General features: G+C 33.3%; 8 protein-coding genes, 1 long non-coding RNA gene, 1 other non-coding gene and 1 pseudogene across 15 annotated transcripts; 6 read left to right on the forward strand and 5 right to left on the reverse strand.

Moving 5' to 3' along the window:
* Positions 1-15264: 15264 nt before the first annotated feature.
* Positions 15265-19152, forward strand: LOC146955531 (structural maintenance of chromosomes flexible hinge domain protein). Its single transcript, XM_085721884.1, has 4 exons — positions 15265-15687; positions 15781-15939; positions 16595-17278; positions 17801-19152. The coding sequence occupies exons 1-4, from the start codon at positions 15358-15360 to the stop codon at positions 18887-18889; spliced, it is 2262 nt and encodes a 753-aa protein (XP_085578010.1). The 5' UTR covers positions 15265-15357; the 3' UTR covers positions 18890-19152.
* Positions 19153-27155: 8003 nt separating this feature from the next.
* On the reverse strand, positions 27156-30840 carry LOC146955532 (uncharacterized). Its single transcript, XM_085721891.1, has 4 exons — positions 30581-30840; positions 29528-29629; positions 28938-29098; positions 27156-27464 (listed from the first exon to the last, which is right to left on the reverse strand). The coding sequence occupies exons 1-4, from the start codon at positions 30675-30677 to the stop codon at positions 27357-27359; spliced, it is 468 nt and encodes a 155-aa protein (XP_085578017.1). The 5' UTR covers positions 30678-30840; the 3' UTR covers positions 27156-27356.
* A 1930-nt stretch (positions 30841-32770) lies between these two features.
* LOC146955533 (uncharacterized) lies at positions 32771-38159 on the forward strand. Its single transcript, XM_085748674.1, has 5 exons — positions 32771-33134; positions 35492-35952; positions 36031-36430; positions 37664-37847; positions 38096-38159. The coding sequence occupies exons 1-5, from the start codon at positions 32771-32773 to the stop codon at positions 38157-38159; spliced, it is 1473 nt and encodes a 490-aa protein (XP_085604800.1).
* Positions 38160-47838: 9679 nt separating this feature from the next.
* Positions 47839-47945, reverse strand: LOC146955534 (small nucleolar RNA R71). Its single transcript, XR_015025196.1, has one exon. It is a non-coding gene; the product is annotated as a small nucleolar RNA R71 (small nucleolar RNA).
* A 985-nt stretch (positions 47946-48930) lies between these two features.
* LOC146955535 (uncharacterized) lies at positions 48931-50841 on the forward strand. The gene has a single exon (XM_085748682.1). It carries the CDS (start codon positions 48931-48933, stop codon positions 50839-50841), a length of 1911 nt encoding a protein of 636 aa, XP_085604808.1.
* Positions 50842-52954: 2113 nt separating this feature from the next.
* Positions 52955-55423, reverse strand: LOC146955536 (uncharacterized). The gene is made up of 4 exons (XM_085721893.1): positions 55128-55423; positions 54583-54684; positions 54178-54338; positions 52955-53164 (listed from the first exon to the last, which is right to left on the reverse strand). Exons 1-4 carry the CDS (start codon positions 55222-55224, stop codon positions 53057-53059), a joined length of 468 nt encoding a protein of 155 aa, XP_085578019.1. The 5' UTR covers positions 55225-55423; the 3' UTR covers positions 52955-53056.
* A 33670-nt stretch (positions 55424-89093) lies between these two features.
* On the forward strand, positions 89094-90685 carry LOC146955537 (uncharacterized; annotated as a pseudogene).
* A 5355-nt stretch (positions 90686-96040) lies between these two features.
* On the reverse strand, positions 96041-96433 carry LOC146955538 (uncharacterized). Its single transcript, XM_085748711.1, has one exon. The coding sequence runs from the start codon at positions 96431-96433 to the stop codon at positions 96041-96043; it is 393 nt and encodes a 130-aa protein (XP_085604837.1).
* A 3844-nt stretch (positions 96434-100277) lies between these two features.
* Positions 100278-103534, forward strand: LOC146955539 (uncharacterized). The gene is made up of 2 exons (XM_085711199.1): positions 100278-101373; positions 103112-103534. The coding sequence occupies exons 1-2, from the start codon at positions 100614-100616 to the stop codon at positions 103402-103404; spliced, it is 1053 nt and encodes a 350-aa protein (XP_085567325.1). The 5' UTR covers positions 100278-100613; the 3' UTR covers positions 103405-103534.
* A 9735-nt stretch (positions 103535-113269) lies between these two features.
* Positions 113270-118497, reverse strand: LOC146955540 (uncharacterized). 6 transcript variants are annotated; one of them, XR_015016676.1, is made up of 8 exons: positions 117747-118497; positions 117010-117114; positions 116685-116732; positions 116392-116580; positions 116137-116309; positions 115137-115167; positions 113984-114196; positions 113270-113754 (listed from the first exon to the last, which is right to left on the reverse strand). It is a non-coding gene; the product is annotated as an uncharacterized LOC146955540 (long non-coding RNA). The 6 variants fall into 6 exon arrangements; XR_015016675.1 differs by lacking the exon at positions 113270-113754 and adding an exon at positions 116813-116875 and having other exon boundaries at positions 113803-114196; positions 116428-116580; positions 117747-117884; XR_015016672.1 differs by lacking the exon at positions 117010-117114.
* A 902-nt stretch (positions 118498-119399) lies between these two features.
* LOC146955541 (uncharacterized) lies at positions 119400-121184 on the forward strand. The gene is made up of 2 exons (XM_085711250.1): positions 119400-120180; positions 120762-121184. The coding sequence occupies exons 1-2, from the start codon at positions 119421-119423 to the stop codon at positions 121052-121054; spliced, it is 1053 nt and encodes a 350-aa protein (XP_085567376.1). The 5' UTR covers positions 119400-119420; the 3' UTR covers positions 121055-121184.
* The last annotated feature ends 22995 nt before the right edge of the window (positions 121185-144179 follow it).

Raw genomic sequence — 144179 nt, forward strand, 5'->3', positions numbered from 1 at the left:
GCAATTCTAGCCAAAAGCAACATGTTAGGTTTGGCTTTTCAGAATTGCTTTTATCCTCCAAAAGCAATTCTCCATGAAGCTACAAATCCTAGCTTCTAGCTTTTCTAGAATCAATTATAAACAGTAAATTTTATATTTTATTATTACAACCTATTATTTTCCTTTATTGCCCTTTATCAATTCTCCTTCTTTATCAATTCTCCTTTAGCTATGTCTATTTTAGTAATTATACATTCAAAAGCAATTCTACATAATTGTATCCAAACATAAATCAGTTTGTTTAATCAATTCTACATAATTGTATCCAAACATAAATCAATTCTCTCAGAATCAATTCTATCAGAATCAATTCTGTCAGAATCAATTATATTCAAAGCTGAACCAAACACACAATTAGAAGAGGAAGAATTTTATAATATCATGTGTTTGTCTCAAGCATACCATATTATTAATTGTGGTTTTTTCTTAACTCATTGATTCCTAAAGAAATGGTAATACAGAGTTTCATCGAGAAATAAGTAAAGTTTGATGAAAAATATATAATAGCCATTTAATTTGAGCTTGAGTTATCCCGATTAATTCGCTTTTAACTGGAGTTTATTAATCACTTGAGTTTAATTACTTAATTTAATTATGTGATTTTAATCTAACATAAATTAGGGCAAATAGTACCCTCATAACTTTGGAAGATAAAGTAATTTTATAGTTGATAACTAACACAATTAGTTTGTTTCAAGAAAGTTGTTTTACAATTGCCATCCATTTTTGTTGACTGTTTTGTTATTTCAAAAATCATGTCCCTAATTTTTGTTTGGGCTATAAAAGAAGAGTGTCAAATATGGTATGATATAACTCCTTTTCAAATTGTTGTTCAAATGCATCTTGATATATTTAGAGGCTCTAGTTCTTTTTGGCTATGAGTAATTGATGGTCACAGACATGAAGCATCCTCTAAAATGTGTTACATGCTTTTAGATCACTCATTAACTATACTATATAGTGTGGTCTGCCACTTTATTAAATGTAATCTTTAACTTCTACATAGCCAATCATGACCCTTATTCCTGGTGGATGTGGAAAGTTTGTGAACCTTATTTGCTCCCCTTTTCCAACTTGGTCAACCCCTGATATATCTCATCAACAAAAAAGGTCCCCTATCACATGTTTGGTTACTTGAGTCCCAATGTCCCTTTTCTTTTGCCAATTACTCAAAGATACATCACAATAACATGTCAACTCATATTCCCTTTAGAGGCACAGTGACAGCAGAGACAAAACACATACATGCCCATTATAGCTTCTTGTCTCGATTTCAAATTTCAAAAATAAATTCGATCGTCTTTTTTACTTTTATTGCATGCACACATTGAAAAGTTCATTTACCATAGTGTGTGAATAAAAAGACTAGTGTAGGTTTGAATTAGGGATAACAATTGGACCCAAGCCCAATGGGCACCCGCAAAAAATACTCATGGCGGGCGGGTAAATACCCGCATTGTTGGGTATGGGCTTGGGCACGGGTAATTACCCGCAAATTTGAACGAGTATGGGTGCGGGTACGGGCACTCTAGTGCCCACCCCGCCCCATGCCCGCACATTATATAGACTATACCAATAATTTTATTTATTTTAAATTTAGTTAATTAATCCTAAGTCTTTGATATTTATTGTAATATGCACTTGTTTTTTATATTTTAGATGCTTTTTATTTGGCAAAATAATATGATGCGTAATATTTCATATGTTGATTTAGCATATTTCATATCATATTTTAATTATGTTGTGATATTTTTTGTTATTTATTATCTTTTTCTTGTGAAAGTGCGGGTAATGGGTGCGGGTACGGGCACTTAGATACCCATAGGGTATGGGGACGGGCACCAAACTTATTGCCCATGAGGGTATGGGCTCGGGTATGGGGATTTTCTTAAAACGCGGGTATGGGGATGGGCACTATGGTACCCTGCCCAATGGGTACCCATTGCCATCCCTAGTTGGAATTCGTGGAAGATGTCTATATTTAGTGTTTGACAGTCCTTCGAATAACATTACTTATGGTGGAGAGAATATATGAAAAATCAAGTTTGCGAGTGTGTTTGGATGAGAGAATTTTATTAGGCAATGTAATTTTAGAAAGTAATTCAACTCAATTTAAAGAATTTTCAAAACGATGAGATTTATGAAGTATTTTGTTGAAGCTATATTTAAGAAGTCATTTATCATGATTTAATTGGTAGGGACAATGCAGGGCCAGATTTGAATTCTAGATTATAATATCCAGTTTTTCATCTTAAATGTAAAATTTCTATCACTAGATTCCTTGAAAAAAAATACTATGTTTAAGAAATTTCAAACATCTCCTAAAAACAAAACAAAACAAAAAAATTGAAAGTTCTTATTTACTCTATAATCTATATAATGTGAATCTCAAATTGGTCCTAATATAATTCTTTAAAATAATGCAAATTTGTTCTTATATTTTTCAAAAATTTAAGCATTGGTCCCTATATTGTCAAGCTTTATAAATTATCCCCTATAATTAATAATTTTAAAGTTGCAAATTGCTCACTATAAATTTTCAAATTTTCTAAATTGATCCTTCAATTTTCATATATTAAAATTGGTCCCTCTTTTTGAATGTCATAAAAATAATCCAATAAAGTATACGAATTAAAAATTTATATTTCATTCAAACCAACAAAAATAATATAAACATTTAAGCTGTTCGGGCTATTTTGAACCGCGGTGGGGGGCCATGGACGTGCGTTTTGCTAATGCCACAAATAGTAGCTTCTTGTTTTTTCACGGTACATGCAGTGTTTTCATTTCTTTAGAATTTTCAATTATCTCATTCAAATAACACTTTAAAGTTGTTGGCTTAGTGTCTGTTTGAAGTGACGTTTTATGAAGCAAAAGCACATCTGCACACTTTACAATGTAATTCTGCTGTGATTTTAAGAAGCTGAAAATTGAAACTTCGGTGATAAAGTGGTTTTTTACTATGATATTAAGCAAAACGTGATTTGCAGCCGTCCATCCAAACATGCACTTAGTGTAACATAACTGATCTTGTATCTAACATGTTAAGGGTTTGAGTCTAGTTCATTCGATCCCTTCGAGTAAATAAAAAGTGTATGTGGTCCTCCATTCCTCTCATCTTGTCACGCTGGTGGAAGTTGAATCAATGAGCAAATGTAACCCATAAGGAGATGAGTAAAGGAATATGTCTTGAAATGGGAAGGCATAATTTCTTACAAATTCTTCAAAAATGCCAGAAAGGATTGAAAAACAAAGTGGGATGGAATGTGTGGACCTCTCAATAAGCCTTGCCATCTTCCAACCCACTAGCAAACTATCATTATGTCTAAGTTCAATATTTGATGGTCAAACAAATCTAACCTCTTAAAAAACTTTCCCATTTATTCTTCTTTTAATTGTTTATGTTGTTAGAGTATGGTTATATAATTCTAGTGAACGATTTGATTACACGTAACAAGATCTATATATTGAAATAAAAGTTTAGGGTGTGAAAAGTTAAAAATAGTATTGTGCTAAAAAAATGTGAAAAACATATGCCAACCCAACCCACCTCATTGGCTGGCCCATCTACGCCACGAGAAATGTGTTTACACTGATTTTATTCCCCATTCCAACCTTGGTGCGCCTATCAATTCAAGTTATGAATATTCTTCTTTAATATGCTTTGATGATGATATATAGATCTTTAGTATGATAACAAGTGTCTTAAGAGTATTTGTTAAGAAGTCTAGAGTAGAAATTTTATTTTGAGAATTGTGTATTCAACATATAACAAAATGTTAACAAGTATCCTTGCTCTAAGGACACTTCTTAAGAAATTTAAAGTGGATATTTTATTTAAAATTGATATTATCTATGCTATTTGATTTGTTAACTATAGAAATAAAGTTTTTCTAAACTATTTTCCATATATTAGTATAATTCATCAGTCACTTTTAAAATGCGAACGAGAATGATTTTGTGGAGATTAATTTGATAATTAAAAAAAAATAGTTTAAAGACAATCACTAAAGTTTTACTTTTTTTACTATAAAAGACAATCATTGAACTTAAAAATTGTTTAAATTGATAGAGTAAAAAAATATAATTCATCTGGAGTGATCAGAAATATTGGCTTGTGTCAATTGTCTAGGTGCAAGTTGAGAGGGGGTATCTGCAATCACCCTGTGACCCTGATGATGACATAGGTATATTGAAAAGATAAAAGTTTGATAACTTGCATTTGTGATGAAGAGTGCTTTTTATAGGCAAAGATGGAGGACCGTTGGACTTTTGATAGGAGGTCGTTGTAGGAAAAGATACCTGTTTACAAATGAGCTTTAGGGCTCTAATAAACATGTTTTATTCCTTGATTAGTTCGTATTAATATTCTTAACAAAAATCATGGAACAATCTTCCCTAGTCCAATCTTCCATGTGATCTTAACAACATTAATTGGTAATAATAGCATGAGGTATTGTTTAATAATTGTTTTTCTCATTTAAAAGAACCATATTAATAGCATCAAAAACCTAATTGAAGATCCATCTAGTATCCGTTATACATTAGTGTTCCATATAACACTAATACGTGTAATTACATTTTATTAATTCATTTCTCAAATTATTATTGATGTCGATGTGTTCGCATAGGTATTGTATCATGTTTCTAGCTATGTCAATGTCTCATTAAGAATCATGAATATCTCACTCAAAACTTGAAAGGATAAAGTCCTCATAAAAGAAATAGGACAGCAAATGAGGCTTTCTTTCTATTTTATTCTATTTAATTTAAAAATTATTGAATGATACGAAAATAATAAATAAACATACAAGATCATTTATATAACCTTTGTAGTCCACCTTGCTAGCCTAAAGCTCCAAATTTATGACAATATTTAATATATGCTGATGCATTCCTATGCATAGAACGGTGACCGTTTCTGGATGATTTTTTAAAATAATCCAATTAAATTTTAGGTTAGGTTGGCAATATTATCTTCTGGTTAGGTTTGAATGTCGAATTTGGTTGGCATGCCTTTGGCGGAATAGGATATTCATTTGGAAATTGACTTGTCTTGTTAGATTAATAATTTAATACTCTTCTTTTTGTTTTCTTGCTGCCCTTCAACTTTGTCCCTTTCTTGCATTAGGTTCTTTGCGTATTTCCTTCATGTTTTTTGGTTCATATTTTTCAGGAGATCCAAATCCCACGTAAAAAAAGTAAATCCATCAAGAGTTTGTAAAGGTGCACCTACCACTAGTGCAAAAAAGGGAATTAAGACGATCCAATTTTAAGAGGGTGCGGTGATACTCGTGTTAAAAGAAAGCAAGGCAATGACGTTTTTGCAAATATTCTAATTCTTATTATAATAAAATCTTTAAAGGTGGTCATGTTTATAGGAAAATGTCACAACTTTTAATAAATAGTTATTTGAAGCATAAGTTTATAAGAAAATGTCAGAACTATATAAGATGATTGTTTATGAACACCGCCATAACTATATTTGAAGCCTTTGATTCCACTACAAGATACATGAAACACAAATTTTTTGTAATTTCAAACCCTTCTGCATAGTTAAAGTTTCGGTTACCTCTAAATCGGATAATAGAAGGGCTTGCTAGCAACTACCCGCAACCATGACACCATCAACAATAGCTCTCACAACTTGTTCAAAAACAATATCTCTCAAACAACATCAATATCCCACTTACTCCCTCTATAGAATATGTTGCATCGCCATCCAACTTATAGTAGCCACAAGATAGGGTGTCGAAACAAACATCAAATATACGATGCAGATTTAGACCTCCAATGTGTCTCCACCAACACCGCATTAATACTCTTGAAATTAACAATAGGCATTCGTTTAAACAATGATAGTCACATCAACATAAACATAAGTCTCTTCAAAACATTATATTCTTTGTTTTTAGCATATTATATTTCACATACTTGAACAAGTTGAGTTGTGACGTATATATATGCGTTTGAAATGTGTATATGGAAACATTTTAAACGTGGAACTATGCTAGTTGCTTCAATAAACAAATTATAACATGTGCGTGCTACGTTTTCAGTGTGAAATTTAAGGAGAATAATCGAGTATCAGTTGCTCTTTTTATCTTTTGGTGGAGTGTTTTTTCTTCATTCTTTATTAAGGTTTATTTTTGATAAAATATTATATGTTTCCTATTATAAAGAAGATTATTATTAACCAACAAAATTACAGTCTTTCAAAAAAAAACCAACAAAATTACAAACCAGATTATATGATTTTATATATAAATGCAGACATATCATCGTTTATAGGCTTAAAAAAAAATCACCATATATATATAGTAATAACTATAGTAATTGATTTTGTCGATTTCTGTAATAAAATAATGTTGAAGATTAGTCCGACTAAAACTATATTCAAATCCTTTTTTTAATAAGGTAAAATGGAATATATTAACCGAAACATTAGGTATTCCCAACACAAAAAGTGCCAACAGAAAACCAGAAGAAAAAAAAGTATAGTTACAGCAAATGTCCAAGGATAAACTGTTGACCTAAAGAAAAGAGAAAAAACAGAAATCTTACAAAATGACTCCCAAATAAGAGTGGATTAAGCCACCACATATGATAGTTAAAATCAAAATTGATATTATTCGCTTTCAGCCACCAAAAACATTGCAACTTTTTACTAAAAAACTCGAGCATTTCTTTCACGCCAAATGACCCATACATGAAAGCCAAATCAAATGAAGAGATATGAGGATATTTTTTTTGGAAAACCGCCTAAAATTTCAAATTGAAGTAAATGGTTTAAAACATGAGCAAGGTGAACCATGATAAAACCAAGCCAGCTAGAAATTCCATACCAAATTTTTTTGAAAAAGTCGCAAGATAGAAAAAGATTATCAATATCCTTCGATTTGCCACAACCACCCACACAAAGATGCACATTAGGCTGAAGAACTTGCATTCTGATTAAGTTGTTCGTCGTAGGAATACGGTTGTGAAGCAGATGCCAAGTGAAAAGGCTGGCCTTAAAGGGAAACTCCTTGTTCCAAACAAAATTTGTGTGAGCATCTGGAGAGTTAAGATCCGTCGGAATCAAGTAATTATAAGCACTTGAAACATTGTATTTTTTCGAAGCATGAAGTTGTCAAAGCCACCTGTCAAAAACAATAGCCACAAGACAATGTTATCTAAAAACTCACAGCACTCCGTCAACTGCTCTTCCTCCCAAGCCAACAATCTCCACCACCACCTCCAAGCCTCACCATCCACCCCACAACCTAATGAGTTCATTTCAACCACCAATGCCATTTTATTATCAACAAGACCAAAAAGGCGACTAAATCTACACTTCAAGATCTCTCCATCAAACCACGGATCCCACTAAAACAAAGTTTCAGCACCATCTCTCACATCATGCGTAAGGTCGTCATCAAACAAGCGAACAACCCCAACTTTAATACTATTTAAATTATTCCACTAAACAGAACCACCTTTGCCCCCCCCCCCCCCCCCCCCCCAAATCAACAATACTCACTCTGACCTCACTATATCCAGCGGGTAAAACTCTATGCCACAAGCTCTTTGGCTCCACCTTTAATCTCCAACGCCATTTACCAAGTAATGCTAAATTGAATTCCCTTATCCTCCTAACCTCAACCCTCCATTCTCCTTTTTAGAACACATGTGTCCCAGTTTTTCCAATATATTTTCCTAATTTCCTCACTTCACCCCAAAAAGAAACAATTAAAAATAGATTCGATAGAAGAAATGATACATGCAGAAGCCTTGAAGTTGGAAATTTCATTTTTTTTTCATAACTGTTTCAAGATAACACCAATCTACTGAATCAAAAGACATCTTGAAATTAACTTTAGGAAAAAAAAAACATAAAAAAATTGTGTACCTTGAATAAAAGCTGACTGAGATTCTAATATAACACTTGCCATAACATTACACAATTTGTTAGCTACCACCTTATACAAGTTATTGACCAAAAAGATGGGTCTAAAATCATTCAGACGTTGAGGACTTTCAATCTTGGGTATTAAAGCTATGAAAGTATTATTAATACATTTTGTCAACTTTCCATTTCGGTGAAATTCTAAGAGAAAATGCTAAAATCATCCTTTAACTTCGCCCAAAAATCGTTAATGAAGTCAAAATTAATTTCATCCGGTCCTATACTCTTGAAACTGTCACAATCTCACACTGTCTTATTCAGATCTCTTAAGCAATGTTTTGTTTAAACTTTGTAAATTAAAGAAATGTAGTTTGAAGAGAAGGACCGCACTAAAGATGGTCGCTGAAATTATCAGACGAAGATTAATCATCAATAGTAAGTTGTTGGATGCATCACACTAATTAAACTAAAGTATAAATTTTTTTACGAAATTAAATTTATTAAATGGTTGATAGTATAATGAAATAATTAGACGAATATACTATGAATAATAGTATCATTATAAAAAAATAGTTTATTGTATTTTGACATTTTAAAATGAAAAAAATTGTAAACAATAAAATTATAATGAGAGAAAATGATGAGTATATAAAACCAAACACTGAATTCAAATCAAAATTGTTTTTCTGGGATTTGAGTTAATTGTCTTAGTTATATGAAAGGTATATGGGTGGGTAGGACGATAACTTAAATGCTGATGACAACTAAACATTTAAAAAGTCACAATAGAAAATATTAGATGTTGTTGTTACTATCGTCACTTGTCACACTCACACCACATGCATTCAAATGAAACTCAGTGGGAAAGAGGAAGTGCCGAACTTGGCCTGAACAAAATGACAAAATAAATTGCAACAAAAACATCATGTTCTTTTTTGATTAAGAAACATCCACACGCTTTCAAATTAAATAAACAAGATTATTTAATTAGTAAAAGAACAGAAGCTATAACTTTTTGGACGGAAAATTCAGAGTTTCAAAACTTAAGACTATAGCTATTGGTCCTCATTGATCATAAGAATAGACATATTAGCAACATACAACCGCTCAATTTTAATAAATAAATAAAAAAACACTTCTATTCTAAATACAAGTTATATCTATGATTAATCAAATTTAATTATTTTTTAAATATACTCTTAATTAATATTTCTAAATGTCTTGAAAATTAGAAGTCAAAGTTGAGAAAGAGGGGAGGATTAAGGGGAAGGAAAAAGGTGCTTCTGAAGTGACATGTACTCGGTCCGTTCCTTTTTAATTGTCACTTTTAAAGAAAAAATTTGTTCCTATTTAACTGTCACTTTCAAAGTTCAATGCAACATTAAATGTTGTTTTATCAATATTATCCTTAGATAATTATTGCAGAGAGAGAAACAAATGAAATAAAATATTAAATTAATAAGGTCATTATAGTAAAAGTAGAAACAATTATATCAAAAGTAGTAACATTTATTGATTGTCTTGGTTCATGTAAAATGTCAAAAAGTGACAATTAAAAAGGAACGGAGGTAGTAACATGTTGTCTGGGAAAACGATAATATATTTGCACACAAGATAATTTCTTTTGAGAAAAACTCCAATTTTTTTCTAAGTTCTTTTTCTCTTCTACTCGTTGAGAAGAAATTGTTTTGAATCGTTTTGTATAGAGAATCACTCATTTGTTCATTTTTTTTCCTTTCTTTCAATTTAAATAAATGGCTTTCACGTATATCAAATTTATCTTGTGTTTTTTGTGATTACGTCGTCTGTGTGTGGCGTTGTGTTGTACATTGTCTTGTGCGGTGTTATTTATTTCACATCTTGTTGATGTGTTTGTTTTGTTTCTATTGAAGGAGTGACTTCAGTCAATTACAGATTCAATCAATGATTAGGGCATCAACGTGGTAGATCTGTAAGCATGGGTATTCGATCACTAATATATTTTATAATATTATTTGTAGGCATTTTACCGTTGTTTATTAACTTTAATTTTGTGAGTTTATTGCATATTCATGTTTTATGTGTTCGCTCTTTTTCTATTTTTTTATCACATCATCAACATATTATATTTATCGTATCATTCATTTTTTCTCTTTATTTCGAAGGGTACGCAAAACATTTTCCTTAAAGTTATGTTCTTCAAGAAAGGATAATTTCAAACATGGGAAAAAGATGGTCATTGTATATATTATGAGTAGTTTATACAACATCAATGATAAAGTTTTATCACATTAAGTTGAGTTTGACTACATGGATCAAACGACATCATTTTATGTTATATCATATACATTAATTCTATCGAACTCATTAATATCTAAATCTTTTTTAATATTTTCTTTTATAGTTTTCTAGATCTTCATTTGTCTCTAATGATTTGAGTACTTATCGTATGATCTACTCTCCTAATGACATAATCATCGGTTTTTTTTTTGCATGCACAAAGAACCTAAGTCTAGTTTCCATCATTTTTCTACTATAAGTGATATCTCATCTCTCTCTCTCTCTCTCTCTCTCTCTCTCTCTCTCTCTCTCTCTCTCTCTCTCTCTCTCTCTCTCATGTTGTCATTTTCAATCATATCTGGTGTAGTCTTACCACACATCCAATACAAGATCATTATCTGCTTAATTTATATCTCTGTTATGCTTAATTTATTCTCTTGTCGGTTCTTGACAACCTAACAGTTTGTCCCGCACAACATCATCGGTCCTACAGTTGTACGATACAATTTTCCCTTCAACTTGAGTGGAAACACAATATACACTGTAAGGTATGTTGCATACAAGTGGTCTATAAATATTGTGTTTCATTAAGAGTGACTTACGTTTTCGGAAACCCTAGCCGCACAAAGATTCTGAGTTTGTTTCTTAAAGTTTGTGATCAATCAGCTAGCATTGTCGAGGGAAACCTCTCATTAAGGATTATGTTTGTGTAAATTGAGTAGAAATGTTATCCTTCGTGCAGCTCTAGTGATTCATACCATTTTAAACAACCAATGGTTCTGTTCTATAAAAGATAATCGGTCAATAATTGATTCATGACCATTCATAATGATCTATCAAGGGATTTTTTTCCGCTTTGATCGTCTATTTTATGGTTCACGATTTTCCTTCACGATCATGATTCTTAACCCCATCATCATCGACAATTTCATGCAAAGAAATATTAACAAATAATTGATTTCCATTAGTTATGTTTTGCGTTTATTTATTTCTGTTCTATTCTCTTACTATGACATTTTAAGAGTAAATGATCACTTTGGTCCTTGATTCTGCACCTCGCTGTCACAAAGGTATCTGACTCAGGATTGAAGACAAAGCAGTCCCTGAATGTGCACTTATGTTATCACTTTAGTCCCTGACGTTAAATATTTCTGTTAACTGATGACGTGACAACGGTTTTATGCTGACAAGGAGTATGGGGTGTCACAGGGACTAAAATGAAAGTAGAAAATGGTCATTTTGGTCCTTGAACCGAAAATCAATATTTTCGAAAATCATTATCCCTTAACCGAAAATTAATATTCTCAAACTCGCCTCAACGAAGTGTTGCTCTTCGACAATAACTGGGTCAGCTTTCTCAATGAAGATATTGTGTGGATGCAGGAGACTTGATGTTAAGTCCCTGATTGTGCATACTTACTTCAGTTAGGTCCCTGACAGTAAACACTTACTCTTTCAAAAAAAAAAAAAGGTAAACACTTACTGTCTCTAAGATCCCTAACAGTATAGAGTACCAAAGTGACTATTTACTTTATATTTTAATATTTTGTTATACATCGCCATATACAAATTTGTAGTGTGTTTAATCTACGAAGTTCACTATAGGCTACCTAAAATTGTATGACCGAAGGCAGTGAAGGATAAAAAAAATTCAATTGATGAAGGCAATATTATATACTATATATATATATTTATATAGAAATAGCATAAACGATCAAATATCACTAGTAAATTTTTTAAAATTAAAGCGTGAAATTTATAGAAGCAAAACATGATTGATATTCCCACAACAAAAATGATATCTCTCTTAATTTGTAACTAAATTTAGTGACAAGAGAATTGGAGAGAAACCAGAGAAACATATTATGGGTAAAATGTTATGTTGATGAAGTTTTTACCGTATTTAACAACGATTAATCTTCGATTAAGAACTTATTGTGTTTGTGATACACAAGATAGACTTTCTTCTCAACTGAATAATCTCCCTAATCACTTGCTTAAATGACCCAATATCCTTACCGTTTAATTATCGATAATGACTTTATTGACTTTATTTACTTAAACCGGGATTTTGGTTAACTAGTTAAAAAGAAGTTTAGATACAAATATAAAACTACAATTAAGTGTGTGAAAGGTGAACTAGAAAAATTATCCATTGCAGAAATTTCATAAAAATTTAAAAATGGTCACGAAAAGTTAAAATTCAATGTCTCGATAAAATTAGAAAGAGAACCGTTTAGACTTTACAATTTAAAGGCTCACAATTCTCAAAACATGTAAGGAAGTTTGTATACATAGGTCTTTCATTTTTATAGTAAATTTCGTATTCATACATCTAAATGTTGTTTAAAAAAATGTACCAAAACAAGAATAGATAAAATAGAAGCCAACCTGTAAAGCTAAGTTGTCCAACGAAGCCAATGTTCTCATTAATGTTATTATCTTTGCTAAAAATAAATTGATCTAACGGGTTGTAAAGTAAATTTATCTTTACTTCATGAAGAAAAAAATACAAAAAAAGGACCCTGACCCAACTTTGAAGCAATGACATCCACATATGCTACCAGTGGACCTGTGTGGTGCACATGAAGTCAAATATGGCATCGTTTCTTAATTGTATCCCTCTCCCAAAGAAAATAATTTATATTCATAAGTAACAAAGTTTAACAATTATCGGTTACATTTATTACTTGTTAATTATTTAATTTCTTAAAATAACTTTTTTTTAGCAAAATAAGATAATTATTTTAATGAGAAAAATGTAGGGTGAATGGATGATATGTCCGGTCAAAGACAGAAGATCCTAGCAAAACTTGAACTTAAAACTTCGTAAATTCAAGATATTTTTTTTTTTACCATTAAATTAAACCCTATAATTAAAAACTTTGGGACCATGCCACTAAGCCAAAGGGACAAGTCATTTCATAAGTCGACTTTGTAAGCATAGTTGTTGATTTATATATGTATAGCATAGCACACACGAAATATAAGCATTGACGATCATGGATTGTGTCATGCACCTGTAAGAAAAAATAATGCATTGTGTCATGCTACCCCTCAAGGTTTTTTTTTTTCCAACAGAATACATCACTCAAAGTTGAAATAAAAGCTAGACATACGTGGATTTTATGGCTATAGTTGATGCTAATTAAAGAGTTCCAGTGGGACAAAAAAATCAATGAATGATGAAATTTAATGGTTTAAGTTTTCTTTCTATTCGCAAATATTAATGATTTATGTTAGGTTTTTTGTTTTAATTCTCTAAAAAATAATTATGATTAACTAACTTAGTGTTCTTTAGTTCATCAACCAAATAGTCTATTTGAGACATTCAATCTAAAAGTGATTGAATAAGATGTTTGAGTATGTTATGAAATTGTGTAGTCATATGTTTGTGTTTTGATGATGTTGATGATGTTTAGTAGGTAGTTTTTATTTGATGATGTTTAGATATTAGTTGTTATTGCCTAGTATCATGTTAAGCACACCTAACAATCATGCCTTGTGTGTCATATGATCCCTTGTTGGATAGTATGTTGATTGTATGAAGAAAACTTCATTGTTTTTTGTCAAAACGATTTTCTAGTTAGTTGAATCGATTCACACTTTTTTTGAATCGTACCACTCAAAGTTTCTACCAATTTTTCATTCATTTTGATTTGACTCATGATTGCTTGAATCGTATCATTGTGAATCGATTCATTACTTCCTTGAATCGTATCATTGGATTCTTCTAGCCTTGGTTTTTGGTTAAGTGAATCGAATCACACTTCTTTGAATCGTATCAACCTTCATCTGAGGGCATATGAATCGATTCAAATATAGTATGATTCATATCAATCTTCTTGGCTCAGTTTGCTTGTCTTTAGCTGTCTGAATCGAATCACACAGTTAGTGAATCGATTCATTATGTTATTTTTGACCAAATATTTGCTCTTGCCACCCTTTTGTATATATACTCATATCCTCATAACACCTAAACTACTGAATCATTTGCATCTATTCTCTCTAGATTCTCCAAACCTCATTTCCTATTTATCCTTCAGATCAAACAATTTTTCTTAAAATCTTTGTGGTCTTTGAGTCATAGATTGCTAGATTGTTATAGGGATTGTAAGTTTTTTGCTTTTCAAGGATATTGATTGGAAATCAAGGATCCAAAGTGAATTGAGTAATATTTGCAAATAAGGGTCATGGTAACTGGTGCCCCGGGCACTAGTTAAGAAGTTAAATATAGTAATATTTGCAATAAATGCTTAAATAAAGATCCAAAAAGGGTAATATTTGCATTCAAAGTTGTGTAATCAATGCATTAAATGCTTTCTTTTTTGGCTTAAAATTTTCTCTTTTGCCATTCTTAACCAGTGCTTCCAGACACAGGTTAGCATTACCCAACCAATAATATTAAGCTCCGATTAATGATATCATTGATTTGGTTTGTTACTCGGATTCTCTTCTATCCATTAATCTCATAAAGGAGAAAACTCAATACTATCATGTTTATGTTGTCCTAGTTCAGAACATTAAGGACCTTCTGACCACCGGTAATCTCTCTCTTCAACACACTTTTAGAGAAGGCAACAAAGTGCGGATTACATGGCCAAATTAGAGGCGGCTTCAGATGTTTACATCATTATTCATCCAAGTACTTAATTGTTCAAGAGCGACGCTTCGGGAGCTTATTTCCCAAGGACTTAGTTGTTCTTTCTTTTCTTTTCTTTGTGTTTTCCTTTGTTTGATTAACATTATAACAAAAAAAAAAAACAAGTATTTACAAATCATCCACCATAAAAATTCTCACATTGACTCAACGAGTTAAACCTACAACTTTACGACAAGTGAACCCATTCATTAGAACTTCTATAAAAAAAACTCATTCATTAGGTTTTTTTTTTTTTATGGACCATTCATTAGGACTTTGTTTGTTACAAATTGATTGACAGCTTAGCAGAGAATAAATAATAAAAATTGAAAATGAATATATCATTAAAAAAACAAAAAAGAGAAACGGTAGCATAGAGTAATTGTAATAAAACGGCGTTACTATAAAAACAAACAAAACACACACGAATCCTTTTGTAAGATCCATAGTTAAGGTTCCTTCTTTCTTCCTTCTCATCATCTTCTTCTTCCTTTGTCTCTTTTCTCAACCACCAACAATACGCGTTACCATGGTTGTTAAGATGATGAAATGGCGTCCATGGCCCCCACCAATTTCCCGTAAATTCGAAGTCAAACTTCTCATCAAAACTCTCTCCGCTGGAATCGATCTCTCGCCGGAGAATACATTCGCCGTTGAAATTCGTTGGAAAGGTCCTAAACTTGCTCTTAGTTCGCTTCGTCGGAACGCGGTTGTGAGAAATTTTACTGGTGAGGCTCATCCTAAGGGAGATGAAAACGATATCGTTTTGTGGGATGAAGAGTTTTGTAGCTTTGTTAATCTTTCTGCTAATAAAGACAATGGTTTTCATCCTTGGGAGATCGCTTTCACCGTTTTCAACGTATTTTTCTTATACCCTTTTTGTTCAATTTCATTGTACAATGTTTAAATCCGTTAAAAATTGAATTTTTAAAATTTGGGATTTTTGATGTAGGGTTTGAATCAGAGGCCAAAGAACAAGATTCCTGTGGTTGGAACAGGTTCATTGAATCTAGCTGAGTATGCATCTGTTGTTGATCAGAAGGATTTTGATTTGAGCATTCCACTTACAATTCCTGGTGGTTCTGCTGTTGACCCTTCTCTTTCACTCACTGTATGTTCAACAATCTCTATCCACAATTTCTTTTTGACTTATTTTAACCTTTTTTTATCTCATCAATTTTTACTAGAATGTTCAATTGAAATTTGTTGTTGGATAAACCATCAATTTAGTCCATAAAGTATACCAATTTTCTCTCGAATTTAATCCATAAAAAGTATATAAAAATAATAAGTATTGTATATGAAACTGGTCAATTTAGTCCCTGAAGTATATGAAAATTCATTATGTTAGTCCCAAACATCTTAATTGAATAGACTTACTTAATTGAATAGTCCCAAAAATAATAAGGATTTTATATACTTTATATGAAAATTCATTATATTTATATACTTTTAAGGACTAAGCATATGTTTGGTTCTGCCTTGACCAAAATTGATTTTGTAAAAGTGATTTATGTTTGCATAGATTCATGTAAAAGTGAGTTGAATAATAAATTTGAGTGTTAGAATCAATTATAGAGAATCAAAAGCTCCAATATCTAAACTTCAAGTAGAATCAGTTCTGGCGTCAAAATTAATTCTACTCAAGAGCTACCAAACATGTCACAATCAATTCTACACTTCTAGAATCAATGGATGGTTTTTTCTTTGTTGCTTGTTTCTGCACTGCTTATCAATTTATCATAACCGCTCTTGATTGTGTGCAGATATCAATCAGCTTAGTGGAGCTAAGAGTGGCTCAAGAGAATAGTGAGCTTGGTCATAAGTCAATAGTACCTGTTGCATCACCCTTGAACCAATCAGGAGAGTCAGAGAAAGACGAGGTTTCCACTATCAAAGCTGGTCTTAGGAAAGTTAAGATTTTGACTGAGTTTGTATCAACAAGGAAATCAAGGAAACCGAGCCGTGAGGAAGAGGGAAGTGAGGGAAATTACTCTGGCAGGAGTGAGGATGGCGAGTACAATTACCCTTTTGACTCTGACTCTCTTGATGATTTTGAGGAAGGGGATTCTCATTCAGAAGAGGTAAAGGAGGATTCCAGTGTGCGGAAATCGTTCAGCTACGGGAAACTGGCCTTTGCAAATGCTGGTGGATCATTCTATTCGAGCATGAGAGTGAAGGGTGATGACGAGGATTGGGTTTACTACAGTAATCACAAATCAGACGTTGGAAGTTTGCCAAAAGAGGATTCTATTGTTTCTTCCTCTGAGCCTTATGTAGCGCAAAGTTCAAGACGCAGCTTATTGCCTTGGAGGAAGAGAAAGTTGAGTTTCAGATCTCCTAAATCTAAAGGAGAGCCCTTGTTGAAGAAGGCATATGGAGAAGAAGGTGGTGATGATATTGATTTTGATCGCCGGCAGCTTAGCTCTGATGAATCTATTTCATTTGGGGTAAGAACTTGTTCCTTTTCATTGTTTTTCGTCATCTACATGTTTATGGCACAAGAAAATAGGGTGTTGGTTATCCTTAAAATTCATCTCAAGGTCAATTTGTTTAATGAAAGAGCTTCTGAAAAAATGAAACACAGAAGTAAATTTCAACTAATAGAGAAGTTATTGTTTAAAAAACTCATAATCCAATTCGTGTTTAGAGTCCAATCCCCAGAAGAGTTCATACATTAAGTTTCATTGTAGAATATGTGCATGAGTACAAAGGCTTAGATTGGGAAATGCACACACTTCTTTTGTTGTCTTTAATGTTCCTTCCCGTTAAGTTCAAGATGTCCCTTTCTACTTCTCTTTCAGCAACTCTCCTCAATGGGAATGATCTAAATATTTCATTCCATTGATACCTCTTGACAAGTTTATCTAAATTGTCTCTTAATAACCTCCTAATCTTTTTTGAAACTTCTTTGGACTTGCACCCTGTTGTTAATTAGCTTATCAGTACTGATGTTTGAAATTGTATGACAGTCACATAAAGCTGAGGACGATTCAGGTGCAAATCGAACATCGGTATCTGAGTTTGGGGACGACAACTTTGCGGTGGGCAGTTGGGAGCAGAAAGAAGTAATGAGCCGTGATGGCCACATGAAACTTCAGACACAAGTCTTCTTTGCCTCAATTGATCAGCGCAGTGAACGTGCAGCAGGGGAGAGTGCTTGCACAGCTCTTGTTGCTGTAATTGCTGATTGGTTCCAAAACAACCGCGACCTAATGCCCATAAAGTCCCAGTTTGATAGCTTAATTCGAGATGGCTCATTAGAGTGGAGAAACTTATGTGAAAACCAGACATATAGGGAGCGATTCCCCGACAAACATTTTGATCTAGAAACAGTTGTTCAGGCCAAAATTCGCCCCCTTTCCGTTGTTCCTGAAAAGTCCTTTATAGGTTTCTTTCATCCAGAAGGAATGGATGAGGGAAGGTTCGATTTTCTGCATGGCGCCATGTCTTTCGAAAACATTTGGGATGAGATTAGTAATGCCGGAAAGGACTCCACAAGTAACGATGAACCTCGGATTTTTATTATCAGTTGGAATGACCATTTCTTCATCCTTAAAGTTGAAGCCGATTCTTACTGCATCATTGACACTCTTGGAGAGAGGCTTTACGAAGGATGCAATCAAGCATATATCTTGAAATTCGATGGCAACACGGTAATTTACAAAATGCCAGATGCCACTCAATCGTCAGACGAAAACACAACCGGTGAACAACAAACCGTTGCAGATGTATTAGAGTACAATGACAGGCAGGTTCAGCAAATCAATGATAAGGAGTTGGAGTCTGGTGCTGAGACAGGAGATCAGTCGAAAAGTGAGCGTGAGGAAGACGAGGTTTTGTGCAGAGGGAAAGAATCATGCAAGGAATACATCAAAAGTTTCTTAGCAGCAATACCTATTAGAGAATTACAAGCAGATGTGAAGAAAGGTTTAATATCATCAACTCCACTTCATCATAGACTACAAATTGAGTTTCACTATACTCAATTGTTGCAGTCTTGTGATGTTGTTCCTGTGGCTGAAGAAGCATCTGTCACAGTAACTGAGGTTAACACATAATCGTACTGATTAAGGAAAGTGCGGTTTTACTCTAACTAGTCTTACTATGGAAGTGTTTTTAGTTTCTGATTTGAAGTTAAATTTAACAAAAGGAGGATGATTTGAACTGTTGATGGTAAATGAGAGAGTGAACTAAGGTTGTGTCTGTCTAGGGAAGTGTGTCATGTAAATTTATCTTAATTTCCTTTTCATCTGAGCTCAAAACTTTTGGTTTCTAACATAAAGTTGTATGAATTGGCTTTTTAACTTTTGCAGTTTTGTTACCTTTTTGTTTGCACTCTGATTCTTTAGATTCTACTGTTTGTTACTATTATACCACCCAGAAAAATACAGCTCATGACAGGTGTAGAGCTACATAGTTTTTCTTTCAACTTATTTTGAGTAAAATTTGAACTTCGTACCTTAAAATTATAATGTCAGACTTCGTCTCTGAAAGTTACAAAGTCAAACTCCTATCAATGAGGTGGCATTTCATGTACAAAATTATTTGACTAATGCAATGGTTTCATATAGCAAGAAATTATATTTTTTAGTTATTATTTGAGTCATGTAATGATTCCAAAGAACAAAGCTTGTGGGAATACTCTGGAGTCAATGGAGTACCAAAAACTTATTAAAGTGGTTTCTTAAAAAATAATCCATAGAAAAGGTTTCAAGTATTCAAATGTAATCCTCTAAAAAAATAATAAAAGTTTTCAAATCTATTTCAAGGCCTCTAAAATAGGTTTGCAAGACATTTAGTTGGTTGGATAAACTAAACTAAATGCATTTCATTTTAGTTCCATTTGTAGTTTTTAATATGAACGTGTTTGTTTGACTATAAATAAATAATATAACTATTTAAAGAAATGACATGCTCACATTGACTTTTTATTAATTATTTTTATTTTTTTTATATGAAAACATTGACTTTTTATTTTTAGTTATATAAAAGGATGGTCATGTTAATTTAAAAATTGCCTTAACAAGAAGTGGGGTAGAAAATTTGAAAATACCCAAAGGATAATGCCAACCTTCTTTCACAGGAAGGCCTTCTCTATGACCAACTTTTTTAGATAATAGATAGTATCCAAGGCATGAAAGGCAACACATTTTAAATGATGAAAAAGGTATTATTATTGTTCTAATTAACCATTTCCATGAGATTTTTATATCTTCAAACCCCAATGAGATCCAAGGGAGAATTTAACATTAGTTGTTAAAAATAGCATTGATCATGATCTTATTTCAAAGTTAGGTGGCTCTTTCACATCAGTTAGTAGAAAAGGAGATTTGATCACTTGAATTAGAGCCCTCAATATTAGAAATATTAGAAACATTTATTTATAACTTTTGGGTTGCAGTTGCAGTTGATTTCCTTTCCTCAGTATGACCAAAACTTGCAATAAATGCAAGGACTATTTTCAAACCATTCTCCCCTTCCACGTGTGCCTCAATATATGCAGCTCATACCCTTGGGGAAAATATTTACCTATGGGTGATGTTAACTTGTGCCCTAAGGCACATGTTAATGAACCTAAAATGAGCAACTTTGCTTTGAAAAACATGATAATTTAATTTTTAAGAAGTTGATTGCACGACTTTTAATACGTATATTTCTATAATAAGTTCTTTAACATGTGCCCTTGAGGGCACAAGTTAACATTTGTCTTTACCTATTCTCAAAAATTCAAGGAATAAAATAACCAATATTTATAATTTTGGGATGAATTTGATCATTTTACTCAATCAGCACAATTTGTCTCTAGTATTCAACGGAGACTAAGCAGAAATTTAGCTTATTGGGACCGAGTTTAAAAGTATAACTTAGTAAAGAAAGAATAAATTTTTATATGCAAAATATATTCAAGAAATTATATGATATATCTAAAGTTAATATATATCCAAAATTATAAAAAAAAAAATTCAAACATATAAGAAAGACGATTTCTTGAGGCTTGCTTTAGTACGACGAGAAAAATATGATTTTTGTAGTGTACAAAGAAAATATGAAACAACAAAATGCAAAGGTAAGATGATGAATTCAAGATAAAATCATGGTCAATGAATTATTGGTATGAGAGTGCGTAAATAACACTGCATGCAATAATTAAAAAGTTTGAGCGAAATTGTAACAAGAAATCATAATTTAATATTTGTTAAGGATTAATATTCTTTTGTAAATTGTAAACAAAAATTTATTTTATTTTTCATTGTTATGCATTCTAAATAATAGTTGGTGTAATTAAGATTAGAAACTTGAGTGTTCAAGGCTAAATAAATTGAGTCAAAAGAAATTCATTATACAATATCATATAAAGTTTATAGAAAATAAATATAGTGGCCAAAAAATATAATAGCATATTAATATAAAAAAAATTATAAAAATTTGGAAGCGACTGTGACCTCTGCTGATCCCCTTCTAACTCGATCTCTAACCCTAAGCCAAAAAGACTACAACTAAATTAGCACACGATTTAGTCAAGTCAATGCTATGGGAAAAAATGATAGTTATGAGGTTGAGGAAATTCCTACCGACCTTTCATTTTTATGAAATCCTATGTACATGATTTGTCCCTTTTGGTGTCTCCTGTCTATTCTAATGTATGATGTATTTTATAGTCAAAAGAATGAATCATTGAAATATATTTGCACAAGTCGGATTATAGTGCCTTGATACTCATTCGCTGCCTATATTTCTGCAACTATACAAGCAACTCTTTTTTTCTTTTCAAATACAATCCAACATGATATTTGAAGATTTGTTCTCTTGTGGTATAAACCTAAATCCAAAGAACTTACGTTTTACGTTGTGTGTCTCGTAGGTTTTTCAACGGAGCTTAGTCATATTTAAACAGAAATATAAACTTCGTACAAGACTTTGTTTACGAGTTAGGAGGGGAAGGGAATGAAAGACTTGAAAACAAAGAAATAGTAAGTGGAAGAAATAAAAGACATTGGAAGGCGGGGGCTTTGTGAGGCTTATTTTTCTTCAAAATATAAAATCCTCATCATTTGGGAGAACTAAAAAATTGTATTGGATGAGGGTTTTAGGGGGTTTGGGATGGTTTATATGAATTCTTCAAATTTAATATATGTTTTATAATATTCTTAAAATTAAAAATATATTAATCATAAGCATTAATTTATCACTTTTTAAAAAAATACTCTTTCAAAAAATGTAAAAGATTTTTCAATTTTCCTCTATATTTCTCTCCCTCCAAAACCTTTATTTCCCCTCCTCTCCAAACTCCCAAACAAAACCTAAAGAGGTAATGTAAATAAGGATTGGGCATTGTGGCCCTTATAGTGCTTTTATACTCATTTTCTCCCTATATTTCTCCAACTACAAGCAATCTTTTTCTCTTTTCAAGAACAATGCAACATGATATTTGAAGATTAGTTTTCTTGTGGTATAAATCTAAATCTAAAAAACCTACCTTAAGTGTTTCATAGGTTTTTTGACGGAGTTTAGTCATCATTAATCGGTAATAGAATCTTTATACCTAAGGTAATGTAAATAAGGATTGGGGCTTGTGAGTGGTTAAGGTGGAATCAATTCTTTGTTGGTTTTCTCTTCAAACGACATTGTCAAATATCTTGAAATATTTTATTTTATACTACTTCTAGTTTAAAATGGTTAAACATTTCATGGAATTTTACTTTCGTTGAACTTTTGTTAAAGTTTGAGCTCAAATCAAAGTAACCAATTTTCTTTGGGTTCTTTTTGGTGTTGAAAAACTATGCGAATGGAATTGTAGTTACAGGATTTGATTCTTTCTTATGATTTATAATAGAAGATATTAGCATATTCTTGAATTACGCTTTTGATTTCTATAACATAAAGAGAACTTCTAAAGATGAATGCATTATTCACATTTGTTATTGAAAGTTACTATTATCATATTATTATTGAATGTTTACCATTCAACGGATCAATAGCATGCCACGAGAAAAATAGTGTGATTGAGATTCTCTTGGAATATTTTGTACCGATTGATGAGATGTTGCATGTTTTATTTTGACCGATGAATTTCATCAACCACTCCAAAAAAAATTGATTTCTTCTCACATGCAATTACTTTTGGGCAAAAGTAGTTTATTTACAAATATTTGTATATTTTTCAGTGGGGCAATGGTAGCTTCATAAATCATAATTCAATTTTCACCCCTCTTCTGCACTTCTACGAATATATTATATTCTCTTTGCCATTCATGCATATGTTATGTTTAGGCTTTTAACGTAATTTTTTTTTAAAAAATTGGACACTATTTTTGGATATATAGAAATTTAGTGTGTTTTGATTGAAGTTTGCAAATTTAATTTGATTAAACTTCACTTTGCTAGAGAGAGATTTTTACCGACCATTGCGGTCTTCACTGGTTTGAAGAATTTTGTCCATTTATTTTTAACTTCACTTGGCCTACCAATTTATTTTAACAATTTTGTCCATTTATGTTTTCACATTTTGTGATTTGACAGTCTCTTCAAGTTTTCTCCCAAAATTACGTTAAAATGACAATTTATTGACCGGCATCCATTTCTTATATCTGGTTCGACTTTTTCTTCAAAATTAAAATTTAAAACACCAAAAAGCTTACAACCCTAATTAATGATTTCATTCTCTCACACACATGTACTAGCAAAATTTTGGCGTTTTTATTATAAATTTGAAAGAAAAGTCATAGTTAAGTGTTAGGTCAATAAATGATATCACTTCAGTTTTAATGTTGGAGGAAATTGGAAAACAAATATAGGGGCCATAATCACTAAAAAAAAAGGTCAAAATATCACAATTGTAATGAGATCAAGTGATTGAACTTAAGTGGTTAATGAGCTCCATCAAATAAGGAATCGTTCGAGGAAACCCAAGTTCAATTCCTGAATTAAACGATTCTTAACCAAAATTTACCTACCTTTCGACCAAACTCTAAATTATTAGAATCTCATTCTTCTTAAAACCGGATGATTACAATGGATTAAATATAAAGTCAACTTTGTTAGAAAACAATTTGACTTTTACCGGGCGAAATTTGTTAAGGCCCTTGAGTAATTTTTTATATCTCACCATTTACTCATCTCACCTGCATATAAAAGATAAAGAACCTTTTTTTTTAAAAGAAAAAGATAAACATAGTTTTAAAATTTAATGGAAAGAAGTTTAAAAAATAATTATGTAAAACTCAATATCGACAAAACACTCAAATATCATAAGTTTTTTTTTTCATTTTTTTTTTTGTAAAATTTAAAGTTGAGTTTTACGAAAATAATTTTGTTTCATAAAACTTAACAAAATTTAACATGAGTAATGTTTTGTTACATATAATAAAATACATTTGTAAAACTCAAACTTAGAGTTTTTCGTAGATTCTCTTCACTTGGTAATCATATTGGAGGTATATCGGACATTAAATATAGGTATTTCTTTTGGCATATGATTCAATAGATTATTTCCAAAGACACAGGTACCAAGTAATTGAAGACAAATGAAGAATGTGCATAATACATGAAGATGAGGGATATAGCAATAACACGGACTTGGTCAGTTTCTATCAGCAAATAGGGCATTTAAGTCCATTTTCTTTACACTCAGGACACCTAATGAACACTTCAATCTTATTCCCATAATCTTGTTGTTCCCACTACTAACACTGCTATTGGTGAATGCAAAAAGTATGCTAGTTACATCCAAAAACTTTTTAAGTCCATCTCATGCAATCTTATAACTTCATCAACTCCTCCAAATTGCTTGATCGCTCCGTCATACCAAAGCGCCTCCACCCTTTGGCATCGACATTTAGAAGCTATGTTCGGTACCCTATCAGAATGTTTACATCCTCAGTTCTATTGTGGTCAACCTTTAATGCAACAAAGTTGTTGTTCATTTGATCTTGGTCATCATAGATTGTGGCTCAGAAAACAAGAGAGAATCCACTCTCTAACTCTCAAGCGAGAAACTCACAATTTTATGTTTCATTGATGATGATACATGAAGAGAACTATCATATCATATTTATACAAATCTTATAGGTCGAATTGTAGTTGAAATAGTAATAGTAATTAATACATTAATGGAAACATAATCTATTAAACAAGTCACCATGTTTGACAATGACAATATCTTTTTTTTTTTTTCCTTCAAAAAGATATTGTCATTGTCAAACATGGTGACTTGTTTAATAGTAGAGTGGTGGAATGGGAAAACTAGCATGGTAGGGTGGTGGCCAGTTAAGAGGTTGAAGACGACCAATTAGTTTGCATGGCCACCAGCCTACCATGTTTTCCATTCCACCACCCTACTATTGACTTTAAGCCAAACAAGCCACCATGTTTGACAATATCTATTTTTACTAGATTGTGTTTCCATTGATGTATTAATTACTATTACTATTTCAACTACAATCTGACCTTTAAGATCGGTTTAAATAGGGTCATTCTCTTCGTGTATCATCATCAAATATATAAAATTGTGAGTTTCTAATTAAAGAGTTAGAGAGTGGATTCTCTCTTGATTTCTGAGCCAGATTGGTGGATTTGAACTTCTCTAGAGGCAGAAGAACTAGGCCTTGTTTGTAATTGCTTATGGTGGATTTGAACTTCCATTTAGCAATCCTGCTTTTGATTTTTACCTTTAACTTTTGAAAATTGGATGGCATGTCATATAAGCTACCAACTTATGGATTGATGAAAAGAAAAGCAGAAAATGATGGTTTAAAGGAATAATGGATAAGAGTTTTCTTCGCAACTTTTAAAGGCTACAAAGTGAATACTGAAGGCTTGCAATGTTGGAATGCTTTATTAACCTCTTACCCTCTTATCTTATTAGAGACACTGACTCATTACCTACCATATAGTACCTCAATTCATAGACTGAACTACAAACTATGGTGAATATTTGTGTAGTAAAAATGATGAATTAGACTAAAACCTCCCAGCATTTACCCACTACTTTTTACCCTCCTTCACTTTAAACAAACTACTCGTATTTTCACAAGTTTGGTTTCACACAACATAGATTATCTTCTGTACTTCAGATAAAATTAATAATTTGTCTGAACCCATGTAGGAGGTGGAAAAAAAAATTCCATTCCAAATTACAAACCTAAGTCCCAATTCTGCACATGGTTCGGTTGATTTGGCACCACTGTTATTTAAAGTTCTTCTGGTTCTAGGACCAAATATGACAACTAGTATGAAGAAGACATATTGTGCCCACGGCATTATTGATACTACCCTTTGTCATTTGCGGTACATGCTAGGTCTTTGTAAAGAACAAAATGAATAGGGAAACAAAGTAGGCCTCTTGTAGTTTCAACTTCCAAAATTTCCCATTTTAATCTGAGTTTGATTTTAACACGCTAGTAGTTTAAAAATTTACACTTATCACAATCATTCATATGTGAGACTTCAAAAATAGTTATCATAAAATTCAAACCATTTTTATGATGTTACCGTTATGATTCATTGACAGTGTCAAAAATCTTATCAATTATTCTTTTAATTTTCTTCACATGTCATTGTCCCAAAGAAACTTGACTTTCACCCCCAACATTTTACCACTTCAAAAACAACTGAACTTCCCTATCACATTAATAGTGGCAAAGACTAACAAACTGCTGCAGACTGCTGAAAATTGCATCCAATTGTGTGTTCATTTTCAAAAGAATATACAATATTTGCCTAATATTATGTACGATCTTTAGATATAGAAACTACACTGACATTCACCAAATAAGGCAACTTGATGTAAATGTATGTATAAACTTTTCAATACTTCCTGCATCACCCCCAAACAGAACAGGATTCTGGCACCACATATTCAACTTCATTATAATGGCAAAATAAAGAACACTAATCTCAGATCTCAGATATCAATGCGGGCAGGACAGTATATATACATGCAAATATTTCTATGCTTACTACTTCAATCTTTATACAGACCGCGAATTTGACATTAGCTTTTTATCTTATGATGATAAAATGACATGTTCATTTCTATCCCCATATAGTAAAGTGGACCAATATTTTAAAAATTGAACCGGACAGTTCAACCATTTAGCCTTAAACCAGTTTTCACTACGATTTATGTGGTTATCTTATTTTTAGCAATTCAATTGCAGTTTTCTCTCCCCGATTCGATGTCCAGTTTGATTTTTAAGACATTGATGTGGACACATTGTTATCCTAAATGTACGTGACATAGAACGATATATCATTCCACTACATCAACACCCTCATAGTATATAGTAAGATAATAGACATATATAGACTGGCTGGCAAGTATAATAAAAAAAATAACAATAAATTTAGAAGCATGTAGCATGTGTTTTGTAATCTCAGCAAGTAGAAAACATACTTTATAGTTCTTAATCAACATACCAGTCGTGCTGGATTATGATGATACTAGGAACACGATATTATAAGGGTAGTTTGTAGTTCGTAAAACTAATATGCATCTGAACATAGATGTCAATGACCAATTAGCAATTAGATATCAGCCACAGAGGAAAAAAACCCAACATCAAAACCAAATGTAATGCAAGTCAACTCATTATTGTTTCCATCATACAGCTTCATCTTCAAGGAGTATGAACCCTGCAATTACAATAGATGGTAAGAACCATGACGTTGAAAATAAATATAACAGACTAGCATTAAACAAAAAAAGGAGACAGTATTGTATAATTAAACACTCTTAAACAACAGTGCAAACAAACACTTATTTAATAAATTCCACTGTTCCATTATGATTGACGCATTTCGTTATTTCACATAAATTAAGGAGAAACTAGAAACTATAAATGAAATAAAAAATAATAACTTTTACCAAATCAACCTTATCAAGTATTGGTGTATTCACCATTATCATAAATGCAAAATGGAAGATATTGAGTTGGGAGTGATGCATATAGCATAAATTAGAGGATACAATTGGAAAAAAGTAATTATGTTGCATTGAAAATTGAAAGTGACACTCATTTTGAAATAAATTTTTTTTTTTGCAAATGTGACACTCATAATGAGACAAGAATTGATAACACAAAGGAAACAAAAAGTGAGAGCCAAAACCTAATTCAACTTTTAAACCGCCTGAAGGGAAAGATGAATCACAATTTAACATTCTCATAGCATTAGCAATGAACACAGAAGAGCGAACTAGGAATTTGTCAATATAGCATTGAGGGGGAAAAAATCATTATCTAAACAGTAGGTGTTGTTACATGTCCCAGTACCAAAAACCTAGACCCTAAAATCTCAAACGGTGGAACTATCATTTCTACATTGGAAAAAGGATCAACTTATGTATCTGTGAATAAAGGGGAGTTTGTTAGAAATGGAGTTAAGAAGTTAATTAGAAGTTAGTATGTTGATAAGTTTGATAAGTACTTGTTAATAGTTGTTATTCTGGTTATTCTTAGAATGCCTTTAAATTATAGCCCTCAAGGATAGAGGGGAAAGATAGTTTAATGCTCTAGTGTGAAAGTCTTTGGGGTAGCCTTGTGTACAAGTTTGTCATATTCATTGATACCCTTTGTATCTTCTCTTTGTATTTTCTCTTTGAATCTCTTCACAACAAGAAGAAATCCTAAATGTATTTTGAATCTTTATTCTAGTTAGAATTGTTCTCTTGTTTATTAGGTCTGCTTAGTTTTGGGAATTCTTTCCATATACCAACACAAAGGTTACTAACAGTATCATTCATGATCTGTCAAAACAAACAGCATCATCCAAGAGATTATGAGAACACCAACTACAAATTTCACCTTAACCATACTGACTTAACACTCCAATGCTCAAATCATTGTAAAAACATTTGAAAACAGATATTGTGTTAATACTATCCAAGAATTTGAACATATATAACATGCCAAGACACATAAGACAACATTAGCGTTATCACAGATGTCATTCCCTTTCCTAGGATATCTAAATGACATAACACAGTATTGGAGAAGCCAATAATGCAAATTTGTACTAGCATATATAGATATACTTCCTATTGCCCAAAAATACAAGCACACACGAATACATTTTATTCAAGGAATAAAACTAACAGCAACGACTTACGGGTGGGGTGTATGCAGGTAAAACTTGTGAATGAGCAATCACAAAATCACCAACCGAAATAGGGCAAGATGATTCTCCACAAAGGTCATGGGTCTCACTATATACATGCCATCCAAAATACGACACATCGACCACTAGTTTCCCTTCTGATAATGCTTGACCTGAGTCATGAAATGATTGGATTAGAGAAAAGAAGGCAAACTCATTATACATCAAAACTTCATCTATTTCTACACAGAATGCAACACCAAATAGCGGCCATAGCAGCACTATAACACAATGGCGTAGCAGAATTTGAACAAATAGCTATTATTCTATGATAAGCCGTTTAGTATAGAATGTGGTAAAATTGCGGTATTATATCAATATTATGTAGCAGAATTTGAGTAAAACTATGACATAATCGCACTGAAATTCTAAACATTACTTACCATGCTCGGAATAAACACTTAAAAAGGTAAAATATAGTACAGGCACACATGTGGATAAAGAGCACCAAATGCATGAAAATAGATATAACAATCTAATTTTAAAAAACAAAAGAAAAGAAAGACAGTAACATAAGAAAAACACGTGAAGATAAGCATTACTTGTAGTTGCAGAAATGGTGAATGTAGCAGGCTGGCCTCTTGCAACGGGCTCAGGAGATATTTGAACTCCTTTAACTTGAACATCATAGCCATCTTTCTTACCTGTGACATGACATACATAAAAGATAATTAGGTAATGGTTTACTTAATTAAAGTAACACTAATACAACAAAACAGTTTAAATTAAATTATTCCTGTTTGGATAAACAGCTTATTTGCAGCTTATAGCACATGTGTGTATCATGAGAATTTTTGTATATGCTATAAACTGTTTTCATAAGCTATTTTAGATAACTTATGAAAATAAGCAGAAAAAAGCTTATGAGAACTGCCATTTGCTGTTTTATTAAGTTCTTACAAAACTTATGTACACCTAATACTATAGCAAGTACCACTGTACTAGTCAAAACAGTCGCTGATTTTTGCACAAATTGTCGAATACGAATCTCAATTTATACTATTAATTGAAGGATTAATACCTAAAATAACCCCTGCAATTTGGGTGAGGTCTGGAAATAGCACATGTAAAATAAAATACATAGTTTCCACACCTGTATTTTGAATTATTCATATTTTAACCCTTTACAAGAGCTATTTTCGGTCTTCTCCAAAAAAAATTAATAGGGTAAAATATGAATAATCCAAAATACAGTCCAAATTACACGGTATATGTGACCCCTCCATGTTGACCTGACATCAACCATACTAAGGATTAATTTGGCTATGAAATTTTGCAGTAATTAATATTTGAATAATTGCAATTACAGACAAATTTGTCCATTAAATTTCATAAGCAAATTAGTTTCCACTGACAGCAAATTATTAATTAATTCAACTATGACAACAAATAAGCATTGAATATTCAGTAACGATAATATAGCTGACGAAACAAATCAAATAAAAAAATAGATAGCAAAGTGAATTGTTTAACGAAACGTTTATGGTACGAAATTTGAAAACATGAAACTGCACATCGAATATTGAACAGAAGATGATAACTAAACAATAATAATTAAAAAAAATAAAAAATGATGAGAAAGAAAGAGAAAAAACCGCAATAGTGAACATCAGTGGCGTCGGTGAAAGCTTGAAGAAGAAAGAGAGTTGAAAAGAAGAAGAAAATTTTGGAAGTTATCGTTTTCTTCTCCATCGTTTCTCTCAAGGGAGGATCCAAGTTTTGTTTTCAAGAGATTTAATGATAATGATGAGTGACAACACAATAATACGATCAAATAAATATGAACAACCAGCAACAACTTTTTCCTTATATCTAGCATTGCTTACTTACTCCGGTTAACTTCCCAATTTCAACAATTTTTTTTTTTTTTTTTATCTTTATTAATTAATAATTATAAGAATTTTTTTGAATGATTTTTATTTTGTTTATTATTATTTTGTAAATAGACGAAATGATAAATAATCATTGAAACTCACGCAAGGTTCGAACTCGGTTACGACATCTGACCTAACAATTACGACATTTTTGTTATCAGCTAGGATTTGTGGACTTTATTGTTTAACTTTTTGGTTGCTAAATAAAATGACTATGTCATTGAAAACTCACACACAAACGGATGAACCGGGATTTAAACCCTGGTCATGGTCAGTGACGGATCCAGAAATTTTAATAAATGAGGTTAATTATTTCATAAAAATTTATATAAAACTATAAAAACGCATAAGCATGCAAAAAAACATTTAATAAGTCCACTAGTTATGTTATTATTGGAAAACATGATGGAAGTACCAAAGGTACCGATCCTTAGATTTGTGCTTATACAAATACCATTTCTCTAAGTTGAATATGTGGCGCTTTTGTTTAAGAGTGATGTAGTAAGTATTGAAAAATTTATATATACATTTATTGGCATAATTTCATTTTGTTATCATCTAAATAATAGTTCGGAAGCAAGCACAATCATCTAATCTATTTAAGTATCAAATTCATTTTGATACATACTTTAAATGATTAGATCTAGGGAAAAAATTCAAGGTTTACAAGTAGCCAAAATCTCAAATGATCGCAATTCAAACTCCTTTTTTTTTATGACTATTGTCGCTGCTTCACTAAAATCATACATTATTGATGTGCATTAAAATTAACATCGTATAATAAAAATCTTTAAGAATGTCAATGTTTGATAAAATATTTCGAAAAAATTGTTAGGTCGAACACCATGATCGAAGTATAATACCCAATTTCTCCGTTTGTGTGTGTGTGAGTTTTCAATGACATAGCCATTTCGTTTAGCTACCAAAAAGTTAAACAATAAAGTCCACAAATCATAACTATCATAGCTTAACTGATAAAAAAATATCATAATTGTTAAGTCAGACAACGCAACAGGGTTTGAACATCGACCCATACATTCATGTGCGTGAGTTTCAATTTATCTTCTCATCAATTTAAAAAAATAACAATAATAAATAAAATAAAACTCTTTCCAAAAAAATTGGTTTTTTGTTAGACCAAACAAAAAGAAGCAGCACCGCCTCGGTCATTAAGAGTAGCATCAACGAGCAACACGTAATATTGTGTTTGTGGGTTAGTGTTTGTTCTATGCCTATATAATGAAGAGAGTTGCTTTTTTGACAAGGAATACTTCCAAGTGACACATGTAAATGACATTAAAGCCCCTGGCGGTAGTTAACTACCGCTGGAAGATACGCCGGCTGTTAACTGCCGCTGGGTGCCAGCGGTTGTTAACAACCGCTGGTGTCTTTCCCCCCAAAACCAGAAACCCCTACCTCACCTATTCATTCATCACCTTTTTTTTTACCAAAACCATACCCAAAAAAAATCCCATTTCAAAATTTTTGTGTTAAAATCATGCCTCCAAATCATTGTTGATCGATTGCTAAGACGTTTCTACACACAAAATGCATCAAAGAATATGCATTACAACGTTAAAATCCATTGCATTTGATTGATTTTTCTGGTTTTTTTTGCACTGACACGCGTTGTAGCGGCAGTTAACTACCGCTGGGGGTGAGCGGCTGTTAACTGCCGCTGGAGACTTAGAAAATTTTGAAATTTTTTCTAAGTGCAGCCACTGTGAAAACAGTGTTTTTTCCAATTTTTTTTCTTTTTTTTTGTTTGTTTATGTTAATATATGATATTAGATAGATGTTTATTAATTAGTTTAGTAATTGTATGTTGTTTATTTATAGATAATGTTGAGAAAAAGCAACTTTCTTATACCTTGTCAAATAAGCAACTTTTTTGTTGTTTGTTTATAGATAATGTCGATTCCATTAAGGTTGAAGCTCTCGCTAAGGTCGAAATCAATTCCGATGTGGACACGGCTCATTTCTTTTCAACCCAAGACACATGGAAAGATAAAAACGAATTGCTCGGTTGGGTCCGTCGACAAGCAAATAGGGCTGGATTTACAGTTATCATTAGGAGATCTTGTGAAGGAAGAAATGCTATGTTGGAGTTGGTTTGTGAACGGAGAGCACAAAGTATCGAAGACAAAAGTGAAGAATGAAATAATTGGATCAAGAAAGTGTGGGTGTTTGTTCAAGGTGCGTGGATATGTCGTTAGGGAAGACAATGCTTGGAAATTGGCCTTCTTAATGGTGTTCACAACCATGAGATGGTTCCGTATGTAGCAGGGCACCTTCATGCCGGAAGATTAACGGAGGACGACAAGAAGCATGTACATGATGATGAGTCATAGATTAGTATATTTTAATGCTTTATTTAGTTTAGTTTTAAATAAGATTTGATTTGATTTTATTGCATTTTATTTTCTTTTAGAATATTTTACTTTAAATTGCTTTTTATTTTATTTTAGGAACGAATATATGGTGGAAGGTGTCTTGGAGCAAAAGAAAGAGGACTGGAGCAAATACAGTGCGAAAATACGAAGATATGGAACAAAAATATGTTCCCACCAAGTCAGAAGCTTGGCACAGCCAGTGCCAACATGTGGCACGGCCGTGCCACCTCCAGAAGTCTCTTTTGCTGCTTTTTCTTCGGGCCCAAGTTACCCTGTTGCAGCTTTACTGTTTTACCCTTTTAGTTGCTTAGTTTCTAAGTCGATTGTAAAGCTATAAATAGAGTAGCTCTCCACCATAAACATTCACCTTTTACTTTGTTTATTTCAAGTATTATTTCAATAAAAAGTATTTATTTCCTTTTGTTTACGTTGGATTTTCGTAAACAACCGCTGGTTTACAAATGGTAACTTGCAAGATCAACCAGTAAATCTTAGGACATATTGTGTTTGTTCTTGTTGTTAGAAATTCTGTGTTTTTGGTGTCAAAAATGTAAGAAATATGACAAAAAACAATCGAATTCAATCCACTTGAACTCAATCGAACTTGATAAAGTAAAGTGCAAGAACACTTAAAGAACAAAGAGTAAATTGCATTGATTAAACAAAAGTTGGTACACAGATTCATACATTGCAACTTGTGACTCGTTTCTCGCTTCCATACGGATACTTTGATACATTGCAACTTGTGACCTGTTTTTCCTATGAAAAACTACTATTTATACTAAGTCTAGAAATAACTACATTTCTTTGAAACTAAAACTACAACTGCCACAAGTCGACAGTTTTCCTTATTTGAAAACAAACTTAAAATAAAAACTGACTTAAAGAATAATTGCTGATAACCACCTTCGAAAACTGCTTTATCGAAGTCTTCTGCCATCTTCGAACCCATATTTGCTTTCAACACAACACTCTGTTCGAATCTTCTTTGAATCTAGGTCAACTATACTTTGACCACATTTATTACAGCTAGTAAAATATATTGGCTAACAAATTGCCCCCCAGAAACGCCATTTTCGATTTCTCTGAAGAAGAAAAAGACGTTTTTGAAAGAAAAAATTAACATTCTCCATCGAAATGAATGATGTCAGTATTTAATTCAAAACTAATTCAAATTCCCTTTAAATACTGACCCCACAATCTTAGTCAGTGGGCCACGTTCTCTAACATTGGAAAAGACAACACTTTAATGGTAAAACTGTCAAAATAAGATCTTGACATGTGTCATGATCAAAGGTCCATATAGAAGCAAACTCACCTTTACTCTTTTCACTTTTCACCATTTCATTTTCACTTTCACTGTTCCTCTTCTCCGCCAAAAGTTCTTCCCGAAGAAAAACTTTGAATTTTCTGCAACTCCTATCTTTAAACACGAACTATTCATCAAATTCTCACCAAAACACTTAAACAATGACGAACGCAGCAGGAACTTCTCATGTGAATCGCGAAGAACCCATTGATTTTACCAAAGAAATCGCCAGTGCTGCTCCTGTATGGAAATCCATAATTCAAGCCAAGAGAACAACTGTGTTCGAGCCTACATATTTCTCAACATCATTTGCATGCTCTGAAGCATTCTTTCGATGGTGGCGAAATTATTACATACGTCAATCCAATCGAGGGAATCCTGATGAATTGCTGCCTCAACTGATCAGTACTTTTCACACTTTGCAGAACAAAGACAAGAAGACTAGAGGTACGCACATTAAAGAAATTCAGCAATTTCAAAGATATTATCAAACAACATATGACCCTTTACATCCAAAGAGGACAGTATACTATGCTGCTCAAACTCTGAGAGATAAAGTTCGAGAGAAAATTTCAGAAACAATTTTTCCCCCTGGAACACCCAATAAATATCTTTATGTTTTAGAAAAGAAAATGAGACTAGCAAGACTTCCATCTTGTAATCTTGCTTTGGCCTTCAGGCCACCATACCCAAAATGGTTACTTTATAATTTCAAATTCCCACAAAATAATTTAGTAACCTATGCTAAATGCAATTTATACCAATATAATGGTGAACTTGGCTATGAATTGTCCCAAGTTCGAATCGAAACTCCCAGTATCATGGGTATGATTTTTTCTTTCGCTAAAACACATTAATACTATTGTTAAAAGAAATAGTACTTATCTGTATGATCACATATTTCAGCTTTGCCTTTAACTCCAGGAGAAGCAAAGCTTGATGATGCCAGCACCCAGAACACTTCGAAAAGCAAGTCTGACAAGAAGAAAAAGAAAGCTCCCCAAACTAAAGAAGTTGAATCGAAGAAATCTGAGGCTGCATCGAAGGAACCTCCTAAATCAAAGGAACCCAAAGTGAAAACAACTTCATCAAAAGGACATTCTAGATCGAAGAGCAAGAAAGAACAAGCAACTGTTGATCTCTCTGATGATGATAGTGAGGTGGAGATAACTAAAGAACAGATCGAAGCTTCCAAAGTAACACTTCCCAAAGTCCATACTGAAGGAAGAAGGAAAAGAAAACAAGAACAAATATCACTTGTCCAAGAAAAAGAAGTCGAAGTGGAAGCTTCTGAAAGTTCTCCCCCCATCTCGCCATCTAAACCACTCAAACGTCGTCGAAAGACTTCTCATTCTAGTGCTCATTCACATGTTGGTGATAATGGTTCGAAGGTATTTTATCGAAACCATATTTTATACAAAATATCTCTAAATGTCCTGTTTTTTAAGCATCTATCTTATTCTTTTTAGGGTATCGAACAAGAACAAACTAATCCATCACAACATGGGCAAGTTCTTCCTTCTTCGAAGACCACTTCACCAATTGCTGAAGATAAAGAGGATGAGCATGATGATGCTAGCAGTCCAGAAGGTCTTAAAGTGGATCCTCCTCAACATCAACAGGCAGAAACACCCACTGATGACTTGGTAAATGATGAATCACTCAACAATGACCAATCTCATTCTGCACCCACCCTTGGAGATAATGTATCGAACTTTGTTACTGAAGATACAAACATAACTACTCGACAAGATGCTCCTGGTGATGCAGAGATGATTGCTCAACAAGATGCCCCTATGATCGATCTGGAAGAAATCGATCAATTGGCCAAAGATGATCCTTTCAATGCCTTTGCTTTAATAGCTAAGAGTAATACTCTTTTCTCAACTAGCACTGGCCAAACTTCTGATTCATCCAAGGGAAATCCCTCTGAGACTTCAAAAAACAACCTGCTAGCAGAATTTCAAAAGAAGATCATCGAAGCCAACTTGCTAGAGTTGATTGAAAAGGATGCTGGAGCTCTCGCTGAAATCAAGAGTTTATTTGAAAAACTTGATGCTCTCCCAACTGGTTGGAAATTTCGAAACCTGTTTAATTATCTTGAACCAATGTTGGAGAGTGCTAATCAAAATTTCCAGAAGAGGAAAACTGGTCAAGCTCAAATGGCAGAGAAGAAAGCGCATCATGATCAAATTGTGATCGAACTGTCATCCTTCCAAGAGAAATTTAAAACTCTTCAGCAAGAAAGAAACAATGCGAAACAGCAAGTGGTTGACATCGATGCCAAAATTAAAGAACTGGAAGCTCAGAAAGCTGAAATTTTGGCTAAGGATGAAGCCAGAAATCGAGAAGCCAATGAAGCTGTTAACAAATTCAAGCTCTCCAAGGAACTAGAGTCTACCATTGCTCAACTTGCAAAGGACAACCATACTCTCGATACCCAACTGGCTGAATACAAAAGCCAAATTGAGAAACTCATCTCATCATTTGAGATTTAGTTCTGTTTCTATTTTATTCTCTAAGACTTTTATTTTGTTTCAGCCTTATCGAATATCTTGGTCTGTAATGTCTTTATAACAATCTGTGGACCATTTTCTATTTCGAACGACAATTTCTTTTCAATCATCGAAATTCCTTTCTTATTTTCTTGTACCGAATTTAAATTTTATTTAAATCCAAATAAGATTGGAACAATTTCCAAGACATTTTAATGATGAGGAAACAAAAAAGTAACTTTTTGTTTAACCCAACAAGTTAAACTTGCCTAGGAAGTTGAAAAGAAATAAAACAAATAAATGACCTTTTAATCATGAATTAATCCTTTTTAAAATAAAACCTTTAAAACTTCCCTCAGATTACAAAGTTAAGTAACCATTGGCCATCAGAATAACTGCTCCCACGTGTCATCATCTTCAAAGCAAGAAGAACCGTTTGATTGAGCCACTTCTTTCAACTTCCCTCCATTATAAATATGATTTTCCCTTTTATAAAAATCATTCTTTTCTTTGTTTCGTCTTCGTCCGAAAAAATCCTTCTTACTCAAAGCTTTTCTTTCTTAAATCATCATGACCACCATTGATAATCTGAGTGATGATCTTTTAGTCAAGATTGCTACAAAGATTGCTGCTCAAAGCAGGAAAGATCTTTTCGCCTTTCGCCATACCAATAGCAGGCATTGGCGCGTCAGTGAGGATTCTGAAGTTTCTAAGGCTTTTGGAGATGATGTCCTCTACTTCCTCTACGACCCCAATGAATGGTACAACAATGCTATGGTGGCTCATTCTAAGTTTGCTTTTAAACTTAGACTCTGGAATCATGGCAACGCCATGTTCTGTATTCTTCGAAGCACTCAACACATGTTGGATGCTAATCCAAACGTTGAAGAAATGAAACGCCTCCTTACTACTGCTATCAATGCCACTGGCTCTCTGAGTGCAAGGTACTACCTTCTTCTCATCAATGCGCTCTCCATGCCTATGCCAGAAAACATCCTCGAAGACTTCAAAGATCTTGCATGGACACATCGATTGGCAGAATTTCGAAGCGACATTTTGGGAGGAACTTCGAGTTATCGATTTCGCTGTCCTTGGTGGAATAGGCCCATGCCTATTTGGCTTACTAGGCGTCGTTTTTGCAACAACTACCACAACTGTGCAGGAGATGGGAGAATTGGAGGCTGGTATTCACTTCTACCTGGGCCAGATCATGACTACTACCTGGTCAATGCTTGCTTCAGGTGTCGTCTCGATACAGAAATTCGCTGGTTTCTCGATCGCTTTGGGATTGTAACTGAATGGTGAAAACCATTTCTAAATGCTTTTTGTCTTTAAGTACTTTGTGTTTTCTTTTGTAATGGTTTTTCCATTTTAAGCATTTCGATGTAACCTGCCCATCAGTTGGCATTTTTAAATTAATGCCAAGTTTTATTTCGAATCAAATTACTCTTGTGTAATTTTAATTTCTTGTAACATCGGTTTATATTTTTTCAAATATTTACCGTTTATGCGTAGAATTCTCTGATCTTCTTGTAGTTCCTCGATCTCATACGCATTATTCGAAAAAACTCTTAGAATTTTCCATGGTCCTTCCCAACTAGGAGACCATTTTCCTAAACATCGATCCTTTTTATCCATAGGCAAAATGACTTTCCAAACTAAGTCTCCTTGCAGGAATAATTTCGATTTAACTCTTTTGTTATAGGCTTTTGCTATTCTTTCTTTTTGCTTTGTAAGCACTTCTAAAGCCATCAATCTTTCTTCATCAATATCTACTAATTCATCCAACATCATATCCAAATATTGATTTGTTGGAATTTCGATTTGTCTTTGAATTCGAGTAGATTGAAGTAAGATTTTTGTTGGCAATACAGCATCATGGCCATATGTTAATCGAAAAGGAGTAGTATTTATAGATTCTTTAGGAGAAGTTCGAACTGCCCATAAAGCTTCATAAAGAAACTCATGCCATTCTTTGGGTTTTTTCTTTTGGCTAGCTTTTCTTTTGATTATAGTAATCAAATTCTTATTTGCTGCTTCTACCTGACCATTTGCCTGAGCATAGTATGGTGTTGAAGTCAACAATTTATATCCCATTTCTTCAGCAAATTTTACCATCTTTCGACCAGTGAATACAGATCCTTGATCTGTAGTAATAGTTTCTGGTATGCCAAATCTATAAACAATAAATTTTTGAATGAAGTTTATAACTTCATCTTGAGTAACATCTTTTAGTGGAACAGCTTCTATCCATTTAGTGAAATAATCTATTCCAACCAAAATATATTTGTAGCCTTTGGATGACTTAGGTTTAATTTCCCCAATTACATCTAAAGCCCATCCTCTGAATGGCCAAGGTTTTACTATTGAATGTAATTCACTAGCTGGTACTTTTTGAATTCCAGCATGTTCTTGACATTCTTTACAACCTTTAGCAAAGTTTATGCAATCTTTTAACATGGTTGGCCAATAAACACCTTGTCGAAACAAAAGCCATTTTATTTTATGGCCTGCTTGATGTGTACCACAAGCACCACTATGAGTATTCGATACAGCCAAATATGCTTCTGCTTCACTAAGGCATTTAAGTAAAACTCCTTCTGGAGTCTTTTTAAATAATTCATTGCCTATTATCACATAACTCAAGGCTCTATATTTGACTTTTCTACAAGTTGTGCCATCTGGATTTTCCAAAAAATTGACTATGGGTTTTCGCCAATCATCATCATCCAAATTGTTAATGACCAAAATTTCAGAAAATTTTGCACTCTGAAGGTATCCTTGAGATGCTTCCATGCCCCCAAGTTTTGGTCTTAACAATTTGTTAGGCACAATGTCTATCGAATTACGCTTTGTTTTAATTTCAATTACCTCTTGCTCTTGTCCCTTCGAAAGTTTGTACCCAGAAGCCAATTGAGCTAAATCATTAGCTTCTTGATTTTCTGTTCTAGGAACATGTTGAACTTCAATTTGAACAAAATGTTTAAGTAATGCATTAACTATAGTGTAATACATTATCAAAGTTTCTTTGAGGCATTTATATTCTTTTGTTATTTGCTTTATTACTAATTCAGAATCACCTCTAATAATTAAACATTTTGCCCCCAGTTCGAGCAAAATCTCTAAACCATTTATTAAGGCTTCATATTCTGCCTCATTATTCGAACAATATTGGCTAATTCGAAATTTATATTTGGTTACTTCATTCGTTGGTGAAACTATAACTATACCTATTCCAGAACCATTTTTATGACTAGACCCATCGAAATACAATGTCCATGGAAATGTTTCGATGCCCCCAGTCACAGGTTCTTCAATGGAATGATCAGCAATAAAATCAGCCACTATTTGGCCTTTCACAGTTTTCAAAGATTGATAAGTTAAAGAATATTCTGTGAGTGCCAAAGCCCATTTACCAACTCTACTATGTAGAATAGGTTTAGATAACATGTGCTTAATAATATCGAAATGGGAATAAACATAAACATCAAAAGGCTTTATATAATGTTTAAGTTTCATACATGAGAAATATAAACAAAGACATAGTTTCTCACTAGGATGATATCTTGTTTCAACATCACTTAAAACTCTACTAAGATAATAAATGGCTCTTTCTATACCATTTTCATCCTCTTGTGCTAACATACTCCCTATAGTTCTTTCAGATGATGCTATATATAACTTCATCTTCTTGTTTTTCAACAAAGGTGAAAGAATAGGAGGATTAGATAAATATGACTTTATGTCTTCAAATGCCTTTTGGTGTTCAGGCTCCCATCTAAAAATTTCCTCTTTCTTTAATCGAAGTAATGACGAGAATGCTTGCGCTCTGCCACTGAGATTAGAGATAAATCTTCTGAGGAAATTTATTTTGCCTAATAAAGACTGCAACTCTTTTTTGGTAGAGGGTGCTTTAGCCTCCATTATAGCTTTAGTCTTATTTTGATTGATTTCGATGCCCTTTTTATGGACAACAAATCCTAAAAAATCACCTGCACAAACACCAAACGCACATTTTAATGGATTCATTTTCAATCCATATTGTCTCATCCTTTCGAATGATAAACGTAAATGTTCTAAGTGTTTGTTTTCAGAAGATGATTTCACAACAATATCATCAATGTAAATTTGCATAAAATCTTCAATAAAATCATGAAACATTGAATTCATTGCTCTTTGATATATAGCACCAGCATTTTTAAGACCAAATGGCATTACTATCCACTCATAACATCCTAATGCTCCTGGGCATCGAAACGCTGTTTTAGAAACATCTTCTTCAGCAATAAATATTTGATTATAACCTGAATAACCATCAAGCATACTCAAATATTCGAAACCTGCTGCAGAATCTACCAACATTTCTGCTACTGGCATAGGATATTCATCTTTGGGAGTAGCGAGATTTAAATCTCTAAAATCAATACAAACTCTTATACTACCATTTTTCTTTTTAACAGGAACTACATTAGCTAACCAATCAACATACCTTGCAGGTCTGATGAAGCCACATTTGAGGAGTCTTTCGATCTCTTCTTTTATTTTTGGTAGAATCTCTGGTGCAAACCTTCTTGGAATTTGCTTCACTGGTTTCTTGTCTGTCCTGATTGGCAATTGCAACTCTACTACCTTTCTACTCAAACCAGGCATTTCATGATAATCCCAAGCAAAGCAATCCTTGTAATTTTTCAAAAGCGCCACAATTCGATCTTTGAAGCTCTTAGGAATCTTTGAACTTATGTATGTTGGTCTTTTTACAGAACCATCTCCTATATCCACTTCTTCAAGAGGATCTTGGGCTTTCATTTTTATTGTAGATCCCATTGGATCTTCTTCAAAACCCAAAGGTTCATCATCATAAATACAGTCTAATTTTTTATCATCAATGAGGTCATCAGAATTATTTCCTACTGAAGCATCGAAGACCTCTTCTTCTTTGGCTGTTTCAGCCAAATCGAAGTTTTTCTCGGCTACATAAGCCGTAATCTTTTCCCATATGCTGGGCTCAACCATTGATCAATTATTGATATCCCACCTGGTTGGTGAGATTCCCTTTGCTGAACATCCTTGGTCATCAGTAACCCTCTTGTACGAAGTACTTCTTGTCTTCAGCAAATCTTTCTCCTTTACAGGTATTTTCTCATGGCAATCTTCGTTGTTCACCACTACGAAGTCATCGTCGAATGCAGTTTTCCAACGAAACAAAGAATTTTTCTTCTTTAGTCATAGAACTTGATGCATCATTTTCCATGAATGGTGCAATAAATTGAAGTTGTTTGTCAAAGTTCTTTTTGTTAATATCTTGATTATCAACTTCAGCTTTGAAATAATAACTCTGATCAGCCTCAATATTTTCTACCAAACCATCTTTCCTCCAAATCACAATCCTTTGATGCATTGTAGAAGGAACTGCACCTACAGCATGGATCCACTCCCTTCCTAATAATGCATTGAAATTGGCTTTAGAAGGAACTACCAAAAACACAGTTGCTCTGGTTATGCTTCCTACTACCAATTCTAGTTCGATGGCACCAAGAGATTGTCCAGTAGATCCCTCATAATTAGTGAGCACTACATTATGTGGTTTCAAATCACATTCAGAAATACCAAGTTTCCTTAGAAAAGATTGTGGTAGGAGATTAACAGTAGCACCACCATCTACTAATACTTTGTTAATTCCAACACCATTTAATTTAGCTTGAATAAACAAAGGCTTTAAATGAAGCTTCATGCTATCATCAGGTTTCTCGAACACTGCATGTTGATCTTCGATACAGCCATTATTCATAACATAATAACATAGAGGCCTATGACGAGCCATTTCCTCAGTGAAATCACATTCATCATCATGATTGGCCTTCGAAGATACATCATGTGCATATTCAATTGGTAGTACAGAAACCACACATATAATGTCAAGACTTGGTTCAGAATCTGAAAAAGTAGAAGTTAGAATATCATCATCCCCTTTAGGGATGTTTAAAGCAGAAGATAATGGAGGGAAAATTCTTTCAGTAGCTGGTTTTTTAACCATTTCGAAAACTATTGGTTGTTTTCCCTTACTTTTGTCACCATTAGTGACGTCTTTCAAAACTCCTTCCTTTTTCTGGCGTTGAAAACGGCGCCATTGAGTTCTAGTCATAGGATTCTTACCTTTATAGTTATTTTTGTAAGCATACTTGTTAGGATTAGAACTCTCTGGTTGGTCTGGAACTTTGACAACTCTTTTTACCCATTTTGTTGGTGGTGCTGGAGGCGCAGAATGACCAGTTTTCTTGCCTCCAGAGAAAACCCAAGTATCAATAGGAGACTTCGATGAAGGAACGAACGTCTTCTTATGGTTCTTCACTTGATACTTCTCTGAAGTTTTCATCTTGTAAGGAACACCTCTTTTGTTAAAGCCAAACTTAGAACGGTTCTCGAACCACCCTCCTTTACGTTTTGTTTGAGGTTGATATCCTTCAACTGATTTCGCAGCTTCTTTATCGAACACTGCACTGCATCGAGGACAAAGCATAGCATGGGTGTTAGATATTTTACATCGATTTAAAAAATCAACCAAATCTTCTTCAGCCTTTGGATATGCTTTCTCCATTTCCTTGGCCAATTGATCTTCAGTAACCACTGGCTCTTCAATTCGATGGTCCTCAGTAACCATTTCTACATCAATATTATCTGAAATTTCCACCATATTGATAGAAATACCAGCAAACATGGATTCTACCACATTGGTAGACACATCAGCAAACATGGACTCTGCCTTTTTCATAGGATCTCCATCCACTTGTTGTTTTGATTTCTCTCCAAATTTCAGCCTCCCTTCATCAAGAGCTTTTTGTACAGAATCCCTGAAACGAGTACATCGAGATAGGTTATGACCTAAAAAACCATGGAATTTACAAAATCCTCTTTTCTTCCTTTGTTCCAAAGGAGGTAACTTCATATTAGGTGGCACTAATATTATGCCATCATTAACTAAAAGATCAAAAATTTCTTCACTTTTAGTAATATCAAAAGTATAAGTTTTAGAAGGATATTTATCATTCTTGGGATCTTCAGGATTCTTTCCATTGGATGGCCTCAACATTTTACAAGCATATGGAGGTCCATCTTTTAATTCTGCCAGGTTTATATCATTGTCTTCAATGATATCTAAACCCCAATCGAATTCGGGTTCACTATCTCCTGTTTCTATATAGGCAATTTTTTCTTTTTTGGGAAATTTGTTATGAGTTCTAGTTTTTTCAGCTTTAAGTCTTTCAACTTGTCGAACTCTGTCTGCCAATTGGGCCATGTCTCTTAAGTACTGGGTATCTAATTTCTTCCGAACAGAATAATCGAGGCCACCAGCAGCCATTTCGACTAATTCATATTCTGGAACAGAAGTAAAACATCTAGCCTTAAGGAGACGAAACCTATTGAGATAATCATCGATTGACTCATGACTTTTACGTCGAACACTGGCCAATTCTTTCAAACTAATCTTAGATTGACCCATGTAAAATTGTTCATGAAAGGCTTTTTCTAATTGGTTCCAACTATAAATTGAATGAGGAGGTAAAGTTGTAAACCAAGTAAAAGCATTTTTTGTCAAAGAACTTGGGAAATATTTCATTCTCAAATTTTCATTTTCTGCAATATTTCCTGCTTCCATGAGAAACCTAGCAATGTGTTCGACAGTAGATTCATTAGTTTCTCCAGCAAATTTGGTAAACTTTGGAATTTTCCAATTTCTAGGCAATTCAGCGTCTAAAACATACTCAGACAAAGGAGACGCAAAATTTGGTCTACGTAAACCCATATTAAAACCATTTTGGGCTAACAAAGCCTCGACAATACCCGCTATATTATTCTGACCATCGAAATTGTTCCGACGGGCTTGTAAAACCACTTGATCGGCATCTTGGTTTCTGTTAACCAAAATGGGTTGTCTTTCAGGTTCTGCCTGAACTTGTGGTTGTACTACTTGTGGTTGGACAAAATTTTCATGATTTCGAACCACTGGTTCATCAGCAATTATTTCAATTGCCCTCACATTTCGATTTTGAGGCAATGGGTTATTTTGGATTGGTGGAGCGCCAAAGAAATTGGCAATTCTTTCCATTTGATCAGACAACCGTTGATAACTAGTGTTGGTATCTCGAATCAAAGGATTTATGACAGTACCAATTTGTTGGGTCATCATATTAACCATATCATGATTAGTTTCTTCCATAGTTTGCCTAATGGCAGCCATAGAAGCGTTGGTTAAATTTTGTTGGGGACTTCTATATGTTGTAGATACCCCAGGACCAAAAAGTTGTGGTAATGAAACATTTAAATTCTCTGAAAACATATTACCACTAGTTTGTAAGCCTTGCATCAATGATGATGGCATACCATACGGCATTGATCTATGATCCCAAACCCCTTGAATAGAAGTATTATTTGGATAATCATGGGAAGTTTGGGTAACCATCGAAGGCATGGCTTGAGAAATTACTGTGGCCATCGAAGGCATGGCCTGAGACGATATTTGAGTGACTGTATTACTAGTTGGAACAGCCTGTGATGTTCTAACATTCCCTGGGGATGAAACATCATCTTCAACCGTCACTTGATCCACATCTTCATTTGAAGATGTTGGATTTGTTTTCTTTTGGTTGTTAGCGCGTGTCATATTAAGAAGCAATTTCTTGTTTCTTAATTGCATACACAACAAAACAAACCAGAATTAAAAGAAACTCTAACAAAACTATAAACAAAAACACAAACGGTCCCACTGGGCGTGCCAATTTTTTTACGTTGGATTTTCGTAAACAACCGCTGGTTTACAAATGGTAACTTGCAAGATCAACCAGTAAATCTTAGGACATATTGTGTTTGTTCTTGTTGTTAGAAATTCTGTGTTTTTGGTGTCAAAAATGTAAGAAATATGACAAAAAACAATCGAATTCAATCCACTTGAACTCAATCGAACTTGATAAAGTAAAGTGCAAGAACACTTAAAGAACAAAGAGTAAATTGCATTGATTAAACAAAAGTTGGTACACAGATTCATACATTGCAACTTGTGACTCGTTTCTCGCTTCCATACGGATACTTTGAGTGTAAGTTTGTATGACGGAATTGTGACCTGTTTTTCCTATGAAAAACTACTATTTATACTAAGTCTAGAAATAACTACATTTCTTTGAAACTAAAACTACAACTGCCACAAGTCGACAGTTTTCCTTATTTGAAAACAAACTTAAAATAAAAACTGACTTAAAGAATAACTGCTGATAACCACCTTCGAAAACTGCTTTATCGAAGTCTTCTGCCATCTTCGAACCCATATTTGCTTTCAACACAACACTCTGTTCGAATCTTCTTTGAATCTAGGTCAACTATACTTTGACCACATTTATTACAGCTAGTAAAATATATTGGCTAACACCTTTTTACTTTCTTTGCAATTTATTTTACTGTTTATCTCTCTTCTTCCCCCATGTCTACGATGAACATGAGTGAGTAGACTTCTTCGTCTTGGGATTGTTGGAGAGTCTAATGACTCAATCCTAAACAAAACAAGCCTAAACCCTAATTTCTATGTAACCCTAATTTCTAATCTAGATTCACCGTCTTAACGTGGATTAACAATTATCAAACTGTGGAAGCGAAAGCGGAGGGTTTGATAATCGTTAATCCATCATCCCAAACATCAATTCATAAAGCGAGAGCGGAGTCTTGATGTTGGAACAAGTGAATCTAGACAATAATTGCAAAACAGTGAAATAGTCTTTGCAATTATTGAGACAAAGAGTAGTTTCAATCCTCTATGCATCTTCTAGTAATCATGTTAGCGAAATAGGCTTGGTTGCTAGAAGTAAACTCTCACCGGACTTTCATCGGAAAGGTGAGGGGCTAAGGGAAACCGGTCTTTAGAAATTAGTGTGTAAACCATGAAATTAGATGTTTAGGTCTTGTCTAGTGAAGGATTTGTCATTATGATGAACCAATGATCCCGAGGCCCTTTATCATTATTGTTATTTACATTCAGCAATTAAACCCCCTTCTTATAAACTTTTCTCTCTTCTAATCATTCTCTAAAAGTTAATTGAATTCACAACTCCCTAGCGGAACGATACTCTTCTTACTACTATTACTTCGATAGGTCGTGCACTTGCGGTTTGGCTCTATCAAGTTTTTGGCGCCGTTGCCGGGGAGTTGTTGTAATTTGATTAACTTTTTAATAGTGATTAGAAAAAAAATTATTTTTCCTTATTTTATTTCTTTTTATATTTCTTAAAAAAAAATCTTTTGTTTTATTATATTTTATTTTATATTTATATTTCTTTCAAAAAAAAAAAAAATCTTTTCCTCTATTTTATGTTGTTTTATTTCTTTCTTTTTCTATTTCTTCTTTTGCCTTTAACTTCTTGGGAAGATAATAACGATATGACTAAGGAATGCACTCTCATAGAGTATGCAATCCCATCTTCAAATGAGTCATACGATGCTATTGTGTACCCAACGGTTGACGACAATTTTGAAATAGAACCTGCACTTATCGAGTTAGTGCAGCAAAATCAATTTTTCGGATCACCCACTGAGGATCCGAATTTTCATATTTCAATTTTTTTAAGACTCAGTGGAACCGTGAATGCAAACTAAGAGGTCGTAAGGCTGCACTACTTTCCTTTTTCCCTGGGGGGTAGAGCTAGTACTTGGTTTAATTCATTGGAAAATGGTTCTATCACTTCATGGCATCAAATGAAGCAAATTTTTCTCGCTCGATTCTTCCCCTATTCTAAAACAATTCAATTAAGGAATCAAATCACACAATTCACTCAAAAAGATGGAGAATCTCTTTACGATGTGTGGGAGCGTTTCAAAGAAATGCTTAGACTTTGTCCCCATCATGGTTTAAAGAACTGACTTATTATTCACACTTTTTATAATGGTCTTTTGTATCCCACAAAAATTCATGTTGATGCAGCTGCAGGTGGAGCTCTGATGAACAAAACATACACAGAAGCATATGCTTTGATCGAGGACATGGCACAAAACCACTTTCAGTGGACCTACGGAAGGGACACCACTAATGTTGCTCCTTCACCCTCTCAGAGAGAGGTAGGTATGTATGAAAATTCTTCCCTTGATCATCTAGCTGCTAAGGGAAATCGGTCTTTAGAAATTAGTGTGTAAACCATGAAATTAGATGTTTAGGTCTTGTCTAGTGAAGGATTTGTCATTATGATGAACCAATGATCCCGAGGCCCTTTATCATTATTGTTATTTACTTTCAGCAATTAAACCCCCTTCTTATAAACTTTTCTCTCTTCTAATCATTCTCTAAAAGTTAATTGAATTCACAACTCCCTAGCGGAACGATACTCTTCTTACTACTATTACTTCGATAGGTCGTGCACTTGCGGTTTGGCTCTATCACATGACTTGACCGATTCTTTGGTGAAACCAAAAAATATTTTGACAAACTTGAGGAATAAAAGGAAACAGTCCATGACAAATATCAAGCAAGTCTACAATGAACGTCATAAATTCAAAAAGGCAAAAGGGGGTGACTTGACGGAGATGCAATATCTAATCACAAAGTTGGAAGAGAATGGATATGTTTATTACGTAAGAGAAAAAAAGGAGAGTCAAACCGTTCAAGACATATTTTGGACTCATCCAACTTCAGTAAAGTTGTTTAACACTTTTCCTACTGTTTTGATAATGGATTCCACGTACAAAACCAACTTGTATAGGATGCCATTGTTTGAAATAGTTGGAGTCACCTCAACCTATTTGACATATTCGGTTGGTTTTGCATTTATGACTAGGGAGAAGGAGGATAACTTTACTTGGGCTTTGTAAATGTTGCTTAAACTTCTTGGACCAAATAGCGATATGCCTAAGGTGGTAGTGACCGACAGGAACATGGGTATGATGAATTCCGTAAACAATGTTCTCCCTGGTAGTAGTGCAATACTTTGTTATTTCCATGTTGGCAAAAATGTTAGATCAAGAATCATCACCGATTGCAAAGTTAAACAAAACATTGTTGTGGTGGATGGCCAAAAGAAGATTGTCGACGAGGAGATGCATAGTAAGTTGGTTGATACCATATTTGATGCATGGGAAAAATTGGTTGAATCTCCTACTCAAGAGTTATATGCGGGTAATCTAGTGGAATTCCAAGATGCTTGTAAGGATCATCCAAACTTTCTTCAATATGTTCAAGAAACCATTTTGAAGCCTTTCAAGGACAAGCTAGTGAGGGCATGGACGGACCTTGTGTTACATCTTGGGTGTAGGACCACGAATAGAGTTGAAGGAGCTCATGGTGTGGTGAAGGAATATTTGTCCACCTCTAAGGGTGATTTGGGTACTTGTTGGCATAAAATAGATGAGATGTTGGCAAACCAATTTGGGGAGATACAATCATCGTTTGGTAGGAGCGTTACGGTCTTGGAACATCGATACAAAGATGTCACTTTGTACTCCGGGTTGCGTGGTCACGTGTCTAGACAAGCCATGAATTTTATTTTTGTGGAAGAAGAGCGTGCTAGGAGAACCTTGTGCATTGAGAAGAAAACTTGTGGTTGTGTTCAAAGGACGTCGTATGGCCTACCTTGTGCATGCTTCATTGCTATGAAAATCCGTCACAACATGCGCATTCGATTGGATGAGATACACCCGCATTGGCAAAAGTTGTACATGGGTGAAGAACAAAGTAATGAAGATTTGTTTTCGGTCACGGAGGAGTGGAATGGTATCCAAGAACGTCTCCAAAGAGTTCCGTTCCAAATAAAACTAGAAATCAAAGAGGCTTTGCGGTTGTTAGCGTTTTCGGAGACCACATTATTGTCACCACCTCTAAGAAAGGTGGCAACCAAAGGAGCTCCCAAAAAAATCAAAACCACACGTGGTAGGATTCCATCTACGTGGGAGACTATTGATTCTCAACACCCAAAAAGTCAATCTTCACCACGGAAAAAATCTTCACAAACTAAAAGGAAAGGTGCTCGCATTGGCATTTCTCCGGTTCCGGTTCCTAAGCCTAGATTCACAAGTTATGATCCATCCAATCCTATGTATTACATGCCAACATTCATGATACCATACATTGAGAGAGTTGTGGATGTTATTGGTGACGGGCATTGTGGGTTTAGGGCTATAGCAAAAGCCTTGGGTTTGACGCAAGAAAGTCATGTTATGGTGCGGAGAGCACTTATTCAAGAGTTGAAAGAGCATAGGAGCAAATACATCGAGATATATGCGAGCGAGGACCGTTACAACTACATCTTGGATGGATTGTATCCTCCCAAAAATCCTAGTAGCTTTGCACCTCCCGACAAATGGTTGACATTGCCGGATATGGGACACATCGTTGCATCATGTTACAATAGGCCGGTGTTAGAGATGACTACATGGAAAGACAACATCTCCGAGACTTTTTCCCCACTTAGAGGACGACCTCCGGTTAACCCGAAAAGCAACATGATTTGCCTTGGTCTAATCCCAAATCATTTTGTCCTTCTTTCATTAAAAGATGGTTGCCCACTACCTCCAACATGCACGGAGTGGAGAAATCACAGGAGAGAAGAGGCGGCAACATGGGAGGATGAATTTTTGGATCAACAGGATCGTTTCCAAACACTCATGGACATTGAGCTCAAAGAGAGAACGGTTCCACCAAAGGAGCCAACAAATGAAGACAATCCAATTATGTTTGATGACACTCCGGTTAAAGCAAACATCGAATTTGAAGATGTTCTGGAACATTTAGATGATTTGCTTTTATTAGATGAAATGTGACACTTTTTGGTCGGTGTTAATCCGTTTTTTGGTTGATACGCGCCGACGTATTTTTTTAGATATATAATGTAATGACCAATTTTTTGGGTGATATAATGCAACTAACCTTTAACTATTTATATGTATATCAATATATTTGAGTTTCGCATTTATTAGTAATTAATGTACATTACGTGTAATGTTTTGCATAATGTGAAAAATTTGATGAATGTCAAACAATTGTTAAACGTTAATGCATTATCGGTTTTGTGTAATGTTACCGAATAATTGATAAACTATGAAATGTTGATGTTTATGATTGCTGGATGTTGTTGTTTCGGTTTGATTTCCTCCGGAATTGCCGTTTGAAATTACAGGTCAAACAGAACACATTTCCTGGGCAAAACCAGCTACAGACTGCACTGGTTCTGTAACTGGTGTGAGCGGTAGTTAACAACCGCTGGGTACCAGCGACAGTTAACAGTCGGCGTGTTTCCCAGCGGCAGTTAACTACCGTCAGGGGCAATATGGTCATTTCCATGTGTCAATTGGAAGTATTCTATGTCAGAAAAGCAACTCTCTATAATGAATATGTTTTGTCCTTTCTATAACTATTTTGGGACAAACTTTGGCATACTCTCATTGCACTCATTCTCTCTATTTATTTTTCTATCTCTATTTCTATTGTTTTTAACCACTCAAAAGAGAAAAAGAATCTTATCATAAAATGATTATACAAATATCATTACTCTCCAACTTAAATATTTTTTTTTTGACCGAAAACTCTCCAAGTAAATAGGCAATTACCCCCTCTGAAATTGTAAGTTTCGTCAATTACCCCTTTGAAATTAACAAAATGTCAATTACCCCCCAGAAATTGTACAACGTTAATCAATTTACCCCCTCCGTCAAATTTTTTTGTTAGTCAACATGATGTTTTGCAAATACCCCCCTGAAGTTTTGCACTTATGAGCAAAATGCCCCCGAACTTGAAAATTTATATTTTTTTCCTTATCCTTAACTCAAAAGATATTAAAGACAAACAGTTAACAGTTAACTTTAATACTTTACATTACTCTTTCATTCTTAAAGGGGTCTGTTATTTTATTTTATTTTGTTTTGTTTTTGTTATGCCATTTGATTGTTCAATTCTCCATAACTTATGACTTATTTAAATAGAGACACGCCAATTCACAACAAAGTAAGCTAGACACACATATTCCTCATGAATAATTAATTCTAGCAGTTTTTTAAGATAAGTTTGAATAAAATTATTCTATCTTAAAAATTGAACTAAACATGCATTTTGCTAAAGTAATATGAAGTTATTAATTATGCATTATCATTATTTTTAGAGGATATATTATTATTGTAACCTTAAATATTAAAGATAATCGTTAATTGTTTGTCTTTAATATCTTTTGAGTCAAGGATAAGAAAAAAACATATAAATTTTTAAGTTTAGGGGGCATTTTGGCATTTTGCACATAAGTGCAAAACTTCAGGGGGGTATTTGCAAAACGTCATGTTGACTAACAGAAAAATTTGACGGAGGGGGTAAATTGATTAACGTTGTGCAATTTCAGGGAGGTAATTGACGTTTTGTTAATTTCAAGGGGTAATTGACAAAACTTACAATGGCAAAATAAATCACATACAAATACAACACTAATCTCGGATATCAATGCGGGCGGGACGGTATATATTCGTACTAATGTTTCTATGCTTCCTACCTCAATCCTTATATAGACCACGAATTTTGATATCATAATTTTTTTATCTAATGAGGCTAAAATGACATGTTCATTAACCTTAAACAAGTCTTCACTACGATTTGGTTATCTTATTTTTAACATTTCGATCCCAGTTTTCTCACGGTTCAATGTCCAGTTCGGTTTTAAAACATTGATGTGGACACATTTTGTTATCCTAAATGTAATTGACATAGAAGGAATATATCATTCCACCACATTAACACCCTCATAGTATATTTGTTATCCTAAATGTAATTGACATAGAAGGAATATATCATTCCACCACATTAACACCCTCATAGTATAGTCAGAACTCAGAATAGACAGATATACACTGTGTCAAACATAATCACAAAATAAAAATAACAAAATATATAAATAAAGAACCATGAAGTTTGTATTTAGTAATCTCAGCAAATCCTGTCGTGTTTGTAAAACTAATTTATATGCATATGAACGTAGATATCAATGTCCAATTGCAACTAGCTATCAGCCACTGAGGAACCAAACCCAATATAAAAATCAAATGTAATGCAAGTCAACTCATTATTGTTTTCATCATTCATCTTCATCTTCAAAGAGTACCAACCCTGCAATTGCAACAGATAGTAAGAGCTATTTCGTTGATAAAACATAACAGACTAGCATTAAACAAAAAACAGGACAGTGCTGTATAATCAAACACTCTTAAGTCTTAACAACATGCTCCAGAGCAAAAAAACAGTTATAATTGAATAAATTCCTCCGTTCCATCATGTGCGTCACATTTAGTTATTTCTTACTCCCTCAATGCTAGTCCTCCATATTTTATTATAAGTCACTTTGCCATGTCCATACATATTAGTAAATGGAGTAACTTTTATCAAGTTAACCTTATCAAGTATTGGAAAGATGAATCGCACGTTAACACGCCCTCATAAGTCATAACATTAGCAACAAACAAAAGACAACGAACTAGGAACTTGTCAATATAGCAATGAGGGGCAAAAAAAACTTTATCTAAGAAATCACTGTTGTTGCATGTTCCAGTACCAAAAATGGAAGAAACAATGTGTTCTAATTGGTAATTATCAAAATCTTAAACGCTAGAACTATCATTTCTAGATTGGTCAAAGGAGCAATATGTATCTGTAAATAAAGGGGAGTTTCTTGGGTGGTTGTTAAGAGTTTTTATTTTGGTAAAAATATCATTCAAGATCTGTAAGAAAGGTTACTAGCAGTATCATTCATAAGATTATGAGAACACCAACTAGAAATTTCACCTTAACCATATTGACTTAACCCTCCAGTGCCCAAATCATCGGAAAAACATTTCAAAACAGATATTATGTTAATACTATCCAAGAATTTGAACATATATAACATGTCAAGACACATCAGACGACAGCTGCGTTATCACAGGTGTCAGTTCCTTTCCTATGATATCTAAATGTCATAACACAAAGTATAAGAAATAACAATTTCTTCTCAAGCTCCAACTAATATTGGAGAAGCCAATAATTCAAATCTGTATTAGCATATAGATATACTTCCTATAGCTCAAAGATACATGCACGCACGAACACAGTCTATTCAAGGAATAAAACTAACAACAATGACTTACAGGTGGGGTGAATCCAGGTAAGACTTGTGAATGCGCAATCACAAAATCACCAACCGAAATAGGGCAAGATGATTCTCCACAAAGGTCTTGGGTCTCACTATATACATGCCATCCAAAATACGACACATCGATCAGTACTTTCCCTCCTGATAATGTTTGATCTGAGTCATGAAATGATTGGATTAGTGAAAAGAAGACCAAATCATCATCATCAAAACCTTGTTTATTTCTACCCGGAATGCACAAACTACTATTATTCTTCAATACACTTTTTAGCACATTTTAAAAAGTAAACTATAGCACATGCACACATGTGGATAAAGAGACACCAAATGCGAAAAAAAAAAAAAAAAAAAAAAAAGGAAATACAGTAACAGAAGAAAAGCACAAGAAGATAAGTAGTACTTGTAGTTGCAGAAATGGTGAATGTAGCAGGGTGGCCTCTTGCAATGGGATCAGGAGATATTTGGACTTCTTTAACCTCAATATCATAGCTAGCTTTCTTATCTGTAGTATACATATAAGATCATTAGGTAATATAGTTTATTCAATGAAAGCAACACTAATACAACAAAACAGTTTAAATTAAATTATTCATGTTTTGATAAACAACTTATTTGCAGCTTATGACACAAGTGATTATCATGATAAGAGCTTATGTATAAGCTACTAAGGATTAATTTGCCTATGAAATTTTTCCAGTAATTAATATTTAAACAATTGCAGTTACAGACAAATTTGTCTCTTAAATATTTATAAGCAAATTAGTTCCTACTGACAGCAAATTATTAATTCAACTAAACACTGACAACAAGTAAACATGAATATTCAGGAACGATAATTTAGCTGATGAAACCAAAAATATAAAAATTAATAAAAAATAGAAGACGAATATAAACAATAATTAAAAAAAAAAAAAACAAAATTGATGAGTAAGAAAGAGAGAAAACCGCAATAGTGAACATCAGTGGCGTCGGTAAAGGCTTGAAGAAGAAAGAGAGTTGAAAAGAAGAAGAAGAGTTTGGAAGTCATCATTTTCTTCTCCATGCTTTCTCAAGAGAATGAAAATAAATATAAGTAGTAGCATTAGCAACAACTTTTCCTTAAAACTAGCATTGCGTGCGTAATCTTCTTAACTTTCCAACAAAATTATTTTCCCTTTTTCTCTGTTTTTATTTTTTGTTTTTGTTGGTGAAATTTCGCTCTCTTCTCTACCAATCAACTAACAATGTATAAAAGTTGAAGTACAACAAAATTTCATAATTGTCATCTTTATAATTCACCATTTTGTACATAATAGTCATTTTGTAAAATTTAATTTAATTGTTTTTTAAATTTTGTTAAATTAACTATGGATAATGGTCATCACAACTATAACAAATTTGCACGGATAACTATGAAATTAATTAATTTGTTAAAAAGTTGCAGATAATGGACATCACAAATTCAAAAAATTTAAGGGATAAATGTGAAATCAATTTATTTAGTTTAAAAAAAATGACTTAAAAACAACGGGTCTTGCTAACCATTGCCCTCAGGGCAATGGTTAAGGAAGCCAAAAGTAGCATGTTTGTATTAGTTTCAACAACATTTTAACTTTTAAATTTATCACTTTTCACCATTTTCCAATACTATATTTCTATTTTTATCCCCCTTATCCAATGCCCCAAGGACAATGGTTAGCATTCTCAAAAAACAAATAGTATGGAACAATCCACGAATATAAAAAATTTCCACGCAATATTTGTTTTTTAATTAAAAACAAAAAGGTTTAACCAATTTCTTCTCTATAAAACAAATATTAAAAGTCTCCGTCTTAGCTCAGTTGGTAAGGACAATGCATAATATATGCATCGAACGCCGGACACCACAAAAAAAAACAAATATTAAAAGGTTTTTTAATTAAAATTGTAACCAATTTCTTCTATATGAAATTGCATAATTGTCCTTTTTAAAAGTCAATATATTATCATGATAATTACGGACGACTATCTTTCCAATTACACACAACAAATTTAAATATCTACTTCTACTACTACTACTATAATAACTAATAAGAAAATAAGAACAATTTTACTCCAGTAAAATTTCATAATTATCCTTGATTAAACTCATAATCTTCTTAATTTTATAAATTCAATCGTCATTTAACAAAATAAAAATCTAATTTATTCATGTTTTTAAAATTTACTAGTCTAAATACCCAGTGATGTCCGAGTTAATTATTATAAACAAAATTTTGTGTTCGCGCACACATATAAGTATATCAGATTGAAATAATTTAAATTTATAAATAAAATTCATTAAACAACATAACATATTTAGAAATGAGACACACATATATGATATTTCCTAGGCAGAGGAATGCTAGGGACACTTGCTCACACACTCTCCTTTAGACACTCTCTTAGGGTGTGTTTGGTTACGAGAAGAAATTGAGAAGAGAGAAATAGGTGAGAGAGAATATAGTAAGAGAGAAATAGGTGAGAAATGGAGTAGATTTGAGGTGTTGTTTGGTTTAAAAGAGAGAGAAGAGAGATAGAAGAGAGAGAAGTGTTGATTATGTTTAAAAATACTAAAATACCCTTTCATTAAAATACCTATAAATCTCACATTTTTATTTTACTTTCATTAAATATACATGTGTTACCCTCCTTCATTCCAAATAAAATTTGGGTTACAATCCTTTTAAAATAAAACTATGTGTGGTACTCTTTTTTTTTTTTTAAAGAATTTATGTGTGTTACTAAAATAACCATATTTGCCGTAAAAAAATATCTACTCCCTCCGTTTCAAAATGAGTGTCGTTTTAGGTGTTTACACACATATTAAGAAATGCAATGATTAAACGAAAGAGAATGGTTATTTTACCAAATTATCCTTATTAACTATTGGTTAGTTTTAAAAGTAATACTTTGGAAGTAGTGTGCTGAGTATTAATTGGATGGTACAATTGAAAAAAAAAAGTTATTATTGCATTGGAAACTGAAAGTGACATTCATTTTGAAACAAATTTTTTTGCTAAAACGACACTCATTTTAAAACGGAGGGAATATGTGTTAAAAAGGAATGTCATTGCACGTGGAACAAAAGCATGGTAAGAAGAAACAGCTATTTTGCAAATGTTGTAAAAAAAAATTGCAAAATAAACAAGAGTGAGGAAAGGGTGGGACAGGGGTATATAGTGGAAAGTGAAAATAAAAAGGAGTCTTTCCCCATATCTCTTCGCACTTGAGCGAAGAAAGTAAAAAGTGATGGGTCCCACCATAACCCTTTCTCTCTTCCTTATTTCTTGGCTTACCAAAGAGGAGAAATTTGATATCTCTCTTCAATTTCTCTCTCAGCAACTTCTCTCTCCTCTATTTCACTCCAACCAAACACAGTATTAATGTATGGTGCCACCTCACCTTCATTTTTAATTGCTAACTTAGTAACCGGTTCAGCAGGTTTAGTTTCTTTTTAACACTTTTTTTTACTCGCTTGACACTTTTTTTTTACAACTAAAAAAACCCTTTTTATTATTTCCACCATCACTTGAAAACAAACGAAGAACACCCACCCAACTGGAATTATGGAACATTCTTTGTGATGCTTGATCTATTCTAATGGTCTCCGCTGGTAAGATTCATGAAGTGAGGTGCGGCGGCAGAGCTCAGCTGACCACCGTTGCACACCATTGCAGGTCGAATTTTGTGGGTTGTTGTTTATTAGGCTGTTAATTAAAATGTAAACACTTTGTTTTGCTGCAAGAAAATTAAACATGGAAGGAAGAAGAACAGTGATGGTTGTGGGATCAGGCTTAATGGTTCTTACTAATCGATAAAATAAGTACATCTTCAAATTAACTAGTATAGTGACCCGTGCCAAGCACGGGAAATAAAAAACTTTTTTGATCAAATGTATAGATTTTATATTATGTTATCTTAAAATTATAAATGTGGTTATAATTTAAATTTGATATGGAAAAAAAATATCATCTTAATGCTGTTAATTTTGTATATATTTTGAAATATCTAAACATTGCACATAACGATTAAAGTATTTGGATTTATACTTATACTAATTATTTGTAGTATAAGATGTACTCATTGTTAAACTTAGCATATGTAATATTTATGCAAAAATACGCCGACGTACTGTATATTATTATTTGTTGACATAATATATTTTATTAATCATAAAAACTAAAAAGATTATATTTTTTTTATATAATAGTCAGTGTCAGATGTATACCCATAACCTGTGAATGCAAACGTTAAATTTTTTATGGGTATGTCTAAATATAGTTTGGGCTACAGAAACGTCGATTGTTATTTGTTTTTATTTTTTACAAAACCAATGGTCTAATGTAAATTTGTATTTTGGGGTAACAACGATGTAAAAAAAAGTTATGCGTACTGTTATACCTGAAAAGTGCATCAATTAAAAGTCAATGGCAGGAGGATCTGCTTATATAGAAATTGCATGTCCTGTAATGACCAATACGTAGACATGGCAACGGGGCGGACCGGGGGCGGGTTTGAGAATCCCCGTCCCCGCCCCCGCTTCCATGCACCCGTACCCGCCCCCGCCTCCATCCCCAAATCATATCAGGGGTAAAAATTGAACACCCAACCCCGCCCTCAACTCCCGGCTCCGCCCCCAGCCCCACCCGCGAAAACTTTATTTTTTATAAAATATTTAAAAAATGCATATTTTTTCATTTTTTCATAGCAACAAAAACACAATAATTATATTAATAATTATTTATCTAATAAACTTTTTTCAAAAGAGCAAAATAATTATAATAAATATGTTTCTAAAGAGTAATATTATATTAAAATAGGTTGGTACTTATGGAAATAAGATTATAAAATTTAAGAAAGAAAGTTTTAAAAAATGGGTGCGGGGCGGGGGTGGGTGCGGGGCGGGAGTAAGCATACCCCGCACCCGCCCCCGTACTAAAACTCCAAATTTCCCCCACACCCGTACCCGCAACCGGTTAAATCGGCTTTTCCCCGTTAAATTTGGGGCGGGGGCGGCCGGGTCTTGCGGGGGCGGGGTTTGTTGCCATGTCTACCAATAAGCCTTACAAAGAAATTAAAAAAGAAAAACGACTTTCAAACAATACGTAACTTTAGTTTTTTAAATTATAGCAACAACAATTCTAAAACATAGCCAATGATCATACTTTTTGAAAAACTTCACGATACACAACATTTTTGGTTTCCTTGCAAACATTATTATCTTCATCCAAGATGAACAGCTTCAAACCTTTTCTAGAAGTAACTCGAGAGACAACGACATAGAGTTGTCCATGCGTGAAGACGGGCTTAGGAAGATAAACTCCCACTCGAGATAAAGATTGACCCTGACTTTTATTTATTGTCATCGCAAAACAAAGCGTCAATGAAAATTGCATGCGTCTGAATTTGAAGGGTAGTTCTGGATCACTCGGAATAAGATTCATCCTGGGAATGAATACCCTGGTACCTGCCCTTTCTCCTGTAATTACAGTAGCAACTATCGTGCTCTTCCCTAGATGTGTAACTGTCAGCCTCGTACCATTACACAGTCCATTGGCCTGATCGATGTTTCTCATCATCATAGCCGGACATCCCACCCTTAGTTTCAACCGGTGATTTGGAATTCCAGAGCTCTTAATACCATTAAGAAATTCTGTTGTGAAATACTCGCTTTGGACATCATAATTTTCACACGATCGACAAACAGAATCAGAGCTTAAATACTCTTTCTCTTCACTTGAAATCAGCGACATCATATATTCGTTAACATGCTCAACTGAATCAAGCGTTGGTGCGAGTATTCCCCTTTCTTGAAAAAATAGCTGGTCACCAATGTTATCATTCAAATCAGGATACACAAAGTTTATAATTGACATCAACGGATTTGTTGTGTCCGATATGAGCAAATATTCAGGAATTTCTACCTTCATTTCACCATTCTCATCCGAAGCGTCATTGTCGTCTCCAGTTGAGAGTATCCACTTGCCAAAATTAGGAATTTCTTCCTGCTCTGCATGCTCTGCAGGTACCAAAGATGCACCCAATCTCATATTAACAGTAAGCCTCAACAAATTACAATAAGCCCATATCTTTGATGAATTGATTGAGGCATCAACAATATCCTGCCTCGTTCCTTTTCGGACAACAGACAATATCTGCCTGAAATCACCGCCTAAAACTACTGTCATTCCACCAAAAGGTCTAAACTCGTTTAGGGGATCATTCTTGGACATCACACATTGATCGGTCAACTGCCTCAAAGCACCATCGGTGCATCATTGGAGTCTCATCCCAAATTATCAACTTTGCAGCGCACACCAGGCCGGCCCTAGGACTATCCTTTTCCATCGTAAGCGATGATGCCTCATTAATCTCAATAGCGACTGTTAGCGTCGAGTGCGCGGTTCTTCCACCTGGTAATAGAAAAGCCGCTATACCGCTGGATGCAACATACAATACAATTAACCCATTCGATCTAACAACATCTGACAATGTTTTCCATATAAAGGTTTTTCCAGTACCACCATAACCATATAAGAAAAAGAAACCACCGTCGTCAGAACCAACGGACTCCATGATCTTGTCATGCACACATCTTTATTCATCAGTCAACATCAGCGTGTGTCTTATCCAGTTCATCTTTGTTGTCATTTAGCTCATCAACGATAAGCTTGTTTGTGAAAGTTGGCATGTCTGCTGCATTTGGCCCGGGCATAGATTTGAAGTCAATAAGAGACCGTCCGTTTTCCTGAAGCAGCATTTCAATTTCAATCAAACACAACTTCTTCAAGTCATCGTCACTGATACGCAGATCTAGTGTACACCTCGGCCTCATGATTATTGCACTCGACCCTTGTATATGAATTTACCATCCGCATATATCTCCCTTAGATCATACCCCTATTCAAGCCTTCAAAACACTCCCTACATTCACATTTAGGTTCCCTCGTAGAAAAATATTTTCTCCTAGTGGTATATTTAGAATTAAGCCTCCTAAATCATCCCAAAATTTACTTTTAAAGTTTTTTTTAACCCTGCCCAGGGTGCATAAGCACTAATGATATTAAAGATGTATTGTTCCACTATAACTTTTAGGAATATGATATGATCTTCTATCCGTTTCACATCTATAATATCCTTCTTTCATTCCTCATCAACAATAATGTCTACCCTATTTGTCGGTCTAACTTATAACACTAAAGACGTATTGTTACACTATAAATTGTATAACTATGATATGATGTCCTATCCTCTTTACATATACAACATCCTTCTTTGATTCCGTATTCACTATGATGTCTACCTCATTTCTCGTTCTAACTTTATTAGTGTACCAATTCTAAAACCTTGAACTATCTAATTCTTTCGCCCTTTCATCCACCCACTTAATTTCATGATATTAAAGATGTATTGTTCCACTACACTTTTTAGGAATATGATCTCCTATCCTTTTCACATCTATAATATCCTTCTTTCATTCCTCACCAACAATAATGTCTACCCTATTTGTCTGTCTAACTTGTAACACTAAAGACGTACTGTTACACTATAAATTGTATAGATATGATATGATGTCCTATCCTTTTTACATATACAATTTCCTTCTTTGATTCTGTATTCATTATAATGTCTACCTCATTTCTCGATCTAACTTTGTTAGTGTACCAATTCTTAAACCTTGAACTATCTAATTTTTTCGCCCTTTAATCCAACCACTTATTTTCCTATATGCACGTACAATAATCTTCCTTCTAGTCATAGCACCAACTATTTCAATATATTTTTCTATAAGAGTGTCTATATTCCATGTTCCAAAACTGATCATACTCTCTTGTACTAACTTCTTTATCCACACATCATTTTTAGAGGTCCATATTACACCTCAAAATGAATGTGATACAAATAACATATATTTTTATGCGTATGATGGTTTACCGAAAATTATCATTGATAGTTGAAAGACCAATTTTAAAAGGCTATATTGTGGTAGCAAAATATTTGCATTGATTTTGCTAGGCTGTATTTTTTATTCATTGTTTGAAAAATGGAATATGTTATTTAGTATATCAATAATATTAATGGGATTTATACCGTCTTCAATAATTTTTATTTTTAAACCAAAAGTTGGCAATTAGAGTATCACCTCACCAAAATATATTAAATAAAAAATATATACAATTGAAAAAGAGGAGAGACCAAACCAAAACTCTCAGAAATTTAAGAATCTAAAGTTTGATAAACCAAACTTGTTTCCAACAGAATACTCACTAATTTGGGCAGAGATGCTATTGCAGTTAGTATAATCATTAAGAGTCAGACCTAAATTTGCTAAAGCATATAAGCAAAAATTTAATTCTCTATAAATATAAGAAAATATAACTTTCATAAGCATATATGTTCCAAATTTGTTAAACACTCATACAAACTTCTATAAGTAGCTAGCATTTCTCTTTATATATGTTTATATTTGGGTTTCTTAATTAAGATTTCTAAAACTTTTTTATATATACATTCAAAAAAAAACTTTTTTATATATGTTTAAAATTATATTTGTATAAAATTTGTTAAACACTCGTACGAACTTCTTATCGAAGTCAAATATCTCAAAATTCAATAATTTTTTATATACACTTAAAATTATGTGTGTATAAAATTTATTTAATAAAACACTGATAAAAATGTCTCAAGTAAGTCGAATATCTGTAAAGATTAAAACCAGTTTATATGTGATTAATGCATTAAAATCACGTGATTCTCCTTTATTTCTCCATTAAATATCTAAGGTATTTTATTAATGATATTAAATCGATTTAAACAAAATTAAATCATTTAAATAATGTGATTCTCATTACCTGTATAGGAGTAAAGTAGTCATTAAGGAGAATATCTTCATTAATATTAAAATGTGATTAATGATTTAGAAATTTTTTAAAATGTGATTCTCATTAACGAAATATATATATATATATATATATATATATATATATATATATCAATAGTATATATATAAAGTAAGGTTTTTTATGCCACATGTCACTTCCACATTCATTCTCAATATTTTTATTATTTTTTCTATTTTTAAAAACCAATATTTTATTTAACAAAAATCGGGTTTTCGGGCTACTTGATCGGATTGCTCCGAAACATCCCCAGAAATCCAAAATCCAAAATTCCATTGTTTAGACCCATTTTTCATTTTTATTAATTTTTCATATTCTCAGAAAAATCCGAAAAAATTTCCTTTAGTTTTATTTGATTTTTAGAATTTTTTGGTACTATTTTTATATTTTTATGATTTTATTTGACAGGTTTTTAGCATTTTTTACTTAGTTTTTTTGTTGTTTTTAAAAGGAAAACTCAAAACTGTTGAAATGTGAGAGAGTCTGATGACTGATTATACATAAGAATTGTCCGGATTATAAAATCCAAAATAGTAAACATGAATCCAAATTTTAAAATCCGGAATGCACAAGGGCATTTTTAGAAATTTTACAGGGCGCGGGAGAAGGCAATAGGGTGGGAAAGTAATAGTCCATGTTTAAAGGACCCAAAACTATTACCACTTGGACTAATTCATTATTGATTTTGTTACACTTTTTATTTTTGCATTGGACATTCATCTCATCATTTATATTTATTTTTAATTTTTTTGAAATATTTATATTTATTTTTATGATATTATTATAATTGTAAATTTAAATAAATTCAATCTAATATACTGACACGTGTATTCGTGCACACAAACTTATAAAACTTATTTAATATCTAACCCGGGCAACGCCGGGTCTCTAAACTAGTATATATATATATAAACACAGCTCTCTCATTAAGGAGAATATCTTCATTAATATTAAAATGTGATTAATGATTTAGAAATTTTTTATTACATTAATATCATTTGTTTTTTTTATGGTCCTTTTGAATATTTGTATTTCTTCATCAGTTTGAAAACAAATCTTTGTTGTTTGATGGTGAACAACGAAGACCATATATAGAACTTGAGATTCTTTAAATGCTTTTCCAAAGAATATATATTTACACCAACAACACAACACGATAAGAAAGTGGTACACACCATATTATTGTAGCCAATATACATATGATTTACTAATAAATCCTTGAATGTCTACACATGACAATTGTCCACAAGTTCATTATGAATATTTCTAAAAAAAAATAATCATTATAAGCAGTGGTAGATGTGAATCCTTTAGTTATTTTCGTTTTTTTTATTAAAAAAATTGATAAAATTTGTCATTTATTATTCTTTATGATTATCGAAAAATAATAATTATTCTTGCTTTTTTTTTAGGCATTTTATACTTACTTGTATAAAACTTATAAATATTACCATGTATTGGACCATGTGAGATTGAATCCGTAATCCTTATTTGTAAATGATAAAAAGCGAATTACTCCTTTGATATTATACCAAAAATATAATATCTATTGAGTATATGTGTCTGCAATTAAATTCTCAAAAGATCTGCTCATAGCAATTATGTTTTGTCTTAAGCCAATAGCTTCTTTTGTTTAATGAGTCAATTGATTTTTAAAATTATTGTGAGACCATTATTGGTTAAATTTTACTTAGACTCAGGTCAAACTCCATACTATTATAGACCTTCCATAGAAACTGGAGGGTCAGCACAAAAAATCATTATCATTCAAAATTATTATTTGAGAGTTTAGATTATCAGATATTAAGAAAGTAACTTTTTTTTACATATATTACTTCAAAAAACCTTTTCTACATATATATAATTTGTTTTTTTTTTTATCATGATGGCCTACTATATTTATCTCTTTTTTTTAGGGATATTATATTCATCTTTTTAGGTGTTAATATTTATCTGTATATTTAATTTTAGCAACATTGTTGTGGCAAAGGGATGAAGATAATAGAAAAAAAAAGTCATATATATGATACAACACTCATCAAAGAAATTAAATCAATAAAAAAGGATAGTGTCCACTCTAATTTCCTAATTACACAAAGCAAGTTAACAACAACTATCTATAATATTCAATATGATTTTAATCAATATTAAAATCATAACATAGTCGGTGAGCAAAAGAAACATTGCTATTTGAAATGTAAAATATGATCAACAATACAAATCGTAGCTCTAAAATTAAGTGCATGAATAGTTTTAAAAAAAAAGTAGTCATCGTGTGCATCATATTTCATCAAATTTGTTCTTCGAGATCAACATTTTGAACACCTAAAGAGAAGGTGAAATAGGTTTCCATATGCTGAATTTCCATATGTTCAGCTGAAATAAAGAAAATTAGAGTGAAATAAGTTTAATTGTTGTACCCGTGGAAAATATAAAAAATAGAATCAATTTTTGGAGACAGATCTATGAAAATAAGAAAAAAATCAATACATTGAAAGATGGATTTCGAAAACTATTTTAAAATTCTTGTATGAAATTAGAGATGATCTGAAAAATGGTGTGGAAAACATGAGCTTCAAAAGCAATATTTATAGCCAAAAAACACCAAATAACCACAAAAATTATTCCAATGATTAATGGATGCAATAATTGGGAATAAATTATACATTAATTTTTGAAACAAACTCATACAAATACTCATGATATATTAGTCTTTTAATTTGAAATAATCAAAGTCACAATTTTTTTTATTATAACAATATATTGATTGCGAAAAACGAAAAACATATAATAAAGATTTTTTATTTACGTATCGTTTTTTTAACCCTGTGTCGATCTAGATTTAATCTTATAATTTAAATGTGTTAAAAAATCAAATGAATAATTATTTAATTAAATATGTACAATTTTTTTTGAAGAATACACAATTATTTTTTATAAAGCGCATATTTTTTTTCCACATCAAGAGTACACAATAAAAACAAATTATTTTTTTATAAAAATATATAAATACTTGTAAAAAGAAAGTAGAGTCTTGGAATAACATATGTTCCATGATTTATGTTTTTTTTTTTTGAGAGAGTGATTTATGCGTTTTTGTTAAGACTTTTTTTACTATAGCCATATTTACGGTTGTTTTTTTAACTAAAATTGAAATCAATCTTTATGCAATTAATTATCATCAAAGTCTTAATCAATTATTATTAACGCCCAGAAAATGTCATTTTTTTTTAAAATTTAAATGTGTATAAAATATAAATTTCTAATATCAAAATAAAAACATTATTTTTTCATACTGAACACTTTTTTTAAAAAAAAATTCTTGGAAAATATAATAGAGTGGGGATATTTTTTTTTTAAGAATAAAAATAGAAGTTTAAATACTCCTCCAAAATTTTCGGTTCATTAGAGTAATTTCATATGTAAATTTTCGGCTGTCATTCTGGTACATTAAATACTCCTCTGAATTTTAGCAAATAACATTTTGATGTGTATATGAAATAAAATATTAAATGCACCTTTCAATATAAGGTTGTCACGTGTACTATCAAAGTAAAACGTGTGAATTGAAATTCTTATGAATGAAAATAAAAACTAATATAAAATATTAAAAAATAATGATTTGAAAAATCAAATTATATTTGAACCGTGTTAATAACAAAATGTAGGGATACACATATGTAATATTTTTTTGCATTATTCCTGCGATATTTTTTTTAATAGAAGAGATACACATTGAGTGAATGATGTTGGGAATTTTTTTAATAACATTGCCAATTTATTGATATAATCTCGTCTGACCATTGTGATTTTAGAGGAAAGGTGTTGAAATAATTTTTTTTTATCTATTAAGCAATTCCGATTTTTTTTTTTGGTTTAAGGCTTATTTTTTTTTAGAGCAGGTCCACTAAATAGAATCAACTGAAATCATATTTTTGATATTCTCTAATGATACGTTTTCAATTCAAATTAAATACCTCCAATTCCAATCTTTTTCTGTCCTAAAATAAAGTATCCGATTTTCTTTTTCTTTCATAAAACAAACATTGAACAATTGAACGAAATTCATTAAAAAAAAATTGGTGAAATTTGTTCAACGGTTTTTGCGATTTTAGAGAAAAGGTCTTGAAATATTTTTTTTTTTTAGCTATTAAGCAATTCCTAATTATTTTTTTTGGTTTAAGGCTTACTTTATTTTTTTAGGGAAGGTTCAACGTTTATTTTAGCAAGACCATTAAATAGAATCAATTTATATTATTGCCAAAAAAAAGAGGAATCAATTTATGTTAAAAAAAAAAAGAGGAACCAATTTAATAGCATTTAATATTTTTCTTTTTGTATTTCAACCAAAATTAAATTGCATGATTCTACCAAAAATAGAAATATCTAATAAGAAAAACATGGGGTTTACGTCCTCTTTTTTTTTTTTTTTTTTTTGCGATAATCGGCGTTTTATTAAAAAATTTAATTGTGGTGGAATTTATCCTTTGACAAAAATAACGTATACTTTTTAGTCTAGTAAATATTTGTATCATACATGACCTTAACAAAATAACCAAATATTATTTTTTTGGGTACCAAGTAAAATGTATCTAGTTAAATTATATAACAAATTAATGGTTACTACCAAATCTAATTAAATTATTTTAAAAAGTTACACTTTTATCAAATCATTTTTTTTTTGACAAATCAAATCATATTTTTATTATTTGACATATATCAATTATTTCATCTCTTTGATATTTAAATAATTATTTCATTAATCGTATTTTAATTAGATATTACTTGTTTTATTTTAATATCTGAATTCAAATATATTAATTTAAATTATTTGATTATTCAAAAAAAGCATATTAGAATTTGAAATTGTAAAACTTCCTTTTGTATTTGTATTTCTAAAATACGAAACGTTTAGCAGAAAGAAAAAACATTTAATTATTTTTACAAATATAAAGCATACGTTTTCACAAAATAAATCAACAATAATTTGGAATTCGTATTTTTTGAATGAATAGGAAATGTTTGATTTGAAATTTGAAGCATATTAGAATTTGAAATTGTAAAACTTCCTTTTATACATAAACAATGAATACAAATTTGTGAGGATGAATGTGGTGAGAGTATTTTGTGAGGATGAATGTGGTGAGAGTATTTGAAAAAAGAATAGGATGAGAGTGCCACGTGTCATAAGAATAGGAGGAGAAAAAACATTTCCATAAAGGGCTATGGAATCGGCCGTAAATTTATATTATATAGATGGCTCGTTTTTATCATTACGATTTGTTATGGAAAGAATAATACTTGTAACTTTTTTTTTACGATTCTCCAAATGTTTTTTTTCTTTGAGAGAACGATTCTCCAAATGTTGGTGTTTAGTTTGTTGCACAGAAAAGAATATTAAAAGAACTTGCACAGGGAGGTGAAATTGAGGGTGCTGGTGAACAGTTTTCATAGACGACCCTTTGAGTTGCCAATAATAAAAATAATAAAAAAACATTAAAAATTTCTCCAGTTTCAGAAGCCGGTTTACAAATAAATTGTTAATAAATGTGGACACGTGGCACCATTTATGTAGAGAGTGTTAATGGGAGAGTGTATGAGTGACTGACTATAGCATTCCTCTTCCTAGGCATCCTCTATCCTCTATACATACATTTTAACATAATCAAAATGACTAATTCATATGGCAATCTAATTTTTTTAAAAAAATCTGATGCCACGTGTCCTACTATTGGCAAACCATTCAAACGCTAAATTTTTGTTGGAGGAAACCATTCAGATTAATTTTTTTAATTATTTTTTTTTTGAAGGAAAAAATAATCGAGGACACAGTAGTACGATCCTATAGAACAGATCATGTTCAAGTAAGGTCGTTAATTATAGTAAGCCATTCATAGCGTTGACATATAGCTAATAAATTCACATTAAAATAGAATAAATATTTTAGTAATATGAAACCATTCAGACGAAGTTTTTTCGTATAGTAAGCCATTAGAATAGAGTTGACTACAATTTATCAATTCACATAAAGTAGTTTTCGTTCTCAACAACTTTTACCTACCAATCAAATAAAATAAAATCATATTTGCCTACCAATCACTCTATAAGTAGTTTTCATTCTTGTTAGGAAACATGGCATCCATTGATGAAGGAGAGAAAAGCTTATAGAATTGTTCTATTGATAGTGAAATGTAATATTACAAATGAGAAAGTTAACCCACTTATGAGGAGGTTACACCTATATATACTAATAGGACTAGTACTCCTTGTAACTAAACTATGTATATCTAATAGTCCCCCTCAAGTTGGAAGGTGTTTAAAAACACATCCAACTTGAAATGAGAAAATACAAGGAAAGATGCCGGAAATACATCGGCTAAGAAAAATATCAAACAAGTGCTCATCCAACAAGAAGCAACCGCAACTCAAGGTTGAACCAATTGAAGGAAGGAGCATCAAAGCAACGCTTAACCACCATCCGGTAGAAGCCAATATCAACAAAGCCAATTAAGGCACAACGCTTAACCATCAAGAGTTCTCAAGAACTCAAGATAGAAGCACAAGACAAGAAGAACAAGGATATCCAAAATCAATGATGATATCAAAAAAGGAAGTGCAAGGAAGAGCCATAGTCTACAATGGAAGGAGGTCATATACAAGACCAAGGTTCCAAAGATAAAAGTGGTGCCCTCCAATGCCGAGCCGAGACAAGAAAAACCAAATGCAAGGAAGAGCCATAGTCAACAATGGAAGGAGGTCATATGTTGAACAAACTTCACACCAAAAGTACCATGAAGCAACAAGACCAAGCTTCCAAAGATAAAAGTGATGCCCTCCTATGCCAAACCGAGACAAGAAAAAACAAAAGCAAGCCAATAAAGATGCATAGCCATGTGATGTGTCTTCAAACCATAGAAAACAATCCATGTTGATGCATTCAAACCATAGGCCAAAATCAATGCTTCCAATAATGAAACACTCCAAACAACGATCCAGGACAAAGAAACTAAGGAAAAGTAATCAATCCAAGAATCTTCCAACAATCCAAAAACTGAGCCAGAATCATAAACCTCACCAAATACCACACCAAGGGCATGAAAGTGCCATGTAGAGCTCATAAAGGAAGGGAGCCGAGTGGTAAAGACAATCTGCCAAAAACTAGCACAATTGTGCATCCACAAAACTACTGATGAAGAAAGCCAGAAGCAAGCATTAGGTAACCAAAGCAGCTTCTGAACCAAACAGCTTTTGAACCAAACAGATTCTGAACCAAACAGCTTCTGAACCAAACAGATTCTGAACCAAACAAACAGCTTCTGAACCAAACAGAACCAAACAGCTTTCGAACCAAACAGCTTCTGAATCAAACAACTTCTGAACCAAACAGCTTCTGAACAACAGAACCAGCTCAAACCAATATCCAAAAAACCAGTTGCAATGAATCAGTCAAAGCCAGAACAGAATCAATTCAACAATCGGTTCTCAAAGCCTACAAATGTAGTGAGAAACCCTTGAACAGTCCATAATACATGTGACAAGGCTCCAATGTCCAAAAAACAGTCCAACATTTCCAAAACTAATGAGCTGAAATGCACAGGGACTGTTGGCAATAACAACAAATCTTACATCTCCAGTAAAGCACAGCTGCTGGAAAACAGAAATAGAACACAAAAGATGGGTACAATTATGCAGTCAACATGTACCAACTGATGAGTGGCAGCAAGCCTTGTACTTTCAAAAGAAGAAAACCAATCCACTAAGAATCAATGGCTGATGGTGTTGTGAAATCAGAACCAATGAATGTCAAAGACAATCCTCCAGGAAAAAAAATACACAATTGTCCACATACCACCTTCCAAATTCTGCAACAAATGGCATATTTGGAGTAGGATTTATACAATCCAATGACCATAAAATCTGAAATGGAATCTCATTTGAAAGATTGAGTGACCAATTAGTAGCAATCATAACTTGATTACTCATTGGCATAACCCGATTCTCATGTTCGTGGCATCATACAAACTCACAATTGCAATGAGTGTGATGAATATATCCATAGACCAGAAGCATAAGTGTAACCATGAAAATCCATATTCAAAGGTAACTTGTATCAAACATCTTTTGGGCACAATATTGCTTCACACATAATGAACATATATGTAGATAGTAACAACTCAATCCAAAGAACAAATTGAAACAGAAACAATGATTCAAAGGCAGAAACAGTGATTCAATGTAACTGACTCATGGAAGAAATCGTAACAGAATTGGGAAAAGAAAAAAAAATTGCGATGAGAACAGATACCTAATCGAGCAAGAACGAAAAAGAAAATTGAATCAAGCGTGAAAATGAACCTGATTCTAATCAATAAATCGAAGTAGATTAGAATGAGAATTGCCAAAACATAGAGCGCAAAAAAAAAAAAAGGAATCACGCGCGAGACGAACACAAAGATGAATAAGGAACCAAAGATTTGGGGAAAACCGCAGTAACGAGGGATTTCGAGCAAGAAAATCAAATCGAAGATGAAATTGAACATGAAATTTCGAAACCCTAGGATTTGGGGAGAAAATGATGAGAACGAATTGCTATAAAAACGAATATAGATTGATTGTGAAATTGAATCAGAACGTGAATTCTGATCAAGAAATTACAACCGAATTTGGACATTGAAGGATGAACAACAATTATAAGAACAAAAAATCGAAATAGCACGAAAAGGACGCAAAATTCACTGATTCAGAAAAGGAAAAAAAAAATGAATAAGAAAGGAAAGAAAGAAAAGAAACGGAAGATGAGAAAATTGAATTTTCTCGAGAAAATGCAGCAGAAAATCCTTCAAGGTGGATACCAATCTTGCTCTGATACCATGTTAGGAAACATGGCATCCATTGATGAAGGAGAGAAAAGCTTATAGAATTGTTCTATTGATAGTGAAATGTAATATTACAAATGAGAAAGTTAACCCACTTATGGGGAGGTTACACCTATATATACTAATAGGACTAGTACTCCTTGTAACTAAACTATGTATATCTAATAATTCTCAACAATTTTTACCACTCACTGAATCATTTTTATCTAATTTCATTTTTGATAAATGGCTACTAACTATGAGTTCCTTATTGAAATTAACGACAACAAAAGAAAATGGTGTCTTTTTTGCTAGAATTGTCAGGCTATGAGAATCAACTGATTCGAAGAACTCTGAGAAATCATTGGCCATCCATTTGATTTTAATGAATAACTATGTGAGATTGAAACTATGTGAAAAAGGAAAAACAATTTAGAGGATTGACACAAAATCATCCATTTTCGATAGATTAAGAAGAAGAAAAGTGGTGACAGTTAAGGTTTGTGAAGAAAGAGAAAAGAGAAATTGCACGCGTGGGTGTTGATATATTTTTTATATATTTGTACTCATAATTTTTGCATAAACACTTTAAAAAAAGTCGTACTTGACCATTTTGTGTAGTAAAGAAATTTCAGACGTATTCAACATATTTGATATACGAAATAAAATCAATAAGTTGTTACTTTTTTGAGAGAAAGGGACATAAGAAGAGAGAGAAATAATTTTATAGAATTATGACACTTAACAAAAGAGAAGTTAAATTTTTTTTTTGAACAAATGAAAATGGAATATATTACCCACCGGTAGTTCCTCCCACACAAGGTGTGTAAAAGGAAGAACACCGCAAAATTTACATATTTACAATGTCAAGCTACTAGAAAAAAGCATCAACCCAAGAACAAAAAACATTACACCCGAACACCCATGCAAAGAAGCGGGTGTTTGCACCACTCGTGATAGCTATAGGCGAGAGGTGTCTGTTTTGATTTCAACCATAAGAATGATTGTTGCTGAATTTTTTCAACGAGAGTAAAAGGATTAGAAGCCTTGTTTTGAAATACACGACTATTTCGATCCTTCCAAATCATCCAGATGGTTGCAAACCAAATTATCTCAAAAAAAGAATGTGAAAAGCGAGGCATTCCTGCCATCTTAGTGAACTGAATAAAATGATGTCTCAGATAACCAGATAGCACTGATGTAATACCTAACCAATTCCACATCTTAGACCACAAGTCACTGGAAAGAGTGCAATGCAATAATAAATGAGTAGATGTTTCTGTTGTATATATCATACCCATCTGAGCACACCAAATCAGTTGAAGGAAGGACACCTCGATGAGCCAAATTATCTTTAGTCGTCAGTCTATTACGAAGAAGACGTCACACCAACAAAGAGACCTTTGAAGGAATTTGCTTTGTCCACACGTCATCAACTTTAGACCATTTGCAATGGCATGTTGAAAGTGAGATTCAACAACAATAAAAGCTCCAATGGTTTGTTGAGAGTATGTTGAATGGTGAGATGCATGAGAGAGGAGATGAAAGCATTAAACATTGTTGAAACCTAACGAAAGTGTCAAGCGTCGCGGTTTTGTTCGCTGAAACATGGCGCGTGTAACACACGCGCAGACAACACGCGTGAGGTGCAGTTGACGGAGAGAGAAAACGAATTTTTGAAAGTAAAGGAACACGTGCTGCTTTGTTATTGGTTGTCCGGATTTTAATTTTTTTAATAATTGGACCTCAATAATTTTGGTTGTAAATTAATTTAAAAAAAAAAATAAAAAATACCAAAATTCATGATTTTTTTTCCTCTATAAATAGAGACTTGGTTCATTTGATTTGGACACAGAAAAAAAACCAAGTTTTTCACGATAAACTGTGTGTCGCGTGCTTAGTTTGTTGTATTGCATTTTAAGTTAAGAAAATAAAAATAAATTATTTTACAAAATTTTGTTTTTCCAAAAAAACTAAAAAACAAATTGTTAATTGTATTATTTAAATTTAATCATAATCGATAATTATAATTTTATGCAATTATAAAAACAAAAATTAAATAAGAATAAGAAATAAATAAAAAGTGGTGGGGTAGGGTGTTGAATGAAAAACCATTGGAGAGGTAAAAGTTGAATGAGTGTTGAATTAAGAGAGAGAAAATGATGTGGAGTATTAAAAATTGAAAAAGTGGGTGTTGAAGGGTGTTGAATGTTATAAACCATTGTACATGGTCTTAGACCTATCCACAATGTCAGCGGTATTTGTAAAATAATGGTATGCTCCACGCACCAAATAAACATGATCAGGATCTAACAACCACCGCCAAGTGTCATGAACATTAACCTTAAAAAAAAAAGAGAAGTTAAAATTATTTATTATTAATTTTTTATGAGGGAGTGAGGGATGCACTAGAACAAATTAGTAAGTGAAGAAGAAATATATGGAAACAAGAAAAATGTGAAGATGTAAAGTCACATTTAAGTTATGGAAATGGTCAACACCATAAAAGGCTTTTACTAAATAAATGGTGGTAGAGTTTTTACCGTAGGAATTGTATGGAAGAGAATAAGTTTCTCTTGAATCTATAAATAGAATAGTAACCACTGCTATATAAATCACAGTCTACTATATATTCATAATGCAATCTGCATAGAGAGAAATATACACAATAATACATTAAACAGTTTCAACTTTATTTTAGTTGCGAATATTGCTATTCTGATACGCAACAGTGGTATCAGAGCACTTGGTTTCGTTATCACTAATCCGCTACGATTATTGTTCACGGTTACTATTCTCACGTGTGGTTGTATACTTTTGTAATGATTGTTAACGTGTACTAGATTTGTTCAAGTATACGGTAATACATACAATATTGCTTACGTATACTATACTATTCACGGGTGAAATAGTGTAATCCGGTTCAAAACCATGGCAACAAAATTTAAGATTGAGAAGTTTAATGGGAGTAATTTCTCACTGTGGAAATTAAAGATAAGGGCGGTTCTAAGAAAAGACAATTGCCTAGATGCAATTGATGGTAGACCTGCAGATATCACTGATCAAAAGTGGAAAGAGATGGATGATAACGCTGTTGCCAATTTGCACTTAGCAATGGCAGATTCGGTATTGTCAAGTATTGCAGAGAAAAAGTCTGCAAAGGAGATCTGGGATGCTCTTATTAAATTGTACGAGGTCAAGTCACTTCACACAAAAAATTTCTTAAAAAGGAGGCTCTACACTCTCCGAATGAATGAATCCATATCAATAACAAATCACATAAATACCATGAATACACTATTTGCTCAGCTCACAGCCTCAGATTTCACAATAGCTGAAAATGAACGTGCAGAACTTCTACTTCATAGTTTACCTGATTCATATGATCAACTCATCATCAATATTACAAATAACAATATTGCTGACTCTCTTCATTTTGATGATGTTGCTGGTGCAATTATTGAAGAAGAATCTAGACGCAAGAATAACAAAGAAAGGATAGAAAAGCAAGCAGAAGCTTTAGTGATGGCGAGAGGCAGATCAACGGAGCGAGGATCTAGTGGGAGTCAAGATCGTGGTAGATCAAAATCTCAGAGAAGGAAGAATTTCAAATGCTACAGTTGTGGTATGAGAGGGCATTATAAGAGGGAGTGTTGGAACAACAAAAGGAATGGAGAGAAGACATCAGAAGCGTCAACCTCTCAAGGTTGTGTTGCAAGTACCTCAGATGATGGAGAAATCTTGTATAGCGGAGCAGCAATTAGTTCTAAAGTTGGAAATGCGCTCAATGATGGTTGGATAGTGGACTTAGGCGCCACATGGCATATGACTCCACGTAAGGATTGGTTCTGCACCTATGAACCTATCTCGGAAGGATCTGTATTCATGGGCAATGATCACATTTTAGAAGTTCTTGGGATTGGTACTATCAAAATAAAGACACATGATGGTACTATTCGCAAAATACAAGGGGTACGTCACGTAAAGGACTTGAAGAAGAATTTATTGTCTATTGGGCAATTGGATGACCTCGGGTGCAAGATCCACACTGAAGGTGGAAACTTAAAAGTAGTAAAGGGAAACCTCGTGGTGATGAAAGCAGAGAAGCTCACAAATAATCTATACATGCTTGTGGGGGATACATTGCAAGATGCTAATGCATTGACTGCTGTCGCGAGCTAAGAAGAAACGACAATGATGTGGCATCACAAACTAGGCCATATGTCGGAACGTGGTTTGAAAGCTCTTGCGGAACAAAATCTTCTACCCGGGCTCAAGACAGTGAATTTGTCTTTCTGTGAGCACTGTGTGACAAGCAAGCAACATAGATTGAAGTTTTCCAGAGTAACTACTAGAAGCAAATACATACTTGACTTGATACATTCTGATGTGTGGGAGTCACCACAAATATCCATGGGAGGAGCAAAATATTTTGTGTCATTTATTGATGACCACTCTAGGAGATTATGGGTGTATCCAATCAAGAAGAAGTCAAATGTGTTTACAGTATTCAAGGAATTCAAAGCACAAGTGGAACTTGAAACTGGTAAAAGAATAAAGTGCTTAAGAACAGACAATGGAGGAGAATATGTAGATGGGGACTTTCTAACATTCCTCAAATATGAGGGTATTACAAGACAATTCACAGTTCCACATACGCCTCAACAGAATGGTGTAGCAGAGCGAATGAATAAAACTCTCCTAGATAGAACAAGAGCCATGTTGAGAACAGCAGGTGTGGCTAAGTCTTTCTGGGCAGAAGCTGTGAAAACTGCCTGTTACGTGATCAATCGATCTCCATCAACTGCAATTGGTTTGAAAACACCAATGGAGATTTGGAACGGAAAGCCACCTGATTATTCTTCCTTACATGTGTTCAGATGTACTGTGTACGCAATGTACAACTCCCAAGAAAGAACAAAGCTAGATCCAAAGTCTAGAAAATATATATTCTTGGGTTATGTTGACAACGTGAAGGGGTATCGCTTGTGGGATCCCACTGCTCACAAGCTTGTTGTTAGCAGAGTTGTAGTCTTTGCAGAAAATGAATTGCAAAGTGATCAGAAACATGACAACACTGCCAAAGAAACGACTGCAGTGGAGATAGAAATGAAGTCTAAAGAAGATGATTCTTCTGAAGTAGAACCAGATGAACAAGCACCAGATGAGTCCAACAATACAAACGTTCGACGATCATCACGTCAGATTATAACACCAGCCTGGCATTCAGACTATGTAATGACAACTCATGATGCATATTGTCTTTTAACATAAGAAGGGGGGCCATCAACCTTTCAGGAGGCTGAAAGAAGCTCAGATGTTTCTCTGTGGATGGCAGCAATGCATGAAGAAATGGAAGCCTTACATAGAAACAAAACTTGGGAACTTCTTCAACTTCCCAAGGGTCGGAAAGCCATCGGGAACAAATGGGTATACATGATCAAACGAGATAGTAATGATCAAGTAGAACGATATCGTGCAAGATTGGTGGTTAAAGGGTATGCTCAGAAAGAAAGTATAGATTTCAATGAAATATTCTCCACAGTTGTTAGACTCACTACCATCAGAATAGTTTTGGCAATGTGTGCTGCGTTTGATTTACATCTTGAACAATTAGATGTAAAAACTGCTTTTCTTCATGGAGAGCTTGAAGAAGAAATATATATGCTACAACCAGAAGGTTTTGAAGAACACGGAAAGGAAAACTTGGTTTGTAGGTTGACCAAATCTCTGTACGGTCTAAAACAGGCGCCTAGATGTTGGTACAAGAGATTTGATTCTTTCATAGTTAGCCTTGGATACAACAGATTTAATTCAGACCATTGTACATACTACAATAGGTTTGGTAATAATGATTTTATCATTTTGTTGTTGTATGTGGATGACATGTTGGTGGTAGGACCCAACAAAGATCAAGCCAAGAATTAAAGGCACAATTGGCTAGGGAGTTAGATATGAAGGACTTGGGGCCAGCAAACAAGATTTTAGGGATGCAAATTCACCGAGATAGAAAAGATATGAATATTTGGCTTTCTCAAAGAAATTATTTACGAAAAGTTTTGCGGCGCTTCAACATGCAAGACTGTAAGCCAATATCTACCCCACTTCCTATCAATTATAAATTATCCTCAAGTATGAATCCTAGCAATGAAGCGAAGAGGATGGAAAGCCTTATGTATGCCATGATATGTACAAGACCAGACATTGCACAAGCAGTGGGAGCGGTTAGTCGATTTATGGCAGATCCTGGTAAAGAGCACTGGGATGCTGTTAAAAGAATCCTGAGATATATAAAAGGAACCTTAGATGTTTCATTATGTTTCAGAGGATTGGAATTTATTGTCAAAGGTTATGTTGATATAGATTTTGCAGGTGATCTTGATAAAAGAAGATCTACTACTGGTTATGTGTTCTCACTTGTAGGAGGAGCAGTGAGTTGGTTGTCAAAATTACAATCTGTTGTAGCTCTATCTACTACAGAAGCTGAATATATGGCAGCTACGCAAGCTTGCAAGGAAGCTATTTGGATACAAAGACTAATGGAAGAACTCGGGCACAGTCAACAACAAATTGTTGTGTATTGTGACAGTCAGAGTGCATTGCACATTGCAAGGAATCCAGTCTTTCATTCGAAAACAAAACACATAGATGTTCAATACCATTTTGTTCGAGAAGTGGTAGAGAAAGGGAGTGTTGATATGTAGAAAATTCACACCAAAGACAATTTAGCAGATGTTATGACAAAGTCAATCAATGTTGACAAATTTACATGGTGTCGATCCTCCTACGGCATGATCGAAAGTTCACAAAAATGACTTTAAGTGGGAGATTTTGAAGATGTAAAGTCACATTTAAGTTATGGAAATGGTCAACACCATAAAAGGCTTTTACTAAATAAATGGTGGTAGAGTTTTTACCGTAGGAATTGTATGGAAGAGAATAAGTTTCTCTTGAATCTATAAATAGAATAGTAACCACTGCTATATAAATCACAGTCTACTATGTATTCATAATGCAATCTGCATAGAGAGAAATATACACAACTAGTATAGTGCCCGTGCCAAGCACGGGAAATAAAAAACTTTTTTGATCAAATGAATAGATTTTATATTATGTTATCTTAAAATTATAAGTGTGGTTATAATTTAAATTTGATATGGAAAAAAAATATCATCTTAATATTGTATATATTTTGAAATATCTAAACATTGCACATAACGATTAAAGTATTTGGATTTATACTTATACTAATTATTTGTAGTATAAGATGTACTCATTGTTAAACTTAGCATATGTAATATTTTTGCAAAAATACGCCGACGTATTGTATATTATTATTTGCTGACATAATGTATTTTATTAATCATAAAAACTAAAAAATTTGTATTTTTTATATATAATAGTCAGTGTCAGATGTATACACCTAGTCTGTGAATGCAAACGTTAATTTTTTTACGGGTGTGTATAAATATAGTTTGGGCTACAAAAACGCCGATTGTTATTTGTTTTTATTTTTTACAAAACAAATGGTCTAGTGTAAATATTGTATTTTAGAGTAACAACGATGTAAAAAAAAGTTTCGCGTATTGTTATACTTGAAAAGTGCATCAATTAAAAGTCAATGGCAGGAGGATCTGCTTATATAGAAATTGCATGTCCTGTAATGACCAGTACGCCTTACAAAGAAGTTTAAAAAAAACGACTTCCAAACAATACGCAACTTTAGTTTTCTAAATTATGGCAACAACAATTCTAAAACATAACCAATGATCATACTTTTTGAAAAACTTCACGATACACAACATTTGTGGTCTCCTTGCAAACATTATTATCTTCATCCAAGATGAGCAGCTTCAAACCTTTTTTAGAAGTAACTCGAGAGACAGAGACATAAAGTTGTCCATGCGTGAACATAGGCTTAGGAAGATAAATTCTCACTCGAGATAAAGATTGACCCTGACTTTTATTTATTGTCATTGCAAAACAAAGCGTCAATGGAAATTGCCTGCGCATGAATTTGAAGGGTAGTCCTGGATCACTCGGAATAAGATTCATCCTGGGAATGAATATCTTGGTACCCGCCCTTTTTCCTGTAATTACGGTAGCAGAGATCGTGCTCTTCCCTAGATGTGTAACTTTTACCCTCGTACCATTACACAGTCCATTGGTCTGATCGATGTTTCTCATCAGCATAACTGGACATCCCACCCTTAGTTTCAACCGGTGATTTGAAATTCCAGAGCTCTTAATACCATTAAGAAATTCTGTTGTGAACCACTCGCTCTGGACATCAGAATTTTCGCCTGATCGAAAAACATAATCAGAGCTTAAACACTCTTTCTCTTCACCTGAAATAAGTGACATCATATATTCGTTAACATGTTCAACTGAATCAAGCGTTGGTGCAAGTATCCCCCATTCTTGGAAAAATAGCGGGTCACCAAGGTTATCATTCAAATTGGGATACACAAAGTCTATAAGTGACATCAACAGGTTTGTTGTGTCTGATATGAGCAAATCTTCGGGAATTTCTACTTTCATTTCACCATTCTCATCTGAAGTGTCGTTGTCGTCTCCAATTGAGAGTATCCACTTGCCAAAATTAGCAATTTCTTCATGATCTGCAGGTATCGAAGATGCACCCAATCTCATATTAACAGTAAGCCTCAACACATTACAATAAGCCCATATCTTTGATGAATTGACTGAGACATCAACAATATCCTGCCTCGTTCCTTTTCGGACAACAGGCAATATCTGCCTGAAATCACCACCTAAAACTACTGTCATTCCACTAAAAGGTCTAAACTCGTTTAGGGGATCAATCTTGGACATGATATCACGCAATGATCGGTCAACTACCTCAAAACACCATCGGTGCATCATTGGAGCCTCATCCCAAATTATCAACTTTGCAGCACGCACCAGGTTTGCCCTAGGACTATCCTTTTCCATCGTAAGCGATGTTGCCTCATTAATCTCAATAGGGACTGCCAGCGTCGAGTGTGTGGTCCTTCCACTGGTAATAGAAGAGCCGCTATACCGTTGGATGCAGCATGCAATACAAATAACCCTTTCGATCTAACAGCAACCGACAATGTTTTCCCCATAAAGGTTTTTCCAGTACCACCGTAACCATATAAGAAAAAGAATCCACCGTCGTCGGAACCAACGGACTCCATGATCTTGTCATGCACACATCTTTGTTCATGAGTAACATATCAGTGTGTGTCTTTTCCAGTTCATCTTTGTTGTAATTTAGCTCATCAACGATAAGCTTGTTTGTGAAAGTTGACATGTCTGCTGCATTTGGCCTGGGCATAGATTTGAAGTCAGTAAGCAACCATCCGTTTTCCTAAAGCAGCATTTCAATTTCAATCAAACACAGGTTCTTCAAGTCATCGTCACATATACGCAGATCTGCATATTAAATGTAAAGTCATGAAATTAATATTAACACCTGAAGAAAAATGATAGCAAGAGAATATAAGCAATGCAACCTTTTCAATGAAATATCAAGAAACTTTATATTATTTTCCTAGTGTGATACCCGTGCTAAGCACGGGAAATAAGCGTACTTATTTTTTTTTACTCAAGAAATTAATTTATTGATTAATGTTTAATAAAATTTATTTTAAATTGAAAATTAATTTACTCAAAGTTAGTGAATATTTAAGTTGTTTGATATATAAATCAGTATAAATTATAAAGTTTTTTTGACAAAATATAACTTGTTATATTGTGTAGTTTTTAAAAAAAATATATATTATATAGTTGTATTAAGATATTTGTTTTTACAAGTATATTTTATTTTTAATTAGTATTTTTATCCGAACTAATAAATTGTTTTGGGAGTTGAGTAGTTCAAATGATTTGAGTTAAGGAATAAGGAGTTGGAAGTACTGGGTCAAACTCAAATGAAGGAGTAAATATTAATCTAACAACTAATTACTATTATTTGTCATCAAAAAAAGGCAATTGTTTTGATCTCTCCAACATAATATAATATTTTCCCCAAGAATATATTACATTGACATTAAAAAAAAACTTAGATTTACTATTGTCAAATTCACCTTTTGAAAATGGTTTTTCAATAATGTCTATGGTAGCCCACGTTCCTATTATGATTGGCAAGTCTCTAAAGATATAGATACCCACTTTGAACCTGTACCCAATGTAGAAATATATTGATATGTAATATGCAAGTCTCTAAATATTATCCACACTTTTGAGATATTCTTGAACTTTTAATCACTGTAATCTTACCCTAGTTTGAAATTGACTAATTACCTTATAGAGATATTTGTTTGATATAAAATATGGTGTTGGGTGTTTTCCTAACGAAATGGATTAGATTAATAAAAAAATGGTGGATTTTAATTTCTGGTAATATGTTTGGGTTTGGGGAAAATTTTAAGTTTGGGGCGGGTTCAGGTTTGAGGACGAAATTTCCCAAAGAATTTTTCACACTTCAATAGGTATCTATATTCAAGCCCAACTGCCTTATTGTTACTCATCTGTTTCAACACTTCTTTTACCCCGTGTTTGAGTATGGTTATATATATATATAACCTTCATTAAATACTACTTTTATTTAAATACGTTTTAAAAATACCACTTCTATTTACCTTTATATCTCTTTTCTGAACAATAAATGTACTATCTCCTTTTTAATACACTTCACTTGATCCATATATCTTTTCTTTCTTTCTTGTCCCTTAACAAAAATATATATAAACTTTCTCCCTCGTTGGTGTGTAAGGATTATTATAACCCATCAAAAGCTTGTGTTGCTGCATGCCTTCTTGCCCCATTTCCTAGCTCTCTTATAATTTTCGTAAATATGTATACTTTTACACCTATACCACACTTAAAAATATTCCCTTTTGAATCTCATTTTAATTTGAACATGTTAGTTTCACCAAGATTCTTTACTTCTACCTAGGTCCAAAATCAAGATTCTTTGTTGCTTTTCTAATCTCATATGTCATCTTGTTCCACATGTCATTTTCACTCCTATGTAGCTTCACGCAACCTTCCTTTAAAATATTTTGTAGGAAAACACTTTGTTTTTCATCCTTTAAATGTCACCGCTTGATCCTTGTATCCCAACTGGGGCATCTCCTCTTCACTCTTCTCTTAACTCTTGCATCCATAACCAATACTATATGTTGGATAGTCAAAATCTCTCTATGTAAAACTTTAAGTTCAAACAAATCTTTCTATCAGAATTACTAACAAGAAATAGATCTATTTGAAAACATGACATCTCACTCTTGTATGTAATAAGATTCCCTTTTGTTTTCTTAAAGTAAGATCAAAAGACAACAAAAAATCTATGATGGATTTACCCTTTGCATTTATCTCCCCGAGGCTATACCCTCATTCACGCCTTCAAAACTTATCAAACACTCCTTACATGCCCATTCAGACCCCCTCCTAAAAAAATATTTTCTTCTTGTGGTATATATTGAATTAAGCCTTTTAAATCCTTCCAAAATTTTACTTTAGGATATTCTTCCAACCCTACCTAAGGTGCGTAAACACTAATACCATTAAAGTTGTCTTACTCCCTCCGTTCCTTATTATAAGCAACTTTTCAAAAAAATTGTTTGGTCCTTAATATAAGAAAAAGTACAATTTTGAGTATACATTTATTGACTAAATGACACTTTTACCCTTATTTAATTCCTACTATTAAATGACATATTTATTGATTCAATTTGTTTTAAATTTTAGTGTGTTGCTCTAATTTACTCCTATAAGCGTGTTTTTTAAGTTGGAATATGAAAAGAACATGGTTAGCCACTGATAAATCAAATTGCTCTAGATTGTTCTGCAATTTAATTAAACTACGTACAATGTGTAGTTAATAGTGTTTATCCCTTTTTTAAGTGATGCTTATTTCGATTTGCTAACATTATATATTTAATGAGGACATATCTGGAAATTTGTTAACAAAATTACATTAGTTAATGTGCTTTTTGGTCTTGATGATTTTTGGTTTTCTTTCTTATATTAAGGACCGGGGGGAGTATTTCCTTTCAAATTTTTTTAAAGATGTCTTATTCAACTGCAAATTTGTAGGCTACAATCCAATCTCATATCATCATTACATCCACAATATCATTTTTTCTTTCTTTATCCACAATAATGTTTACACCATTTCTCGATTTAATTTTTCCAATGTACGAATGCTTAAATCTTGAATTATCTAATTCTTCCGTGTACCAATGGTGAGAGAGTGATAGTTTGGGGACTAATTTCACTGTTTATTCCTCGAAAAATGGTCATAGATAACTCGTTGAAAACCAAAATTGTGACGACATAGTGATTGATTATAAGATGTTTCTCAACATCAATATAATATTATAAAGCTAAGGTTTGTAATTTGTCATTAGATTTGCATGTTTGGTGAGTAAATCTCTTAGTTTGTCATTTGAAATCGTTAACACTTAACATTTTTTTGGTTACAAAAAAATATTAAGTGTTAACGATTTCAAATGACAAACTAAATATACTTAATATTGTACATTATGTATTTAATGTTTTGGAAAAGAAAAAAATAAATTATGGATCAAGGGTGAAGTGTCATGTCGCTAAGCTCTTGTTGAAAGAATGTCACCAAGCTTTGTTGTGGTCGAAAGTTGAGAGAAAATACATTGAATGTTTTGCTTTGTTAAAAAAAATCTAATTTATTAATAGCTTAGATGATAGCAAATTGAGTTAACTTTTCACTATCAACAATTTCTCCACTTTTTCTTTTGCTATTATTAATAATAGCTTAGATGATAACAAATTGAGTTAACTTTTCACTATCAACAATTTTCTCCACTTTTTAGTTTGCTTTTGTTTCAAATATAATGGTAGAAAGAGAATATCAAATTACCAACAATTGCACTACATCAATGTTGTTACCTCCACATTGAAATTGTCATTAATGATTTTTATTCATTTAAAACATAATTAACATTTTTTTAATGACACACTTCTTAGTTCCTTTATAATGACATTATCAAGATGATACAATTGATGTACAATTAAGTGGAAAAATCATTTCATTACCCGTAATATGTAAAATAATATATTCTTTTTCCTATAAAAAAAATACATTCTTTCCACTTTTTTTTATTACTCTTTCTTTTCACCTTTTCTCTTTTATATGATAGAAAATAATGTTACAATTTCTCTAGGTGCTGGGTATCTAACCGAGTTTCTCATGTTGAAGAGAGAAACTCTCTACCAAGTGACTTCTTGGGAGACAATATTAAAATTTAAAAATGATATTAATGAATTTAAAATGATATATTCTTTTCACTTTTAACTTTTTATCCATAAAAAAAATTGATGAAACTTTAAAATATCACCTTATGATTTATTACAAAATTTTCATGAATGACTATTATACATTTAAAGTGAAAATAACGCAATTCTTGTTGCATTTTTCAACAAACAATTAATGTCAATTAATATTTAAATAAAAAAGTAACCATATTGATTTATGGGGTTTTCAACTTCAATATTTTGATTTGTGAGTTAATGGTAATAATTAACATTAATATGCTAATTAAAAAGAATTTAATGGTAATTTATCAATAATCATATATTTTGATTTTTTTTCTTTGACAAAATGCAAATAAATATTTTTATATTTTCACGATTCAATGACAATTAAAAAATGAAAAATAGACATAAATCATGACAATTCATAATGACTCCTAATCTATAAAAAAAATTGCATGGTTAAAAATCACGACAATAACAAAAAATTGTATAGGAATAGTTTATATCACAAAAGTAGCCACGAAATTCTTGTGTTTGTTAAAAAAATGACTTAATCGTAAAAAAAAAAAATATATAAATAGAAATAAATCATATACACTTTTTTTCTTCGAAAACATGACCTTAAAAAAATGATTTTTTTTAAAAAATAATGGAAAAAATATGACTAACATTAAATCAATAAAAAAATAATGGAAAAAATATGACTAACGTTAAATTAAAAAATTAACATGTTGATAAATCATAAATTAACCTTGTTATCTGTCAAAAAACCATTACCAAAGAATAGGAAAGTTTGTCTTGTACATGTCTCTCACAACAATAAGCAAAAAAAAAAAAAAATTGTTGAAGAAAAACGATTTGAACCATGATATTCCAATTTTCTTTAAAATGGAATACATTAGAACATAATCACACTTGATGTCATTTGGTTTTACAAAGCAACAAACAACAAATAATGAAAAATAAAGAGGTGAAAAAAAGTAGGATAGAAGCATGTGATGTGCAATGTTGTTGATATGGATATCTAATTTATAGACATATTTTGTGGGGTAGTTTAGACATTATTATTTTTATTTTATGCATATTAGGTAATTCTGAACTAAAATAAAACTTTTGGACAAACATTAAAATGCGTTTAAAGTGCATTATTTTCTATTGAATGTATTGATGTGTTGACCTGCATTTTTTTGTAGACACGAAAAAAAAAACTCATTTAAAGTACATATTAAAGTACAGATTCTCACAAACCAAAGACGAACGATTCGAACCCTGATATTCAAACTTTCTTTGGATCAGAAACCAAGTCGATCTTTGGGGCCATTTTGATTTGATAGAGAGATACGAAGTTGACACAAAGAAAAAGAAATAAAATAGAAAAACAACTGACGTTTTCTTGATAAACTAATTGTGGTATACTTTTAGTCCAATAAAAATAGTCAATATTAATTTACGTATCCGACATTAACAAAATAATCTTATTTTTTTTAGGTGCCAATAAAAATGGTTCTATTTCCTTAAAAAAAATGGTTCTATTTGAAAGTAACTAATGCACCAATTCAATTTAGAAAAAAAAAACTTGGGCACAATTTCTTAGGTGCTTTTCGTATGGTTCTTAACTAAATTCACTTTGATTTTCTGAAATTCATAATTTTCTCAGAGTTTATTATATCCAAAAAATTTGTAGTTTTAGTTAAGAACCATGCCAAAAGCACCAAAAGAATTGTACCTAAGTTTTCCGCGGACTTCTTCGATTTGTAGTAAAAAAAATCATTTTTTTTCTAAGAATGTCTAACAAACTTGTTGCCGTCACAAAAAATTAAAATATTCAATCCATTTAATGTCATTATTAATAATATCTTAAACAACCATTATAAGATGACTATTTATTCTCAATCTCCATTTATAATTGAATTAACATATTTTTTATAATATAAATTATAATATAAATGATATATATGGTTACAAATATAAATATAGAAAGTTATTGAAATCCAAATGCTTGAGAATAAAAAAGATAGTAATAAGGTTTGTAAAATAAAAGGGTCCTACGTCAATTAATCATAATAGTTTGATCAATTAAATTTTTTTAAGGAATTTGATCAATTAATGTATAGTTTTTTTTTTGAAGGAATCAATTAATGTATAATAAGTTTTTTATTCTTTTTTTTAGTAAAAATAAGTTTTTTATTCTTATAAACATATCATTTTTACTTATCATATTCCTTCTATAAAATCTCTTCAAACAATAACCCTTCAAATTTCCATCACTAAATCTAGTCTTCTTTGTTAAATTCTACACACTTGTATGATGGGACTTAACACAAAGTATGAAAATCTTTAGAGACGAAAGACTCTGCAGATAAATAACTTTTTTAGATGGAAATATATATATATATATATATATATATATATATATATATATATATATATATATATATATATATATAGGGGTTTGTTAGGATACACCCACTAGTTTTTATTAAGGTGTGTTTTAGCAAAGATATAACTAAAAAGTTGTTAAATACACCTTAAGGTGAATGTTGCTAAAACACACATTCTAAAAAAATAAGTGGGTGTATGTTAGCAACTCCTATAGGCATTTGCTAGGATACACCCACTTATTTTTTAGAAGGTGTGTTTTAGCAAGTTATAACTAAAAAGTAGTTAAATACACCTTAAGGTGTAGCTTGCTAAAACACTCTCACATAAAAACTAGTGGGTGTGTTCTAGCAAATCCCATATATATATATATATATGTCTTTCATTTTTAGTATATACATACAACATCATTTTTAACTTATTTTAAAATATTTTAGAGATAAAAAAAATAGTACATATCACCCGTACATGACACGGCTTAACACTACTTGTTTTTTTGTTTACATGTTAATACACTAGTTGTTACAACACAAGTCTTCAATTTCCGTTTGTAAAATAATTCAATTTCCTTGTTAAGAATTTAAAATATACAAATATTTTAAAACTAAATACTTTCGGAAAGCAAACAAATCCTTACTAAACCTCTGCGATGTGCATAGATAGTTATGCACTCGTCAAAAAGAAGAAACATTTGATATGTAAGTCATCAACATAATGCAACAACATTAATCTGATTGCAAACTTTTTAATATCATAATTCAAGTGTCATAATCTTCAGAATTAATTGTATTTAATGGAGGCATCACAGGGACAAAATACAGACAGCAAAAAATAATTTTGACAATTGCAAAGATGTCTTTTAGAATTTGCTAAGGTGTCCTTCAAAATTTGCCTACAAGCACCTTTATCAAACGGGTCAATAAACAGAATTTTGATTGTCATTATTTGTTTTTGACATAAAAGCGTCGATTTTATTTATATAAAAAAGGTATCGATCTTTTTTGGTGAAGTAGTTAGAATTCGCCTTTTTTAAGGTGAATAAGTGGGGTGTCCGGGGTTCGAACCCTGACCCCTGCATATAACAATGCATGTCCCTACCAACTGGGCTATGCTCACGGGGACAAAAAAAAAGTATCGATTTTATTAGAGTGTAAATATATACTTTGCCATATGTATATTCTCCCCGGTACTCAAAATAAGTTTCCCACATTTCAGTATTCCCTTGTACCCCTTCCCAAATTTCTCCTTATGTGTTGCACTAACAAGCATGAATAAAGAAACAATTTAATTTGCTCCATAAATTCAAATAAAGTTCAATGAATTTGGGCATTAACTAAAAAACAGAAATAAAGAAACAATGTTTATCACACATAATGAAAAACCACAATGATATTGGGCATTAGCTCCTATAAATAGATCAACTCTCACACTCTCTCAACACATCAACATCACTCATCTCCCTCTCTTTCAAAGTTTCCTTCTTAACACAAAAAATGGCCAAGACTCTGTTATTGTGTTTTCTCTTTCTCCAAATAACCACTTTCATAGCATTTGCTGAAGAGCTAGAAACTCTTCATCATAAACCAGCAACTCCACTTCATCCCCCAACTAAGTCACCGGTTCATAAACCATTAGCTAGCCCACCTCACCACAACCACTCACCATCCCATGCACCTTCCCATGTTCACACTCCTTTACATCCTCCTCACCCCGCTAAACCCCCGACCCACCATCATCACCACGACCAGCAACAACATCACTCACCATCCCCTACCCCTTCCCATACTCACCCTCCTTTACATCCTCGTCACCCAGCAAAATCCCCAACTCATCATCATCATCAACATCACTCTCCTGCTCATGCCCCTATTAAGCCTCCGATTCACACTCCTTTACATCCTCCTCACCCAGCCAAACCTCCAACCCATCACCGCCACCAACATCACTAACCTTCCCCTTCCCCTTCCCATGTTCACACTCCTATACATCCTCGTCACCCTGCAAAACCCCCCACCCATTATCATCATCACTCTCCTGCTCATGCCCCTATTAAGCCTCCTGGTCACAAACCTTTACTTCCTCCTCACTCTGCAAAATCCCCAACCCACCACCATCACCATCCTCCGGCTCATGCCCCTACTCACACACATGTTGTTTCAAAAAGCTTGATAGCTGTTGAAGGAGTTGTTTATGTCAAATCATGCAACCATACTGGTGTTGCCACCCTAAAGGGAGCTACACCACTTCTTGGTTTGTTTCTTAACTTTATATGCCGAAACTCCATTTTATTTTATTTGTCTTTTTATTTTAAAAAGTATTTTTTTTTGTTTTCCTACAATCTTTTATCACGTCAAGCATTACCTACAATCTTGCATGAAGAATCAAAATATATAAGTAATATATTATGTCAAATTTATTTTATTTTTTTCACACCTTCTTTTTGACTAATATTTTATGTACAATGCATATAGATCGAAAAAATATTATTACAACCATAAATCTAATATATTGTGTTTGTATATACATTCTTTTTGTGTTTATTTTCATTGATATGACAAGGTTGTAAAAGAACATTCTATACTCACACAAACATAATAAGACGTTATTAATTTTGCCTACAAAATGCATATTATTTAATTATTTCAAAAACACATTTTCTACCTTTTTAATTTGTGTATGTCCAAATTGTTATGTATTATTTGATCAAAATTATGAACAAAACCTTCTCTAACATTATGTTTTATTTGTTGCTAAAAGACAATGACATTGATTTGTTGTTTTGAAAATTGAAGGTGCCATTGTGAAGCTCCAATGCAACAACGGCAAACACAAGTTGGTACTTAAAGCCAAGACGGATAAGAAAGGTTACTTTTATATTGGAGGTCCAAAGAATATTGTAGGTTATTCAACTCGCCATTGCAACGTTGTTTTGGTTAGTGCGCCAAAAGTACTAAAACCCACAAATCTTCATGGTGGTCTTACTGGGGCTCTTCTTAAACCTGTGAAACGTTCAATGTCTAAGGGTTCTTCTGTAAAACTCTACTCTGTTGGACCGTTTGCATTTGAGCCCAAATGTCATCATTAAGGAAAATAATAGTGATTTGAATTGGTATAAGTTTCTTTTAGGGTTTAGGCCTTAGTTTTAACTTTGTGTTAAAATATGGTGTTTGGTTATCAATAATAAAAAAATGGTTTATCACACTTGTTTACTCTAATCACCGTTACCCCCAGCCCCCTTCTCCTTTTGTATATTTAAATCGATTTAAATTGCTACATTTTAAAAGTAAAATTTATTTGTGTAAAATTACTAATGTATTTGGTTATGATAATACAAATTCATATAAATCAATCAAATTCAAATATGGAAACATATTAAGGCTATATAATTTGGTTGTTAATTACATCATAAAGGCAAACACTTAATTACATCATAAAGGCAGACACAAAAGGTTAGACCATCTACAATGAGGGGTCCTTCCCCTGTTTAGCACCATGTTAAATAGACACCCTCGTTGTAACATCAATTAATTGTTGAAGCAAAAATATTTTTGATGAATGTTTTAATGATAACAAACCTCGTGGAATAAATAATAAGTTTTATGAATGGTGATCTACTGATGGTTGCACTTGAGTTTTTGTTAAAAGAACAGGAATCACATAAGTGGATAAGCTAGAAGCCACCCACAACCCACATTGATAAGTGCATCATATCTACTCAACAATGAAAGAATGAGTATACCATCAGTTGAAACAACAAGATCATATCTCCATGAAGATTCATAGCTCAAGAATCATGATGGAAGAACTTGAATCATGCTGGAAGAACTTACATCACAAGCTGCACAAGAATGTGCTTGAAGTTATGTGACAAAACTCACATTGAGTTTTATCTTATATGATTTGAAGATCCACCATGGGTAAAGAAGATAAAAGGAAATATGCATACAAGTTAGGAAGATTCTCAGAACCTCCTCAAAGTATCACACTTCCAAAGCTTCTGAAGATATGAAGTTCAGAGTTCAGAATGTTCATATGAACAGAGATCAGAATGTTCATGTGAATGGAGTTCATAACAATCATGAACATTAACCCTGAATATATCCAGAAATAATAAAGGATTATTTCATGGATAAACAAGAATATTTAAAGTCATCAGTTACATGCAATAATGAACTAGATGCAAAGAAATATTCTTTTGGACTTCAAAGAAAGAATCATCTTGTTTGTCAAAACAAATGATCTCTCATTTATATGCTTCAAGTAGTTTTTGAAGGAAATAAATAAACAATCTTCATAAAGTTGAAAGTTTTGAAGGACATCAGAATGTTCAACACAAAGTACAACAGCCAAAAAGGAAGGAACCCAGAAGAAACATTCTGAAGTTCATATGTTTGAACCCAGAAGGAGTTCAGAAGGTTGTTCAGAAAGTTGCTCAGAAGGTTCATTAGAGCAAACCCATAAATCAATGTCCACACCAAGAACATGCAAGAACAGATGTGACATGAACATATCTTATGCAGACAATGATTTTGACTTTGGATCAAGAAATCATTAAAGGCATCTATGGTGATTACAGAATTAATGGACTTTGATAGTTCTTGGTATTTGTGCGTTCTTGAGTAATTAGCCAAGACACAAACAAAGTTTAAATCATACCAAGATACAAGAAATCAAAGGACATTTGCATTCATGAACTAACTCTGAGTTCAGAAAGTTAGTTCAGAATGTTGTTCAGAATGTTGATCAGCGAGTTGATCAGAACGTTCTGATGAGAGTTCAGAAGGTTGTTCATAAGCAAACCCAGATTCATCAAGAACGTAAAGAACATGCAAGCACACTTGACATGAATAAAAGGTCCAGAAAAGTACATCTGCATGGATCTATCAACAATAAAGGCATGGACAAAGATTTATGTCAAAAGGATCTTTAATGTTCATCCAAGACTATGAACATTAAAGTACTAGGATTATTCCAATGAGAATATCATCCTAGTTGTTGCATTCACTGCACTTCAGTCGTGTCTCTACTATTAGGATTGATTACATCAAACATAGTCTTACAAATCATCCTTAAGTGAGCACAAATGAAACATTCTGATGATCAGAATGTTCACTCCTGCACATGCTTCCAGCCATGAACAATGTAGTTGGTAGAAAGAAGAAAAAGGTAGCAAAAGGAGATCTTGCATCAGAGATAACTTGTACTTTGAACTGAATCAAGCAGATTTCCTGGAAGCATGGGCCTGAAGTTGCAGACCCACTATCCTCTCTTTCCTGCACAATATCCAAGGCAGATTTGAAGCAAACTTTATCCTACTTTTCCAGCAACTTTTGAAGCATATGAAGAAGCTACTTTTTGGAGGATAAAACTCAAACAAATCTCACATCACGTGCTGGGCAAGCCCAGAAATTCATCCAACATTCATCCATGATGAACCCAGATGAAGAACATCATGAATATCCAACATTCTGATGAAGAACACAGCAACATTCTGATGTTCATCCTGGGAACGCAACAACATTCTGATGGTCAGAATGTTCACCCAGATTTTCAAGTAAAAGCTTGTAGGGCCCAGGACACGTGGCATAACACCATTGGACACCCTACAACGGCTATTTGAGCCCAAAGACTTTATAAATACAGATCTAAGGCTCAGCAAAACTCGCACCATTGCAAAGCATACAAGAAAACAACTTGATTTTGTTTGAAGCTCTTGCAATCTGAAATTGATCAATCTCTAAGGTTTTTGTTTCCTTAGTGCACATCAATACTCTCTGTTATCTCGTGTAAAGATAACTTTCTCTTCCCCCTCCTTTGTTTGATTCTCAAACATTCAAACTCCGCACCATTGCAAAGCATACAAGAAAACAACTTGATTTTGTTTGAAGCTCTTGCAATCTGAAATTGATCAATCTCTAAGGTTTTTGTTTCCTTAGTGCACATCAATACTCTCTGTTATCTCGTGCAAAGATAACTTTCTCTTCCCCCTCCTTTGTTTGATTCTCAAACATTCAAACTCCACACCATTGTTAAGCATACAAGAAAACAACAAAGTTTGTTTGAAGCTTTTGCAAACTTCAATTGATCATCACTGAAGGCTTTCTTCTTACCTTCTTTATAGTGTAAATCAATTTTCTTTCTCCCTCTCTATTATCTTCTTCACAGATAACTTTTTCCTTCCTCTTTTCTTCTTGTCTGTTTGATTCACAAACATTCAAACCTTCATACAAATTGTAACAAAGTCTCATCTAGCTTTAGGGGTACTAAAGTGTTAGTTTGAGCAAAGGTTGTAAAAGTCTAAGTGGTTAACTTAGCAACAAGGTGCAAGCCTGCTGAGGCTTAGAGAATACAGGATTGTAAGTGTTCAGGTGAACACAGATTGTAAGGTGCAGGATTTGAGAGGTTATCTCAAGCATCATAGTGGAAACTCTCACAAGATTGTGAGGAGTGGACTAACCCACATTGGGGGAACCACTATAAACTTCTGTGTGTTCTTTCTCTTCCCTTTACTCTTTTAATTTCAGTATACACTAAACACACACAACACAGTTACTTGATTAAATCAGTTTCTACATAATCTGCACAAGAACGTCAGAACGTTCTGAAGTCAGAAAGTTAACTTAACTATTCCAAGTTTACACTTGAGAATCATTTTAAAAGTTGCAGGATAATTTTTAAAGGGTCACAATTCAAACCCCCCCTTTCTTGTGACTATTTTATCCACTTCATTAATATGGTGCTTATAAAGATTGGTGCTTTTATAGGCACCCTCTCTCTCCTATTATTCATGGATCTCATGTACAATTAATTCAATTTTTTCTCTATATTAAATTATTGTATTATTTTATAATTAAAAAATAAATTATATAATAGTTGAATTTGAATTTGCTTGATTGTAGCATATAGCCTTTGGAAATTTTACACAATTAGCATTTGACAATTCTTGAATTTGGCAACACTTTGAAATTGATAGTCAACAAAATTAGTTGTTATTTAGATTATGTAATTTATCATCATTCATTTTACATTGTTTTTTCAAGTTTTAACTTTTCTTGAATTATTAATAAATATAAAAAAATGTTAAAAATGTTAGTTTTTTTTAATAGTTTTTTTAAAATTATATATAATTCTGAATGAGTATGTAAATTATTGTTATATAGAGTTATTGTTGGGACCAAATTAATAATTTATTTGAGGTGCTGGGTTGGAGATATTTGGTGCTTGTTAAGTATTAGTTACAAAACGAATGGCGTGTACAGTCGGGATCCATTTAAGCACGCAAATGGATGCATTGTAGATGTTCTTATAAAAGGGTATGCATATAGCTTCTTTTTTTCTTTTTTTTTTTTAAAAAAAATAGTTTATTTAAAGAAAAACAAAGGTTATAAAGGGTATGCTTATAACTTCTAAAAAAAAAAAAATAGTTAACAGAGTGTTAACTTTAAAATAATTCAAACAAAATGTTTTTGCTTACAAGAATTCAAATATAATGTTAAAAAGAGCATATACATAACTACATTCATTTTGAAAGGTATGTACATAACTACATATTACTTCCTTCATAAAAAAAGTATTGTCAAATTAATTCACCATGATATCATATATCGTAAATATATCACGTATCACATTTTGAAGGACCATTTCCTAATACAAGCATGCATTAAATACACATTCATTCGGTTTTAGAATTTTCAAAGTTTGTTAGTCTAAATTATTTAAATTTCAAACCCGAAAATCTTATTTAAATTTTGAATATGAGTTGCTTAGCCTTTGTAACCTACAAGTTAGCACTACCCAAATTTAAAGTATACAATAGCCAGTAATTTTAGATTTTTAGATAAAAGTAATTAGTAGCCGACTCGCACCTTCCCAATGGTGTTGGATGGCTGTAGCCTGTAGCAAGTTTTTTGTCAACATAGAATGCAGCTTTTTTATGAGGATTTTCATTATATGTGTGACCAAACACTATTTTTTTTTTTATATTTGTGATCATGGAAGAATGTTTCCTCTAAAATGTCTCTCTTTTTCTTTGGATTTCCTACTTTTTATGGATAATGAACGGGAATGGATGTGTTTTACCGTGTTTTTTTTTCCTTGGGGTTACTAATTGATTTTCTTCTTAAGGCAAGGCAATCATAACATAACAACTAATGGAAAATCAATCTCCATTAGTACCCAATTGCTAATCAATTTTCTTAAATGATAGAAAATAAATAAAAATGGAAGGAATGGGATGATCGTGTGACAAATCAGGGAAGATCATCAATTCTCTTACTTTTTTTGTCAAAAAAAAAAAATCAATTCTCTTACTTTTTGTTGACTAACTCTTGATTTCCCCACCTAAACTCTCTCTTAATTCCTTTACTTTTGTACTTTTCTTCTCATTTTAAATTGTTTACTATTTTAGGGGTACCAACCTAGTTTTTTTGACAGAAGATAACTATCTCATTTCGTTAATAAGAACATCTTGAGTACAATAAGGTAATACAGTGAAATAGTGGATACTAGCATAAAATGTGGCCGCCCTAGCAAGTCTATGAGCAACCTCATTTGCTTGTCTGCTAATAAACTCTACCCTTGAGTTTGTGAAAAAGGATGAGAAAGTAGTCCTACATTCTCTGATGATAGCTCCTAAATCAGATACATCATTTCTAGTGCTATGAAAACTATCTACTACCCTCTTAGAGTCAAGTTCGAAGATAACATTATTTAAATACTGCACTTTTGCCCATCTGATAGCATATAAAAGACCAATAGCTTCTCCCTCGGACACATCTAAGAGTGGCGATGACCAACTGGTTTTGGCTTTCACTAACCTCCCGTGATCATCCATGATGGATATCCCTATGCCAACCCGGTTACTTTCTTTAAAGAAAGCAGCATCTACATTGCACTTGAAATGACCTTCATTTGGCTTTCTCCAAACTATGTTGTCAATAGGCTATTGCTGTACACCAGCTCTATTACGGCTATCTTGCGTGTTTTGCCAACCCGTTAGAAGATTACGGCCTCTGTCACGAACTGTTGCAGTAGTCATGACTTCATTCCTCCAGATATAATCATTTCTCTGTTTCCAAATATACCATGACCCGTTGACTCGAATCTAGCACCTGCAATATATCAAACATGGTGACCCCAAAGCTGAGATTAGGTTAGCAGTAATTTAACCTAACAAATTCCTTCTAAAAAAAATGCATCGCACCAATTTCATTCCTATCCTCTTGCCTTTTTTTTTTGACATTATTTTGGACACTTATGCCTTTCTTTTTTTACAATATTTTGTACACTTATTTAATACTAAAAAAATGCATCGCTATCATGTTGTTGTTTTATTTTTTACAATATTTTGTACACTTATGCCTTTTTTTTCCTTTTTTTGACAATATTTTGTACGCTTATGCTTTTTTTTGACAATATTTTGTACACTTATTTAATACCAAAAAAAATGCATCGCACCAATTTCATTCCTATTCGGTTGCCTTTTTTTTCTTTGACAATATTTTGTACACTTATTTAATACGTTTACAAACAGAATACCCTAATTTCCATACAAACTCGGCTACCCTAATTACCATGTAAAATTGGCTATATCCTTATCCTTATTTATTAATTTTATTAGGTCTGCAGCAACTTAACCTAATAATTTCCCTCTAAAATGCTGCATTAGGTTAGCAGCAATTTAACCTAACAAATTCCATCTAAAATGCAGCCTGTAACATCTCAGACTACTTTCAGGATTGTCGACTGACCCCACAAACCAACACGAGTCTTTTCAGCGTGTTTTGTCCTCACTCGCACGCTTACCGGAAAACTTCCGGTAGGTCACCCATCCCAAAATTGCTCCAAGTCAAGCACGCTTACTGTGGAGTTCTTATGGAATGAGCTACCGAAAAAAAGATGCACCTTGTTGATATAGGTAGTACCAAACAATTCTTATAAGCCTTCTTTCAACCATGTAGTCTCATACCTACACAGCCTTAGGATCCCTCTCATTCCGATGTGATTCGGTTCCTCTAGAAACTGTCGGGAGCCGCTCATTGTCGTGCCTTGTGCACCGGCGATCACTCCCCTGCTCTCGTCAGCCGTGGGTGTTACACAGCGCACCAGTTTAACCTAACAAATTCCCTCTAAAGTGCAGCAATCTTTAATATTTCTCCTCACTCATGAGCTTTTCATTTCTACCCTGTTGTGTCATCGTTTGTATATATCTATTGTTTCTGTAAACTATTTTTTTTGCAAGTTGTTGTACACTTATTTAATACGTTTACAAACAGAATACCCTAATTTCCATGCAAACTCGGCTACCCTAATTTTCATGCAAACTTTGCTATATATAGCAAACCCTAAACCGTGTTTCTCTCAACAACAAAAAAAAACCCTAAACCGTGGTAAATTACACAGACAGCAGAAGAATCATATATTTTGATATTTTGATCTTTGCAAATGGAAGGACGTGACCTTATAACCTTCCTCTCATACCACTGCTTTACTGGTATTCTAATTTAACATGCATTTTATCGATATGCATATTTTTTTGAGAAATGGAATATCCTTTTTGCGTTTTTTTTAGTTTCAGATGTTTACACCAATTTTGGCAGTCTTCCTTTTACAGCAAAGTAACAATGCCCATTATTTAAGAGACTCAACATCAAAATTGGAATAAAGGTAGTCAATGGATTCTATATTATATATCTTTTTTGTTAATCGTATTCTACTGTTGTGTTTTTTTTTTGTTGAAAAATTTAATCGCATTCTAATTGATAACTAAATAAAACTAATTCCCTTAAATGCTAACTCTTGGAGCAGAAAGGATGAGCAGGAAAGAAACAATAAGTGCAATGAAGTAGTAATTTATGTTAATTTTTCTTTTAGATTTTTCTATTCTATTTTATTTTTGAACCATGTATTTGCTTTTTGTTTTGTTAATTTTTTTCCTTTGTTTTAATTAATTTTCTAGCATTCTTTTTGTAGACAGTGCACTTTTGAAAGATGCTCACATTGGGTAACATCCATGACTAGGAAAATATGCAAGGTTAAACTTTATATTAGACTGGAAAGATATGATTTACTGATATAAGAGATACCATCAAAGACATGATGTTTGTGTAGGGATGTTATCAAAGAGCCTAAAAGGTAGTTAATTTGATAGTCAATTTGATACTTATATATGACACTCTAAAAATACAATCAATTTAATACTTATATATGACACTTTAAAAAATAAACCGTGCATCGCACGGGTCGAATTCTAGTTTATTGTTAATTTTTTATGAGGGAGCGAGTGAGGGAGGGATGCCCTAGAACAGATTAGTAAGTGAAGAAATATATTTTTTTGACAAAAAGTGAAGAAATATATGGAAATACGAAAAAGATAATAAGGTTTGTAAAATAAAAGGGTGGAAATAGATGGAAACAAGAAAAAGATAATAAGGTTTGTAAAATAAAAGGGTTTCAACGTCAATTAATCATAATAGTTTGATCAATTAATTTTTTTTTAAGGAAGTTTGATCAATTAGCGTATAGTTTTTTTTTTAAGGAATCAATTAATGTATAATTAAATAAGTTTTTTATTCTTATAAATATATCATTTTTACTTATCATATTCCTTCTAAAAAAATTCTTCAAAGCATAACCTTCAAATTTCCATCACTAAATCTAGTTTTCTTTGTTAAATTCTACACACCTGTATAATGGGACTTAACACAAAGTATGCACATTTGCTAAAAAACACCAATTAATTTTTATGAAGGTATCTTTTAGAAAGTTATAACTAAAAAGTTGATAATCACACCTTGAAGTGTCAATTGCTAAAAGACACATTCAATATATATCGTCTTTCATTTTTAGTATATACATACAATATCATTTTTAACTAATTTTAAAATATTTTAGAGCCAAAAAAATAGTACATATCACCCGTACATGACACGGGTTAACACTACTTGTTTATTTGTTTACATGTTAATACACTAGTTGTTACAACACAAGTCTACAATTTCCGTTTGTAAAAAAAATAAAATATATTCAATTTCCTTGTTAGGAATTTAAAATATACAAATATTTTAAAACTAAATACTTTTGGAAAGTAAACAAATCCTTACTAAACCTCTGCTTTGTGCATAGATAGTTATGCGCTCGTCAAAAAGAAGAAACATTTGATATGTAACTCATCAAACATAATGCAACATTAATCTGATTGCAAACTTTTTAATATCATAATTCAAGTGTCATAATTTTAAAAATTAATTGTATTTAATGGAGGCATCACAGGGACAAAACAAAATACAAACATAGATAGAAATAATTTTGACAATTGCAAAGATGTCCTTCAGAATTTGCTAAGGTGTCCTTCAAAATTTGCCTGCAAGCACCTTTATCAAACAGGTCAATAAACAGAATTTTGATTGTCATTATTTTGTTTTGACCAAAAAGCATCGATTTTATTTTATTTTTATAAAAAGGTATCCATTTTTTTTGGTCTTAGATGAAGTGGTAAACCATTGAAATTAAACTCACACACAACTGTGAGGTCCCGGGTTCGAACCCGGGTCGACGTCCGGCCTTGCAATTTCGGCATTTTTCAGTTGAGCTAAGACTTCTCGACAAAATGTATCAATTTGTATCAATTTTATTAGAGTGTAAATATATACCATATCATATGTATATTCTCCCTTCCTTTAAAAAAAATATGTATGTTCTCCCTGGTTCTCTAAACAAGTTTCCTACACTTCAGTATTCCCTTTTACCCCTTCCCAAATTTCTCCTTATGTCTTGCACTAACAAGCATGAATAATGAAACAATTTAATTTACCCCTTAAATTCAAATAAAGTTGAATCAATTTGGGTATTAACTAAAAAACAAAAATAAAGAAACAATGTTTATCACACATAAAGAAAAACCACAATGATATTAAGCATTAGCTCCTATAAATAGATAAACTCTCACCCTCTCTCAACACATCAACATCACTCATCTCCCTCTATTTCAAGGTTGCCTTCTCTTAACACAAAAAATGGCCAAAACTCTCTTATTGTTTTTTCTCTTTCTTCAAATAACCTCTTTCATGGCATTTGCTGAAGAGCTAGAAACTCTTCATCACAAACCAGCAACTCCACTTCATCCCCCAACCAAGTCACCGGTTCATAAACCATTAGCTAGCCCTCCTCACCACAACCACTCACCATCCCATGCACCTTCTCATATTCACTCTCCTTTACATCCTCCTCACCCTGCTAAACCCCCAACCCATCACCATCACCACCACCACCAACATCAACATCACTCACCATCCCCTACCCCTTCCCATATTCACCCTCCTTTACATCCTCGTCACCCAGCAAAACCCCCAACTCATCATCATCATCAACATCACTCTCCTGCTCATTCCCCTATTAAGCCTCCGGTTCACACTCCTTTACATCCTCCTCACCCTGCCAAACCTCCAACCCATCACCGCCACCAACATCACTCACCTTCCCCTTCCCCTTCCCATGTTCACACTCCTTTACATCCTCGTCACCCTGCAAAACCCCCCACCCATTATCATCTTCACTCTCCTACTCATGCCCCTATTAAGCCTCCGGTTCACAAACCTTTACTTCCTCCTCACTCTGCAAAATCCCCAACCCACCACCATCACCATCCTCCGGCTCATGCCCCTACTCACACACATGTTGTTTCAAAAAGCTTGATAGCTGTTGAAGGAGTTGTTTATGTCAAATCATGCAATCATACTAGTGTTGACACCCTAAAGGGAGCTACACCGCTTCCTGGTTTGTGTCTTAACTTTATATGCTGAAACTCCATTTTATTTTATTTCTCTTTTTATTTTAAAAAATATATATATTTTTTTGTTTTTCTACAATCTTTTGTCACGTCAAGCATTGCCTACAATCTTGCATGAAGAATCAAAATAGGGTTAATTACACTCACCTCCCCTAAACTTTATTATAATGTCACTCACACCCCCTCTATTTTTCAATCAAGCAGCCACCTCCCTTATTTAATTTTCTAACTATCAGATACCTCCCCTTTGAGTTAACGGTGTTTAAACTCTGTTATAAGAGACAGTCAACCGTGCTTCCTTCCAAAAAAAACTTTTGCTCTCCTATCTATGAAGCTACTTCTACTTCCTCTTGATCTTTTCCAATTCCACCATGTAATTTAGTGTTTTGTTTGATGAGTTAAATTTGTTTCAAGTTGGTTTATTCCAACTTCCTTAATTCCTATTTTTTTCCAAATTAGAAGAAGGAAGTAATGTATATGGGTAGCAACAAATAATGTGTTATGAACCACTTTAAAAAAATCTATCATAAAACAATTGAACATAATGATTCAAGAGTTTGATCTACTTCATTTGATTTTAGCAAATTATCTTCACCAAATGGCAACCATGTATCGTACACACCGAAGGAGGAGAAGTTTTTATATTGACAGAAGTAGAACAGGTCTAAAACACTACTCTGTTATTTGTGGAAACTGATTTTTTTTTTGTTGACAGTAAAGACATATTTTTATTAAGACAATTAGGCAAATTCATTACAATTGGTATGTTGCGCCTGCTAAATTGTGAGCTTCTAAATATCTTGACAGTCTAAGATAACAAGTTAAATCCCTAGCCATTGAGCAATACAAGAGTTAAGATAATTGAACACGGAAACACGAACTACGACAAGAACCAAGAAAATGATGACGATAACAAAAACAGCGACGCAGGAGAGCGGTGACGCATAAATCGGCGAGAGCAACAATAAGAATGATTGCAAGAGCAACACCGGGTAATACATCATAATACAAAGAATACAGAGCAAGGATGCAACCCAAAAACAAAAGTGAACGAGACATTAAGAGAAAAGAATGAAAATAATTTTAGCTTTATGTGTGTATGGATTTTGAAAGGGTAAACGAAAGGCAACATCAACTTCAATCAAAACGTTTTTGTTTTCTCTTTTAACTGGAATTTAACTATGATTAACGGCAAGGGAGGTTATTGATTTTTGAAAAATTAGAGGGAGTGTTTGTTGTATTTAAACATACCTTAGGGGAGGTCATTATAATTTTCCCATCAAAATATATAACTAATATATTATGTCACATTTATTTTATTTTTTTCACACCTTCTTTTGGACTAATATTTTGTGTACAATGCATATAGATTGAAAAAATATTATTAAAACCACAAATCTAATATATTGTGTTTGCATATACATTCTTTTTGTGTTTATTTTCATTGATATGATAAGGTTGTAAAAGAACATTCTATACTCACAAACATAATAAGACGTTATTAACTTTGCCTACAAAATTTCCTCAAAAAAAAAAAAATTTGCCTACAAAATGCACATTATTTAATTATTTCAAAGACACATTTTATTTTCTACTTTTTTTTTTGTTTATGTCCAAATTATTATGTATTATTTGATCAAAATTGTGAACAAAACCTTCTCTAACATTATGTTTTATTTGTTGCAAAATGACAATGACATTGTTATGTTGTTTTGATTATTGAAGGTGCCATTGTGAAGCTCCAATGCGACAACGCCAAATACAAGTTGGTACGTAAAGCCAAGACGGATAAGAAAGGTTACTTTTATATTGGAGGTCCAAAGAATATTGTAGGTTATTCAACTCGCCATTGCAACGTTGTTTTGGTTAGTGCACCAAAAGTACTAAAACCCTCAAATCTTCATGGTGGTCTTACTGGGGCTCTTCTTAAACCTCTGAAACGATCAATGTCTAAGGGTGCTTCTGTAAAACTCTACTCTGTTGGACCGTTTGCATTTGAGCCCAAATGTCATCATTAAGGAAAATAATAGTGATTTGAATTGGTATAAGTTTCTTTTAGGGTTTAGGCCATAGTTTTAACTTTGTGTTGAAATATGATGTTTGGTTATCAATAATAAAAAAATGGTTTATCACACTTGTTTACTCTAATCACCGTTACCCACAGGCCACAGCCCCCTTCTCTTTTTGTATATTTAAATCGATTTAAATTGCTACATTTTAAAAGTAAAATTTATTTGTCTGAAATTACCAATGTATTTGGTTATGATAATACTAATTCAAATAAATCAATCATTTTCAAATTCAAATAAATCAATCATTTTCAAATATGGAAACATATTAAGGCTATATAGTTTGGTTGTTAATTACATCATCAAGGCAAACACAAAGGGTTATAAAAGGGTATGCATATAGCTTCTTTTTTTAAAAAATAAAATAAGTTTATTTAAAGAAACACAAAGGTTATAAAAGGGTATACTTATAATTTCTAAAAAAAAAAGTAGTTAACAGAGTGTTAACTTTAAAATAATTCAAACAAAATGTTTTTGCTTACAAGAATTCAAATATAATGTTAAAAAGATATACATAACCACATTCATTTTGAAAGGTATGTACATAACTACATATTACTTCCTTCATAAAAAAAGTATTGTAAAATTAATTCACCATGATATCATATATCGTAAATATATCACGTATCACATTTTGAAGGACCATTTCCTAATACAAGCATGCATTAAATACACATTCATTCGGTTTTAGAATTTTCAAAGTTTGTTAGTCTAAATTATTTAAATTTCAAACCCGAAAATCTTATTTAAATTTTGAATATGAGTTGCTTAGCCTTTGTAACCTACAAGTTAGCACTACCCAAATTTAAAGTATACAATAGCCAGTAATTTTAGATTTTTAGATAAAAGTAATTAGTAGCCGACTCGCACCTTCCCAATGGTGTTGGATGGCTGTAGCCTGTAGCAAGTTTTTTGTCAACATAGAATGCAGCTGTTTTATGAGGATTTTCATTATATGTGTGACCAAACACTTTTTTTTTTTTTTATATTTGTGATCATGGAAGAATGTTTCATCTAAAATGTCTCTCTTTTTCTTTGGATTTCCTACTTTTTATGGATAATGAACGGGAATGGATGTGTTTTACCGTGTTTTTATTTTTCCTTGGGGTTACTAATTTGATTTTCTTCTTAAGGCAAGGCAATCATAACATAACAACTAATGGAAAATCAATCTCCATTAGACCATCCACAATGCAGCACCCCATTTAGGTGCTTAAATTGGTCCCGACTGTACACGTCATTCGTTTTATAATTAATATGTAATAAGCACCCAATCTCTCCAACCCAGCACCTCAAAATAATTATTAATTGGGTCCCAGCAATAACTATATATCATTACATTTTAGCAATAATTTTTATACTCATTCATAATTATATAATTTTAAAATATTGAAATAATTTAATTATAAATTATTAAAAAAAAAACAAACAAATTCAAAGAAGGAAAAAAATAAAGTAATTAAGTACAGATTTTTTTTAAGGAGTAATTGAATACAAGAAATGTCAACTAAAATTTCCAACGGCTATGCTACAAGCAATTTCAAATTCAACTATTTTTTTTTAGGGAATCAAATTCAACTATTATTTACAACTATTATATAATTATTTTTTAATATCAAAATAATACAATAATTAAATATATAAAATAGAATTATTTGTACATGTGGGGCCCATGAGTAATAGGAGAGAGAGGGTGCCTATAAAAGCACCCACCTTCATAAGCACTATATTCATTGGTGTCACAAAGGGGATGCTTATTTACAATGGTGCTTAATAGGGGAAGGACTCCCCATTGTAGATGGTCTTAGTACCCAATTGCTAATCTATTTTCTTAAATGATAGAAAATAAATAAAAATGGAAGGAATGGGATGATCGTGTGACAAATCAGGGAAGATCATCAATTCTCTTACTTTTTTTGTAAAAAAAAAATCAATTCTCTTACTTTTTGTTGACTAACTCTTGATTTCCCCACCTAAACTCTCTCCTAATTCCTTTACTTTTGTACTTTTCTTCTCATTTTAAATTGTTTACTATTTTAGGGGTACCAACCTAGTTTTTTTGACAGAAGATAACTATCTCATTTCGTTAATAAGAACATCTTGAGTACAATAAGGTAATACAGTGAAATAGTGGATACTAGCATAAAATGTGGCCGCCCTAGCAAGTCTATGAGCAACCTCATTTGCTTGTCTGCTAATAAACTCTACCCTTGAGTTTGTGAAAAAGGATAAGAAAGTAGTCCTACATTCTCTGATGATAGCTCCTAAATCAGATACATCATTTCTAGAAACCTATCTACTACCCTCTTAGAGTCAAGTTCGAAGATAACATTATTTAAATACTGCACTTTTGCCCATCTGATAGCATATAAAAGACCAATAGCTTCTCCCTCGGACACATCTAAGAGTGGCGATGACCAACTGGTTTTGGCTTTCACTAACCTCCCGTGATCATCCATGATGGATATCCCTATGCCAACCGGGTTACTTTCTTTAAAGAAAGCAGCATCTACATTGCACTTGAAATGACCTTCATTTGGCTTTCTCCAAACTATGTTGTCAATAGGCTATTGCTGTACACCAGCTCTATTACGGCTATCTTGCGTGTTTTGCCAACCCGTTAGAAGATTAAGGCCTCTGTCACGAACTGTTGCAGTAGTGATGACTTCATTCCTCCAGATATAATCATTTCTCTGTTTCCAAATATACCACATAACGCAAGCCCAGATGTAACGCCCTCCTTTTTATTTAATTATGTTTATTAAGTTAGAGTCTATTTATGTGATTTATTTATATATATGAGGTGTTTGTATTTTACTATGTGGCATTATTCTATTATTTATTAGAATATGAGAATTATTAGTGTAAGTAGAGTTGGAGGTTAGAATAGAAAGAAGAATAAGTTATTGGGCCTAAATAGATTTAGGGAGATTGATTAGTATTATAAATAAGGAAGCTTATGTTAGAAAGAGTTTTTACGTAAAACCGCTTTTTGGAAAAGAGGAGAAAACAAGGTTTAGAGAGAAGAGAACAAGTGGAGAGAAGAACCAAGAGAAGGGTTGTCAATCGATAATTCTAAGGTAAGGGTGAGACTATCTTTCACTAATATTAAGTTTGTAGATCATTAGATTGCATCTAACGTGTTTTAGGATGAGTTTTGTAAGATTATGAGAATTAGGGTTGAGTGAGAATTGATGATTAGGTGATGAAAAACCGTTTAATTGATGTAAGGGGGGAGAATTATTCATCATAAGGGCTATATGATCATGTGGGTAGTGAAGGGTTTATGGTTGCCATTCTTTTTATGATAATTCATGTGAAATTCGTGTTCTAATTTTTAGCCGTAACTATATATTAATTTTTGTTTTTTGATTAATTCATTAGATTTCAAATCCTATGCATATAAATGTTTATACGATGATATGTTAATGATTATTATATGTATTTGTATAATTATGATCGGTTTGTGCACATGTTATTGAGTTCGGCTGCTATTTTTATATATCCGTATATGTGATAATTCATTGAGAATTTGATTTGACTTGTAAATGTTTTCGATGTGTGAAATTTGGAGTTCTAGTTCTGACATATGATTACAATTTAGTCCATAATATTTTGTGTGCGCATGTATTCATTGGCTTAGTTCTAATCGTTGGTTTAATATGCCTTGTACAGTGCAATTTTTACCTTAGAATAGTTGATCCCTCTAATTAGAATTACGTTACTTCATGTTTTGATTAAGCACCCAAAAATGAGATCAATCCCACGTCACTATAGGTGGCTTTTAAATTTCATTATTGCTTAATATCATTTTTGCCATTTATAAATTATTTAATGTTGAGAATATAAAGAGTTATTATTATTTATTATTTAATTTTATGTGTAAATGATGTGTTATTTGAAGATGTATGATTTAAAGATGTGTTATATAAATATGTGTTACTATTTAAAGATCGTGTAGTATTAAGATGAACTTGAAGTAGGAAAGGAAGGATGTCTAGATTATTAGAAGCTGTCCAGGAAGCCTAAGTTAAGATGACTAAGATTATTAATGATGTGACATTGTTATATATGCACTATATGTGTTATTTATGATGCTTATGTTGATGCGATGTTTAAGATATTGTTGGTTATCATTTGATACTGTTGTACTATGATGCTGATATGAGATGAATTATTTATATGCTGCATATACTGCTGAGTCTTATTTAAGATGTAAGTGTCGGTCTAAGTCAAGAGTTGTAAGATGTTCATGAAGTTTTTAAGACGTAAGATGTTGAGTCCATGCATACTCATTTAAAGATGAGGGCTCATGCCCTGGAGCTTTTGGTCAACCACGACGATGGGGCTTTTGCTCAACCACGACGATGGAGCTTTTGCTCAACCACGACGATGAGAGCTTATGCTCAACCACGACGATGAGGGCTTATGTCCTAAAATGGTACCACATGCATTTGCATTTTCATGATGATCAAAGATGGTTTAAGACGTTAAGAGTTGCATAGTCGAGTCAAGATGGTTTAAGATGAAGAGTTGCATTGTCAAGTCAAGTCGTTAACTTATGAAGTTAAAAGGAGTATTTAATGATGAATTATTATGATGATACATGACGATGTTTATGAGTATATTTATGATGATGCATGACGATGTTATGATTAATATTTGATGTTATGTGATGATTGTTTGCGACTAGTAATCGGTGATATTTGAAGGTGCTCATAATTGATAATTGATGATATATGAAGATGTTTATGATTAGTATTAAGATGATATATGATGCTGCTTATGACTAATATTTTGTAGATATGTGATGATATTTATATGATGATATATTGCTAAGAAGAAATGATGATGTCTATATATTTGATTATAGTTGTTAAATTATAAGGTGTTTATATTGTTAAATGTAATTTATGATTTATGAGCTTAGTATTATTGTTTGAGAAATCTCACCCCTTCTGCTTGAAAATGTTGCCCTTCGTATGGGTAACTTGCAGGTAATCAAGATTAGGCGTGGTCGTGAGTGGACTCCTCACAGTGTGTCTTTAGGTGCTCTGATACGTAACGGGATGGGAGTTTTGACAGTATTTCTATTCCTTACGTATTGTTTTAAGAGATTTATAATGAAGTTGTTGGATTTGAACTAATTATTATGTTTTAGACTATTTATGAGACTTTTATGAAGAGGCCTTCGTGCCAAAGACTATTTTTAGAAGTTGATAAATTCCGCTGCAAAGTATTAATTAATTGTTGATTGAATTTTGAAGGATAAATATTAATTTATTCCATTTATGACTTTTAAGAAATGTGACATTCCGTTTTGTGATGAAAACTCTGATTTTATTTATGAAAATTTTTACGTTGGGAAAACGGGGTGTTACACCAGATGACCCGTTGACTCGAATCTAGCACCTGCAATATATCAAACATGGTGACCCCAAAGCTGAGATTAGGTTAGCAGTAATTTAACCTAACAAATTCCTTCTAAAAAAAATGCATCGCACCAATTTCATTCCTATCCTCTTGCCTTTTTTTTGACATTATTTTGGACACTTATGCCTTTTTTTTTACAATATTTTGTACACTTATTTAATACTAAAAAAATGCATCGCTATCATGTTTTTTTTTTTTTTACAATATTTTGTACACTTATGCCTTTTTTTCCCCTTTTTTTGACAATATTTTGTACGCTTATGCCTTTTTTTGACAATATTTTGTACACTTATTTAATACCAAAAAAAATGCATCGCACCAATTTCATTCCTATTCGGTTGCCTTTTTTTTCTTTAACAATATTTTGTACACTTATTTAATACGTTTACAAACAGAATACCCTAATTTCCATGCAAACTCGGCTACCGTAATTACCATGTAAAATTTGCTATATCCTTATCCTTATCCTTATTTATTAATTTTATTAGGTCTGCAGCAACTTAACCTAATAATTTCCCTCTAAAATGCTGCATTAGGTTAGCAGCAATTTAACCTAACAAATTCCATCTAAAATGCAGCGTGTAACATCCCAGACTGCTTTCAGGATTGTCGACTGACCCCACAAACCAACACGAGTATTTTCAGCGTGTTTTGTCCTCACTCGCACGCTTACCGGAAAACTTCCCGGTAGGTCACCCATCCCAAAATTGCTCCAAGTCAAGCACGCTTAACTGTGGAGTTCTTATGGAATGAGCTACCGAAAAGAAGATGCATCTTGTTGATATAGGTAGTACCAAACAATTCTTATAAGCCTTCCTTCAACCATGTAGTCCCATACCTACACAGCCTTAGGATCCCTCTCATTCCGATGTGATTCGGTTCCTCTAGAAACTGTCGGGAGCCACTCATTGTCGTGCCTTGTGCACCGGCGAGCACTCCCCTGCTCTCGTCAGCCGTGGGTGTTACACAACGCACCATTTTAACCTAATAAATTCCCACTAAAATGCAGCAATCTTTAATATTTCTTCTCACTCATGAGCTTTTCATTTCTACCCTGTTGTGTCATCGTTTGTATATATCTATTGTTTCTGTAAACTATTTTTTTTTTTGCAAGTTGTTGTACACTTATTTAATACGTTTACAAATAGAATACCCTAACTTCCATGCAAACTCGGCTACCCTAATTTTCATGCAAACTTTGCTATATATAGCAAACCCTAAACCGTGTTTCTCTCAACAAAAAAAAAACCCTAAACCGTGGTAAATTACACAGACAGCAGAAGAATCATATATTTTGATATTTTGATCTTTGCAAATGGAAGGACGTGACCTTATAACCTTCCTCTCATACCACTGCTTTACTGGTATTCTAATTTAACATGCATTTTATCGATATGCATATTTTTTTGAGAAATGGAATATCCTTTTTGCGTTTTTTTTAGTTTCAGATGTTTACACCAATTTTGGCAGTCTTCCTTTTACAGCAAAGTAACAATGCCCATTATTTAAGAGACTCAACATCAAAATTGGAATAATGGTAGTCAATGGATTCTATATTATATATCTTTTTTGTTAATCGTATTCTACTGTTGTGTTTTTTTTTTGTTGAAAAATTTAATCGCATTCTAATTGATAACTAAATAAAACTAATTCCCTTAAATGTTAACTCTTGGAGCAGAAAGGATGAGCAGGAAAGAAACAATAAGTGCAATGAAGTAGTAATTTATGTTAATTTTTCTTTTAGATTTTTCTATTCTATTTTATTTTTGAACCATGTATTTGCTTTTTGTTTTGTTAAATTTTTTCCTTTGTTTTAATTAATTTTCTTGCATTCTTTTTGTAGACAGTGCACTTTTCAAAGATGCTCACATTGGGTAACATCCATGACTAGGAAAATATGCAAGGTTAAACTTTATATTGGACTGGAAAGATATGATTTACTGATATAAGAGATACCATCAAAGACATGATGTTTGTGTAGGGATGTTATCAAAGAGCCTAAAAGATAGTCAATTTGATAGTCAATTTGATACTTATATATGATACTCTAAAAATACAGTCAATTTAATACTTATATATGACACGTTAAAAAATAAACCGTGCATCGCACGGGTCGAATTCTAGTTTATTGTTAATTTTTTATGAGGGAGCGAGTGAGGGAGGGATGCCCTAGAACAGATTAGTAGGTGAAGAAATTTATTTTTTTTTGACAAAAAGTGAAGAAATATATGGAAATACGAAAAAGATAATAAGGTTTGTAAAATAAAAGGGTGGAAATAGATGGAAACAAGAAAAAGATAATAAGGTTTGTAAAATAAAAGGGTTTCAACGTCAATTAATCATAATAGTTTGATCAATTAATTTTTTTTTAAGGAAGTTTGATCAATTAACGTAGAGTTTTTTTTTAAGGAATCAATTAATGTATAATTAAATAAGTTTTTTATTCTTATAAATATATCATTTTTACTTATCATATTCCTTCTAAAAAAATTCCTCAAAGCATAACCTTCAAATTTCCATCACTAAATCTAGTTTTCTTTGTTAAATTCTACACACCTGTATAATGGGACTTAACACAAAGTATGCACATTTGCTAAAAAACACCAATTAATTTTTATGAAGGTATCTTTTAGAAAGTTATAACTAAAAGTTGATAATCACACCTTGAAGTGTGAATTGCTAAAAGACACATTCAATATATATCGTCTTTCATTTTTAGTATATACATACAATATCATTTTTAACTTATTTTAAAATATTTTAGAGACAAAAAAATAGTACATATCACCCGTACATGACACGGGTTAACACTACTTGTTTATTTGTTTACATGTTAATACACTAGTTGTTACAACACAAGTCTTCAATTTCCGTTTGTAAAAAAAATAAAATATATTCAATTTCCTTGTTAGGAATTTAAAATATACAAATATTTTAAAGCTAAATACTTTTGGAAAGTAAACAAATCCTTACTAAACCTCTGCTTTGTGCATAGATAGTTATGCGCTCGTCGAAAAGAAGAAACATTTGATATGTAACTCATCAAACATAATGCAACATTAATCTGATTGCAAACTTTTTAATATCATAACTAGTTACAAACCCGTGCTTCGCACGGGGGTTAGCTACTTTTTTGACAAAATATTATATCGGACGGATAGATTGCGAAATAACAGATAATTATAAACCATAACACAATATTTAGAGTACTCCTGCATCACGGGTTAGAAAATGAAATGTTCAAAACGACTTATCACGATTAACAAATGAAAACGTTAAGGACCTTTTTTGTAGAGAGAGATGCAAAGCAAGTTGCAGCAAAGACAACAATTGAGAAGGCTAAACGTGCATTGGAAAAGTAGTGGCTTTCCACAACTCAATAACTGTAAAGTTAATTTAGTAGAATAATTGTGAACTGTGTACTTGATCCGATCCACCACCCCTGCATTATGCAGAGTCAATCTAACCTCGTGGGTACCCACTATACAGGTACTCGTGGGTATTCAGGTATCTATGGGTACCCATGGAGTTTTGAATTTATTTATTTTTTGGTACAAATAAAAACTTTTTTTAATTACCAAAAAACCTCAACTTTTAAACATCCATACATAATCCGTTCAAAATTTCATAAATCATACATAATCCATATGAAATTCATGATTCTTAGATAATCTATATATTTTATGATGTGAATGAAGTGGAAACGGTAAACCTAATAAGATTGAATTAAAAAAATTTAAAATAAAAATAGGTTATTATTGAGGATTTTTGGGTGGGCGGTAAAATTTTCTTCAATAATGTTACAACTTTAAGTAATAAGATATGATATATAAAGATATTTTAATAATTTACTTAATTTATTATTGGGTATGGGTACCCGTGGTTATAGATACAATCAAATCCGTGTCTGTGTTCATATTAAAATGGGTAGTCAAATACCCGTTTAACTACCCGCTCCATGCCCGTGACGGATTTTACCCACGGGTACCCGTGGGCAATTAGAATACTATGGTTTTGAAATTCTTTATTATATGTTTGAATAAGTTAGAATTTGGAAAATCTGTTTATTACTAAAACCGATTCGTATTTGCGCTCAGGTTTCTACTCTTTTTAATAATGTCGATAAATTTATCTAATAACATATATGTAAATGTTGCAGATTAATAACTCTAAAATGATAAACAGTCAAAGTTGCACATTTATAAACTAAAAAGGATCATTACATCTACTAATGCGGGTGCGGTTCCAGAAGTGGACCTCGATCCAACCGAAAAACTTTTTTGCTATAAACTTTTTAAAGTAATGAAGGAAATTTGTTCTAATGGAAAATATTATTATTCTAAAACATGGAAAATGTATTATACTTGGTATCCTTCCTTAGTATGATAGCAATTCCAATCCACATGGTATTATTCTTATAAGGTGTGGGAAGCTAGAAACTATCTACAATCTTCCACATGACTACCATGTCACATGAATGAGTATGTTCAATAACAACAAATAATTCAATTTGCCAAACACTTTCTACTGAGCTAATAATGGACAAAGTAAACTCTCTTTTGAAATATTGAATAACCAAAAGCATGGATAAAGAGAACTCATAACTTCCATGAACAATTCATAAGTTCATGGGAACCCCTCTGTGAAAAAGTATCAATCCACAAAGGTTCTTCAACTCCTTCTTCCAAAGAATATAAGCTTACGAAATCCTCTCACCACTTTTGAAGAGTTCTCCTCATCATTTATCCATTTCTTCCTGTTGTGGATTGATTCTTGCATTGCTTCGTTACTCGGCGGAGGAGTAGAGATTTGAATCTCTGAGACTTTAGATGAGGTAACATTACTTTCTTCTATTTTCTGATTCACCTTAGAATTCACAGCAGTAAATATTAATGGTTTGTTAGGTAATGCAGCTGTAGAAGTTGTGATCATGTTAGTATTATTTCGAAGTTGGTTATTATCACCACGAAGTGAAGTTGTCATTGAAATATTATACAAAATATACATGCCAGAATACAATTTCCAAAAGATTAGAATATGAGTGAAAATGCAAACTTCATATTCATAAAAAAGAATAAAAAAATAGAACATTTACATGAGATTGAAGCATTTTCTTTTGACATTGTTTTCAGCCTTCTTGTTTTCTTAACTTGGAGAACATTTTTTCTAAGAAGTCTAGCCTTTGCTGCTTTATTTTTTCTCACCCCATCTTTAAAAATCAAGTGTTCCTTTGACTTCTGATGATCCATCTTAAACGAACTTTGTCAAGAATTTTGATTCCAAAATCTTTCCCAAACCATTTTAATATCTGCAAAGATACCATAACCACAACCACTCATTGTTGAGCAACAATTGACTATAATTAATGAAAAAGCAAGCAACAACAATATAGTGACACCTAAATTTTGATTGAAACTACTTATAGTTGAAAAAATAGAACTCCAAGGAAAGCAAGAAATCAGATATGATGCACAAAAATCAAACGAAAAAGCAAGTCCATGTTGCGATAATTGATAACTAATTATTTATATTAATACCTGCCTTGGTTATTCTTGAACCCGTCACAAATTCCTTGTGTACGTAGAAGTTACATTCAACTAAACATTATTCATTCTAATTGTGTCATCACAAATCAAAGGCAAAATCACTTCTCATATTGTTCAGTAGGTAGATAGATACCAAAGAAGGTGGGATCATACCTAAGGTATCATATAAAGGAACACAACAAAGTCCATGAGCATTGCAGGCTTGAAATTATCTTAAAATATGTAAGAACATGTTGAGTTAAAAGGATAATAGAAGCTAGCTTAGCAACACTGAAATTGATCACCACTATTGGTGACAAAGGATGTCCAAGAGAGAACAATCACATTCAAAACAACATTTCATATTCCCTCCAAACAAAGGTTAGTTTCAAGGCGGCTGCCTAGCACTTCCACCTTATTTCATCTTCAATTGATCCACCAAGGTTGAAAACACTCATATTTAAGTATGATTTGTGCAAAATAGTGCAGAAAATTTTTCCATGCTAGAGGAGACAAAATGTGAGAGTTTAGGATCTTAAAATTATAAGTTATCTAGCATCATGGCCTATGGTTTTGTTAACTAATTATCCATATACTTGTATAATGACCTAAACCACTTGTCACTTTTGAAGTGACTAATTTTTTAGACTTATTATCAGAGCATAAATAGCTTTGTTAATACGCTTTTTTACTGCAAAAAGTGATAAAAGGTCATTTATTTACCTGCATTGTGATCCCTCTTTTTCATGCCGGCCTGAAAATTTAAGGCACTAAAATATATAATTTTGATAAAGTTGTATAGTCCATCACCAAGGATTAATGCAATGGAAATAAAAACATGCATCATGAAAATAAAGAAAAGTTAAGACTTAAAATGGAAGAGAAAAAACACAACTCAAATCAAAGAAGTTCTAATAGAGTGTTCCTAAGTTTTTGTTTATTCAATGACCTTATAACCATTAAGACTCTTCATGATGTTTCATTGTCTCTGCAACATAACATACACATTGATGAGAAGATAGACATAAACTTGGAAAAACAACTTCTCAAGCCGATTCATATAACTCAAGTTTTGGATTACCTAAAGTCAACCATGTACCTTAAAATTCTGTGACAGAACAGCTGTATTTAAATAGCAACTGGGACATATAGGCAAATTATAAAATTATGAAATTAAACATGAAGAAACTACTGTATGTCCTCTTTCAAACGCAACTGGTCCCATTTGAAAAGGAGTTTCCAAGCTTAAGATATTAACTTTCTAAGCTGACTGATGCAACATAACTTGTAAAATCGAACAGCTCAATTCATAAAATCACTATAAATCACATAACCAATATAAAAATATAAGACTTGACAGTATTAAAGTAGTAAAAGTAAGCTTTCCAATCTAATTGGTTTCGCAACCAACAAATTCATATTTATGCAGGCATATATCAAATGTGTGTACAATTATAGGACATAACAAATTTTAGAGAATAGAGATACATTTGAACTTATACTCTTTGAAAAATGAAAGCATGAATTATATCACATGTATGTTACAATCATAATTTGCACTTTTATATTATCTAGTACTAATCATAATTAAGCATGCTCAACTGTTTTGCATACAAACAAAACATCATCAATTTTATCACAATCATAATTAAGCATGCTCAATAATCAAACCCTTTAAGAAAAAACAAATGCCAAATGTGTAAATGTGTAAATAATAGTAAACCTCATGTGTAAATGTTCTGACAGGTATGCCAAATGCCCTAGCCAATCCAAAATCTGCAAGCCTTACTGAATTAGTGCGCCAAATATCAACAAATTCTGTGGTTTCAAGTCTCAATGAAGAACTATATGTGAATGACAATAAGCAACTCCACAGAGCATTTGATGAAGGAACATCTGCAAAAGGATTAAAGAATTCAAACTCCAAATTAACTGGCCAAGTTCACAAAAATTAGCAGTTCTATTTTTAGAAGCTCACACAAAAATTCGCATAACTTTTTTAAAAAAATATTACAGCAATCCAGATCCAACTACGCTCCAAACATTTGAACCGCTACCATGAAAAATCTCAAAATCACCGATGGATGCACTTCGTTGCTTCTGTACCGCATGAGCTATATGATTTATGTCTACCTTTATCTGGCTGAAGTTCAAAACACTCAAGTATCTGATAAGAAACATCCGTCAGTAGCCAAATACAACAATAAATGATAATGCAGATAGGCACCTGAGTTTATTGGGAAAATAGACACCTGAAGAGATCCAACTTACAATATCAAAAACCCGGTTCAGATCCAAATCAAAATGACCAATCAATGACTGCAGAAGTAAGGTAAACCAAAATTATGATCATTATTGTTATAAAACAAAAACAGAAAATTATGGAATAGTCATAATACTTCAAATTGTTAAGATCTTAATAATGCCCATTGTTGATGCAGATCCTTTTTTAGTCAATGATGCTTCAAAAAAAATTGTATGGAACACATAGTTAAATTCATTTTGGTTAAGAACAAAACCAAAATGACAATAAAATTGCTATGATATAATAACAAAACCAAAATGATCAAAAAAAGAAAGAATAAAACTAATTTACTTCAACTCTTCAAGCAGTGACCTTTGACATCTCCAAAATCCACGGCTTGAAAATTTGTTCCACACATTATGAAGCCAATAATACCTAACTTCCCAGGAATCAAGTCTAATGGAACTTCTCAAGTTAAAATCTGATAGAATCATCGCTATTTAAATAATATGAAAATGTCTATTGCAGCTTAAAATCATTAAAATAATGTGATAAGATAAACTCATACAATTCTCAACAGGACACAAATCATTGATTTGAATTGAATCAACTTATACAATGCTTCTAAATTTCTCACAATGCACAATCAATGAACCACACAACACCAATTTGGGATTAACCAATTAAAATCAAAGTAATTTTGGGGCTTCAACTATCAAGATGAGAAAAAAGCTCAATTATTTTAAAAGAATGAACAAAACCCATGTTAATTAAACGATAAAGATCGAAAATTGGAAGCAGAAAAACACACTAACACAACAAATTGAAGCCAAAACTGAAATTGCAAACACAAAATTAGGGCACAAAACTAATTCCAAATCAAATTAAATTCAAATCAAACATAACCCTGATGAAATTCAACAACAATTTCACACCACAAGTGAAATATATATAAGTATATGAATTCAAATTCAACAATTCAAAATGAAACACCATAAGCCAGATCAAACAATAAACATCATAATTCATAAACATAAAATATGACCAAAAACTTGCAATAATTGAACTGTTGTGCCAGTAAAATATACCTTCAACCAAGATGGTGCTTTGAAGATCACAATATTAGACACATCCCGCTTTCTAAAGAAGAATGAAAACTGTTACGCAAGATTTAAAAGGGTCTTCAGCTACAGTCACAAATTGTCCTGCTTCCTCCCTTTTCTGCGTTCACCAAACAAATACAAAACCCTCATTAAGATACCAACTCACCAAAATACACATGAAAGCATGAAAAAAAAGCCACAAACAGAAACCCAGAAAATGAAAATCATCCAAGAACAATAAAATTCTGAAAAACCTTTTTCTGAACCTAAAACAAACCAAAACCACAAAATCAAACCCTTAAAATCACAAAAACAACTTTCTGGAGACTTGCATGCAATTAGATTGATTGAATAAAAATTAGAAAGTTGAAAAATTCAATTCTCTAAAATTATTGTTTGAATTTGAATAAAAATGAAAGCCCAAGGTGAAAATTGAGGGAGAGGGGTAGAGGAGAAGAGGATTGAGGCTTGATCTGTGACATGCATGCTGATGAAAGATGGAGAATCGTGGATCAGTGTGTTCGACGGCGGCGACGGCAAGATCAACGGCGAGGTTGACGGCGGTGGTGTGTTTTATTTTAGAGAGAAGGCGTTTTTTTTTTGAGCATGCTGAAGAAGGAAATGGAAATGAAGCAGTAGTGAGAAGGCGCCGCCGTTTTTCGCGACGGAGGAGAATGGTTCTCCTCCCATTCCCGTTCCCCCTTTCTTCTCCCGTTCCCGTTTCTCTCTCCCTTTTCTTTTTTTTTTTTCCTTTTCACATATATATATGGGGGGAGATGGATATTTACCAATTTACGAAAATACCCCCAGAGGGGCAAAATAGTAAAACGTACGGACATTCATTTTTCTATCTAGTTTAGTAGATTCAAGTGTCATAATCTTCAGAATTAATTGTATTTAATGGAGGCATCACAGGGACAAAACAAAATACAAACAGAGAAAGAAATAATTTTGACAATTGCAAAGATGTCCTTCAGAATTTGCTAAGGTGTCCTTCAAAATTTGCCTGCAAGCACCTTTATCAAACAGGTCAATAAACAGAATTTTGATTGTCATTATTTTGTTTTGACCAAAAAGCATCGATTTTATTTTATTTTTATAAAAAGGTATCCATTTTTTTTGGTCTTAGATGAAGTGGTAAACCACTGAAATTAAACTCACACACAACAGTGAGGTCCCAGGTTCGAACCCGGGTCGACGTCCGGCCTTGCAATTTCGGCATTTTTCAGTTGAGTTAAGACTTTTAGACAAAATGTATCAATTTGTATCAATTTTATTAGAGTGTAAATATATACCATACCATATGTATATTCTCCCTTTCCTTTAAAAAAAATATGTATGTTCTCCCTGGTTCTCTAAACAAGTTTCCTACACTTCAGTATTCCCTTTTACCCCTTCCCAAATTTCTCCTTATGTCTTGCACTAACAAGCATGAATAATGAAACAATTTAATTTACCCCTTAAATTCAAATAAAGTTGAATCAATTTGGGTATTAACTAAAAAACAAAAATAAAGAAACAATGTTTATCACACATAAAGAAAAACCACAATGATATTAAGCATTAGCTCCTATAAATAGATAAACTCTCACCCTCTCTCAACACATCAACATCACTCATCTCCCTCTATTTCAAGGTTGCCTTCTCTTAACACAAAAAATGGCCAAAACTCTGTTCTTGTTTTTTCTCTTTCTTCAAATAACCTCTTTCATGGCATTTGCTGATGAGCTAGAAACTCTTCATCACAAACCAGCAACTCCACTTCATCCCCCAACCAAGTCACCGGTTCATAAACCATTAGCTAGCCCTCCTCACCACAACCACTCACCATCCCATGCACCTTCTCATGTTCACTATCCTTTACATCCTCCTCACCCTGCTAAACCCCCAACCCATCACCATCACCACCACCACCAACATCAACATCACTCACCATCCCCTACCCCTTCCCATATTCACCCTCCTTTACATCCTCGTCACCCAGCAAAACCCCCAACTCATCATCATCATCAACATCACTCTCCTGCTCATTCCCCTATTAAGCCTCCGGTTCACACTCCTTTACATCCTCCTCACCCTGCCAAACCTCCAACCCATCACCGCCACCAACATCACTCACCTTCCCCTTCCCCTTCCCATGTTCACACTCCTTTACATCCTCGTCACCCTGCAAAACCCCCCACCCATTATCATCTTCACTCTCCTACTCATGCCCCTATTAAGCCTCCGGTTCACAAACCTTTACTTCCTCCTCACTCTGCAAAATCCCCAACCCACCACCATCACCATCCTCCGGCTCATGCTCCTACTCACACACATGTTGTTTCAAAAAGCTTGATATCTGTTGAAGGAGTTGTTTATGTCAAATCATGCAACCATACTGGTGTTGACACCCTAAAGGGAGCTACACCGCTTCCTGGTTTGTGTCTTAACTTTATATGCTGAAACTCCATTTTATTTTATTTCTCTTTTTATTTTAAAAAATATATTTTTTTTTTGTTTTTCTACAATCTTTTGTCACGTCAAGCATTGCCTACAATCTTGCATGAAGAATCAAAATATATAACTAATATATTATGTCACATTTATTTTATTTTTTTCACACCTTCTTTTGGACTAATATTTTGTGTACAATGCATATAGATTGAAAAAATATTATTAAAACCATAAATCTAATATATTGTGTTTGCATATACATTCTTTTTGTGTTTATTTTCATTGATATGATAAGGTTGTAAAAGAACATTCTATACTCACAAACATAATAAGACGTTATTAACTTTGCCTACAAAATTTCCTCAAAAAAAAAAAAAACTTTGCCTACAAAATGCACATTATTTAATTATTTCAAAGACACATTTTATTTTCTACTTTTTTTTTGTTTATGTCCAAATTATTATGTATTATTTGATCAAAATTATGAACAAAACCTTCTCTAACATTATGTTTTATTTGTTGCAAAATGACAATGACATTGTTATGTTGTTTTGATTATTGAAGGTGCCATTGTGAAGCTCCAATGCGACAACGCCAAATACAAGTTGGTACGTAAAGCCAAGACGGATAAGAAAGGTTACTTTTATATTGGAGGTCCAAAGAATATTGTAGGTTATTCAACTCGCCATTGCAACGTTGTTTTGGTTAGTGCACCAAAAGTACTAAAACCCTCAAATCTTCATGGTGGTCTTACTGGGGCTCTTCTTAAACCTCTGAAACGATCAATGTCTAAGGGTGCTTCTGTAAAACTCTACTCTGTTGGACCGTTTGCATTTGAGCCCAAATGTCATCATTAAGGAAAATAATAGTGATTTGAATTGGTATAAGTTTCTTTTAGGGTTTAGGCCATAGTTTTAACTTTGTGTTGAAATATGATGTTTGGTTATCAATAATAAAAAAATGGTTTATCACACTTGTTTACTCTAATCACCGTTACCCACAGGCCACAGCCCCCTTCTCTTTTTGTATATTTAAATCGATTTAAATTGCTACATTTTAAAAGTAAAATTTATTTGTCTGAAATTACCAATGTATTTGGTTATGATAATACTAATTCAAATAAATCAATCATTTTCAAATATGGAAACATATTAAGGCTATATAGTTTGGTTGTTAATTACATCATAAAGGCAAACACAAAGGGTTATAAAAGGGTATGCATATAGCTTCTTTTTTTAAAAAATAAAATAAGTTTATTTAAAGAAACACAAAGGTTATAAAAGGGTATACTTATAATTTCTACAAAAAAAGTAGTTAACAGAGTGTTAACTTTAAAATAATTCAAACAAAATGTTTTTGCTTACAAGAATTCAAATATAATGTTAAAAAGATATACATAACCACATTCATTTTGAAAGGTATGTACATAACTACATATTACTTCCTTCATAAAAAAAGTATTCTAAAATTAATTCACCATGATATCATATATCGTAAACATATCACGTATCACATTTGATGGACCATTTCCTAATACAAGCATGCATTAAATACACATTCATTCGGTTTTAGAATTTTCAAAGTTTGTTAGTCTAAATTATTTAAATTTCAAACCCGAAAATCTTATTTAAATTTTGAAGATGAGTTGTTTAGCCTTTGTAACCTACAAGTTAGCACTACCCAAATTTTAAAGTATACAATAGCCAGTAATTTTAGATTTTTAGATAAAAGTAATTAGTAGCCGACTCGCACCTTCCCATGGTGTTGGATGGCTGTAGCCTGTAGCAAGTTTTTTGTCAACATAGAATGCAGCTTTTTTATGAGGATTTTCATTATATGTGTGACCGAACACTATTTTTTTTATATTTGTGATCATGGAAGAATGTTTCCTCTAAAATGTCTCTCTTTTTCTTTGGATTTCCTACTTTTTATGGAAAATGAACGGGAATGGATGTGTTTTACCGTGTTTTTTTTTCCTTGGGGTTACTAATTGATTTTCTTCTTAAGGCAAGGCAATCATAACATAACGACTAATGGAAAATCAATCTCCATTAGTACCCAATTGCTAATCAATTCTCTTAAAGGATAGAAAACAAATAAAAATGGAAGGAATGAGATGATCGTGTGACAAATCAGGTAAGATCATCAATTCTCTTACTTTTTTTTCAAAAAAAAAAAAAATCAATTCTCTTACTTTTGGTTGACTAACTCTTGATTCCCCCACCTAAACTCTCTCCTAATTCCTTTACTTTTGTACTTTTCTTCTCATTTTAAATTGTTTACTATTTTAGGGGTACCAACCTAGTTTTTTGACGGAAGATAACTATCTCATTTCATTAATAAGAACATCTTGAATACAATCAGGTAATACAGTGAAATAGTGGATACTAGCATAAACTGTGGCTGCCCTAGCAAGTCTATGAGCAACCTCATTTGCTTGTCTCCTAATAAACTCTACCCTTTAGTTTGTGAAAATGGATGAGAAAGTAGTCCTACATTCTCTGATGATAGCTCCTAAATCAGCTACATCATTTCTAGTGCTATTAAAATTATCTACTACCCTCTTAGAGTCAAGTTCGAAGATAACATTATTTAAATTCTGCACTTTTGCCCATCTGATAGCATATAAAAGACTAATAACTTCTCCCTCGGACACATCTAAGAGCGGCGATGACCAACTGGTTCTGGCTTTCACTAACCTCTCGCGATCATCCCTGATGGATATCCCTATGCCAACCCGGTTACTTTCTTTAAAGAAAAAAAGCAGCATCTACATTGCACTTGAAATGACCTTCATTTGGCTTTCTCCAAACTATGTTGTCAATAGGTTGTTGCTGTACACCCGCTCTATTACGGCTATCTTGCATGTTTTGCCAACCTGTTAGAAGATTAAGGCCTCTGTCACGAATTGTTGCAGTCGTCATGACTTCATTCCTCCAGATATAATCATTTCTCTGTTTCCAAATAGACCACATAACCCAAGCCCAAATGACCCGTTGACTCGAATCTTGCACCTGTAGTATATCAAACATGGTTACCCCAAAGCTGAGATTTAATTGAGCATTTTGCTGAATTTTGCTCCACAACCCTAATTGCTGCCAACATTGCACACTCTTTGTGTAATAAAAAAATAGATGCATACTATCCTCATCCTCATTCTCACATAAAGTACAAGTTTTTGTACAATTTACCCCTCTGTCTTGAAGTCGGACTCTTGTAGCAAGAGCATTTTTGCACGATCTCCACAGAAAAGGTTTCACCTTAGGAGGCACCTTAAGATTCCAAAGGAGTACCCAATTTCCATCACAACGGTGAGTACTAAAGTCCACATGTTGACTGAGACTGATGTGATTTCCACTTCTAATGGAATAGAAACCATTTGTCTCTGACTTCCACACTATTCTAGCGTGCTGATTAGGTTCAAAGATTGAAGTATTAAGGATGCGATTAGTATCTTCATTGCTAACAAGGTTCCTTAATAAACCAATATTCCAAAATCGAGTATGAGATATGAATAGATCTGAAACATCAATCTCTTTGAATTCTTCTGGCAGACTTTCTGGCTTCTGTAAAACACCACCATCCACTAGCCATCGCTGGTCCCACACGCATATATCAGTACCTGAACCAATGCTCCATTTGTATCCTTCGCTAACAAGTCTTTTGGCCCCCCAAATGCTACGCCAGACGTAGCTTGGATTATGACCAATCTTTGAGTCCAAGAAATCACACTTGTTAAAGTATTTTGCTTTGAACAATCTAGTGACAATGTTGTGCGGTTACTTCATGAATTTCCAAGCTTGCTTTCCAAGCATAGCCTCATTAAAAGCGCGAAGGTTTTTAAAACCAAGACCTCCTTCCTTTTTGTGAATGTTAAGCCTTTCCCATGACATCCAGTTGATTCTTTGGTGTTCCTTTTGTTATGACCCCACCAGAATGAATTCAACATTTTCTCTATATCAACAATAATGGATTTAGGGATAGCAAAGATACTCATGATATACGAAGGTATTGACTGCAAGATACTCATGATATACGAAGGTATCAACAATAATGGATCTAGTTGTGATGTTTAATTGTCACTTTGATGCAAGTTCCTAAACTCTCCTACTCCTTCCCCTATTGTTCTTCTTATTCTCCTCCTCCTCCTCATCTCATTTCTTATTCCCCCCTCCTCCTCCTCCCCCTCCTCCTCCACCTCCTCCTCCGCATTCTTTTTCTTCTTCCAATTGTCACAATCATCTTTTCTGATTCAGCAGAAGATAAAAGAGAGTTCAATTCCGCAACATAATCTTCGAAGAGAGTACATTCAAACTGATATCTCTTCAAATGAATTGACCGATAATAAAAATTATAATTAAAACTATAATGATTTTTTGGCAAAAGGGTGGTCAAGGAACACCTATCCCAATTTCGTTAACAAAGAAATAGAAATTACAAAGAGAGGTGGAGCTCAGTCAAGACCCACTCAAGGAAAAGAAAAACGAAAACTAAGAAGACCTAGTTTGTTTCTAAACGAAAGCCTAAATTAGTTAATATGCACAATGATTTCCTTCCCTATAGATTTGAGTAACCAAAACGTTTATTGTTGAAATCATATGAAGACAATTGCATCAATGGTTTCTTAGCTTCTAATAAACCAAGCTAATAGAGTTAAATGTTAACACAACCAGAATACTCATATCATTGGATTTATAACGTTGTGGTGTCAAAGTCATTGCTTGAAATCGTAATGGATGCAACAACCCGATTTTCGCTAGATTTATTTTATTATTTATTTATGTGTGTTGTGTGTGCTATTATGTGATTATTTGCATCTGTGTGTATTTTTGGTTGGGAATTGTAGAATTCGGTGTAGAAGGGTATTTTAGTCATTTTGGACTTAGGGGCATTTTGGTCATTTTGAGAGTAGGGGTAATTTTGTAATTTTGGATGAGAATTATTTTAGTGCTTAGGAAGAGTATTATTTTACCAAGTTACTAGAGAGAGTGTAGTAATCATTTTATTTACCGGTAAGTGATCGTTAGTGTTGTAATTTACCATTAAGTGAGTAGTGACATTTTGGGTGTTAGAATAGAAATGGGTTATGCCCATTAAGGTTTGAGAGATAAGCCCAATTGAATAGAGCACATATATAAACTCTAGTTGTTGGTGAAAATTAGGTTTCACAACATTTCACATTTCATTTCATTTGGGAAGAGAAGAGATAGAAGCTTGAGAGTAGAACAAGATCAAGGGCTAGAGCTTGAGAAGGGGATTCATCATCTAGGAGCTAAATTGAGGCTTGAATTAAAGATTCTTAGTGTTAGAGGTAAGGGGGTTAGTTTTTGATCATAATTTCATCATTTGTGTTTGAATGATTGTGGAAGGTTGAGAATGATGTTTGTCATAAATTGTTGTGTTATTCCATTTTACTTGAATTATGTGATGTAAATGGAAATGAATTGTAAATCGATGTTGATGAATGTTGATGAATCTTATGTGAAATGTGATTGTTGAATGTGTGGGCATGATTCTTGATAATGCAATGTTGTTGAGTTGTTGAAATGTAAAGGCAGGTGTACTTTTACATTGTTTTTGGTAGTTGTTATGTTGGAGTTGTGCATTATCGAGTCATTGCTATATGTCCATGTATCATACCATGTTGTTGTTGTTGAAATGTAAAAGGATGTGTACTTTTACATAGTAAGAGGAGGTGTACTCTTACTTAGATGTTTTGGTGGCATCTGTTGTTGTTGATCTAGTACCACATGCATATATGTGTCAAGTCTAGGCGCATTGCATAAATTTAATTGTCAGATGGTTGTGTTTGTGATTGTTAATGATGGGTGGTAAGTGTGGACTCGTATTGCTTGTATGATTGAATGTTGATGTTGGACGTGTATGCGAATACCTATGAACTCTTTTATATTTGTACATCTGTCTATTATGATTTGATTATGATTAATGTAATACTTACCCCCAGTGGTTTCGACCGCCTACCTGTCTGTATGGATGGGTAGACGTTGTGCAGGACTAGACGCTTGGTGAATTTGCTTGTTGGATGTTTGGACGACGGGAGCTTTCTCCGTTGTCGTGTCAGTGTCGTAGTATCTAGGCTCTGATTAGGCTTAGTGTCTATTTGTTGTTTTTTTGGATTCTGTTGCCATGTTGTTGCTATTGTCCACTTGTCAGACTTGGAGTATTTTCATATGAGGATATATTTGACCATGGCATGTATATGTTGAAGTTTATGATTTGAATTCCGCTATGACTGTTGAAATATTATATATATGCATGACATTAGTTGGTTTTATTTTGAGACGTAGCATCTATTTCTAGAATATTTCTGATGTATTCGCGCGTTTTACCGCTTAATAGAAATAGGGTGTTACAAGTTGGTATCAGAGCCGAGGTCAGTCTTGTCTGGACTAATAGACTAGTAGACTAGTGTTTGTTGGATTTTCCTGTGGTATACGAATGGTAATGAGTTACCTTCGGTACTTGTTCTTGTGTTGTTGTGCTGTTGTTCTTATCTGTTGGTTGGTTTTGTGTAGAAGTGAGATGGCCGGTGGTAGAGATGATGGAGCGATTGCTCAGGTTTTGATTTCAGTGGCTCAGGTGTTGGCTCTGGTTAATGAGCCGGCGGCAGCTGGTCATCGTGATCCTGGTGAGGCGGAAGAGCGGAGGTTGGATCGTTTCTTGCGAAACAGTCCGCCGACGTTCAAGGGTAGGTATGACCCGGATGGAGCTCAGAAGTGGGTGCAAGACATGGATAGGATCTTTCGTGCTATGGTGACTAGTGAGGACCAGAAGGTCAGGTTGGCTACTCACATGCTTGCTGAGGAGGCTGAGTATTGGTGGACCAATGCTAAGGGAAGACTTGAGGCTGGTGGAGCTGTGACTTGGGCTAGGTTCAAGACTGTGTTTTTGAGGAAGTACTTTCCTGAGGATTTGAGGACTAAGAAGGAAGTGGAATTCTTGAACTTGAAGCAAGAGAACCGTTCGGTGGCTGAGTATGCGGCGAAGTTTGAGGAGCTTTCGAGGTTTTGTTCGTACATCAATGTGGAGGATGCTATGATTTCCAAGTGTGTGAAGTTCGAGAGCGGTTTGAGGCCCGACATCTATCAGTATATGTGTGTTCAGGAGATCCGTGATTTTGACACTTCGGTGCATAAGTGTCGTATGTTTGATGATGCTGGAAGAGCTAAGGTTAATCACTACAAGGCTCAGAATGAGAAGAAAGGAAAGAGTCATGGATTTGGGAAGCCGTACAGCAAAGACAAAGGCAAGAAGAGAGAAGGTGGTGGAGGTTCTAAGGTGAATGTTGCTGAGGTGAGGTGCTTCAAGTGTGGCACTTTGGGTCATTTTGCTAATGATTACAAGAAAGGTGATAGTTGTTACAAGTGTGGAAAGGCGGGTCACAAGGCTTATGAGTGTACTTATGTGGAGAAGGAGATCACTTGCTACAATTGTGGTGAGAAAGGGCATATCAGTACTAAGTGTACCAAGCCAAAGAAGGCAGCGGGAAAGGTGTTTGCATTGAATGCGGAAGAGGTGGAGCATCCGGATAATCTCATCCGAGGTATGTGTTTTATCAATAGTACTCCTTTGATTGCAATTATTGATACTGGTGCTACTCATTCTTTTATCGCGATTAGTTGTGTTGAGCGTTTGGGTTTGGTTGTGACTCCGTTGTCTCGTGGGATGGTTATCGATACCCCAGCTAGTGGATCGGTGACTACTTCTTTAGTGTGTGCTAAGTGTCCTGTTAGTTTTGGCAATGTTGATTTTGAGTTGGATCTTGTGTGTCTTCCGTTGAAGCATATGGACGTTATTTTTGGTATGGATTGGATGTTGACTTTTAGTGTTAACATTAATTGTTTGACCAATAGTGTAACGTTTTCTAAGCCAGTAGTTGAGGAAGGTAGAAGGTTCTTGACCGCGGAGCAAGTGAAGAAGTCTTTGGATGGTGAAGCTAGTGTATTCATGATGTTTGCTTCCTTGAAGGAGAGTAGTGAGAAAGGAGTTGGTGATTTGCCTGTAGTGCAAGAGTTTCCAGAAGTTTTTCCGGACGACATTACCGAGTTACCGCCGGAGAGGGAAGTTGAGTTTGCAATTGATTTGATACCGGGAACGAGTCCTATTTCGATTGCGCCGTATCGGATGTCTGCATTAGAGTTGGGTGAGTTGAAGAAGCAGTTGGAAGAGTTGCTTGAGAAACAGTTTATCAGGCCAAGCGTTTCACCGTGGGGAGCTCCTGTGTTGTTGGTTAAGAAGAAGGATGGTAGCATGAGATTGTGCGTGGATTATCGGCAATTGAACAAGGTGACAATCAAGAATCGGTATCCGCTTCCGAGAATTGACGATTTGATGGATCAGTTGGTTGGTGCAGAAGTGTTCAGTAAGATTGATTTGAGGTCAGGATATCATCAGATTAGAGTAAAGGCGGAAGATATATCCAAAACTGCGTTCAGAACGAGGTATGGACACTATGAGTATTCTGTAATGCCATTTGGAGTATCTAATGCGCCAGGTGTCTTCATGGAGTACATGAATAGAATATTTCATCCTTTTCTGGATCGTTTTGTGGTGGTGTTTATAAATGATATTTTGGTGTATTCTAAGTCTGAAGAGGAGCATGCCGAGCATTTGAGGATTGTGTTGGGAGTTTTGAAAGAGAAGAAGTTGTTTGCTAAGTTGTCCAAGTGTGAGTTTTGGTTGCGGGAAGTGAGTTTCCTTGGTCATGTGATTTCTAAAGGTGGCATTGCGGTGGATCCGTCGAAGGTTGATGCAGTGTTGCAATGGGAATCACCTAAGTCTGTTTTTGAAGTTAGAAGCTTTCTTGGATTGGCAGGTTATTATCGGAGGTTCATTGAAGGATTCTCTAAGTTGACGTTGCCATTGACGCAGTTGACTCGGAAAGGACAAGCTTATGTTTGGGATGCTAAATGTGAGAAGATTTTCCAAGAGTTTAAGAAGAGGTTGACGTCAGCTCCAGTGTTGATTTTGCCAAATCCGAAGGAATTGTTTGTGGTGTATTGTGATGCTTCTAAGATGGGTCTTGGTGGTGTGCTTATGCAGAATCGTCAGGTTGTGGCTTATGCTTCGAGGCAGTTGAAAGTGCATGAGAAGAACTATCTGACTCATGATTTGGAATTAGCGGCCGTTGTGTATGTGTTGAAGATTTGGAGGCATTATCTGTATGGTTCTAAGTTTGAGGTGTTCAGTGACCACAAGAGTTTGAAGTATTTGTTTGACCAGAAGGAGTTGAATATGAGGCAGAGGAGATGGTTGGAGTAACTTAAGGATTTTGATTTCCAGTTGAGTTATCATCCTGGAAAGGCCAATGTTGTTGCTGATGCTTTGAGTAGGAAGTCGTTGCATATGTCTGCTTTGATGGTGAAAGAGTTAGAGTTGATTGAGCAGTTTCGAGATTTGAGTTTAGTTAGTGAATTGACACCCGATGGTGTGAGGTTGGGAATGTTGAAGTTGACAAGTAATATTCTGGAGGAGATCAATAATGGTCATAAGGAAGATTTGGAACTGGTTGATCGTGTGGTGTTGGTTAACCAAGGTAAGGGTGGAGATTTCAGGTTGGATGAGAACGGTGTTTTGATGTTTCGTGATCGTGTTTTTGTGCCAAGTGTTCTTGAGCTTAAGAGGCAGATTTTGGAAGAAGGTCACAGAAGTAGTTTGAGTATTCATCCCGGAGCGACTAAGATGTATCAGGATGTGAAGAGGTTGTTTTGGTGGCCTGGAATGAAGAAGGATGTTGCAGAGTTTGTGTATGCTTGCTTGGTTTGTCAGAAGTCTAAGATAGAACATCAGAAGCCGTCAGGTTTGATGCAACCGTTGTTCGTGCCAGAGTGGAAGAGGGATAGTATATCAATGGACTTTGTTGGAGCTTTGCCGAAGACTGCTAAGGATTTTGATTCTATTTGGGTGATTGTTGATCGGTTGACGAAGTCGGCACATTTTGTTCCTATTAAGACCGGTATGTCCGTGGCTAAGTTGGCTGAGATCTAAATTGAGCAGATTGTTAGATTGCATGGTGTTCCTTCTAGTATTGTGTCGGATCGAGATCCGAGGTTTACTTCTAAGTTTTGGGAGAGTTTGCAAGATGCTTTGGGAACTAAGTTGAAGTTGAGTTCTGCGTATCATCCCCAGACTGATGGTCAGACGGAGAGGACTATTCAGAGTTTGGAAGATTTGTTGAGAGCTTGTGTGTTGGAGCAAGGTGTCAGTTGGATTGAATGTTTACCGTTGATTGAATTTACTTACAACAACAGTTTTCATTCTAGTATCGGGATGGCACCGTTTGAGGCTTTGTATGGTCGGAGGTGTAGAACTCCTTTGTGTTGGTATGAGTCAGGAGAAAGTGCTTTGTTAGGACCGGAAGTCGTGCAAGAGACGACCAAGAAGGTTAAGATGATTCAAGAGAAGATGAGAGCGTCTCAGAGTAGGCAGAAGAGTTATCACGATAAGAGGAGGAAAGACATCGAGTTTCAGGTTGGTGATCATGTGTTTTTGAGAGTGAATCATGTAACTGGTGTGGGACGTGCTTTGAAGTGTCGGAAGTTGACTCCTCGTTTTGTTGGACCTTTTGAGATTGTTGAGAAGGTTGGGGCTGTAGCGTATCGGATTGCGTTACCGCCATCTTTGTCGAATCTTCATGATGTGTTTCATGTGTCTCAGTTGAGGAAGTATGTGTATGATGCGTCCCATGTGATTCAAGTGGATGATTTGGAAGTAAGGGATAATTTGACCGTTGAGACTTGGCCGGTTAGGATTGAGGATCGTGAAGTGAAGCGTTTGCGTGGCAAGGAGGTCGTTTTGGTTAAAGTGATTTGGGTTGGACCAACCGGTGAGAGTGCCACTTGGGAACCAGAGAGTAGGATGAGGGTTGCGTATCCAGAGTTGTTTCCTTCAGGTAATTTTCGAGGGCGAAAATTCTTTTTAGTGGGGGAGAGTTGTAACAGCCCGATTTTCGCTAGATTTATTTTATTATTTATTTATGTGTGGTGTGTGTGCTGTTATGTGATTATTTGCATCTGTGTGTATTTTTGGTTGGGAATTGTAGAATTCGGTGTAGAAGGGTATTTTAGTCATTTTGGACTTAGGGGCATTTTGGTCATTTTGAGAGTAGGGGTAATTTTGTAATTTTGGATGAGAATTATTTTAGTGCTTAGTAAGAGTATTATTTTACCAAGTTACTAGAGAGAGTGTAGTAATCATTTTATTTACCGGTAAGTGACCGTTAGTGTTGTAATTTACCATTAAGTGAGTAGTGACATTTTGGGTGTTAGAATAGAAATGGGTTAGGCCCATTAAGGTTTGAGAGATAAGCCCAATTGAATAGAGCACATATATAAACTCTAGTTGTTGGTGAAAATTAGGTTTCACAACATTTCACATTTCATTTCATTTGGGAAGAGAAGAGATAGAAGCTTGAGAGTAGAACAAGATCAAGGGCTAGAGCTTGAGGAGGGGATTCATCATCTAGGAGCTAAATTGAGGCTTGAATTAAAGATTCTTGGTGTTAGAGGTAAGGGGGTTAGTTTTTGATCATAATTTCATCATTTTTCATTTAAACCCATTTTTATGAAATTGATAAATTGAATCTAATTGCTCTGAATTCGTGCATAATTGTTGTTGTTATGATTGAGAGCATGATTTGTATGATAATTGCATGTTAGTATGTGAATTAACATGTTGAAATGTGCATTTGTGGGTATATTGTGTTCTTGAGCAATTTTGATGAAAAATGAGGTTGTGATGTTGAATTGTGCATGAATTTGTGTTCATTAGTTGTTGTTGATGATTGTTGAACTGTTAGAATCAAAATTGTGTAACTGGAATCGTTGTTTATGGATTCATGAGGAGATTTGTGGTTATGTTGGTGTTTTGAAAGAATTTTGTGAATTTGATGAAATGAGCTATGTTGTTGTTCTTAATGCTTGAATCATGTTTGTTTAAGTGTATTGAACCTGTTTTGACCCATAAACACTGTAATATCCCGCCTGTCAGTATCAGTGTATTATCAGTCGATCACGTCAGAGGAATTAAAATCATGGAAAGTAAGTTAATGGAAATATTTTACGAAAAGTCAGCTTTTTACGGGAAAAGTATCAGAGTCGTTTTTGAACACGCTTGAGGCAAGGGCATTATGGTAATTTCATGGGAAATGATATTTATATGTTTTTTGGATGGAAAATATCTTATTATTTCCTTATCCTTTCTCTCTCTTGTTTTTGGCAAAGACTTTCTCTCTCCTTTCTCTCTTCTTCCTCACGCCTCTTTCTCTCTTCCTTCACCAATCTTTCTCAAACTTCTTCCCACCAAAGACTCATGTCATATGAGGCTCCTTCAAGATCTTTTGTCACTAGAAGCTTGGATTTTGTTGTTTTCTCTACTCTCTACTCTTCTCCTCTTTGGATTTAATCAAGAAGCTAGGGTTTCTTTATGAGGGATGATTATGTTTGAAACTTGGTGGATCATTATGGATGTTAGGAACTTAACAAGCAAGGTTTAATCATGGGTTTGAATGGAAGCTTGAGGACAACTTGGAATCAAGAACAAGAATTAGGGTTTTGGAGGAAGCCTTGAGTTGGAGTATGGACTCAAAGTTTGGTAATCAACAAGTGAACATGGTGCTTTAAATTGCAAGAAAAATTATCAAGATTCAATGGTTTGATCAAAGGAAGTGGGTTGACCTAAAACTAGGGTTTTGGCTTGTTGAGCTTGGAACTTGGAGATGTTGCAAGAACCTTTCTAGGTGAGTTCCATAGATAGCTATCCTACCCTTTGGGATTATGTTTATGTCATGCTAGAATGTTATCAAACTATGAAACTCTAGGGTTTTTATCTAGTGTTATGTTGCCCTTTTCTTTGTTATGCTTGCTATGCTTGTGAATGCTTGCTCCCAGACTGTTTTTCAGGTTTCCTATGACCACTAGAGATGTCATATGCCTTGGGACACTTAGTGATGATGATTTATGGCTTAAAACTACATTTGTACAGGTTCTGAACTGCACTAACTCGCCACTGCGAGTGCAGGGCTCGCGAGGCGAGCAGGAAGAGTCGAATGGGGGTGGTTGTTCGCCCCAAGCTCGCCACTGCGAGTAGCAACTCGCCACTGCGAGTAAGCTTGCTCGCGAGGCGAGTGAATGGTGGCTGCTGCCCTGTTCGCTCGTCTCGCCTGATTATCATGTTTCGGTTCGGCTTTCTCTTACATAAACTTTTATAAATGTAAAACCTTCATAACTAAACCCCAAGGCATAGGTGTTTCAAGTAAATCTCTTGTAAGGGGCAAGTATTTAACAAGGTAATAAGACATAACATATGAGAGAAATATGTCATGAATGGGGTAGCAAGATAATCTTTAAGGAAAGGGAAGAACTAGAGCCTCGGTATAGTTATCGAGAACTAGAATAGTTAGTAAAGAATAGAATGCTATGCATTAGAGATATGCTTGATAAGATGCGAGGTAATAAAGATTATTATCTTTGCCTAGAAGCAAGTGTCATACGAGTATGGCAAGACGTGAATCGATTAGATGTCTATTCACGAAGTAAGTTAATCAAGCATATAAGTTTACCTCTAGTGGAATGTTTAATAGTATGAATATGTCTAACCTTCATTCATGCATAAGACTAAGACTTATAAGAAAGAAAGAGTGTTATGTCTCTTGAATTCCTACCAAGGTTGGATTCAAGGGGTTCCCCAAGGGGAATGGTTAAGCCGAAAGGGAGCCGCATTTCACTAAGTTATGGTGCCGTGTCTTTTGTATTCCATCTAAGGATGGGTACAAAAGGTTCTCCAAGGGGAATGGGGTAAGCCGTAAGGGACCCGCACGTTCACTAAGGGAGTCCGGTGCGCTCTTGCTAAGCATTTCACCGGTAGTAAGGGATTATCTTCCGGGGTTACTCCACTCGGGACTAATCCATAAAAAGAATTCAAGATAATTGTTTGTTACACGCTAACATAATCAATGAAGCTAACTATGCATATTGTTTATATATTTATGTGTTATGTCATAGAGCCTTGACGTAGTTCGTCAAGAAGTAGTAAGTTAGCAAGATTCACTTTTGTGATAAGAGACGATATGTTGTTAGATGCAACATATTAAGCAAGTAGAAGCAAGTAAAGAAAGTTATGCCGACGACGATCTTAGGTTACCCCTAATCGTCCGGTTTAGAATCGTGTCATGATAGAGATATAAGAGAGCCTTGATGCTTAGAGTGTACTCTTGGCAATGCGGTTTTAGTTCCCCCTTCACCGCCATGACACGTATAGTAGTAAAGCCTATAACAAGTTAAGAATATTAAGACGGCCCTAGCAAGCACCGTCGTCTAAGAATGCAAGTCCCCACACACGTATAATCAACCGTCAGGTTGTAATGTAGACACGTGGTGACCGTAGGTTTCCCCTTGAGGTTGCCTATAGCCTAGGATTTAGGGGAACTCACTGAGACATTATGTCTCATCCCAATCCTTATTTGTTGCAGACAAACAGGTTGGTTTTGCAAGCTTGAAGTCGGATGGATATTTCAACAAGTGTGCGTTCGTGTCGCTGCAGGATGCTTTGGATTCTAAGGATGAATTATATATGTATGGTTGAGATGTATATGTTATTTATGTTCGAACGCAATTTGTTGTATAAATATTCACTCGTATGTAGTTTATGTTGTAAATTTTAATGTATCCAATACTAATATTAACGCACGTGCTACACTTTCTAGATACGTCTGGTATGGGTGTTACAAACACTTTCTGGAAGTTGATTTGGGAGTTGGGGGTTTGAAAATTGGGATTTTGGGCAAAAATGGTGTAAAAACCTGAAACTTCTGAGAAATTTCGCAAGAACGGCGCTAATAGCGAAACTGTCTGGACAAGTTTCGCTAATAGCGAAAATTTCGCTAATAGCGAAATTGTCTGCGAATTTCGTTAATAGCGAAATTGCCCAGAAACAATTTTCTGTTTTGATTGTTTTGAGCTTTGGAGGACCAATCCAATACTTCTAAAATGTTTCTTTGGACTTAATTAACACCTGTTTACACCTTTAATCCTACTGGAAAAAGATTTGAGTTGGTTTGGACTTGAATTTATGAAAATGGTCTAACTTTTGTGAAAACGGTCCAAACGTCAATTTTTTCAAAAACTCGTTTTCTCCGGAAATGGAAGTGGGATTTGAGTTGTATATTGTTTATATGATTTTTAAAAATGGATGTGATTGGTTCTATCAAGTTTGAACTTGTTTTGCTTTGAAAATGGAAAATTTTGTAAAAAGTGGAAAAGTGAGACGAACTTTGAGTTTTTCTTGAATTCGTCGTTTTGGCCGATGAAATGCTTACGTATCCTCTACTGCAACTATAAGTGACTTGTGAGAATACATGGCATATGCAATTGAGCTTGTAGAGTTGGTTTTGGTTCATAACTTCTATTATTTTTAAATGGTGACTTTTGGAGACGAACTTAGTAGAAATGAACCTCGATGAACTAAAGTCTTATGAATCTTTTGTGAATGGTCACATATGATTAAATAATTGTGTTTGAATGATTGTGGAAGGTTGAGAATGATGTTTGTCATAAATTGTTGTGTTATTCCATTTTACTTGAATTATGTGATGTAAATGGAAATGAATTGTAAATCGATGTTGATGAATGTTGATGAATCTTATGTGAAATGTGATTGTTGAATGTGTGGGCGTGATTCTTGATAATGCAATGTTGTTGAGTTGTTGAAATGTAAAGGGAGGTGTACTTTTACATTGTTTTTGGTAGTTGTTATGTTGGAGTTGTGCATTATCGAGTCATTGCTATATGTCCATGCATCATTCCATGTTGTTGTTGTTGTTGTTGAAATGTAAAAAGAGGTGTACTTTTACATAGTAAGAGGAGGTGTACTCTTAATTAGATGTTTTGGTGGCATCTGTTGTTGTTGATCTGGTACCACATGCATATATGTGTCAAGTCTAGGCGCATTGCATAAATTTAATTGTCAGATGGTTGTGTTTGTGATTGTTAATGATGGGTGGTAAGTGTGGACTCGTATTGCTTGTATGATTGAATGTTGATGTTGGACGTGTATGCGAATACCTATAAACTCTTTTATATTTGTACATCTGTCTATTATGATTTGATTATGATTAATGTAATACTTACCCCCAGTGGTTTCGACCGCCTACCTGTCTGTATGGATGGGTAGACGTTGTGCAGGACTAGACGCTTGGTGAGTTTGCTTGTTGGATGTTTGGACGATGGGAGCTTTCTCCGTTGTCGTGTCAGTGTCGTAGTATCTAGGCTCTGATTAGGCTTAGTGTCTATTTGTTGTTTTTTTTTGGATTCTGTTGCCATGTTGTTGCTATTGTCCACTTGTCGGACTTGGAGTATTTTCATATGAGGATATATTTGACCATGGCATGTATATGTTAAAGTTTATGATTTGAATTTCGCTGTGACCGTTGAAATATTATATATATGCATGACATTGGTTGGTTTTATTTTGAGACGTAGCATCTATTTCTAGAATATTTCTGATGTATTCGCGCGTTTTACCGCTTAATAGAAATAGGGTGTTACAATGGACACCAAACGAAGAAAATCAATCAAACTGCAATCAAACAAAAGCAACAATAGAATCGAAAATCAAATAACGCCACACCAAGACAACAAACAAAACAACACCGTCACACTTAGACGATAAAACCATAGACAAAAGAAACTAAATGTATGTGAAAAATCGTTTGTTTAGATATAAAGAGAATAAGAAAAGGATTTATGTAGGTAATTTCAAACCAAAAATGACCTTAAATCACATCTCTCTTATAAGGATGAATGAGATAGAACCTTAACGACTAGATTTGTATTTAGTTAAAATTCATTTATTTATTTAATATTGAGTTTATTTTTCTTATGCATCACATGAGATACAAAATGATTATTCTTGCAAATATCCAAGCTTTAATCAACGCGGACAGCTAGGGCAATTACGACTCATACAATCAATAATGCATTGTACAATGAAACATCCTTTGCGGCACGCCATTTCACAATCACTACAATAATCATCAACTTGAGCTTGTGTTGCTTTGCATACTTGAGTCACAACGAGCATAATCATTAACATTATCATCATCATCACAATGATATCAGTCTTCAGCTCCTTCACTGCCATAACTTTTTTCAATATTTATATTTTCTCTATCTCTATTAAATATACTAATATTTCTGTGTTTCAAGTTTTATAAGAAAAAAAATGTTTTCATATGGCCTTATTTATAAATTATTAAAAGGCATTGACCATTAGAAATGTTCAAATTATAAATACCATAAAATTCATACTATTTACGATGGAATTTTTTATTTATTTTTTTATCATGATTCAAAATCAAATCTTAATCTTTGACTCAATAAATATGTATACTTTGTTGACTCAATAAATAGATTTAATATGTTTCAAAGGTAGACTCTTGCCATTTTTTGTAAAAAAGAAAAAAACTGAATTTTATAATAGTAGAAAATAAAAAATATACTATGTAATATGTTATTAAATTTTACTAAACATAGTAAGGTTTACCTCATTAAATATGTAAACATAAAAACTGAAAGTAAAAACAAACATTTAAAAAATTTAATGCTATCCTCTACATTTTTTTTTATGAAAAAAGATACATAGACCACTCTTTAAAGAAAGAGCAATGTTTCATTGATACCCTTTATCTCATACCACTCTTGTACACACCCTACGTGACAGGGTGTTTTTAGTAATTTCACACTTTTTTTATTCATTATGGCAGACTGGCATACCTCTCTCTCTCTCTCTCTCTCTCTCTCTCTCTCTCTCTCTCTCTGTTGTCAAACCTGAAACCCTTCCCCTCTCTTTGTCTGTCCCTCATCTCTTTCTCATCGTTCCTCTCTCTCCCTCACTCAAATCGGCGACCAACAACAGCTTTACCGGCGAAGGAGGAGGTGTGGCGGTGACCGGAGAAGAAGGAATGCTAGATCTGAGTTGTATGTGTGGTGGAGGTGCGGCGGCGCTGGTGATGGAGAGAAGGGAGGTCGGAATGAAACAGAGAAACAGTAGATCTAAAACGGAAAAAAGGGAGATGCTGACGTCGTTGCCGGAAACGAATGGGGTAGAGGACGACGTCGTCACTGGAAAGGGAGATGCAGAGGACGTTCTTGTCGTCTGAAACGGAAAATAAAGAGATCAGCGTTGTCACTAGAAAGAGAAACGGTGGAGTATGTTAGTGGTGGTGGTTACAGATGGTGGAGGGGGAGGTTGCCTGTGGGGAGAGAAATAAGAGAGAGAAGGGAAAGTGATGGCTGATCAATGCTGAGAGGTGAGAGAAAGATAAGGGACACGTGTTGCATTATTGTGTGGAGGTCAAATGTGTGTATGGCACATAAGTATGTCTACCTATCAGTGCTCTTTTTTTTATTGGCTTAAATTCTTCCAATTCTTAAATGAATTGCAAGCATTTGGTCTCTACCATGGTTGAACACTAAAAAAAAGGTTGGTTAACAAAGTGCAACGTGGCATGCATTTATTGGGCCATGTGGCACTGTAAAGTGTTTTACAGAATTAATTAAAAATCAATAAACAAAAAGTTTTTAATTTGTTGTAATATCATTTTATTACCTAACAAAAAGCACCACCCATCTTCTTCTCCTTCATCATGTGAGTCCAGCATTACCACCCAATCTTATCTCCTACTTCGTGTTTTGCTTCATCACCACCCAACCCATTTTCATCATCGTTTTTTTTAATCTTCACCATCAACATAGATTTTGCAATACACATAGAGTTCACTTGTTGCAATTCAACATTTAGGATGCAAGAAAAATCCCTAAATAGTGCTATTTGAAATCAAAATGAAGACAACAAACAAAAAGTTGCTTTACTAAGAAGTCGTATATAGTGGGTCAGAGTCCAAGCACAAAGTGTCTCTTTGAAAGGGGGATTTTTGAGAAGGGGGAGGGACGATTTTCTTTTCTAAATTAAGCAAATTTTAAAAAATGTAGTGTGATTGAATTGTTATATAATGATCATATGATATTGTGTTCTTTCAATATATATATATATATATATATATATATATATATATATATATATATATATATATATATATATATAGAGAGAGAGAGAGAGAGAGAGAGAGAGAGAGAGATAACTCTCAAAAACCATCTTCTTCAACAATCTCCCTCACAAACGGATTATACAAGTTTTTGAAGTAGAATAATATGTTTCTATTATTCTTAATAAGAAAAGTACTTGTTCATCTATGTCTACAAAACACAAATATGGACACTGAACACGATGTCGACACCAACATGTAGACATAATTATGAAGTAATACTTTGATAAAATAAAAGTGATTACAAATAATTACGCATATCGTGCAGACATGCAAATACACCTTCAATTTAAAATGTTGGTTCTAGATGTTCAATTTAGGATCAAGAGTTTCATTACTAATACATGAGAAGAAAAAATGGTTTTTTGCACCGGTACCAATCTCAACTTTTAACAACTGATTCATTGGTTAGTAACAAGGAAAATTTTATGGTGAAGTCATGAAAATGACTTTTCTGGTGAAGTTAATACTATAACATCAAAAATGCAGTGAGTAACACCTCACTGTTTGTACAATGTGTTTTATCTTGGTTTTCGGGTATCAAACATTGATTACGTTTGAACCTTTTTAACCTTTGATATCTCATTTTTTCTTGGGAAGGGAAAAAATAAGCAAAACCCTTGAGAATCGAGGTCCGGGAGTTGTTTTCGCTACGGGAAGGTGTTAGGCACCCATAATGACTATAGTATCCTATAGGAACCGTCTTTACTTTCTACGCGCGCGCTTTATTTTTAAATGCTATTTAAGAAATGATATTTACACCTAAGGGTTTACTAAGTGAAGAATTGGAGGGAGAAGAAGATGTTTGAATTTTTATTTTATTTGAATTGAAGGAATATTGGTTCCTTGCCTACGTACCCTTTTAAGGGATCAAATCCATCGTAATTCTCTTCCAAAAAATGTTTTTTTTGTTTTTGTTGATTGATTTTAAGTTCGAAAATTGGAATTTTGAAGAATGAGAGAAAGAGGCCTCAAGGGCATAAGATTGTAAAAGAGTGGGGTGGAATTATTTATTTTGCAAAAGAAGTCTAAGTATGATTAAAATTCATTAAGATTTTGTTTAAGAAAAAGAGAGGAAAATCAATGGGATTTCGATCCCGAAGTTTATTTAGAAAATGATTTGAGTGAAGTTGTTCATATTTTTTTGAAAAGAGAATTTTTGCCTAAGTTTCAATGTCCCTAAACATACATCTAAACATGCATTCCCTAAACATACATCTAAAGTATCCATGTGATGTGTGTGCATGTGTCGGTGCTTGTGTCGGTGTACATCATTAGAGTCTATTGTCCTTTACATCATTTGCCTAAGTACATGCTATGGTCTTGCAAGAAATTAAATTGCATAAAGTAAATTACAAGAATTCCTAGGTTTTACATTATAACTTTTGCATGAATTTTAAAGTGTAAGAGAATAAAGACCAAGAATATAAGATGGGGGATGAGATGCTTATGGAATGCATGAAACATGAAATGAAAGGGTTAGTAGCATAAGACATAATAGACTAGAAATTATAAGCAAAAGAAACACTAAAAAAGCTTGACAAAAAGTAATAAGACTCTTAACCTAAAAGTAGCAAAGTGTACCTAAAATTTACCATAACATCAAGGCAAGTATATGACTTATAATCCTCACATCATGACAATTTTCTAAAGGTTTTATTACAATTAGTGATGTGAGGATCATAAGAACACATTCAAGTCAAGAACCATGACATGTTTTAGATATATTTGACACTTTAATTTCACAAACAAACATTAAGTTGCCTTGTAAAGCAAGTAACTAATCACACATATTCACATACAGCAAGAAACACATCCAAACAGTGGCAAATCCATCACCAATTCACACATCACAATTTACAAACATGTATCAAAAAATTGGAATCAAAGTTATGCACGTTTTCACAAGTTTTAACATAAAATCCAAGAACTAAACAAGAAAATGTATCAATGTTTTTATAAAGTTTTCTCAGTGCAAAACCACCATAAGAACATCACAAAAATATCAAGAAATTTCTATAAATTTTTAGAGAATTTTCTAAAATATTCTAAGCATGTCAGGGGTGCAATTATCAAAAGGTAGTGTAAGAATAGCAAGAAATCAAAGGAAAAAACAGAAGCTGCGCAGGAGAAGGCCCAAGCCCAAACCCAAAAGATCCAGAAGACACAGAGAGCTTCAGGGACCGTTGGATTGATCCAGACGGATCAACCCTAGATCCAACGGTCAGGGTGCAAAGGGGAAAGGACCAGTTGAACCAGACCGGTTCAAGGGCTTATATAAATGCCTGGAGACCGGTTTACTTCATTCTTCACCTCTCTTTCTCTCTGTTCTCTCATTCTAGTGAGAGAAGCTCTCACTTCTCTCTTCCCTTGTTCATCTCTCCACCGCCGGTTTCTGGAATGAAACGGCTGGAGACGATGAAGATTCGTCAGAATCTTCATTGTCACCGTCGTGAATTCCAGATTCCGGCAAGACTTACACTACTCCGATTTGTATGGATCTAAACTCTAACTTGTTCTATTTTCCATGTTAATTATGAATCTGAACTTAGTTTTGCAAAACGAACGGTGAATCTTCGTAGATCTAAGTTTGAAGCTACGGTCTCAACGTTTTCAAATCTTTTCGGAACATCTTGAAACGAAACCCTAATCTGAACTATTTTCTACGCTGATTTTGAATATGTGCTTGGATTTACGAAATAAACGGTGAATCTTCGTGGATTCGTATTTTAGGGTTTCAGTTTCAAAATTTTTCGAATCTTTTCAAAGTTTTTTTCGAAGAAAAGTTTTCTAATTCATCGATCTACTATGATTCACCGTTTATTTGTGTTATAGACCTTCGTTGAGCTTTTCTTGCGATGAAAAACGAAGAAGTTTTGTGGTTACCTGAGTTGAGATGGAGATTCGAACAAAGATCCTCAAGAAAGCTTTCTGGTAAGTTGAAAACTGAAAATAAATCGGTGTTCTTCTCTTCTTCTTCTCCACTGGTTCGAAACCTGCTTCGATTCTTCTTCTTCTCTTCTTCAATCCTCTTCTTGTGATCGCCTTGAGCTTGAATTGCAAGAATATAGTTCGATGATGATGATTCTTTGGTGAATCTCTGAGAACTATTACGAAATTCACTTCAATTTGGTTCAATTTGTGATTCTGGAAACTTAGGGTTTGATGAATTGGGGATGAATTTCTGGAGAATTGTTATGTTTGATCGTAACTGTCAAGAGAGAGAAAAATGTGATTTGTTTCTGTGATTGTGATGATGTGTTCAATTATGACTGGGATTGTGATGATTGGATCCTTTTATAGCTTGACATGTGTATTTGATAGCCAATGGGTGCTTGCCACGTTGAATTGGACACTGGACTTGACTTTGGGCCATTCTGCAAATAATAAAATTAAAAGGACTATTTTGCAATTAAGTGAAAGGACTAAAAAATGAAGACTTGCAAAAAATTTGAGGACTGAAATGAAAAGGGGCTAATCTGCAATTTTTAGAAAAAGGACTAAAAAACAAATTTTAAAACCAAAAGGACTTAAATGCAATTTCCGAAACTTTGAAGGACTAAAATGAAAATTAAAATAAAATTGAATTAAAATTGGTAAATGGAAAATAACGTAAAGTGAAACGATTAAAAAAACACAAAATGGACTAAAATGGACCAATTACATAAATGAGGTACTTCAAAGTAACCTCTCTCTGTCAAAATTTCATGTGAAATAACCAAAATGCCCCTAGGGACTAAAATGACTCATAATGACTCAAATGCAAGTTTTGAAATGGGTTTTAACATGGAATTGAAGCAAAGACTCTTACAACCGATTGAAAAACTCAAAGACAATTTTCAGGGATTAAAGTGAATTTGAGTGCATGAAATGACTAAAATGCCCCTGGGGGCTAAACTAACTCGAAATGGCTCAGATGCAATCTTTGAATGGATTTTAACACAGAAATGAAACAAAGGTTTATACAAACAAACAGGCTTAGAGACAATTTTCACGGACTTAAAATGAATTTGGATGCATGAAATGACTAAAATACCATTTTTCATGAATTTTACAAATAACATTGAAATAAAATGCAGAGAAATATGCAATTGATCAGAGACAACTTCAAAATGACTTGATATGCAAGAAAAACATTTAGATGGTTCTGAATGCAAGAAAACATAGACAAATACACAGTTGAAAAGATTTTTTAAAGCTAAATTGGGAGATAAAGCAGAGTAAAATATCAGTGTAAAACAATAGCAAATTGGCAATTTTTCAAGAGTAATAGACATATATCAAAGATAAAAAACATTTTGAGCAAGTATTTTTAGGTCCAAAATTAGGGTTTAACACAGTGACATCAAAAGTTCAGTCCCCATAGTATCATCAATTCATCAAATTAACAAGACTACACTTAATCTAATTTTACCCTACTTTGTTTTAAGTGTAACACCCTACAAAGTGTAACACTTAAGACTATCACATAATATCATCAACTCTGTTTGCATGTTAAAGATGCCAACGATAAAATAGTACCTGTAAGTTCAAGATGTTACAAGCATTACTAGATGAATTACCATTCATCATTAATCAGTAATCAACAATTTAAAAATGAATCAAACATTAAGATAAAAAATAACTTTTCCAAAAAGTCAGTTTCCTGACTGTACCATAGAAGCTCCCTAGTAACAATTGAGAAGTAAGATGAAAATGATTATCAAACCTTTTTTAAAGTACTTTATGATTTGAAGAACAATTCAAATTTTTAAGAGGATTCCTAACCGTTGCTTCATGCATTTCATTAACGAGCTCAAACGTGAACATGTGGAGTCGCATCACAAGGAATAACGATATTTCAACAAGCGACGACAAGTGAC

Source organism: Medicago sativa, chromosome 1, assembly GCF_051527215.1.
Source record: "Medicago sativa cultivar Bolivia chromosome 1, Bolivia_mono, whole genome shotgun sequence".
Lineage (NCBI taxonomy): Eukaryota > Viridiplantae > Streptophyta > Magnoliopsida > Fabales > Fabaceae > Medicago > Medicago sativa.

Bases quoted from the DNA above. Each gene is read 5' to 3' on its own strand.
- LOC146955531 (XM_085721884.1), top strand. From the start codon at position 15,358: ATGGTTGTTAAGATGATGAAATGGCGTCCATGGCCCCCACCAATTTCC. The intron at 15,688-15,780 runs GTATTTTTCTTA...TTTTTGATGTAG, and splicing joins TCGCTTTCACCGTTTTCAAC to GGTTTGAATCAGAGGCCAAA. The intron at 15,940-16,594 runs GTATGTTCAACA...GATTGTGTGCAG, and splicing joins ACCCTTCTCTTTCACTCACT to ATATCAATCAGCTTAGTGGA.
- LOC146955532 (XM_085721891.1), bottom strand. From the start codon at position 30,677: ATGGAGAAGAAAACGATAACTTCCAAAATTTTCTTCTTCTTTTCAACT. The intron at 29,099-29,527 runs GTAATGCTTATC...TTCATGACTCAG, and splicing joins CACCATTTCTGCAACTACAA to GTCAAGCATTATCAGAAGGG. The intron at 27,465-28,937 runs GTAAGTCGTTGC...TTGTAATTGCAG, and splicing joins TACCTGCATACACCCCACCC to GGTTCATACTCCTTGAAGAT.
- LOC146955533 (XM_085748674.1), top strand. From the start codon at position 32,771: ATGTCGATTCCATTAAGGTTGAAGCTCTCGCTAAGGTCGAAATCAATT. The intron at 33,135-35,491 runs GTATGTAGCAGG...CTCCAGGAGAAG, and splicing joins CACAACCATGAGATGGTTCC to CAAAGCTTGATGATGCCAGC. The intron at 35,953-36,030 runs GTATTTTATCGA...TATTCTTTTTAG, and splicing joins TTGGTGATAATGGTTCGAAG to GGTATCGAACAAGAACAAAC.
- LOC146955535 (XM_085748682.1), top strand. From the start codon at position 48,931: ATGCCTAAGGTGGTAGTGACCGACAGGAACATGGGTATGATGAATTCC.
- LOC146955536 (XM_085721893.1), bottom strand. From the start codon at position 55,224: ATGGAGAAGAAAATGATGACTTCCAAACTCTTCTTCTTCTTTTCAACT. The intron at 54,685-55,127 runs GTTTTCTCTCTT...TGTATACTACAG, and splicing joins CACTGATGTTCACTATTGCG to ATAAGAAAGCTAGCTATGAT. The intron at 53,165-54,177 runs GTAAGTCATTGT...TTGCAATTGCAG, and splicing joins TACCTGGATTCACCCCACCT to GGTTGGTACTCTTTGAAGAT.
- LOC146955538 (XM_085748711.1), bottom strand. From the start codon at position 96,433: ATGGATGATCACGGGAGGTTAGTGAAAGCCAAAACCAGTTGGTCATCG.
- LOC146955539 (XM_085711199.1), top strand. From the start codon at position 100,614: ATGGCCAAAACTCTCTTATTGTTTTTTCTCTTTCTTCAAATAACCTCT. The intron at 101,374-103,111 runs GTTTGTGTCTTA...TGATTATTGAAG, and splicing joins GGGAGCTACACCGCTTCCTG to GTGCCATTGTGAAGCTCCAA.
- LOC146955541 (XM_085711250.1), top strand. From the start codon at position 119,421: ATGGCCAAAACTCTGTTCTTGTTTTTTCTCTTTCTTCAAATAACCTCT. The intron at 120,181-120,761 runs GTTTGTGTCTTA...TGATTATTGAAG, and splicing joins GGGAGCTACACCGCTTCCTG to GTGCCATTGTGAAGCTCCAA.